Below are 121,896 nucleotides of genomic sequence, written 5' to 3'. Positions count from 1 at the left end.
ATACGATCAGTGCATGCAGCTGTCAGACGAAACATGTCAAAGTAAATGATTTCCCACGCAGGAGTATGATGCATTAACAACAAACATTTACCTCAATAATAACAATAAGAATGAAAACTTTGCAGATAAATGCAGCTCGTGAGAACAAACTTTTATATTGCACTTTTCTCAACAATGTTTCAGAATTCTTATAAAAGGAGGAAAAACAAAATCTACACCTTCAAACTTTTGGAGCATCAGCAGCTCTTGTTGACCTCTTACTGACCTCTGACTTCTGGTGGAGACCAAAGCCACGGCTTTTATCAGAGTGAAAGCTATTCTCAGCTTAAATGAAGAATATTTTGGGTATGACAGATATGCCAACCACGGCTGTATCGCCAGCAGCATTTGAACCTGCATCCTTTCAGCGGTTTATAGCTTTTAAATCTCATCCTACTGTATTTTGGTTCTTGAAAGCAGCCTGTTGAAACTAAGCCACATTTCCAAATATAACTCCACTTTCAGCAGCCTGAGATTTATGCCTCAAAGGCCTGTGGACGCCCACATATTAACATCAGTCAGGCAGTGGTGCCGGCTACTTCACATGAGCCCTGCTCAAAGGGAACCGGGAAACAGGCTGCTCATGCTGGATGTGTGCTCGCTTTTTTTTTGGACACAAACGCATTCATTCAAACTAAAATCAATATTGAAGAAATTTGCATTAATTGTTGCATTTTGTTAGTAAATTGATTTTTAGTTAATTATCATGTGTTTATTGTACTTAGAGTGTTTGCCCAGAGTCAAATTAGAATCCTTGGAGTAGGCTAAGTATTAAAAATGTGTATTGGTAAATGTGAATGATGGCTTTCCTCTATTCGCTGCCACATCATTCTTTTAGGAGAAGTTTATTATTTAATTGCCAGTAAATTAAAGTCTACTTGTAAAAACACTTTTTTCTGTTCTTTGACACAGTTCTTCAAACTTGAATTTACATACATCCAAGAGAGACAGGCACACTGCACTGCACACACACTGCACACACACACACACACATACAGGCAACAAAAAGCCTGAAACACACGCATTTCAACTGTCAGATTAAACTGGATGCATGCTCAGGGAGAACATGCAAACTAATAATAATAATAATAATAATAATAATAATAATAATAATAATAATAATTATTATTATTATTATATTAATAATGATGATGATGATGATGATGAGGATGATGATGCTGGTTGTCAGAGAAGGAGCCCAGCTGTCCTGTCAGCCTGTGCACGCGCCGCCCGCCTCCTGCTCAGCCCTGTGTAGTAGCGTTCGCTCGTCCCGTGTCTCTTTAAATGTGGGCTGCGTAGATCCTTCATGAATGAAACCATGTGATCCAAACATCATTTGACGTCTGGCGCCTCCGACCACAGACTAAAACAAGCGAGGAAGGAGTGGATATATCTAGAGACCTGCGAGAAGGCGTGAGCGGAAAAACATTTCTCCAACTGTCTCCTGTCCTCACCGGCTCGGCCAGCCGACGGCGGACAACAGACCCCGGGAGCGCGGTGGGCGAAAGGCGCCGGTTCGACTTCTGGTGAGTCAGCTGTGTGGAAACCACAACTGAAGACAAATGTTTGTTTTTATTGATTTGTTTTCTTCAAAAAGTGCTGAATGTAGAGGGGTTGTTTTGCTGAGTGTGCACAGCGGCGGCGGTGGCGGCGCTCCGCTCCGCTCCCGCTGGCTGCCGCTGCGCTACCGCCGCCGCTTCTCCCGGTGAGCAGCGCCGCCGCCGCTCCTGCGTCGCCCTGCCGCCGCCGCCGCCGCCGCCGCCGCCGCGGACCCCGCCGTTTAAAGGGCAGCAGTCTGTTCCTGCTGAATCATCATCATCACCCGGATCCCGGTACACGCTCTGCCGACCCCGGTGCCGGTGGCTCGCGGCGCCACGCAGCGCCGACCGGCCGTAGATTTCATAATAAGAGAGACAAAGGGGGGCAGGCGGCTGTCAAGCGGACGCACGAGCCATGTGTCGGAATTAACGAGCACCGGGTTCCGGCCGGGGATTCCCTCCGTTTTCTCACCGCCACACGGATGAATGTTAACAAAGCGGCGAGTAACGGGCGGCCGGGAGACAACTTAAAGCGGCTCCGGTAACAAAACGGCGCGCGAACCTTCCACGTTTCTCCGTCCTCACAGCGGAGCGGCGGACCGGACCGCACGCGCAGGTAGCGGGCGGACTGTCAGCTGATCGCGAACCGGCGGGGAAGGTTTATTTGTTTAAGTGACTCTAAAAACAGCTTGAGACAAACACACACACACACACACACACACACACACACACACACACACACACACACACACACACACACACACTGTTTTGACATTTGCTTTGTGTCAGCCGCTTCCATCGGGCCCTCGCTTCACGTGCGTTTTTTCTTTATATTGATATTGTCTGTGTGTTTTAAAACACGCACGCACACGCGCACAGAGAGACGGTCGGTGCGCCCGCGCGCGCGTGTTTTATTCCTGGCGTGCCTGGTCGTAACACCGGCTCGCGGCAGAGATGCTGATTCATCACAACGTCGTTATTTCTCAACGGTCCGCGCGAGCGCAGCGGAGGCACGAGGGAGCCATGGCAACATGGCAGCGCGAGCAGGCGGCGGACAAAGGTCTGCAGGAAGGAGGCGCTCCGTTTATCCCGAGCGGCTGCCGGGGAAATAACACGGAGCGCACGTTGTTTCTGGGAATAACGGGAGCTGTCCTCACCCCTCACACGTGTTTTAATTTCATTTCATTTCATTTATTTACTCCGTCGGATTAATTCAGACAGCACCGGTGAATTCGAGGCATGTGCACAGAGGCGTGACACACTGTTATTATTGTAAATAATTTAGTTGCTTAACTTGGCACAACACTTACTCTCTGCAAGAAACCCCAGACAAATTCAGCTCATTAATTTAAATGGTGAAGAGTGGAGCGGCTGGAACGAGCGAGCGAAGCGCTGCGTCTAGGGATGTTTAATTCCAACCAAAGGTGGAAGTAACGCTGACAAATCCTCACATGACTCTCTTCTACCACTAGTTTTGGGAGCTTGTTTGTACTTTTGTTAACATTTTTCTAGAATGTAATTTACACCATGTAATCTTATCCGGCACTATGAAGTATAAGAAAATGGACCTTCGGACCTTTTAATCTGCATGTTTTTATCTCTTAAATTGATTCTTTAAATAGCAAATACTCCTGCTTATTGGTTCACTTGTGTCATTTTCATAATTTTCTTTTGTCTGATACAGTAACTACTCTGATTTTATGCACTGAATCCACTGCTAAAAACTGACAATGTGATTAAAAAGTAACTCATACTCAGGGTAGTTGTACTTAGTATTTTTAGAGACAGCTGCATAATTGTCTAAAACTGTAACAGAGTACAGTTTAGACAGTTGAATAGCAGTTTGCCTGAGTACACATTTCATTTTCTTCTGACGAAACACAAATCATTACATTGAAATAATGCCTCCACAAGTTAGACTACAGAAGATATGATATATGTTGATATATGTTCTTTTTTATATTATTTTTCTTAGATTTGTTTTAAATTTATTGGTATTAATTGTTTTGGATTCAATTGTTTCATACGCTTGATTTTTTTAATTTTCATAGTGCTGATTTTGTTTTCACGTGACCCTTCATTAGCAAATGATGACGTGTGAATTTGGGAGACATTTAGGAGATGGGGAAACTTATGCATGTTGGCATGCAGGTGAAGAGATGATCAGCTGTTTGGGTATTTTGTGGAGATGACATTGTCATCCTGCAGTAAATGAGTTGTAAAACAAGCGCTGAGATTAGCAGTGGTATTGTTAAATACGTCCTGTGATGATCAGGCTGTCACGGGTTTGAGTGGAGGAAAGGCGGAAGTCATGCCTCGGGGCAGGTTGTGAGCAGGTGAAGGAATTTTGTTCGAATTGTGTGTCATGAGGATGAACTTCAAGCTCTGAGAGGTGATCATGCTGCCAAAATATGACAGGCACACATGTTAAGCTGGAATGTAGAGTGTGAAAAATTCTTCCCGAGGTGTTGTGGACCTGAAATACCTCTGAAGTTCTGCACTGCCTGACCCTCCTGAGTGCTGTGGAGGCAATGGAACCACTGTAGTATATTCCGAGTGATTGAGGTCCGAAACTCAAGTGACTGAGTGAGTTATCCGTTGAGTACCCGTCCATATATAGCTCCGTCGTGTGTGTTTTAACTCGGTGCAAAAACAAATGTAAGCTTGGGGGGAAGGACTGATTCCCCTGGTGGTTAATGAACCCATACGGAGACCTGTGCTAAAAAAAGAAGGCACCGATAATGCCTTGCAACAGAATACCCTCTGATTGATCTCTGGCGGATGGGCCATTATCTGCTGCCTGGTAGCAACATATGAGCAGTGCAACTCTTAAACACTGAAGAGTAATAGGGAAGCTCTGTGGGCACAAGAAAAACAGAAACTTCACCCCCTAATGACTCCATATCAGCAGCTTTAGTTAGAGTCAGCACTCTGCAGAGTGTATCAAAAGTATGTAGTAAGCAAGTTGGCAAGTACTGTAATAGAGGGTCATAATGATGAAACAGTTGTATCAGTATTGGAGAGAAGAGCACCCCCCCCCCCCCCTCACACACACACACCCACACCCACACCCCACTGTCTTTCACACACATTTTTCTCATTTCCTTTTCTCATTGCATGTGCACACACACACAACCTAGAGGCTAAGCTTTTTATACTTGGTATCAGTATTTAATCAGTGCTTGAAGTGCATTTCTCTGTCAAGTACTTTCCCATCCTTCCCTGGTGTTCACGGTAATTGAACGCTGACCAATGCTTATGTGTGCAACTTTGCTGATGGTGGCGGAGCGGCAAAGGCGCGCGGAGCACGGGGGGATGAAGGAAGAGGGAGGAAGAATGAGAGATGGGATTTGCGGAGAGATTGAGAACAAGGACCTTTTTGTCTTCAAGGCATTCCCCTGAAAATGCTGAGGCGAAGCAAATGCGCTCTCGCTTGACAGATGGCGTTTTCACTTGTTACTTACCACAGCTAGTTTCTTTTGCCTTGTCGTGTGTGTGTGTGTCTGTGTGTGCGCGCGTGCACGAGAGAGAACGTGCAAAGTGAGCAGGAGATATGAAACACCTACAAGATGCTAAGATCTGGTTGCTGTGGGGCTTTGTCTGTCTCTCTGCCTGTGTGTGTGTGTGTGTGTGTGCGCGCGCGCGTGTGCAGGCAGCAGGCACCAAGGTTAAAATCAATGTGTGTCTCCCTGACTGCACTTTTTGAGATACACAGAGATGATGCTGTAAAGGGGAAGTGATTTTACTATCAGTTGGACATTACAACATTTTTCACTTGGTAGCAAACTCCTCCTGTTTGTGCTGAAGCACAGGAGGTGTGTGTGTGTGTGTGTGTGTCCGTGTTAGTGCTGAAATAATAAATTGGTTTGATTCACCGCATGCTCAGGGGTCAAGTTGATGAAACACCATGTAAAACCTTCTTCAGATGAGCGTTCAAGGGAGGAGGAGGGTTTTGCTTTAGGTTTGACTGTTTATCCAGGACAAAGAAATACATGTTTTAAATAAGCAAGACTGCTGCTCAGTTTGGTGGATTTATTCATCCACTTTTGATAGTAATCTATATTTATTTATTTAAGAGATTTGTTACAATATTTAAACAAGCTCCGTAAATTCACGGATGGTGAAAGCAAGTGTAAAAATGTTAGAAGTACAGGTTGATGTTAAAAATCGTGAATGTACTTGGGGCAGTGGTGTCTTGACTCTAGACTCTTTAACCTCTAGACTGGGGAGGTCAAAGTATCAGACTTGGAACTGGAAGTTTGAATCCCACAGCAGGTCTATCACTGCAGTGGGTCACTGAGAAAGACCATTGACCCCCGTCAGCTCCCCGGACCGCCGTAACTAATTCCCCAAGGGGATTAATAATGTACGATTAGCTTAGTTAGTCAGTTTTATATTAGTACCAATTCATTTTTTTGAAATGGAGCTGTTTTGAAATATATATATATAACTTACAAAGATTGCTTTATGGAAAAATATTTCAACTGTTTATGTGAAGCTGACGATTTCAGACATTTCTGTGAGGAAAGTGTTGCTGCTATGAATCCGTCTGTGTCATCTGATTCATTTCCAGCCATGTTTTTTCCAGTTTTTCCTGTCGCATACATGTGGTTCAAGAGGTCCGTCTTCTCGCTTGGCGGATATTTTTTTTTCTGTATTTGCTTTTGCCATGTGTGGAATGTGCAGATGAATACACAAACACATCCGTCAGTCCATCTATCCATCTCCGTTCCTTCTTTATCAGGTCCAGGGTCAGAATACACTCCGACAGATGACCGGGCCATCTCAGGGAAAAACAGACAAACACATAGTCCCATTCAAGCAATTTCACAGTCGCAGACTGACCTCAAGGACATGATTTTGGGCTGTTCGGAGAAAAACTTACTCACACAAGCAGAACATGCAAACTACACATCGTCTTTATGTTTAGAAATTATTGTAAAGAGTGTTGATGATTCCCAACAATTGTTAAATAACATGTAGTCTACAATAGGACTACATGTTATTTATCTTGAAGCCCTCTGAGGCAACTGTTGTTGTGATACTGGGCTGTACAAAAAATAAATTGATTGATTGATTGAGGAGGGGAATTTCTAAAATGCAAGGCAGATATGGAAAAATGACAACTTAAAAAAAACAGTTTTGGAGTTTAATTCCATTCTGCCTTGGTGTGACATTTTGCCTTTTAGTCAATGTCGTAGACACGCTTAAATTAAAACCAAGGAGTTATTGAAGCTGATTGAGTCAAGAGGTGCTAATATCCACAAGAGGATGAAGGAGGTTGGAGATATTTGGGTCTGAATGGGCAGGGTTTTTATAGTCCTGCGTTTCTCTTTTGTCTCTGTGTCCGTCGTGGCTCTGGGATTACATTAAAGAGGAGTGAACACAAAGGCTCTGTTTATTGCAGGGATATCGTACCGGATTGCACTAGATTGCACAGGTGTTCACAATATTGTGTCCATCTCCTCCGTGTGTGCGCGTGTGTGCGTGTTTGTCTCTGCGTGCGAGAGGCTTTAGCGAGCACCAACATAATTTCTGAGCAGCGTCTGCATGTTTATGATCTTGTTTACTACTGGGATCCATTTCAAAAAAAGTCTTGTTATGGTTGCAAATTTCTGAGAGAGAGAGGGAGAGAGAGAGAGAGAGAGAGAGAGAGAGAGAGAGAGAGAGAGAGAGAGAGAGAGAGAGGGAATAAAAGACCGAGTCGGGGTGAGGGAGAGATAGAGAGCGAGAAAGACAGAGAAAAGGAAGCAGTGGGGCAGATCAATAGTTGAGTGTTTTTTCTCCACAGTAATGATGAAATATGGTGTAAGCAGATCTGGTGCATAATCATTGCTGTGCTCCACTGTTTTTTTTTTTTTTTTTCTGCTTCCGTGTGAGTGTGCTTCTCGTCCTTGTGTTATTTTGTCTGCATGTGTGTAGCAACCCTCCACAAGTGCCTCGACTCCTTATTTACATAACCTCCCCGAGAACCAGAAAGTGTACGAAATCAAGACAAATCCCTTTGCAGCACGCACCAGAAGTCAAAAGGATTAGGAAATGGAAAACAAGTTTAACTTCAGTTTAAGTTGCTCAAATTACTGATCCGGCCCCCTGTTCTGAAATGTTGCGTTCAAACTCGGCGATCAGCCCTCTGATCAGACTCCTCTTTGAGTGGAGTTTCCATGTTTGCCCTTAGAGGACGTGTGCAGGGTTGGTTTCGGTGTTTATCGAGGAGGGCACGCACGCAGACCGCGAGCCCTTTAAGCCGTGTTGTGGTGTTAAGATATTGTGAGTGGCGTGCAGCCGCGAAGATGCAAGGCCCTGGTAACAGGAGTATCCGTACCAGCGGTTGTCTACGAGTTGCATCATCTTTATGCACCAACTTGCCGCAGTTTTTAACTGCAGTGTGACGATCCCAGGATTGTGGTATGAATTTCTGAACCTTAAAAAAAAAACAAAAAAAAAACACACGCACACTCACAGAGGACGTCAATCAATGCCAAGGAGCAGAGAGAGCGAACGAACAAGGATGTGTGTGACTCAAATGTGGCACCGGGTCTTTGCCGTCACCTGTGGCACTAAATTGCTTCCAAGCTCCAGCGGTTCCCCGCCCGGTGTTAATTTCACCTCGTGTGCCTGAGACGACTGCATCTTTAAGCTCAGTCACTGTCAGAATAATAGAAAATAATCAATGCAATGAAGAAATGCAACGCGGAGTCAGATAAAGCCTTTCTATTCGTTTTATCTTTCCAATAAGTTTCACGCGTGTTGATTGCCAGTGAAATGTTTTTTAAGTCTGTAATGGAGTGGGAGGGGTGCCAGACAGCTTCAGGGGGCCGCAGCAGCAAGAAAAACCTGTTGGTCACTGGGACGCCTGTTTCCTGCCCGGGTTTTGCTGTTCAGAAAGATGTTGTTAAAAAGAAACAGGAGGGGGAAACTATTCATTAATTGATGAAACCACTAATTCTTATAAAGGAAGATATTTAGAGTGTCATTAAAAAACAAAAAAATAGAAATACGCTTTAGTGCAATCCATAATGTATAGTTACATATACAAAGACTTATAAGATATTCCAAATAAAATAATTCAAAAAGCATGTGAGGCATCTTGCTGTTTCTGTTCAAGATATTCCAGCGGCGGGAGGTCTGGCAGTCATGAAAATAAAATACACTACATGGTGTGAGAGTGGGGAGATCTATGGGTTAACAATGACTGAACTTGTTTCGGGGTTCAGTTATCTCAGTTATCTCCTCTTTAACTGAATCTTTATTGTCTCATTGGTCTAAGAATGCAACTATTCTGATCATAACTATTTTCACCTTTGGTTCTGGGAATGACTCCCCGAGGTTTCAGTGGTTCACTCTGCCTCCACCCGGGTTCGATAATCTCAGTGTTTTAAAGTCAACAAATGACACACTCTGATCACCTCATAAAAGTAAAAAATTAGCCGTATGAAGAACATCTCGCCTGGTTCCTTGAGCCAGGTGCATGAATTAGGAATAACTTCCTGGTGTGAACCTGCACTATAGTTTGTAAAGTTAGCTGCGTTGTAATGAGCACCATATGAATAACACTCACCCGAAATCCAACTGAATTACAAATATGCTGTCAGATAATCTCTTCACAAAGAAAAAAGCCAAACATTACATTTCATTACGTTAAAAAATCAGGAGCACTCTGCGTTCTTTTAATAAATAAAAGTTTGACAGTGTAGGTGAAAACTGGCATTCTCCCTTATATTCACCAGCCTTCTTTCATAAAAGTGTGGTGACATTTCTACAGTAGGAGGGCCACACATACACATACCATATGTGTGTGTGCATGTGTGTGTGTGTGTGTGTGTGTGTGTCACAATGCCTGTCATACCATCTTAAACAAGTGACAGCAAATGGAAAACCTTAAAATGGTCAACAGGAATGTCACGGGCCGGCCGCTCCCCACTCTCCAGCTGTGTTTTCCCATTTGCAGAGAAGCGTCTGATGATGGATTCTCGTTAATGTGACCGATGGTGATGAATGTGTCCCTGCAGAGTCTGCTGCTTACTTTCTCTTTTTCGGTTAGTTTTGCTGATCGTAGTTGAACATACTTGGGGAAATAAAGTCACCATGAAGTGCAAACTTACCTCACAGTATCTTTTCTGTTATTGAAGTACCTGTGTAGGACTTTGCATTGGAAGCCTTTAATTGTCTGCAGGCTTACACTAAACTCAGCCATCACTACTACTTGAAAAAATAAAATAATTTCTCTATAAGAGCTTTAGATTTGTCCCCTGAAGGATAACAAGTCCCTATAATGTGTGTGAACGGATTTAGCCCTCCGCATAGGTGACTCTAATGCATTTCTGAAGACTTGCTCTAAACCCAACCATAATGCTTTTTGTCTCACTCTCAACCTTTTCTTATCCATAACTTAACCTGAGCTCGGTCTGACACTCCATGTGTTTTCACCTGAGGAATGTGTTAATTTCTTCACGGCAACTTTTGTCACCATAAAGCTGCACGTGTCAACAGATTTGGGACACACACACACACATACATACACATTCACACACATACACACACACTAACAAAGAGAAAGCCAACTTAACCTGCGGTACATGCTTTCTCTCTTGCAGGAAAAAAAAAAAGCACTTATGAAAAAAAGGAGCCGGAGCTCAATTGCCTGACAGTGCAGTTTTTTTGCTTGTGTTGGGAAATTTGTCATCACACTCCGACTTACTACCTGGAATGGGAAAAACGTGTCGACGCCAGGACTTTTTCTCGCCTTTAATAACACACTTGTCTCACAAACACACACACACACACACACACACACACACACACACACACACACACATACACAGATACACACTCAGAGACTCACTACCCATTTTGAACTCTCCGAAAAGTGTGAAAGTGATCACTCTTCCCTCTTCATATATTATAATGTGGATATACGGCCTATTTTGAAAGTGTTTCTCCTGTGCTTTCGTTGAGTCTTCACCATCTCCTCCCTCCCTCTCTCTCTTTCTCTGTCTGTGTGTTATCATGCTTATTTCACGCTCTGCATACCTCCTACTTAATAGCTTCCTGCTCTTTCTACACAAACAGAGAGCTCATACTGGTGTGGTCTCTTTTCTCTTCTCCCTCCCATCTCTTCCTCTCTCTGTCTCTCTCTGTCTCTCTCTCTCTCTCTCTCTCTCTCTCTCTCTCTCTCTCTCTCTCTCTCTCCCTCTCTCTCTCTTTCTCTCCACGGCCTTTTATCTCTGCTGTGAGCCTGCAGCCCCCCTTCTCTATACACAGGTTGCCATTATCTCTGATCTGATTCCTAATTCTCAATTAGCCTCCACACAGTGCTCATTGTTAATTATTTACTAACTCCCTCAACACCCTCAGCCCACACTCGATCAATGAGCACCAACACTACTCACTCTGTTATATTTTAATTTTTCTTTTTTTTTTTTAACAAAATCAAGGTGGACGGCGGCCAGGAGCTGAGTTTTGTAGCACTCTGGGGTTTGAATTCACAATCCCCTACATTTTTTTCGCTCCCTTTATGTCTTTCCATCATGTCCTCACTGTGTCCTACTGCGTGGATGTGTGTGTGTGTGTGTCTGCGTTCGCCGCCTCGCTCGGCTGCCATCCTTTCTTGCTCTCCATTATTGCTCAGAGAGTTGCCTGAGGGAGAAAAAGGCGCTGTTAAGACAGTTGTTATGGTGGGATTATTCAATAAACACAGCCAGGCCACTGCATCTCAAACGACTTGTGACTCTTACAATCTATTCTTGATCATTTTCTGTATTCTGACTTATTTATATGCACACACACCCACACACACACGCATGTACACACACACACACAAACACATGCGCAAGCCCCCGGGTCGTTTTTGGAGCGGCTAATCTGGCCGTTTATTTTCCTCTGTTTGTGTGCGTGCGTGTGTGTGTGTGCTTGTGTGTGTACGCAGCTCGCCGTCATCTTTTAAGCACGAAGTCTCTTTCTAAGAAATTCCTCTCTGTGTGGCAGTCGAGGCCGGAGCAAAAGGTTCTCTCAAACAAGATTAATTAGTGCTCTGTCTGAAGCCAGTAACAGTCGTCTATGCGAGCGCGCGTGTGCGCGCGCTCGGTGCAACGCGCACGGCGTTCATCATCCTGTTAGTCTGCACCACATGAAGAGAAAGGAGTCGATGTCTCGTGCTGCTTCCTGCGCTCTTTAATCTGTCTTTATAAGCCTCACATTCGCCGCGCTCACCTCCTGCCACACTCTCATTTTCATCCCCACTCCAGGGCTTGATTTGTCAACAAGAAGCAGTGTGTGTGTGTGTGTGTGTGTGTGTGTGTGTGTGTGTGTGTGTGTGTGTGTGTGTGTGTGTGTTTGTAGCAGACAGGAGTGAGACAAGAGGGTTGATGGTCAGCAGTAGTTTCATTGCACTGGATCAGCTTCCCAACTTTTCTAATTGGAGGTTTTAGTTGTGGCCGTTGCTGAGATCAGGGTTTTTCCTCCCTTTTTTTTTTCTTCTCAACCCCAATCCCGCTCTATCCATTCCCCCCTCCTTGCCCCCCCTCCCTCCCTCCCTCCCTCCCTCCCCGTACTCAACAGCTAAGCTCTTACAAATGTGTTGAGGATGCATTTTCACCCAAACGCTTTCCCACCCCCTCATCTTCCTCCTCCTCCTCCCCCACCCTCCGCACCATCCTCCTCATGTGCAATTTTCACTCCATCCCCTCCTCTGTCCTTCTCCTCTCCTCTTCCTCCGCCTCCCTACTCACTCGCCGCTCTTTTTCTTCTCTTCTTTCTCCCTTGTCATTTGCACCCCCCCCCCCCCCACCACCACCACCCAGTCCTCTCTTCATACTCAGCATTTTTCTCGGCTGTGGGTGTGATGTCTCTGTGTAACGCTAATCAGCTCTGGAGACGTCAGCATTCTTTCAGTCCTCCTTTACCACCACTAGCGCTACTACCCCCCTCAACCCCCCCCCACCTTCGCTCTTACCTCCAGTCTTCACCTTGCTATCTTTCACTGAATCCTCTTTTTATCTGAACTTTTCATGTCTTCTCGTTGTACTTTTGCTCGTCTCCATCACTTCTCACCTCTTCTTGTCCCCAAGTCTTGTCCTCTGTGTGTGTGTGTGTGTGTTTGTGTGTGTGTGTGTGTGTGTGTGTGTGTGTGTGTGTGTGTGTGTGTGTGTGTTGTCTCTCTCCCGCTGTAACCGTAAGCAGCTCTGCTCTTGAGTCGTCAGCGTTCTTTCAGTTGCTCCATAAAAATACAGCCTGCCACAGCAAAAAAGCTGTCTGTTGTAGCAACAGTGACTGTGGCATTGACCACACCGCAGCGATCGCCCCACAAGCATTATGGGAAGGACACCTCTGGCCCTGTGTGTGTGTGTGTGTGTGTGTGTGTGTGTGTGTGTGTGTGTGTGTGTGTGTGTGTGTGTGTGTGTGTGTGTGTGTGCCCAAGATGAATGGCGATGCCTTTGCTCAGCAGATGATCCTTAACCTGGGTGACTTACACTTGGCCCACACACACTCACACATAAACACACTCCGGTACAAACACGCTCTAGTTTGTTGTAGTTTTATGCTGCGGTGTCGGTCTGTTACTTTGCTGTTTAACCTTGATGGAATAGGACCCGAACTAAATATCCTGTCCTTATCTCGCTGTTTATACCATTACTACTCCAAACACCAGCGCTGCCACAGCTCCAGCTGCAGAAGTGAAGTTTCCTGAAGAGAAATAATAGTTTTAACGACACATTTTTGATATTTTGCTACCTGGATTTATCATCAGTGTTTTCTTTCTTCTGTCGGTGCGACGAAGGAGCGTTACTTGCAGCTTCAATCATTTTAAAGTTTTACGTTAAACAGGTTGAATTTACAAACAGGCTAACTGATAAATTCATTGGAGTGTTATTGGAATATTGATGCCATCTGTAATTTAGCTGGATTAGTTCATAAAAGCATCCTGTTACGGTTTATTTGGTTCGCAGCCAACTCTGGCTCCTCTTGTAATCAGCGTTTCTCGTGTTACCGAGCACATTTCCAAATTAATTATTGGTGATGCTTCCAGATGAAGTCAGAAACAAGATATCTCACAAAAACCTGCACTGATGTGATACAAAAGTCTCAAACCAGGTGAGGATGGGTCTTACGCTTCTACTGAAAGATGATAATAGTCCATTTGGCTGCCCCATTTCACAGGTAAATAATTGGAACTTGCAGAGACTTCAGTCTGTTTATTTATGTGTTTTTGTGTCGGATGCTCATCCTGCTGGGGTTCAAACCCTAGTCCCTCACCCTGAAGACGTAACCCGATCAGCGGAGGACTCATTGATAGCTGATATGAGTGAATATTTGGGTTTGCAGCAGTTCTCGTTGGTGCATTCGATCACTGGTTTTTAATTGCCGTGGTAGGCAGCTTGTTTAAGGCATTGTGCAGAACTTTGAGCTCTAATTCATCCCCCTGTCTTCACTCTCTCTTTATAATCCCACGATGCTGAGACGAGCGCTGTATGGGAACCCCGTCGACTGATTCCCCCACCCACTGAACGGAGCTCTTTGTGAGTCTGTCTGAAGGTTTTGTGCTGTTGCAGCGCTCAACAATAGATCTGGGGTCAATCAAATGCCTCTGTAAAGGTTTAAACACTTAACATGCTGTGAAAGTGATTTTAATTATGTTTTAATTAAATATTGTATCAAGCCTCTGCACCTCTGCACCCTGCAAGTACGCGGTGTTCTTCCGTTTTCCACACGTCTCCAGCATTGCCGAGCCCTGTAAACACCTACGTTTGCGCGCTTGTGTACTCGCAGTCGACCGTTTTACGTGTGTGTTTAATGGTGCCCCTCTGGCATGGCAGCAGGGTAACGTGTGTGTTCATGTTTTTGTGTGAGTGTGTGTGTGTGCGCAGGCTTGGCAGCGTGCTTTTTGTTTGTATGTAGATGGAGGGTGAAGGGGGGCGTTCGGGCTCAGGGGAAATAAAACAGGGCCTGCCAGGAAAACAACCTCTTTTTTTGCCCCCACAGTTTTCACTCCCCCCACCCCAACCCCTCTCCTTTCACCACCCCCATCCCCAGCAGCCACCCTTCGGTCTTTGATCCATCTTTTGTGGGAGGATGCACCTCGGCTGCACGATGCGGCACCTCAGTAAGACAAGTATATCAAAATGAAAGCCATTCAGTTGTGAAGAAAAAAAAATAAAACGAAGGAGCTTTTTAATTATTCAATTAAATTCAAGTGTATGTTTGACAGATCACATCGAGGAGCGCTTGAGTCACTGCAGTCAAATGAAGCTGTCAGCGGTCAATTTGATTATTAGTGAAACACAGCATCTCTCTCGTCTTCCTCACTTTGTGGAATATTAATGTGAAATTTTCAGTTGCTGTGCATTTGACATGTTTGCGTGCATGCATAATTACTCGTATGTGCTGGTATATTTTTCTTTGATCTATAGCTATTTATATCTGTAAGGATTTGAGGCAGCACAAGCACTCACACACTCTCTCAGACAGACAGAGGTGCATTGTGGGGGAGGCTCCCTGGCACGCACTGTGTCTTTTGATACTAAAGAACAGAGATGAAACAAGACATGTTGTCTCGTGTCACTTAAATGTCACGACTTCCCCTCTCTAAGAAGGAGCTCTATAAATTACCCGCGCTATGCATGAATGAGTAATACAAGCTATTTTCAAATGTACTTCTCACTTGTTTAAACTTTCCCTGGTGTGAAATACATAAGAGAGCATAAATATATACAGCGAGAGAACAAGCTGTGTCTTCAATCAGCAAATTGGCTTCGCTAAACTTATGATTCAGCAGTATCAGGTGCAGCGGTTTGGCTGAGAAGCAAGTTTTTTTTTTTGTTTTCAGGACAACTGCATCTCACTGTCTGCTCAGCAAGCCGAGCTCAGTCTCCTGTTGACCCAGTTCGTGGCCTTTGGGCTCCCCCCCCCCCCCCCCCCCCCCCCTCCTGCTCGCGACTTTCATTTGGGCAGACCCCCGTGTTTTAGGAAGGACGGCGATAAGGTGGAAAGGGTCGTGACAGCAAGGAAGGGAGGAGAGGATGAAAACTGAAGGAGGAGAGAGGAGCGGGAGAGAGCGGGGTGGAGGAGGGAGGGCTGGGAGGCAGAGGGAGGAGGAGAGGGAGAGCAGGAATCTGCTGAGTCATCATGACTGGTCTCATGATGATCGCTCAGCAGCAGCAACAATAGCTGCCCTTTATCGAACACACACACACACACACACACACACACACACACACAGGTCTGAGAGATGAGAGCGAGACCAACACACAACACAAAGCGTGTCATTGAGAGCTTGCGGAGACGCTCATCCGCGGCGCCGTGCGCTCTAAGGACTGATCTCATCTTTTGCACTTCCACGCTGGCTCTTTGTGGACTTCTGATTCAGACTGTTGTGTCTCCTTCCTTTTGTCTCTTGTTTCCTTGTGGGCACAATTAAATTATTGAATTTGTTTAGATGTCATTGTTTTTGCCTCCTGCGGGTTTAGATCTGTTTAAATGGCTACAAACTTGATTTAAAAAAAAAAAAAAACTCTCCTTAAGTTGAGCTTTTTTCAGATAATTCAGTTTTCTTGATAATAATTTATATTCTTACAATTCTTATTTTTCCTCTCAAATTGGCACAAATATTTGCAATTACTTTTCTTTCTATTTTTAGTTTCGATTTACATTAATGGGGAATTTACTTTCATTTCCAGCATTGTATGTCATCTCTTTGGAGAAGTTTGGGGCTTACTGTCTTGCTCAAGGAGCTGTACTTTTCTTCACTTGAGAGATTTAATTTGTTTTTCGTACTTTCCTCTATGATCTGTGTCTCTACTTGAGTCAAGAGTGTGTGGCGGGTGTGTGTGTTGCCGAGCCTCTCGTCGGTGAAACATGCTTGTGTCTATGACGGCCTTTACAGTTGGTTTTTCCCCGGAGTCCTACCCACAACTCTTACCACTTCCCCTTCCTTCACAGTCATTTTATTCATTTAGGTGTGAAGCCAGCCAATAAGCGCTCAACAACACAAAGGTGGTGGGTACTGTCGATGTAACCGCAAGGAAACAGGAAGTCAGGGAAAATCTAAGTAACTTTCACTCACACAGTCTGACGCACACCAAGAGACATGCTGTCACAGCTGAGCCCTGGCAGTAGGCACAGGCTTGATTGTCTTCATTTGTCCTGGTAGGGGTTCATCTGCCGCTCATATCTTTTCATTGATCACAATGACTGTTAATATTGAAATGCTTTTCCTTGTGTCTGATAGTCCTTTGCTCGTTTTGTGCTCTGCTTAGGTCTGTTCAGAAGAGCAAGGCTCTTGTGGCATGACGACGACTAACAAAGGAAATAAAGCCTTGAAGGTAATCGAGCGCACTCTTCATGATGGATTATCTGCATGTGAGATGCCTTGTTTTAACTTGCGGTGCTCTTTTTTTTTTTTTTTTCCCAGGTGAAGCGTGAGCCAGGCGAGAATGGCACCAGCCTTACAGACGAGGAGCTGGTGACCATGTCGGTACGGGAGCTGAACCAGCACCTCCGAGGGCTCTCCAAAGAAGAGATCCTGCAGCTGAAGCAGCGGCGGCGCACCCTGAAGAACCGGGGCTACGCCGCCAGCTGCCGGGTGAAGCGGGTCACCCAGAAGGAGGAGCTGGAGAAGCAGAAGGCTCAGCTGCAGCAGGAGGTGGACAAACTGGCCAATGAGAACGCCTCCATGCGCATCGAGCTGGACGCTCTGAGGTCTAAGTACGAGGCACTGCAGACTTTCGCCAGGACTGTGGCACGGAGCCCGACCGTCGGGGTCGGGGTCAGGGCCGGAGGGGGAGGCGGAGGGGGCGGGGTGGCGTCTTCGGTCATCGGCCCACTCATACCGGGGAAGGTGGCGACGGCGACCAGCGTGATCACGATAGTGAAATCAAAAACAGATGCACGGTCTTGAGGGAAGGGAAGACAGATGAGGGTGTTTCAGGATAGAGCTGAGCTGCATCAGAGTCATTCTTCTTCTCCGCCGTCCCCACCTCACCCTCCTCCACCTGCACTGACTTCAAGCAGCTGGCCGGGCTCATTTACATGGCCGCAGCGCCGTCCCGCCCCCCACCGTCTCCCATCAGTGCAGATGAAGGAAAGGATGGACGCGGAGAAGGATTGTTGAGTCGAGCCTTTTGGTCAGCGCATGATGGTTCAGCACAGGTCAGACACACACAGGTCACTGAAAGCGGATTTCAAAAGTTAAAACAAAGTAAATGCCCAAATGTCCTGTAATATTGTTTGGCTGTTACTTAAAACAATAAATTCTCTATATTTAGTTTTTATCACTGGTAGATCTCTGCAGGTGTGTGGTAACAGTCACACTTTTGCAGGCCGTATTTGAAGTGAAACATTGCGATTTGGCACACCAACAAAACTTTCTAAAGCAGATGCGCATTAAAATGAGAAAACCTGTCTGAAGGATTAGTGAAAGCTTTGTACAACATGCCCGGCTGATCTCAGTGGCTGCAGAAAAGCCCCGTCTTGTTCCGCCTCACCGAGAACTTTTTCTGGAAAGTACGAGAGAAAACTATATATTATACAATGGTGGTAACTGTATTTCTACTGTTTTGTACTGTGGTGTCATTCACATGAGGTCCAAGGTGTATTCTCTGTGTGTGAATTGTTATATATCAGGAATTCTGTGAAATTCTGTGGCGCGTGTTCGTTTTTGGTATTGCTATATTTAGTTAGCTGTTTTTTTTTTTTTTCTTTCTTCCAACAGTCTCTTCACTTTCGATGTCCAACTCTCACTTCCTCTTACCTATTCTTTCTCTGTCCTTCCATATTTCAATCCCAACTGGCTTCCACAATGTCAATTCAGTACTTCCTGGGTTTGACAGAAAAGAGAGGGAGGAAAGGCAACTGATTCTTACCAACAGGAGCAGGAAAGAAAACGATTTTTCATGTTATTTAAAGAATTTTCAGGGAAATGCAGTTTTAGAGATGAACGACAATAAAAATTTCAAATATTTATTTGATATATCTGGAAGGGCAAGTGCCTTGGTCTCTTAATGATATGCATGAGGAAGAAGTCAAGAGGACATGAGAAACTGGAAGGATGGAGGAGATTTGGTGCAGGTGTTTGTGTATACCTGTGCTTAGCGGCATACTCTGACCAATCAGGAATCAGGTTGTGACAGCATTTAGCTCTGGCTGTGCATCATTGTATGAGCTGTGTAGTAGCCATCAGGATTTATAATATTAGTAATATTAATAATAATAGCACTCATTTATGTGACTTGGTAGTTCATGTCAGGAAAAAACAAAGGGACGTGCAAAAAAAAAAAAAACGGGAGCGAGAGTGCATCTTAATTTTGCTGCTTTTTTGGAAAGCTTTTTGTTCTCCTGTGAGGGAAAAGGTACAATTAATCTGCTCACACGCAAATGAATTTGATTGACTCGTGACTCCAAAACGCAGGTCGCTGCACCTGCAGCTCGAATCAGATCGGTTTTGGTTGCATTCCTTTTGTTTTAAAACCGCAAAGCTCACTTTGCAAATGCAAATGGAACAACTGACACAGCGCAGTCAGTTGGCAAAGATGGAGACGGTTCTCTGAATTTCCGGTCACACAAATGAGGCTGTCATCTCACGCAGGCTTTACCATGACAGTAGTCTTATGTGGTGTTCTATACTCAAAGAATCTTTGTCTATGTATGGTGGAGTCTGAAATTTTATAAAGAACAATTATCTTTGCATTGTTTGTAACGACATGTAAAAAAAAAAAGAGGGTATAACAAAACCTGTTTGATATACAGTATCTCTCTATTTTGCAATTGTACCAAAAGTGGCTTAACTACTGAATAGCTTTGTTTTTTCTCTTGTGACTAGGCACGTGTGTGTAACCGTGAACTAGCGAGTGGCGTGCTGTGTAGGTATGTGACGAGGTAATTTAATGTTCACTATTTCATGGGTACGACTTTGATCCGTGTTTGATTTCAGGCCGAGGCGGGTGATGACACAGTGGGTAACTGCACTCTTTCTCTGATCATAAAAATCTTTGTCCTCCCGGCCTCATCATTCAGCTCCAGTGCTGCGGGCGCCTCAGATCATCTGTTCAACTACACTTATGAGTTGTGAATTCTAACAAGTTCGCTTTGGCTTAACCCATTTTCTGCGTTTCTGAGGAGGCCTTCGCTTCTCTTATTTCGGTCCGCGCAGCTTTCACAGCTTGTTCTTGTCAATGGTGTGGTGAGGAAGTGTTATATTTAACCTCGCAGGCTTCATGATGTACAGTATTCAGGTCATCTGATAAACGTGACTGAGATGTGAAACCCAGCTGAAGGCCTCCGTGGCCGCGTCACACCCACTCCTCCAATAACTATTTTTGTAGTGTTCAATGAAGATGTTTTGTTTTTGCTGTGTACATTTTACGTGATTATGCATACTTACTCATCGTTGGTGTATTTGTTTTTAAACCGGCAGTGTCAGGGAAGTGAAACCACAGTTATCTGCGGTGTTTGATGAAGTGAAAAAAAAATCTGCTATTTATTGCTCTGTCTGTCAAAGGATCAGTTTTACCTTTGAGTACAATTGCCTCAAAACATTTCAAGCCTGATTTGAAAGTAGTCATCCACTGAAATAGCAATTTACATTACAAGCGTGCAGCTTTTTACCTGAACCTCACTGTGAAGAATAGAGGGTTGGCTAGCCTACTGCTGTGCAGTTACCAAGATCGTTATGGTGAGTCCCCATCGATGCGCAAAATACAAACAGGCGAACGGGGTGGGAAAAAAAAAGACATTCTGTTTCAGATTTTGAAAATATTATTTCTCCATAATCTTTACATTGATAACCTTTTGCAAGTTCAGTGAAGCGTACGACCGGAGAGCTTCAAATGTCAAGTGAAAATGACTTATCACAGTGGTATTCACCTATGAAGGGATTTCAGAATCACATCCATCTCCAGTACCTGCATCCTTTATTTGAAAAGTTGAAACTGAGTCTTTTTTGTACAGGCTAAATGCTGTTTTCTGATTTTTTTTTTTTTACAGTATAATTTCTAAGTATGTTGTTTCTCTCTGTTGCTTCTTGTCTATTTTTACATTTCCTTGTTGTTTTTCTCTGTTTTTCACTGGCAAGTCCCGTGTGGCAACGTCGATGTAAAACAGGAAGAAACACGGCTTGTGTTTGCTGGTGTCAAACTGTCCGACTATATGTTTAATCCTACTCTGTATTTTTTAAAGCTCCTCTACTTCAAAAAAAAAAAAGGATGCAAACTGTGTAAATTTAGGTGTGTCGACATGGTGGCTGCTGTTAAATAGAAATATCTAATTATGCAAATTGTGTAGGGCAAAATGAGAACTCCTGCCACACATGAGCAGTGACGCTATTGTTGTCGTTTTTGTCAAGTTGTCTGTCCTTTAATTGCAGGTCCAGTGTGATGTGGCAAGGTTAAAGAGCTGATATAAAGTGTTTAGAATTTATAAATGCCAGTGCCAGTTTGCCTCTGTTTAAATTTGACTTATGTGTTGTGGCTTACCTTGTTTTTTTTTTCTTTTCCTGTTTGTTTCTTTAACCCCAGTTAACTGTGAAATTACAAAATCATCACCTTCTTCACTCATTCCCGAGTAGTTAGGAGACTTAATGGGAAATATGATGTAGCTGTCACGCAGGGCCTCCAGTTGAGAATTGTTATTTTTGTCTTCCAGACTTTCCTGTGTGTGAAGCGTCACGTCAGGTCTCTAAACAAATGAGGTTAAACATTACAGAAGTTTAATCCTGATGTTGGCTCGGCAGACACGATCGGCCGACGACGCTGACCTTCAGTGATTATCAGACGGGGCAGCGCAGCGGCTTTTCATAACTGAGTTTATGAGCTTCAAGACACGCTGACCTTATTTTCCGCTGCCTGTGCAGGGGTCATACCCTCCTTGTGATAAGGCATTTCATCACACACCCCAGCCACCACTCATCCGCAAACCGCATCTATAAATATTTTACAGAGGCAGAAAGAGAGCGATGAAGGCACATCTGATAAAACTCTCCACCATCTCCCACTTCATTCATCCTATTCCCTATTTTTTTTTTTTTTTTTTTTTTACAAAGTAAACCCGACGGCCTACCGAGCCCCTCCTCAAAACATCCAATTCCCCAAGAAAGTGCAAATCATTAACTTCTTATCATGCTGCTTGGCCAATCGGTATGTAGATACTCAGTTGTTTTTATGTCTGGTGAATCACGCCACTGGACTCTAAAAGCCCTTTCACCCACCGCTGACCCTGATCGATGAGAGTAAATGAACCAAGGATCCCTTTGATCGTTTCTTTGGTGTTTCCATCAATAATAATGTTTGTTTTGCCCCCCCGAGTTAACCAGTCTGCTGCTGCCGCTGTCTCTCGGTCTCTGCGGCGTCTGCTCACATCATCTCAGAACGTCTAGTGAAAATATTCAGGTATCCCATCACATGAACTGCTTTTAACTTTTAGCTTTTTGTTGTTTCTCTGTAATTTCACTCCTGATTACTACGTGTCCACTGGTTAGCCTTCAGCCAGGGAGCTGGGATGTTTTTGTGTTTCTTCAAGTATATAATGGTCAGTTTAAAGCTATAGAAAAGTAGTGAGTTTGTGTGAATATGGCGTAACCTATTCTGAAAAGCCCTTGTCATAGGAAATTCTGTGTTTTGTAATATTTCTGTATGGGGTGTAATAAATTATTCTACGACAGTACTTTCTATGGAAAAATACCTAAAATGTGACAGTCTTTGTAAGTATTTATCTTCAACTAAATTATTGTACTTTTTTTGCAATTTGTAGATAGTGATGATGACAAGTTATCTTGGTAATCATGGAATTAACTGTTTCATCATCGATCCAATGCATCTTTTAATTTATTGATGTATATACTGTACGTTTGTTGATAAACAGCTTACTTTATTTTGTATATGACCAATAAACATGTTTTAAAATGGAAAATCTTCTGTGTTTTTATGACCTATACATGTGTTTAAATGTTTAAATCTATTCATTGATGGATTCAGACAGGCAGGGTCCTGAAGCCGATCCAAGAGCGCTACGGGTGAAGGAAGGGTAAATTATTGGAAAAGTGGGCAATCCTCTGCAGGGCAAAAACCAGAGAAACACACACACACTCACATTCACACCTAGAGAAACTCATTAACCCTAGAAACTGTTTTGGGAGCTCAACACAGAGAGAACATCCAAATTTAATACAGAAAAGCCTCCGACAGGCCTCAAACTGGGGCGCTGGAAGGTAACAAAACACCAAATACTAGAGCAGCTGCAGCCATGTATTGAATAATCCTCTATCTATCTATCTATCTATCTATCTATCTATCTATCTATCTATCTATCTGTTCTTTTAGTCAGCCAGGACTGCAGGTGGCAGTAACTCTTCATTAGCTTCTTCCTCTTTGGGTGCGTAGATTGATTATTTTCTTGCTAAAAGTGTCAAGTTTGGGTTGTTTTTTTTTTCCTTAGCAGTCGCACTACCGCTCCGCTCCGCTCTGGTACTCCGTTCCGGTGCTCCGCTCCCCAGTGTCCCGTTCCGGTGCTCCGCTCCGGGCTTTCGGAGCGCCCCTGGCCGCCAGCTGTGACCGTTACTGCGGGAGGAGAGGCGGGTAAACATGTAAACAGACGGGACGGCCTGAGCGCTGCCTGAGCTTTACTGTGTTTGTTTACTAGCAGAAGTGATAACTTCAGAGGTCTGCCTCTTCTTTTTAACGGTTTTAACATCCCGGTTATTTATTCGAAGACAACACGGTTTGATTTAAACAGGAAATACGCCGTGATGAGAGCTAGCTTATTAGCGTTAGCAAACTTAGCGACGCTAGTTAGCTTCTAAGCTTCTAGCTCCACGCGGAACTGTCCAGTAGTGTCCAGCAGTGTCCAGCTGTGTCCCTGTGGACACCATGGAGGACTATGACACGTTTGTACAGCATCGGCTGTCCCAGCTGAGGAGGAAGGAAGAGGAGCAAGAGCTCAGACCTGCAGCTTCTGTCATTCGCTTCTATGGACGACCCATCCTGCCTCCACTGGTACTGCATGACTTTAAAACATGTTTCTAAGCACTTGCTACATAACCTTCTTCTAGCATGTTTCCATCGTGTTATCCTGAGATGGTCTAACATATTTATTCTGAGGTAACATTCTCACATGTTTCTTGAACCATCCTCTTGAACTGTAGATCAAAATACACGCCCATGTTCATATTTGACCAATCTATCAATCTTACTCATTTAGTTAATTGTGCATATATGAAATGTCCATATAGGTTGGCACAGTGAAGCATTAGTAAGATTGGACTCATGTTTCAAAACGCCACCCACCTCTGGCATGGTGTGTGGACATTGAAGCTGGCCTCTGGAAGTTGGATCCATTATTTGCGCAGCCCATTCTGTAGATTGCTCCCATCTCCCCAAAGCGCCTGACATATAGATGTTAGCAGATGAGCTAACACACCACACAAAGCTGATCCTGACATTGACCTTCCAGGATCATCTTGCAAAGCTTGTTCTCACTTTACTCTGGGTATCTGAGTGTGCATGGTGTTTGGACCCATGCAAAATCTGTCAACATCTTGCTGTTCACTTGTTTGTTGTTTGCTGCATTGGACATTTGAAGTCTTTAAAAAGGACACTGACACTTACTGTCTGATTGTTTCTTCTTTTCTTACTCCAAAATGTTCTCCAGCTCTTCAGACAAACCTAGAATTCAATTGATTGACTTAGTGAAAAGCAGCAAAATAGCATTGTAATAATGTTTCAATAAAGACAACTCCCAAACACACAGTATTCACCCTGAAGTGTTGTTATGATGCTGGTCCTGATTGCTGTAGAAAATGGCAATTACTCTCAAAGTTGCAGTGAGTGTCATTAAATCCTGTTGGCTATACTTGACAGGAGTGTTTGGTTAAACTTGTTGTAGTTCAACACTCCTCACATCAAGCAGCTTTGGAATTAATGCATTATAAATCAAACTTCACTGTAACTGTACTGTGTATTGCCAGATTATTGATTACTATTACACTGAGCTGAAGTACCTCAATGATCCTGAACTAATTCAGTCCTTCTGGCAACATCATGAAAGATTTCTCATTGTTGTGAAATGTTTTCACTGGTGATGCATTTTTGGCCCTAAATAAATATTGGATTTCAGCAGAAGTTAATCAAATTACTTTAGATTAGCTCTGAGACTGAGCCATTCAGGCCTGACAGTTCAGAGCTCCACTGCCTAATAAAAGAGACACAATTAAAGTTACTTTTTCAAGTAGCTACTCTGCATTTTCAGTAACTTGTAAGACACTCCAATACTTACAATAAAAGTGGCTATTGGTTAATCAATTAATGAAAGTCTTTAAAAAACTCACCTTATGCCAGGAAGAACTGCATTTACATGGACACAGATAATCAGGATGAATGTTTTTATGTGAAAACATCTCAAATTTGAAAGGGCCTGTTCATATAGACATTTAATTCAGAAAACGTGTGATAGAGTATGCTGATACTTGTGCTGAATAGAGTCCGTGTTATGATCATCTCTCTTGACTTGCAGTAAAATTATCCTTATCCTGCAGGTTTGCTGAAGTCTACCTGACAGGTTTCTGCATGCGAGCCTGGAGTGTTTGTGGTTAAGTTCAACAGTGTTGCTAATAACCATGATCGTCTGTTACTGGTCATACCTTTAACAAGGAGAACGGTTCGATGGTGTTGCAGTTGTGAGAGAAAAATTTGATTAGTCTAGCTAACAAATCCATCTTTGGTACTTCTGGGCAAAGCTTGATGTGAGTTCATGTGAGTGTGTCACAGTGAATTGATATAAAGCAGTCCTGCATTGATCTGCTGACTGATTCAGATGATATTGTTGGTGCTTTTAAAGCTGCAAACCAACTCCATCACTTTATTCAGTCTTCATGTAAATGTGACAAACTGGAAGAATTCGGTTGGTTTTGAAGAAAATTTGTTCCTCATCTTTGGCCAGTAGGGGTAAAGTACACAGTGTTTGAGTCTACATAGTTCAAAAACTACATTAATGAAAAACAAGACCGTCTGAAATCAGCCAGAAAAGCACAAAGTAGGAAGGAGAATAAACACAACAGTCGATAATGAAACTGCCACTTACTTTTAGCCTTGTTGTGAAACATGCATGACAGCCCATGTGTGCTTTGTTGTGATAACAGCTCTCCGGGAAACAGAGAGAGGAGATGCAGCGCTACAGAGATGAAATGCAGAAAGCTGCTGTCTGCAGAAAGTTGAGCGATGACCCCAGACTGGCCTGTGTGCAAAGTCTCCTGCACAACGTTCAGGTAATTTAAGTTTGCGTTTTCCGGCTATTGTTTTTCCAACCCTCAAAGTGCCTGTATTTGTCCTCATATGAAAGTGGCTTTAATTGAGAATTACAGATGGTGCAAAGGGCTATTCAGGCACAAAATATGAATGCATAATGTAATTTTCAGATGTTTTCTTTCATATAGTGGCTCTGATGACTCACACAGTTTCAGTTAACTGAAAAAAAAAAACACATTTTCTCTGACCTTGCAATTTTTTTTTATGCATCAAATTGCAGCTCAGGAAGACGCCAACACTGGAGGAGTTGCTTCAAGAGCCAGAGATCGCCACGCCGTGTTTGTATTCCCGTAACACCAGCAGTGACTCAGTGCCCCAGAGTGATGCTTTGTGTGGAACAAAACAGAGACGTTCGCCACCTGCAAGGGAAGAAAACAGCAGCTTTGGTCTCCCTCGGCTGACATCGACAACACACAGTGCCTTTTTCAGTTCTGACAGGACACCTCAGCAAACTCACCACGAGAGATGCCTTATTGACCAACGTGACAGCCAACAAGAATCACAGCCAACTTCCTTTAATGGTGCAACCCACCAATCACTATCCTCAGGTTACGTGACCTATGTGAATGTCGAAAACTCCCCGTCTGTTTCTGAAAGGATCGATGCGGAGAGCGAGAGTGCTCGCTTTGGCTCTTCACAGGGACTTTTTAACATGGGTGGATTTTTCCATCACAATACCTCAAGCACAATTGCCAAGATGCCAGGTATAATCAGCTACCCCCCCGTAGATGGAGAGGAGCTAGAGAGGAGTGGCCTGGAGATGTCCCTTTGTAGTAACGTATGTGGAGTGGAAGACATTTGTGGCACTTCCTTTCAGGAGGATTCAACCACACGTCGCAATGTTCCTGCAGAAATATCTGACAGCAGTCATTTGGACAGCGTCGAGCACGAAGGTGACATTCCGTCTGCCGACTGTGACACAGATGAGAACGTCCATCAGTCGGACAATTCAGACATCTCGCAGACATTAAACTGCCATCACTCCTTAACAACAGAACGGCGCATTGTGCAAAGCTCCGAAGAAGCAGAACCAATGCACAGCCCAGCAGAGGAAGCAGACTCTGTGCCTCCAGAAGAGCCTGATCGTCTCAGCCTCCAGGCCCTGCTCAAGAAGTCTCAGGAGTATCGACGGCGCCAGCGGATGCTTCGGAACCGAGCCAAAAACACTAAAATCCAAGAGAGGACCCAAGAACAGCCAAGAGCAAGGACAGAGGAGCAGAATCTCTCTGATAAGGAGAATGAAGAGTTCTCTCACACGGGCACAGTGACAGCAGGGGGTAAGAAAACCAAAGAGAGCAGGGATACTTTCATCCCATCAGTGGAAACATCTACAAAGAAATCCTGGGACAATGACAAGATGGTAGAAGATGAGTTCATTTCTGTGAAAATGAACAATACATCTGAAGTTTCAACAGAGGAGGAAAACATGAAAGAGCCGAGTAGTTCTGAAGAAGGAACAACCTTCAGAAATAATCAGCTGAACATCCCGAGAAAGATCACAACAAGCCACAAACAAAGTGGCGCCTTCATCCAGCAGCAGCCCACCTCTGCCGAACCCCTCATTGCTCACGACGCGTTTTACTTGACCACGTGTTCCACGGCGTTTCATAAAGGGCCCCAGAGATATCGCACTGTCCCAGTGCCTCATTTCTGTAAGAGTCCCACTGCCTTTAAAAGCAAAGGCAACGTCGGAGCTGTCGGTGGGGAAACCTCGCATGGGAAATCTACTTTTAGCACAGGCGTGAATGAAGACGTCAACCTGCTACACCAAAACAATCACACCGCGGGTCCGTCTGCAGTCAGCCTCATCGTCGAAGGGGACGTAACAAGTGTTTTAGCCAGAAGTTCACAGAATATAGACCAACTGGAGTCCAACCTTTCCATCTTAAAAGTGCTGATCTCAGATCTGGAATCTACGGTCAAAGAAAATTTGGACAATCAGTGCCAAACCGAGAGCAACACACAGAGCGAGCTGAGCTTTAAGAGCATCGAGCAGTCTGAACACTCTGGAAATCACCAACTGACGCTGCTGAATCACTGCGACCGGGACTTCTGGGAGGACAAACGGAGAGACGGGGATGGGAATGATGCAGACCACCGGGAGTGTCCAGGAAGACGCTCATTCAACAACAGCCAGTGCTTGAGGACGGATGAGAATTCAGGACTGGATTCGAGCTTCAGTGACGTGGAAGCTGTTCTCCTCACACACCAGGGAAAAGAAACCGAGACAATTACTGAGCTCAGAAGGAAGGATAGTGAGATGAACACTCCACTGCAGAATCCACCTGCATGGCGGAGAAACCTTCCCGACATGTTCCGAACGGCTCCATCCGAAAGCACAGCTCCGCGTGGCGTCTCGGTGCTCTCAGATACCAGTAACCACCACCCTGTGGAAAGAAAAGACCGGCCGTCTGCAGGAGGCCACGGCTCCTTCTACTCTCCTTCCCTCAACCAGTCGTACGACGTGGACACGCCGTCTGACCTCTGGCAGCAGGAAGGATCGGGATCCGGCGTGAGCTCCCAAGGTCGTGTTGTTCAGGAGGAACCTCTGACTCCAGAGAGCAGGGGGGAAGGTGAGGAAGCAGCGTCCAAGGTCAAGCGGAGGTTGCTCATGCACTTGATGGAGGAGAGCCCGAGTAATGGCAGAGCAGCAGGAGGGCCTGCGTTCAGGCCCAGCTCTCCGACAGGTAAGACCGGGACAGAGACGACTGCAAAAAAACACAAAAAACACTGCAGCTGCCTGTATTTTTAAAGAAAAAAAACTCAGTATTGTTTGCAATGTAGGAAAAATGCTGAAATATTCAAATAGTTGGAATAATGTCCCTCAGGAAAAAGAAGCCTGCATTAATTCCTGCTTTTCATCCTTCTGAAAACCTGTTATTTTCAGGTGTTGCCTTGCCAACAGGTTATAGCCACATGTGACCGCCTGCTGTTCCGTTCATGTTCCGCAGCTGCAGCGCACAGCCGCGAAGCCAGCGGCGCCCCGAAGGACAGACGGGAGCAGCTCAGAGAGATCCACGCCGCCCAGGTCCGAGCTCTGCAAGCCGAGCACAGGAAGCAGCAGGAGGAGCTCCGGCAGGTGAGGCGGTCCGCCGCCGCTATCGCTCACCCTGACCGGGTGAACAAATGTTATGAAGACGGCACGTCGGAAACTCAAATAAAAACGAGCAACGTTAAAACGGAACATTTGCGGGGCTGGGAAAATAGGCGGCAGGTGTTTAATGGTGCAGTTTGGGAGTTTTATTGGAGGGTGCAGCTGTGATCCTAATCACTCCAGATTTGTACAAATGAACCTGTTGGGCTGGTTTTTATTTATTTATTTATTTTTAGATATATTGTTCCTCAAGGGGAAAATGTTGCTCCTTTAACAACCTCAGGGGTTTCAAAAACAGTTCGTTTAGTAAATCAAAATAATAAAATTTTAAATCTGTTTTTTTCTGCCATAGTTATTCTGTTATATGCTGCTAACGCTCGTTACTAAGTCTCAGTGTGTTGCTTTGTGTTCCCCTGATGTATAGAAATCACACATAACCTTCATAGTAGCGATGGAAAGATTTTCTAATGTAAACAGAGCTCAAGGCTGCGCTTTTCAGGCCAACATGTGAAACATTCCCACAGCTCCGCAGGAGTAAACTTCGTTGTGTCGTGGTTTTCTTACTGAGGTTCACGTAGTGGTTTTATTTTAGATCCCAAAAACAAAATTTTGAAGTATTTAGAATTTGTTTTCCTGGATGGTGGAGTGGCTAGCACTGTCGTGTTTAATGTGAGCTGGAGCCTCTCTGAACATTGATTGATATTTTTTTTTTTTTTGCGTCTGTGGATTTCTCTGTTTTCTCCAACCTCTCAGTTTGATCGGTGTCTATAAACACTCTGAACCAGATGTGGTTGTTGCCCAGTCCTGCTCTAAACTACGGTGTAGTGCTCGGTGCTTTTGGGACTTTTCCCTGTGATGTTTGCATGTTCTCCCTGTGCAGACCTTGGCTTCCTTCAGGTACTCCCACAGTCCAGAAACATGTGACCAGGACTAGCTGGCAGCTCTGAACTGCCAGGGGTATAAATGTGCATACTCACGTTTTGAATTACGAATGAATTATTTAGCATTTTCTTATGGTCTTGCAAAGAGTTGAATTATTAGACAAACGGAAGCAAATTCAGGTAGTGCAGGTTTATTTTTCCACTGTATACAACTTTGCTATCTTTCTCTTATTTTACCCAGCATACGACAAACTATTTCAGCGCCGTTATTAGGAATCTGAAATCACTGCGTTGAATCTCCTTTTCCGAAGTGTCAGACAAGCCAGACACGTTTTCTAACCCTCAGCGTGGTAGAAACAGAGTCATTGATAATTCCTCCATCCCATTGGCCCGCTTCTTGCATTAGATTGCATCACGTATTGCTGTACAGATCTCGCACTACGTAATTCGAGTACAGCAACCATAATTCACTCTACCGAGGTTTCTGACTTCACCCAAAGTCACCTACGGAAGATTAAAATTTAATGTCCAGCACAGTGCTGTTTTTTTTTTTCTTCTTCTTCTTCTTCTATTTTTCCTTAACGAGAATCGGCTTTGAGTTTCTGGCCAATTCACTAAACTGCGATATAACAGCGGTGACCCTACATGGCTCTTCTGAAACTGGAAGCAGACATTTGAAAGACTCTGGCACAGATCCACATGTGAACACACACACACAGATAACCCCCCCCCTGCCCCCACACACACACACACATGTTGTGAGTCTACCTGTTAGAGCGTGCTTCTGGAGACCCGGGTCGTGTGCAGACTACAGACATCTGCTCATTACAAGAGACCTTCAGACTCTCCCTAGTAAAAAAAAAAAAAAAAAAACACACACAGGGATTCTACCATAAATGTTTCATTACGTCCCTAAGAGGCGAGCTGGCATGGTCGCCTCATTCTGTGTGTGTGTGTGTGTGTGTCTGTGTGTGTGTGTGTGTGTGTGTGTGTCTGTGTGCGTGTGTGTGTGTAAGACTTCAAGGACGCCTGCTGTTCTCTGGCAACCGGTTCCCGTTCCTTCAGCCTGTGTCTGTATTTGTTCTTGGCCGGTGTCCTTGCCCCGCTAATCACAGGCTCTGTTTAATTTATGTATCCTTAACAACAATATAATTAACATACGCCGTTTAATGAAAAGACTTCTTTTTGACTCCCCTCCGTCCCTCCGCCGTTTGTGATGTGAGGAGAAGGAGCTGGCTGGAGGAGGGAGGCGGGAGGAGGGGGGGGTCCAGGGAATTGACACAGAAAAGGAAAGGATAATTTGTTTAATTCATGAGCGTCTGTGGTTAAGTGCCAGATCGTCTCACTGAGTGCCACCGCTAATGGTCCCTTTTCCTTCTCCTTTCCATTTTCCTCCTCTCCTCTCATGCCTCCTTTTGTTTTGCCTCATGCCTCCTCCCACATTGTTTTTACTCTCCGACTGCCTCAGTTTCCTCCGTCTTCCCCTCTCGCCATCCTGGTCATCCCTCTCCTTCTGTTTCCTCTTTGGTCTCGTTCCTCCTCGTCTCCGCGCCCCGGCTCTCCCCTTCTGTCTCTTCCTCTCTACCCTCAATTAATTTCTTCCTCCTGCCTCATTTGCTGTCCTTTCCAATTCAATATTTTCCAACCTTGCCTGTTCCCCAATGCATGACACACTCACACACATGCGTGCACACACACACTTTTTCTTTTATTTTCCCCTCCACCCACATGTCTCCCTGTCTTCTCTCACTCAGGCGCTGGCAGTGCGTTACCGTCTCCTCCAGAGTGTGTCCTTCCCTTGCTCCATGTCAAGCTCACGTCTCAGAGACACGGTGACCTTTCCCGCTCTCTCAAAGGTATTGCTATTATCCCCGTCCAATAAAGCCGGTCCGATGAGTGCATGTACTGCCGTATAAGTGGGATTTTTAATTATTAACAGTCATGTGAGGCAGGTTACCCCCTTTTCCTGGTTTTATCCTCATCAGTGGCCCGTTATGTATCGCTGTGTTTCTCTGTAGCTCCAGTTTAAATACGTGTTTTGAACAAACTTTTCTTTTTAACGCAACAGCTCGAGAATCAACAAGTGAGTGACAGCTCATCAGTGGCTTATTATTCTGCTTATTATTCCCCATTGTGACCGTGAGCCGCGAGTCCACTTGCATTGATGCTCTAAACAGATGCCAAGCAAAAGACCTTGAGAAGCTGCGAGGGAAATTAATTGGTTGCCATTGATGGAATTAGCATTCTCCTCTCTCTTCCCCCCGGTCTTCATTATTCACCCCTCTCACCTCCGTCTCTCCCCTCTTCCTCCTCTCCTTCCCCAGCCCCGCGGCTCTCCCCCGCAGCACTACCGCCCCCTCCTGGCAGCGGCCGCGAAGGGTTTCCTGACTCGCCGGCTGCTGAGGACGGAGCGAGTGGCACAGCTGGTGCGCACCGTCAGGGTGAGCGGAGCCGGCAGTCTGCCTCTCGCAGCACGCCGCCGTATCGTAGTAAAAGTGAGCAAACAGTGCGGATTGTAAACCGTGTGTTTGCACATGCAGGACACGCAGCAGTTCCTGCAGGCCTTCCAGCAGCAGCCGAGCCCCGGCAGAGAGTTCTGGAGCAGGCAGGACCTTTTACTGCAGGAGAGAGTCACTCTGCAGGTACGGAGGCAAACGCCACGTCGTAAACACATCTGCTAGCCTCGGCGACACCGTCGGCTCCACAATTATTCGCTTCATTAGCAGTTACCACTACAGGTCCTGTGATTACACCCATTCATCCAACTCATTGTCTGCCCCGCGATTGTTTCCCTCGCCAGCTGCGCGCTGCGCGTTACGAGGTCTACGACATATTCTTCAGCCTGTCGGCCAGCGAGCGGATGCAGCTGATCGGCTGGGACAGAGAGCTGACCAGAGAGAGAGAGCACCGGCGACAGGTTATTCTTAATATGGAATCAGTTGCATTTACATTTATGAAAAATGTGTTTAGATTCTGTGTTTCCACCCTTTTCTTTTTCTTCAAGTGTTTGTCAGGTAATTCAAGACTCCGGTTGTTTCCACACTTGACAGTGTTGATGTTGTTTTGATGAATTTGGTCTATTGGAACTGTTAAATCCAGGAATTGAGAATGTGGTTTTTAAGCCCGAGTTTGACCAAACTGAACCTTCTGGAACAGCAGGTCTGGATCTGCTTTCCAACAGTGTGGCTGCGTTGACTTTGAACCAGACTAATGGTGAACCACACAGCTCCACACTGGCGGAACAAATCTCCTCTTGCTCCTTTCACGACTCCTGTTTGCGTCTCATAATCAGAGCTCAGCATCTCACCACATTCTGTCCGTTTAGAGTGGCAATGCCGGTCATCCCAAGAGAAAGAGTTCTCTGTCGGCAGCTACCCAGAAGTCCCTGGAGAGGAAGAGAGGAGTGCTGTGAGTGCTTAATTGATCACTTCTGTTTTGATTTCATGAACGTGAATTAAAAAGTGAATCCATCCTTCCTGCGTCGTGTTTGGTGGCGTCCACTGAACTCAATGAACTGAAAACTGGAGTAGTTTTCATTTCTCAGAGCCTAAAACCTGTTGTCTCTTTCCTCCAGGATGCAGAAGAAGGCTGCCGTAAGGAACGGGCCGGCCCGAACCAACACCAGACAAAAGACTGGGATTTCTCCTGAGCAGCTACCAGAAACCAAAGCAGGACAGTTCAGAGCGAAGCCCCAGAGGGTCTCAAAGAGCTCGTCCTGCTCTAGACCCCGGTGACACTTCGCTAATTAGCCCCAGTGAGGACTGCTAACGGGGCCTCTGGCGACGGCATGAATAGTCTGACTAATCATCTGAGTTCCTCCATCTAAAATCCAAATCTGACTCCCAGCTGGGGCCTGTTGCTGACTAATATATTACTTCATATCTGGAGTTGGGATGATTTTTTATTTTAGCCTACGGTCTCACAGGGTTTAGTTTCCAAGCTTCTACAGTGAAGCGTGTTGAGAGAGTTTCACTGCAGTCAGGATTTCTAAATTGCAAGGTCTGCTTCTTGTGTGCATCGCTTCGGCGTGGCTGAAGATGAAAAACATCCTTCCTCATCTTTAGGTAGTAACACTTTAGGTAGTTCACTGAACCTGTGTTAAGTCATTAAAACATTCTGCCCATCTCGTACAGGTGTACTGATAGATCAACAGTGACTTCCCCCTGTGTAAACAATGTTTCTCACTCCAAATTTTGATGATGCCAGTGAGTATCCAGCATGCTTATTAGAACGTCCAGTCATTCTTAGGATTGACTGTCAAATGTCTTCACCAGAAAGCGAACGCTGGGATCACACACATTTAGAGATGTTATGTACATTGATTAATTTCTGACTCAGGGTAAAGTTTCAAAGAGAGAGTGTGGTCGCTGGCATGTCGGAAGCCTTTTGAGTGCCATCCACAGCACGCTGGGGACCCAGTGTCCTACCAGTTTAAAGGTGTGCTCCCATTTGTCAGGTCTGGTTAGATTTAAATGAATCTCAGTGCAAACACCCAGTCTGTCTGTCCATGTCTGAGGGTTGAATAATCACATAATTTTAAACAGGTATTGCTTAGCTTCCGAACTGTTAATTAGATTTTCAGTGGAGGTTTCAGGAGCAGTGGTGAGCTTTATATGCACCAAATTCTTATGTTAGTTCATACAGTTGGGGAAACTTTACATATTTTGTACCTGGTAGTGCGTCCTCAGCTTGTGAAAAATGAATCTCAATAATCTCCCACACCACTAAGTCAGCCTTGGGGCTGGAAAGTACAACAGCAAAACCGTAGGGTTAGTTACACTGACCTTAACTTTAGCACAATGCAGCTAACCTCAATGTCTGCATCTGAAAAATAAAGCACTGGTGTAACTGGTCAAATGCAAAAATCCACCAGCACTCCTCGTGAGTGCGACTCTGGTATTGTAGAATTTGGCTTACTGGTACACTTGATGGAAAATTTGCATCGACTGTATTTTACTTACGCTTTTCTTTTGCGAAACAGTCTGAAGGGCCAAGTACCAAAATACAAAGTCTGACCATTGTTAGTTATTTATACACTTGTGTTCACGAAAGGTCGGTAGTTATTTGATTTTTGTGTAATTTATTATTTTTTTGTTGATGCATTGTTTTTGTCGATGCACATATGTAAATGTTACTTGCTTTTACAGTTTTACAAATTTCAGTATGATGTAGGAATTTCTTTCAGACAATATGATCAGTTAAAGGTAGAACCATAACACTAGGTTGTTTATCTTTCTGTTTACTTAGTTTATTGAACTCTGACCCCTTTAGTGTGATACTGGCAGTATTTATGTACTCTGATGTTCATATCCTGATAATATTCGGTTGAATACTTGAACAATCTGTTACCCTTCAGCTTCGCCTTAAATATTTTTAGTGTAGTGAGATTGTCAGCCAAAAGTCACGCACTAATTTGAAGTTTTGTTTTGTTTTTCACTTATTCCAGTTCTGTTTTATATATTATTTATTTGTATGTTTGGAAATAAACAATGATTACCCTAAATTTAAGCGTTTGGTAATCTTTATGCGGACTCCAGACAATAGGGGGCGCTGCGGCAGACACATTGTCACTAAAGGCCGCTGCTGAAGGGCTGAACACGCCTCCGACCAGCAGGGGGCGCTGCAACACACTGCAGTGCTCCTCCGGGCAGCAGGGGGCGCTGCTGGGACGCTGCTCTCGGCTGCCAGTGAACTATGTCCGGATGGCCGCGGCGCTCCGCTTCGTTTTCCAAACAGAAAGCTTTCCCAGCCCCGCTGACTTAGAACGGGATGGCGGAGGAGGCGGACGGCGGCGGTCCTTCCCGGTCGGAGAGGAAAGCGTTGGAGAAAGCCAGAATACTGCAGCGGGAGAGCGAGCGGAAGATTTTCAGCCTGGTAGAGACGTGAAAACGAAGCGTTTGTGGCCACTAGCTAGCCGGCTAAGCGAGCAGGTGTCTAACCCGGTCCTCTGCCCTCCAGGTCGGACGGCTCCTGAAGAAACCCGAGGCCGAGCGGTCGGAGGAGGAAGCCGCCGTGCTGCGGCTGCACCGGGACACCGCGGAGGAGCTGTGCCGGAGGCAGGTCCGCAGGAATGTGCTGAAGAGGAAGCAGGAGGAGGTGAGCTCTGCTGTGGGCTCTGGTGACCAGGAAGGGTCTCTCTGACAGCGTTTTCCACAGACCTGGATAAAGTATCCAGTATTTCTCATTTCAAGATGAAACTCGTCTTGTTTCAAGGATCAAAGTGACTGAATGGCTGACTCTTTCTCTCCAGAGGTCGACAAACTAACCCTGTTGCTGCACCTTACAACAAAATACTGTTCTATGAAGTAATCACCAGTTTTGAGGAATTAAAAAAAGCCCTCTAAATATGAGTTTTGGGAAACGGTATTTGTAATTCTGTTAAAATAGGTTCCTTTTTTAACATTGACACAAATTTTGGTTCTGCATACAATCAAGATGCACTTTAAAGGCAGACTTATCAACTGTGAGAGTATTGGCATCTAAATCTAACCAACAGTGTCAGATCAACTGTGTATTGTTTGTGTCGTTTTTTTAAGACGTATGTGTGTTTAATGAGGTATTTTGAAGACTAAAAACAGAAGGTCAGCAGAAACATGGGCTTTCATGGTAAGTTTTATTAATATTTGAGTGTGTGTGGAGATGGATCTGCTGCATTCAATCAAAATACAATGCTTTACACTGAGATGCTGTAGTTTGTTCCCAAAGTGTGTCTATTCTGGGATCAAATTATGTCCCAAAGAAACATTAAAAAAAAACTTGCAGACACTGTTTATTTGGCTTTATGGGAATTCTTTTACCTATGTTAATTTTTATGGGTTTTTCCTGTACCAGGGAGGAATGTGCAACTTGTCACATTTAGAGGTCTCTGAAGTTCACATTCATTTTCAGAAGTTCTGCAGAACTATTAAAATTTAACTAATTTTTCTGATGTGGAACTTCAATTCAAGGGGATATATTTACTCAATTATTTGTATTTGGGGCAACTTTTTAATCCAAGAGCCTCCAGTTTTGGGTTTATTTTGAATGTTTAGAGCAAGACCTTTTGTTTCTTGGTTCTATCAGATTTCTCTTGGAAAATGATGCTGAAGTAGAAATTGGCTTCATTTCTTCAGACACTCTAGACTGGGACTTTCCTGGATTTGTTTGTGCATGAAGTCCATTTTGATGTCTATTCTTTAAAGGTATTTCTTTCCCTTTGTTTTCAGGTGTGTGATGATGTTGAAGAGTTAAAAACTAAAATCAGGCTGCTAGCTGCAGCCATCAAGCAAGCAAATCGTCTGGTGGTTTACACTGGAGCCGGCATCAGCACAGTACGTCAAACTCTCACGTCTGTGTCTTCCTTTTTTTCTCTTTAAAATTTAAGTACAATGACAGTGTGTCTGATTTTAGGCAGCGTCTATCCCCGACTACAGAGGCCCGAATGGAGTCTGGACGCAACTCCAGAAGGGACGGAGTATCAGGTAGGACACGTCTTCATGGTAACTTGAAATTATTTCAAATGTACTTCCTCTCTAATTTTTGTGGGTTTTTTGTCTCGACTCACAGCTCAACAGACCTGAGTAAAGCACAGCCGACACTCACACACATGTGTATAAGAACACTCCACAAGGAAAAGCTGGTAAGTGAAGCCATCTAGTATCTTCCATTAACCCTGTATGACAGAAGTTTTCACTGTGTCAGATAATAATCCTCAGGTCTCCTGTGAGATAGTTATTGGACTTCCTATTGTTTGTTACTATATATGTTTGACAAATGTGTCCTTATTTTATCTTATTTACTACCTGCTTCCTACTTATTTCATTTTTTGTCAAACTGTTGTGATAAAAAGGAGGAAAAATTTCTGCCAGGAAGCCGCTTCTCCATGCTGCTGCACGCAAAACCACCTCTGGGTAATGATTTTCCACCGTGTGTCTGTAAAGGTGAAGCACGTTGTGTCTCAGAACTGTGACGGCCTTCATCTGCGTAGCGGTCTACCCAGATCCGCCCTCTCTGAGCTGCATGGAAACATGTTTATTGAGGTAAGACACACACACACACACACACACACACACACACACACACACACACACTAGTCCTTCTCGTTTCCAAATTCAGTTGTTCTGATGTGCTTGTTTTTCTTTTTTTTGTCCAGGTATGTGCCTCCTGCTCCCCGGTCAGAGAGTACGTGCGGTTGTTTGACGTGACTGAGCGGACGTCTCTGCACCGCCACGGGACGGGCCGCAGGTGTCACCACTGCGGAGACGAACTGAGGGACACCATCGTGCACTTTGGGGAGCGCGGGACTCTGGAACAGCCTCTGAACTGGAAGGGAGCTGCGGAGGCGGCGGAGGCTGCAGACGTCATCCTCTGCTTGGGCTCCAGTTTAAAGGCAGGTTTTAAAAAGCACAGTGGATCTGACAGTATGATGTGCTGCAATCATGATGAGAGGGACCAACCTCATTCTGTTTTTGATTTAACTGTTTACAAGGACACAAACAGACATTCAGTGTATTGGCATCTTCATATTCGAGGGATTTTGCTGTCGTTTTTCTTTGTCCTGTAACGTGCTATATAAAACAAATGTATACTTATTATTAAGACTCCAAAAACAGATTCTTGTTTTTAAAGAATTCAACACCTCTATTCTCACTTCATTATGACGGGGCAACTTAGAATGAAATCAATACCACTACATCCTCCTCAGGGACGTCAAACAAATGGACCAGTTGCCAGAAGTCAGTCTAATCACACCCACAGCATCACTCTGGAGTGTAAAGGTTATGGAGGAAAAATTAAATGTTTGTCAGTTAGTTAGATTAGCAGATTAACACTGAGACCCACTACTGAACTTCCAAACCCAGCAGTAAATTAAGCTTAATTTATTTATTTATTTATTTATTTATTTATTGGCTTAAAATCGAAGACTGAATGATTTATAAATGAATTCTGCAGAGATAGTGCACCTGAGAAGTGACAAATGGCTTTAATCTGACGGGAATCTGAATTTGTGTGGCCGATGTAATTTAATTTTGCACTTTTAAACCACAGTTTATCTTGGGTTTTGTTAAATGTGAATTTCTTTCAGGGTACGGATGTTTTGCCCTAACACAATAAACATTAGAAGTGTTCCAGGCTTTTATATTTTCATTGTACTGTCTGGCTGTGGTCCCTGAAATAATTAGTGTGACAGTCATGATCAGAGACCAATCAGGACTCCTGAAAAACACTCGAATGCAGCATGAGCTGATTAAGTTCATGTAATTGTCTGATCTAAATATAGATTCCTTGTTTTGAAGCTACAAATCAAAGCCAGTTTTCCAGTTAGCACCACAATCAAAAAGCTCTTGACAGGTTTTATTTCGCTCATGTTCCTACATTTGGAACAGCTCTTTTTATTTGGCAGGATGTGAAGGCTGTTTTATTAACATGGCCCGTTGCGTTTTCTTCTGTGTTTTGTGTCTCGTCCTTTAGGTGCTGAAGAAATACGCCTGTCTGTGGTGCATGAACAGACCAGCGAGCAAAAGACCAAAACTTTACATCGTCAACCTACAGGTACGATTCCTCTGGTGCTTTGGCTCCGTGTTCTCAGACATTTCTCTGCTGCATCACTCCTGAATCAAACAACTGCAAACTAAGCTTAAAAAAAAAAAAAAATATATATATATATATATATTTTTTTTTTTTTTTTTTGGAGAGCACAATCCATCCATCCATCCATCCATCCATCCATCCATCCATCCATCCATCCATCCATCCATCTTCCACCGCTTATCCGGGGCCAGGTCGCGGGGGCAGCAGTCTCAGCAGTCTCAGCAGGAATGCCCAGAGTTCCTGTCCCCAGACACTTCCTCCAGCTCTTCCGGGAGGATCCCAAGGCGTTCCCAGGACAGCCGAGAGACATAATCTCTCCAGCGTGTCCGAGGTCTTCCCTGGGGTCTCCTCCCGGTGGGACATGCCCAGAGAACATCCCCAGGGAGTCGTCCAGGAGGCATCCTGAAAAGGTGCCCGAGTTACCTTAGCTGGCCCCTCTGGATGTGGAGGAGTAGCGACTCTACTCCGAGCTCCTCCCTGGTGACTGAGCTCCTCACCCTATCTCTAAAGGAGCGCCCAGCCACCCTACGTAGATTGACCAGTAAATCGAGAGCTTCGCCTTTCGGCTCAGCTCCCTCTTCGCCTCTTCGCCACAACGGACCAATGCAACGAATGCATCACTGCAGCTGCTGCACTGATCCGCCTGTCAATCTCACGCTCCATCTGTCCCCCACTCGTGAACAAGACCCCAAGATACTTAAACTCCTCCACTTGGGTCAGAGTCTCTCCACCGACCTGGAGAGGGCAAGCCACCTTGTTCCGGTTGAGGACCATGGCCTCAGATTTGGAGGTGCTGATCCTCATCCCTGTCGCTTCACACTCGGCTGCGAACCGCCGCAGTGCATGCTGTAGATCCAGGTTTGATTGAGCCAACAGGACAACATCATCTGCAAAAAGCAAAGATGAAATCCTGTGTTCCCCAAACCGAACTCCCTCCGGCCCCTGGCTGCACCTAGAAATTCTGTCCATAAAGATTATGAACAGAACCGGTGACAAAGGGCAGTCCTACCTGAGTCCATCATGCACCAGGAACAGGTCCAATGCGGACCAGACTCCCACTCTGGTCATACAGAGACCGGACGGCCCTTAACAGGGGGCCCCAGACTCCATATTCTCAAAGCACCCCCACAAGACACCACAAGGGACGTGGTTGAATGCCTCCTCCAAGTCCACAAAACACATGTGAACTGGTCAGGTGAACTCCCACGAACCCTCTAGCACCCTATGGAGGGTATAGAGCTGGTCCACTGTTCCACGACCAGGACGAAAACCGCATTGTTCCTCCTGAATCCAAGGTTCGACTATCGGTTGAATCCTCCTCTCCAGTACCCTGGAATAGACTTTCCCAGGGAGGCTGAGGAGTGTGATCCCCCTATTGTTGGAGCACACCCTCCGGTCCCCTTTTTTAAACAGGGGGACCACCACCCCGGTCTGCCAATCCAGAGGCACCGTCCCCGACCGCCACGCGATGTTGCAGAGACATGTCAACCAAGACAGTCCCTGCACATCCAGAGACTTGAGGTACTCGTCCACCTCCGGTGCCTTGCCACCGAGGAGCTTACCAACCACCTTGGTGACTTCGGCTTGGGTGATAGACGAGTCCACCTCTGAGACCTCAGTCTCTGCTTCCTCCTCGGAAGACGTGGCGATGGGATTGAGGAGGTCCTCGAAGTATTCCTTCCACCGTCCTACAATATCCCCAGTTGAGGTCAGCAGCTCCCCACCTCCATTGTAAACAGTGTTAGTAGAGACCTGCTTTCCCCTCCTGGGGCGCCGGACAGTTTGCCAGAATTTCTTCGAGGCCAACCGGTAGTCTTCCTCCATGGCCTCCCCGAACTCCTCCCAGACACGAGTTTTTGCCTCCACAACCACTCAGGCTGCAGTTCGCTTGGCCTGCCGGCACCTGTCAGCTGCTTCGGGAGTCCCATGAGCCAACAAGGCTCGATAGGACTCCTTCTTCTGCTTGACGGCAGCCCTTACATCCGGTGTCCACCACAGCGTTCAGGAGTTGCCACCACGACAGGCACCGGAGACCTTACGACCACAGCTCCGGGCAGCTGCTTCAACAATGGAGGTGGAGAACATGGTCCACTCGGACTCAACGTCCCCAGTCTCCCTCAGGACATGAGTGAAGCTCTCCCGGAGGTGGGAGTTGCCTTACAGCACGTTTGGGTCTGCCAAGTGTGTCTGGTTTACTCCTCCGCCATCAAATCCAACTCACCACCAGGTGGTGATCGGTTGACAGCTCTGCCCCTCTCTTCACCCGAGTGTCCAAGACATGCGGCCGGAGGTCAGATGACACAACAACAAAGTCGATCATCGACCTCCGACTTGGGGTGTCCTGGTCCCAAGTGCACTTATGGACACCCCTGTGCTCCAACATGGTGTTTGTTATGGACAAACTGTGACTAGCACAAAAGTCCAATAACAGAACACCACTCGGGTTCAGATCAGAGAGGCCATGCGATCCAATCACCCCCCCCTCCAGGTCTCGCTTTCGCTGCCCACGTGGGCGTTGAAGTCCCCCAGTAGAACTATAGAGTCCCCAGTCGGAGCACTGTCCAGCACCCCTCCCAGGGACTCCAAGAAGTCCGGGTACTCGAAGGTGCAGGGATGCGACCCTCTCGTTCACTGGGGAAAACTCCAACACATGACGGCTGAGCTGTGGGGCTATAAGCAAACCCACACCAGCCCGCCGCCTCTCACCGCGGGCAGTGCCAGAGAAGTGGAGAGTCCAGCCCTTCTCGAGAAATTGGGTTCCAGAGCCCAGGCTGTGTGTGGAGGTGAGCCTGACTATATCTAGCTGGTACCTCTCAACCTCCCTCACAAGCTCGGGCTCCTTCCTCGCCAACGAAGTGACATTCCATGTCCCTAGAGCTAGTCTCTGTGTCTGAGGATCGGGTCGCCGGGCACCCTGCCGTCGGCTGCCACTCAATCCACATTGCAGAAAGCACAATCACAAAGTTTAAATGCTATGGATGCTCAGTTGCTGATTTTGAGGTTTTGCTTTTGTTTCAGTGGACACCAAAGGACGACCTGGCAGTGCTGAAAATTAATGGCAAGTGTGACGAGGTTATGAGTCTCCTGATGGAGGAGCTGAACCTCCAGATTCCTGCGTATGAGAAGTAAGAGTTAGATAACGAAATAACCACGAATAATGGCACAAATGTGGAAAACTATGCTTGAATCAGTTTTGTCAGACGTAACAGTTGAGCCTGTGCAGTATTAGATATGTAGCACACTGCCACATACCTGACTAGCATGTGGATTTCTTGAATTCAACCATGAAAATGTGGAAAAAAAGGAGGTTCAAATGCAGAGACAGTACATTGAATTGGCTTTGTTTGAGCTAACTCTATGTACAGAAGAAGGACTGGGTGGTGTTTTAATTATGGCTCCTTCACTCTCATCAGGGCCGATGACCCCATCTTCAGTTTAGCCACACCTCTGCTCCCAGAGGAGGGGAACACCCATTCTCGAGAGGTGATCTCGCCCCCTGGTGGACAGGAGGACTGCTCGGCGGATACGGAGGAACAGACAGACGAAGCCTCGTCCGTGCAGGGCGGCTGGTTCGGCCGAGGCTACGGCAAAGGCAGAAGGAAGAAGAAAAAAGCTTCGTAATGCAGCGAACTGAATGGACTCCAACATTACGGTCACTTTTTACCAGCTCCCTGTCCCGGAGACTGATTCCGACTTTAGTCCCCGTCACAGTGACTGGACCTCTCAGCTTTAGTGTGTCTGTTTGTGTTGGGGAGTTACACGCAGTCGTGTGTATGTGTGTGTGGTATTCATCCAATTGAAAATGCCACTTTGCACCATGAAATTATTATTTTTTTTAATCACACTTTTATGTAAAAGTGGCTTTTGTCATGCAGATGCATAGCAGGGCTGTTTATCTTCAATTTAGAATTTTCTTTCGGTCTCTCTCGATATGGAAATTATTTGTTTTGTTCCACACAGAGTGGAAAGCAGTATGTAGAAGAAACTGAATTACAACACAGTGCAGTGTGTTTCCAGCCATATTTGAAGTTTAAATAGCACCATAAATGTAAGTGGAGTATAATTTAATGTTTTTGCCAGCAGAGGTTTTACAGTTACTTATGGATCTGAGTGTTGGCACCAGAGCAGAGCCACATTCAGTCCTTGTCTTATGGATGGAGCACATGTTCATGTGAGAAGCGGCTCCTTTCAGCTGAAGGTGTGTTTAAGATTTCCTTCGACAGCTTGGGCATTTTCTACATGTATTAGAGTTAAATATATTTTTGTAGGACATTATTTTCTACAAATGTTGAGAAGTTAGTTTTAAATGTAACCTTTGTTACTGATTAGTGTAAAGGTGTTTCAGTTTACCTTGAAGTTTCAGAGCTCTGCTGTAACCCCTCAGGTTTGATCCTGCTGTACATTACAAGTTGTGGATTGTCGTCATGTTTACATTTTCCTCTGGTGTTTACAGTGTAAGAAAGAAAGCAGAGTTATGTTGTCGTGTTGAGCTTGTGTTTACTGCAGTCATTGGGACCAATTGGCATAGTTCTCTCCATTTGTCTCAGAAAGATGTTAAAAATCACAGCTTTTACCATATAGTATCAGAAGTTAGGACGGAATGTCCTCTGTAAGCTTGTTTTCAGTATTTATGAAAGTCAAAATTGAAACACTCCTGCAATAATACTTTTACATAGTTTGGGAAAAAATGTGGCAATGTTCTTTTGAGAATAAATCACTATGTGGTGAATTTTTACTACATGTCTTTGATTTATGTAATGCTATTACAATATTTGATCTATAATGTATGTTTTATAATATCAATGCATCTTTTATGCAAAACATTTACACTAATCTATATCAAGGCATACATACGCCTATTTACAAATGCATACATGCATACATATAGGGCTTTCACGTTATTTAATCCAAGAAGTTTTGACGTCAGAAGATGTCATTAGGATTGGACCTATGTTGAGATTATAATTTTTGCTGATTGTTTGGCTTTATGGAAAATAAACATTTTCATCACATCTACTTCGCACTGCAACAAAGAGATATGTTTGAAATTTAAAGGTGATTGTGGAGCTATTTCGAGAGGAAACTGATCAGCGCGCGGCCCCTGAACTCAAGATGTGTTGACGCCTCTGATAAAGCGGCTCTGGGCTGGTCGTCACGTGACTCGCTGATTACGCAATCGGCACGTCCTCCTGAGCGAGCGTCCGATGTGACGTCACACCGGAGGCGTCGGCCGCTCCAGAATCTGACCGGCGGAGAAAGCGGAGACAGAGACCGCGGGGCGTCCTCGGGGAGCGGGTAGCCGGCTTTTAGGAACTCGTACACTTGTGCTACATCCGCCTGTCGCCGTTTCGCCTCTCTGCCGTTCGCCTGCAGCCGTCAGAAATGATTAAAAACGGCCACCACGCGAGCAGCGACCGGCGGGGGGACGCCGGGAGCGAGCCGGCTGCCTCCGCCTGCAGCCCGGAGAAGAGGAAGCGGGTGGTGCGGCTGTGGTGTGACGGCTGGTGAGTCCGTGTGGCCGCCCCGGCCTTTCTGCCGCTGCCGGTTTATAAAGTCTGGAGATGATCCTCCTGTTGATCGCTCATTATGTAACGTGCACCGTGCTAGCGTGCTAATGCTAACAAGCGGCTTAGCAGGTCGTAACTTGGCAACAGGAGTTTAATATCGTAACTAATAAAATGAAAGCATTAGAGACAGATTAGATTAATAATTTTAATTCTACCTTAACTACTTTGAATAAATCGTTAATAAGCGCTACTGTGTTTGACCAACCTGTTTTACTTTGATGAAGCTGCAAAGCCATGAACACACATCAAGCTGAAGTCCTGAATGAACATGACAAAGTGTTTATTATTTATTTTCAATTATACCTGCTGCTGTTCTCTCCATATCACTATTATGTTCCCATCAAATATGAGCTCCGGTCTATCCTAAATGTTGCTGTGCACATGAATGACACGCTGTCACAATGTTTGTGTACATGTACACGAGATGCAACTCCAGTTGCTCATCAGTATGACAGGAAGGAGCTGGAGAAGCACGTGGTGTAGTGTTTAGTACTCTCACATCATACTGATAATATCCTAGTGTCAGGCCTGGGTTGGGGGAATAATGAAGATAACCCTTTGCAAGTTACAGGTGAACTGATCACCATCAACAGTTTGCAGTTGGGGATTTGACTCCATCTTTCTCTTTGCCATGGGATGACCTTTTGAACTGAGATACTGTAGTTTGCATACTCTAGTAACGTTTTTATTTTCACATTTCTTGTGCCCTAAATTAATTTGTCACAATAATCAGATTATGCTGGAGACACTGTTGTGTGTAAAAATCATCCAGTGCATCTTTTATCTTCAGAGGTGTCACATGAACTTCTTTGAGTTGTGGTCTCATTGTCACTTTCGCTTTTGGTATCGTTGTGAGGAATGGTTCATTCTTAAGGTGATCTGCATCACTGACATTGCTTTTTAGGAAATGTTGATCAACCTCATCCGGGTGTGTCTCAGTTTGTCATTCTGCAACACTATGTTGTGTTGTGTTGTGTTGTGGAAGGAGATCAGGAATCTTCTCATGTTTTAGCGTTTAGATACATGCCGGACTCACTCACTGCACTGGACAGCAAGCGGGTCACTGACAGCTCGTATGACCTGTGATGGTTAAAAATATCTGACATAGTAAACACGTGGTTCAGTGTAATGCAATATGCTGCTGAAGCCAGACATCTGTGGCTTTTGATGTAGTTTCTATGTAATACATGGGGCCAAAACCACAACTTTGACTAACTCCAACTATTTGTTTTTATATTCCATAATATTACCACTATAGATCATGTTTGAACCTCAGTAACTGTAAAGCAAAGTTTGACTGTCAGTTTTGAGATGCATGTGAGGAACTTCTTTTATTTTACGTTCAAAATGCAGTTCATCTGTCCTTTGAAAGGCCTTATCCAGCTTAGCATTGTGGGATGGTGAAGCTAATCCCAGCTGACCATGAGAGGCAGGTTTGACCTGGGAAAGGTCAACGGTCAGAGGGTCATCCATCCGGGAAATTCAAACTCCCCACTCAGCCTCAAACAACTGTTTTTCTGAACAGTGTGAGAAAACGGGATCGTCCTGAGAACAGCCATGTATAAAAAGGGAGAACATGCAAAATCCACACCAAAAGACCCCCAACCAGGACAGGAAGCAGAGCTGAGAGTTGTAATCACTGCACTACTGAGTGTTCTGCAACCCAGTGAAAGTACCGGTATGCTAAATCCACATTTAAAAAAACAGGAGGAATCTTTGTGCTATAATTCTATTACTTTATCAATAAAATAAATGTAATATAGTGGAAATATTAGTAAACACATCTCTAAACATCTGCTTCATTCAAATGGGGACACAATAATTGGATAGTGTATCAGGAAAAACTATTTTATACATGTTTGAATGTCAGCGTTATTGATGCTGGTTGCTAAAGACTGAAGAAGTGTGTGTGGGTGTGCATGCGTGCGTGCGTGCAGGCTGGCTGTACATGATGGAGTGCTAAGTATTTTTTTTTTTAAAGCAGGAATGTGAATCCTGGAGGCACTAAACAAAAACACATGTTCATCCATTCCTCTTCCATCTTGCTGTCAGGCTGCTCAGCAGCATCTTAATCTCAGATGGAGATCACCGAAACACAATATGCTTCCTCTTGATGTTGACGCGGTGGCGTAATCGGACAGGACAGGCTACTCGTGTCTGTTTCTTTTCTTACACATTATGCAATATATCGACTGTGGGTTACTGAATGGCAGAAAGCAAATAAACACGGGCACACTGCAGACACTGTGTGTTTGTTCTCACCTTTTGCCCACTGACCGCTGCCGTTTTAACCTACAGTAACCCTGCAGCAGAAATATGGCATGACAATGTCACAGTGAAAGAAGGAGAAAGAAACAAATATGTGTGTGAAACGCCTTCGTATATCTGTTCTTTTTCATCTGGTGACATTTCTGTCTCTCTTTCCGTCTCCACAGTTATGACATGGTGCATTACGGTCACTCCAACCAGCTGCGGCAGGCTAAAGCCATGGGAGATTTCCTCATAGTGGGAGTGCATACCGATGGTAAGGCTGTAAAAATACCCCGCATCGAGGCTGGGAACTGATCAGCTCACATAAACAACCCTTTTTAAAGTCTTTCTGGTTCTTTTCCTGACTTTTGTTGCCCTCGTTCTGACTTTTTGAGATATTTTGATGCAGTGAAATTCAAATTGAGTTATTGCAATGGAACTGTGAAGTCTTTTCCAACATCACAAATGTTTTTTATATGGTCATTGTGGGGAAAAAGTGTTGCATTTGATTTTATTTAATATGGATGGATACATTTTAGCTACATTTCATTTTAAATGTCTGAGGCACTAACATAGAACTGATGAATGCTCTGTGTAACGATTAGATCACATCATGTACATAAAAGAAAAAGCATTTCCCATTGAGTTTGAACGAGTAAAATGAGGCATATTAACCATAATTACCTTTATTTTAGTTCTATGAAGTAAGTTCTCACTCGGCAAAATACACTTAATGATCAAGTTGTTTTTATGTTCAGCAAATGAAAATGCAGCAGCAAATGACGTTTTATTTTGAAACGAGTCTTTCATTGTGTTTCATAACTCACATCATTAAGTTTCATTCAGTTTGTTATCTGATAGAGTCAGTAACACTCTGTTCTCTCTCTCTCTCTCTCCTTCTCAAAGCGGAGATTTCCAAACACAAGGGCCCGCCGGTCTTCACTCAGGCAGAACGCTACAAAATGGTGCGAGCCATCAAGTGGGTGGACGAGATCGTGGAGGGAGCGCCGTACGTCACCACGCTGGAGACGCTGGACAAATACAACTGTGACTTCTGTGTGCACGGAGGTGAGCCGCTGGCTTTTAGACGTCCGCAGTCTCCTCTGGGCTGACGCAGTGAGACTGTGGTGGAGCTGCCTGATGAGACCTGGGTTTTATTTTTTTCCTTGTGTGTGTGTGTGTGTTTGACAGACGACATCACGTTAACGGTAGACGGCAAGGACACGTACGCGGAGGTGAAGCGTGAAGGCCGTTATCGGGAGTGTAAGCGCACTCAGGGGGTTTCCACCACCGACCTGGTGGGACGCATGCTGCTAATGACCAAAGCCCACCACAGCAACATGGTCAGCTCTTGCTTCTCCACTTAGCTTTCAGAAGAAACTTGTTGTTTTATTTTGTAATCTCATTGGATTTATTTCTTTTGGCAGGATAACCCAGATTACCAGCAGCATACCGACAACTTTGGGAAGGTGTGTAAAATAGCTTTATGCTGTGTGTTCTCATAAGCAGTCACTTATATTTGGCACTTATGGTCTTGGAAGTAAAACGTTCTTCACAACACTTATTAGGAGAAAAGAAGATTATCTTAAAAGTATTAAAATGATTTTATACTGTAACTGTCAAGCTGCTTTTCTTAGAGCATGTAAAACCTCATAAAGTGAGTTTGCACTGTGCGTTTGAACCAGCTGTGCTCTGACACACAGCTCCAGCTAACGCTGCAGCCCCGCATGACGTGCTGAACTACTTAACCCCAAATAATCCACTCTGCTATACAGCAAATACACATCTGCTATCTGGATGGATGATACAGCCAGCACTGCTCTGTGCTTTGAGTCCAGCACGGATAGCAGTGCAGCCGCCGCCTCTGCAGTCCTTTTAGAACGTGTTAGCGGCGTCTTCTCGCATCAGCTGTGAAGCAGGTCTGTCAGCTGCGCTTTGACACAAAGTATCTGTTGTGTCTCAGGGTCCTAAAGGTCACAGCCCGTGGACGGGAGTGTCCCAGTTCCTGCAGACGTCCCAGAAGATCATCCAGTTCGCCTCAGGAAAGGAGCCTCAGCCCGGGGACACCATCATCTACGTGGCTGGAGCCTTTGACCTCTTTCGTATCCTCATTCTCTGGAAACATTGTAAATGGGTTGAGAACACTGACAGGAATCATTCCTCTGGTGTGTGCGTGTGTTTATGTGTGTGTAGTGTGTGTTTTTTTCCTTGACCACAAATTCCTGTCAGACATCGGCCATGTTGACTTTTTAGAGATGGTTTACAAACAGGCAGAGAGGCCGTACGTCATCGTCGGCCTGCACTTTGACCAGGTGGGTGTACACACACACACACACACACACACACACACACACACACACACACACACACACACACACACACTCTTCAGAGGATGAGAAACTGGCCTCTTCCTGCTGTTTCAGCAGTTATTGTTAAAAGCTGCATTGGGACCAGTTCAAACAAGAGCAGCTCACACTTTCTGGTCACACACTGAACATCCCTGCACACTTCTGCTGGTGTGTGTGAGCGGCAGTGTGTACCACACACACATCTGACATACTGCCTCGTCTGAGGAGAAATGTCTCACCTAGATGTCTAAAAACTGAAGCTGCGCCCTGTGATCTCTTCATTGTCTCTAGGAGGTGAATCGGTACAAAGGGAAGAACTACCCCATAATGAACATCCATGAGAGGACCCTGAGTGTGCTGGCCTGTCGGGTGAGTCCACACACACACACACACACACACACACACACACACAGCGTGACGTGCTCCTGCCCGGTGTTGTCGGAGCGCTGCAGGCTGAGCCGGGCTCTGCGCCCTCCATTCCCCCCCGTCATACAGAACAATGAGTCTCTGTGGCCCATCTGTGCGCCATTGTGTGTCCCTTCAGCAAACATTACGCAATCCGAAGACGGCGCCGAGCTCTGCCAGCAGTGTTACTCATCTCACTGCACGGTGCAGAATTTGGCAGGAGTTTCAGCAGCAGCTAGTACAAGAATGTTGAGCTGTTCCTCCATTCAAACACACTCTGAGTGAATTTTCCACGTGTAAATTAAAGTGAATGGCGCGAAAGGTCATTGAAAATCGTCTGCCGTGCTCTGTGTCTTGGTCTAGTACGTGTCTGAGGTGGTGATCGGTGCTCCGTATGCAGTGGGGAAGGACTTGTTGGATCATTTTAAGGTGAGCAGCTTTAATTCACATTTTCAAACCAAGCATAAATATTTTAGTCCATTATTTATGGTGTTTGGTTTAAGGAAAATAAAATCCATAAATTAGTGCTACAAATATTCTTCTGGGTGGAACGAGGCTCATCCCTTTAGCTGGACTCCCGACAGGCTGGATCCAGTCCCAGCTGACCTCAGACCAGCAACAGAGAGACGGCAAACTGTTTCAGACTAATTCAGACCCACAGTCTGTTTCCTGGTATCTCCTCACCTGATGATCATAACTTTTCTCTAGCAGCTGACCGCTTGTGGTTGCTGCAGATCAGCGTGTGTTCATGTGGCGCCCCCTTGTGGATGATTTAAAAATGAGGATTATCTTCCTCAAATTAAACCAATTTAGCGAACTGGAGGGAGTTGATAATTCTCACAAGTTCTTTTCAATTATTCAAACCGGTAGAAGTTCAACCAGGTGTGTTTGTTTAAATGCGCAGGTGGACCTGGTGTGTCACGGCAAGACGGAGGTGTTTCCCGATAAGGACGGCTCAGACCCGTACGCCGTGAGTACAGCGCCCGGCCCAGAGTCATCCTGCTGCTGCCTGCTGGGAGCGCTGAGAGCTGAGGGGTCTCACGCCGCGCCCTGCAACAGCTCAATATGGAACATGCTCTCATTTCAGATGAATCCAACACTTTTTCTGGCTGTTAACAAACACAGACTCCTTTTGTAACATGAGGGTTCTGCAGGATTAATTATCCTTCACTTTAGATTCACCGTGTCTCTCTGCTCTGAACGTGGCGCCGCTGTGTTGAATCGATTGGCTCGAAGCTGCAGCTCGTCACTTCGTGTTCATGCCGTGTTTTCCTCCCCCAGGAGCCGAGGAAGCGAGGCATATTCCGGATCATCAACAGCGGGAACAATCTGACCACTGATGACATTGTCCAGAGGATCATTGAGAACAGGTCAGCCATGTTTCCTGCTGCCGTCGCCGCCAGTCTGGACTTTCCGCCCCTTACGTCATTCCGACCGGCTCGTTAGCGGCTTCAGCCTCGCAGTGACAGTGACTCTTATCAGTCCCGAAGCTGCACGAGGTGATGAAATGAAGAGTAATGAAGCCACATCAATAATGGCTGAACGTCGGCGCTTCCTCTTCCATTTGTCCTCAAACGCTGTTGAAGGAATGTTGAATGAACTTGAGCCAGGAAACGATTTAGTTTCTGACGTTACGATCTGCGCTTCGTCTTTTCTTCATTGAGAGTTTTATGTCGTTTTATCAGCTTTCTTCCCCTCCCGTGTCTTCTCTCGCTCGCAGGCTGCAGTTTGAAGCCAGGAACCAGAAGAAAGAGGCCAAGGAGATGGCGGTGATCGAGGCGATGAAGAGGAGGGAGCAGCAGGAGCAGAGCGGAGCGGCGGCTCAGTAGCGGGCCTCGCCGGTTCCCAAGGTGCACCGAGCTCTGAGACGGCGGAGGGACGGCACGGAGGGTCCGGGCCGGCCGGTCCCCGAGGAGCCGCCGGATCCCTCGCTTTGGATAACCTATGAGGCGGCCTGCGCCTGTCTGTACGAACGTCTCCATCCTGACGGGGCTGAGAGAACATCTCCCCTCAAACAATCCCCAGATCTGCAAAATCCCTTTACCTCCTCTCAGAGAACAGTTTTATCTTTCCTGTCATGTTAGTTGTTTTTTTTGTCCATGAATTCTCTCACTGTTCGTCTTTATAATAATCTACAAACATTTATAAATGTGTGATCGTTCATAACTTATTGACAAAAGTATTAAGTGTCAGTTATGTTCATAGATTTTTAGCCAGTTTGATTTTATGAATCCATCTTAAAAGTGTCTTCAGTCGATATAATGGGATATGCTTTAAAGCTCATCACTCACTGGAAGTTTTGGTCACTTTGTTTCCGTCCTGAAAGGAACTCAACACCTCTGAACGAGATTAATCATTCACAACTGTTTATGACAACTACCTGAGTTAGGTGTATGTGTGTGTGGGTGTGTGTATGTGTGTGTGCACGTCGTAAACGACAGTAGTGCCTCATTTTAAAGCTATAACTAATGAAAGGGCTGTGGTTTTTATTAGAATGAACTGATTCCTCTCAGTGGGGGTAAACTCATCCTGTTCTCCTTCCTTCAGTCTGAGAACCTGTTTGTTCTTTTTTATGAGACAATCTAGGAAGTGAAAGATTTGATCCTCAACTCACTGCAGAGAGTCTGTTTTCTTGTTTTTGCAGCAGGGGAATGTGGAGCTGTTGATGGTGGGACTGTGTGTGTTTGTGGGTTTTTTTTGTTTGTTTGTTTTTTTAGATTAAGCAATGTAAGTTTTCACAACCTTTCAGTAACTCTTTACCACTGTGTGAACGTGGCTTTATTAAATAGTTGAAACGCTTGAGCCTTCTGTGGAGTTTGTTCTGCAGCCTGACGTGTTTGATCAGCACATAGTGACGGTTCACTGAGGCGGCGAAACCAGGCCGCAGCTGCTCGGGCACGGCTGACCCCCTGCTCACACGAAAAGCTGCAAAGTCTCACTGTTTTCAACAAACGCAAAGTGTCTTTCCTCCGCAGCCAGACAGGTGTCCGAAAGTAGCTTCTGCATGAAGGATCCATCGGCCAGGACGCAAACTGAAACACTGTTTAATGTTTGAGGCCATGAATGCAGAGTGAAGTCACACAGACTTCAGTGGATGTTTTGTCAAAAGTTGCATGTTTATTTCACACAGATGCTTCTTAAAGCCTCAGAGAAGCTTCAGAACAGTTCGAATACAAGTAATTTCTAATGCAAATGCAGTCTGATTAGACACTTGCTCACATATTATATCTAAATATGTATGCTTGTGAGCATAACACGTGTCAGAGAGGTAAAAACTGTTTTTGAATGATGAGAAGCATGAAGTGTTTGAGTTCTCCAGCTAAATAAGTTCATGCAAATTCTACACACTACTACTTTTTTGCATTAAAATGACAAATCAGATGCGTGAATAACCTTCAGAAATGTTTTAATAAATGTGTTAATACGTTGTAAGTCTCATTTTGTTAAAATAAGTGAGTCTAAATGTCTTTGTGTGCAAGTGTGAAGCTTTCTGTGAGAAACTTCCTGATTTACGCGTTAATGGGAAACACCTGTGAAGAACTGGACGTTATATAACAGGATTTATCTAAGAAAATGAAACTTTTCACATCTAGATTAACAGCTAATCCCGTTCGTATGGTCTGTGGGATTCAGTAAAGGTGTTTTTCGGGGCGGAAAGCGGCGGGATTCGGGTTTTGTTTGCGTCTCCGCGCGCGCAGGTAAACCACCCGGAGGAGCGCTCCGGCCGCGGTTCCTCCGCACGTCACTTCCCCGGCCGGCCGCGGGGGGAGGAGGCTCTTTTTGGGATTAACTGGGGTCTTTGCCAAGGCGGCAGGGGCAGATTTGAACTACTGCTCGGCTCAAGTGTCGTTATTTTACCAAGCGATGCAGGGATTTTTTATTTTTATTTAGTTGAAAAGCAGAAAAGGGCGCATCTGGAGCGATGCGTAAAACCCGGTTTGTTTGCAAAGTTTCACCAAAACCTTCTTCAGCGGGCTTGAAGGATGTTTCTGGGATGGCCTGAGCGTTTCCCCCTGCAGGGTTAAGGTTTGCTCTGCCCGCGGCTCCGGGTTCAGGGGGAGACGGGAGCCCGGCGGAGATAAACCCGGAGTGATCCGGAGTTTGGACCGTTCCCGGTCCTGGTCCCGGTCCTGGTCCTGGTCCCGGTTCTGGTTTTTGCGCTCCGGCCGGCGGCGGAGGAGGAGATGAGCGCTCAGGATGGGACTGTGCCTCGGTACCGAAGTCTCGGAGGAGGAGAAGAGGGCGAGGATCCACAGTGCCAAGATAGACAGAGACCTGTACGAGGGCGCCAAGCGCGAGATGAATGTGGTTAAAATCCTCCTTCTAGGTGAGACCGACACGCCTGAGCGCACATCCTCCCGAACCTCCATTACCCCCAACAGATTGCTAGAACTCCTCCTTTGTCCTTTATTAAAAACACTCAATAACCTTTTTCAGTCTGTTACATTCCTTCAGGTGAGTTTGATTAAAGTACCCAATGAAAAGTAAAAATACTCTCAAATGCCTCTTCTTAACACTGAGTTTTGTACTTAATACCAACTTTTCCATAGCTTTAAGCAGTGCAAAGTAAACTCTTACAGGTTGTATTGATGCACATCTACTTTTATGATGCCTGGATTGTTCCTGTTAAAGTAGCTCATTAAAATACTCAGGTCAAAGTACAAATTACTCTCCTCAAACTACTTGAAAACTTTGCTGTGTTCTAAATTAGATCTGATGTTACACTGTTTAACTTTAATTAAAGTGAAAGTACTGCAATAAAAATACTTGAATAACTGTTCAGATTTCTCTCAACAACTACTTCATCACTGGAATTGTACTGAGTACAGTGTAATTTTATTATACTGTATTTATAACTACATCAAAGTGCAAAGTACTCCTCTGAAATACTACTTGAGTATTCAGTTGTGTATCTTGCAGGTGCATTCTTTAAATAGTTTACACGTACTTCAGTTAAAAATATTCACATGATAGTACACAATACTTAAAACTCTTGCATTACCAACTAATGCTAAAGTATAGCTACTTATGTTGCATTTAATAGAGTTGAGGTACTGGAGTTAAAAAAATATATTAGTGTTCAAATTTGTGCCCAAATACAACTTTATTGTTTTTCACATCAGAATGTATTTGTAATTTAAAGTTGTGCCATTAAAGGGAATAATCCAGTAAATGAACTGAGCACTCTAGAAAAATATTTGAAAACTAAACATGTCTACCACAAATTCAAACATTTTCTTATTTTGCCCTGAATGTGACTATTTAAAGGTTTAAGTGATGGCAGTTATAAAACTATTCAAGTTAAATCCAAAAAAGAAACTACTGAAGTACTGAAAGCTCGTCGATGGTTTGAATTAAATCTTCTTTTATAGTTTTAGTTCATCTGCATGTCACAGTGGATTCAGCTCTAAAAATATGTTGTTTCAATAAAATGAAAGTTTTATGATGAATTAGTTCTGTTTTTATGGCCTGTATAAAAATGTCTGCCTTCTAGCCCTCTGGAGAAACGCGCCACACCTCGAAAACCAACCAAATGAAACTTCAGACAGACGTGTCCGACTGTGCATTCTGTATGATGGCTGCTGGTTCAAACCCCAAAATCTATCTATGTCTGTAACGTCCAAACTGCTTTTTGGTCTAGTGTGTGTTTCTTTGGAAGAGCAGCTCTGCTAAACTCCTCTCAGATGTTTGGATTCAGCCTCACTGCTCATCCAAACCTTCAGAAACACTCTTCTTTCTTCTTTTTAAAACTCTCTCGTGTCTTCCTACAGGTGCGGCGGAGAGCGGCAAGAGCACTTTGGTCAAGCAGATGAAGATCATCCACAGCAACGGCTTCAACCAGCAGGAGTTAAGCAGCTTCAAGGTTGGGAACACACACGCACACACACACTAACGCACGCACTGATAAGGTGTTTACTGGCGGACTGGACGTTGTGACGGGTGTCAAAACGTTCCTCATCTCGTAAAAAGAAGTTGGTGTTGGTGTTTGTGTCAAGCTTCCTCTTCACGAGCTGGAAGTGAGAAGGTGGTTTGAAGAGGTAGGTTTTTTTGGGGGGGGCAGTGATGGTGGCAGAGGGGGGGGGTGTCTGCTCCACGCCGCTACGCCCCGGTTTTGGTTTTGGCTCTTCTTTCTGTGTGAATACCAGTGTGACTGAAAGCCAAATTCCTCTGTTGTTGAAGGGGTTAGGACGGGGTGGGGAGGGGGGAAACAGTTCAGTACACACACACACACACACACACACACACACACACACACACACACACACACACACACACACACTCCGTTTTCCCCCGTCAGCTTGTTTGCTCTGAGGGTTTATCTCCCCCACTCCTAAACCCCCAGCCTTATTTTTCCTTCCTCCTCTCTTCTCCGCCGTTCCTCGCTCTTCTGTCTCGCCTCTCTTTCTGTGAGGCTCAGTAATGAAGGTAATGAGGATGTGATGACAGCGAGGGCCCATCATGCTGTCCAACTGTCCACCGACTCAGTGGAAGGGACGGACAGAGCTAAACCTCTTTTAGTTTGGGAAATAGACCATAAAGTTAGAAACGCGTTCGGATTCTCCCAGCTGAGCGTGTGGAGGACGGCTCTGCGTTCGGACGGTCTGCAGCTGCTCGCCGGTTATCACACTCTGATGCCGGCCGACACGTCATGACCCACTTTGTTTGTGCAGATAACTCGCAGAAGAATGAATGCATTCCTTGATTCTGCAGATGCCTCAGCTCCGCCGTGCACGTCGCTCCCGCTGCGGCCCGTCAGAGGCCACTTCTGCACTCTTTATTCTCGTGTCTTTCTGGGCTTTGAGCTTTATTCTGGTACCTTTTGAAACCAGAGGTGCACGCAGCACAGTTATAAGCCATGAAAACAGGAAGAAACATTTCAGGATATCAGTTTTAAATATGCAAACTATTTGTTTTGTCGTCTCGTTTGTGTGTGTCTCCACTCCCACTTTAGATATTTGTTTCGCTGATATCAACAAACTAACCTCCAAATTAAACTAAAAGCTGAGTTTCACAAACTGTCTCTGCATGCTGGTTGAAGTTAAAGTGGATTTACAAGTAAGAAGTTTGTGTGTAAAGTTTGCATGTTCTCCCTGTGGGTATTGTGGGTTTCCTCCCACAGTCCAGAAACATGCAAATGACATGAACTGGTGACGTTTAGATTCCCTTCAGGTATGAATGTGAGTGTTTGGAGCCTCGGAGGGTTAATTTTATTCATCATGTTTGTTTTGACACAAACTGTAACGTCCTGATGATCAGGAAGTATGGCTGCTGTGACTCAGTGGCACGGTGCTGCAGTGGTTAGCGCTGCTGCCTCACAGTGAGACTCGTGATGTGTTTTATGAGACATTTCTCTCTGTGTCTGAACGGATTTTCAGATTTTTCTCTAAATCCAACAACAAGCATCAACCATCAAAGTGTGTGTGCTCGCTTGTCTCTGTGTGTTCGCTTTTCGATGGACTGGAACTCCGTCGCTGAGCAAGATTTCCCTTCGCAGCTCACGTCTGTATAAAGCACGCATAGGAAGCATGTTGATGTTTGTCGAATCGTCCCGAACTGTCTCCTCTGTTGCTTCGTTTCTGAGGTCTAAAGCTGAAAATCAGATTGTAAACATGGTTCCCTCTCCTCTCGCGTTAATCCCGGTTAGATCAGGTTGATGTCGTCTTTGCCATTCGCTGTGTAAGCAGGATTCAGACGTGTTTTACATGTGCACACATGCATGCCCACATTCTGAGTCTGCTTTTGTTGTTCCTGCTGTCAGTTGGGTTGGCCTTTGTTCTCAGGTGACGCCCTTATTTTCAGTGGAAAAATGACACTAACCCTGGAGCCTGCCCTTCCCTTCCCCTCCTCTCCCTGACTGTCCCAGCCTCCCACAGCAAACACACACACACACACACACACTCACACACACTGCATGATCTCACTGTGTTTTATCTCTTCACATTGTTTGTGACGCTCTTTCTGCCATCGTCTGGAAACATCTCCACTCTGCCCTGAGCCCAACTGGTCACAAAACCCTGAATCCCCCCCAGAGGAGCAGATATTTATTCCAGCCAGCTTTGCGTTGTGTCAGGACAGCCTGTTGAAGGGTCTCTTCCCTCCTTTATTTGCAGCCGGGGGCCGTGGTCTCGCGTTTTACTTTGGACGGGCTGACGGACTCGGATTTTTCCCTTTCTTCTCCTCCAAAGCGCATAACTCAGAGTGTGTGTGTGTGTGTTTTTGCGTCTGTTACTGTGATTCTTACGAACTGAGTCTTTGTTGATCCAGGTGTTTGTATGACTGCTGAAAAAATTTCATAAATCTCAAGTTTTTTTTTTTGCCAAAACAAACGGCTGTGAGTTCTCGGGGTCACTGAATTTAATGGAAAAAAAAAAAAAAAACCCTACTACCACGCTTGTGTACGTGGTTACACATTTCCAGCAGAGCAGCTGTGGTTAATGATTAAAAACCAGGCCGCCGCCAGTTCTGCCGCAGTCTTTCTGTTGTTGTGAGGTGAATTCTGTCTGTTTCTTTGTGCCGCGGGAGCCGTTCAGGTCCAGAGTACCTCAGCGTATCTGGATGGATTTAGAGATTATGTTGTTGTAATGAGACTCATTATATGTCCGCTGACGCACAAAGTTCCCACAGTGCTTTTAAACCGCGTCCGCCTGCAGGAAATCAAGGTTAAAAAGGTGCAGGGGACTTCCTTTCTGGTTGACATAAACACATGTCGAACATTCATTACCTTCTGGTGTTACATATGTAGTTTTACATTATTTCCCTGCAGATGAAGCCTCCAATAGATGTGATTTTAACAGTATTTTTCAGTTTATTCCCTCCTCAGGTGCCTTCAGGAAAGCATGGAGTGGAAGTATGTAGCTGTAGGTCGTGGGCGTCTCCTCGGGAATCTGAACTATTGTTTTAATGCATCTCCGTTCTCGCTTTGATCATTATGTCTTTTTTTTCTTTTGCTGCCTTTCTATTGATTCCTGGCAGCTGCAGCGCCGTGTGCTGAACTAAGATGGAAATTTCTGTCACCGTCAGAAGATTATCTCGCTCCAAAATCCACTTTAAGCCTCATTTCAGTCACGACTGTTACCTGCCGAACCGTAACATTAAAACCTGTCCCCACTTGCTTTTAGACATCCCCCTCTAATAGGGACAAGTGTTTTCTTTGGTATCAGAGGATTTTTTTTGTTTTCTTTCTTCTTCTTTTTTTTTTATTACTACCAGATTGAAATTACAGGAATTTTCATCCAGTTCTAACATGTAATCTGTGTTCTGATTCAGAGAAGCTCCTTCGAAGTTGATGGCAAGTTTCTTATTGTCCCTACAGGGAAGAGAGAAGCCCCCACAACCCGACTGTATTAATGTCTTTATCTTCACAAGCATCTCGACTAGCAAAGTCTCAATCCTGAAACGTAAACTTTAACTCAATCTTTGGCCTTAAAACTTGCCCTAAACCTTTTATGGAGTCTGTGATGATATTCAGTAGCTTCCTGATATTTTTCTTTTTTCTTTAATGAGTTGATGTTGATCACAGAAGATGGAAAATTAGTTGTGCCACAGATTGCTGTCTGTGTTGGGATTTCAGAATTTGTGTAAATTAAAAATCGTAACACTTCTGCTGTACACTTCTCAGATCATCTGTATAAACATAAATACTTGTTTATACATGTTTCACAGCTGGTGCACATCGTATTTAATCACATTACACGTAAAACAGTGAGAATAAACTGAGGCCATGTTTGGCAGCGGTTGCTGCAGTAAGCAAATTACGATGTTTGACTGTAATACTGAATAGTGTATACTGTACGTGTAGACACATTTTAAAGCAACAAATGATCAGATTTTGGCTGATCTTGCACTTTTCCCATGGATTTCGTTCTAGGTAAATAACAATTAATTGTGTTAATTTGTTACCTCTGGGACTTTGAAAGGAAAACTATTAAAATAGTGGCTTTTAAATGGTTAAAATCTGTGTGTTATCCTATCCAACGTTTTAGGTACTCACACACACACAGACAGACAGGTGATAACAGGGTGTCAGTTTACCCCACAGGGGCGACGTGTCCCCTACAACGGTTTCACATTTCCACCCCGGCGGCCCCTGAGGGCCCCGGGCTCTGCATGTCATGCCTGACACCGGTTGCTCAAACATCTTTGAAAAGCTACAAAGATGATATTTCACGCTCCTCAAGGTGCAGCCGGCTCTTTCCTCCTCCTCGTCTTCATGTTGGAGTCGCTGTGGGAGGAACCGTTCTTAATGAGGACAAAGGTGAAGGGAGAGGAAACAGAAAGTGAAGGCTGAAGCGAAGTCTGAGTCACTGAACTCTGCTAATGTTTTCACTTTTCAGGTTTTAATATCTACCTTCAAGCCTCCTGGTTTCCTGGAGGGGGATAACCAGTGCGCAGCGAGGATGAGCGTTATTGGTTTTGAGATGGAAAGATCGTCTTGCCTTCATGTGAAGTTGTCGTCTTATTAAGCCACACGTCTCTGGATGACAGGAGGGGCGAAGCAGAGGCAGGGAAACACACCGCGCCGCTCATTTCTGACGCAAATCAATGCGGCGCTGTCTCAGAGGTGACGACATGTCACCGCGCGCGCGCACACGCACGCACTACAAAGTAGTACAAGTATATTTAAACCAGGTGTATTTAATAACTTTTTACTCTTATTATGAATGAGCAGTGATTCATTATGAGAGAAGGACTTCATGTTTTCACTGGTTTAGAGGTGGATTTGTTGGCAGTGTTACTTTAATGGGGAAAAAGCAGGTAGCTTTCACTGCAACCTGTTGCTGCACTCTTCTGTCCTGGTTCTCGGTGTTATGTTGGGTCCGGTAATCCTATTAAAAGCAGAGCGATTCCACAATCAGGAAAGCAGTTGGTTTCATGAAAACACTGCCTATGGATTTCGCTTTTCCAAAGCTTCAGCGCAGCGCTTTAACGCCGCTCCTCACATTCACAACCGTGCAGAAAAAGAAAAATCATTGTCTTTAAGTTTTAATGAGCTCTTTGGAGTTGTGAACTGAACCAAAGGTTGAGGAAGTCAGCGGCTCGTGCTCCGCCTCTCTCTTGCATCAATTTAGGAGAAAAATCCCACACAGTCCCTGGAGTGTGAAGCGAATCAATAATTTAAAACAAACAAATCCAGAAGTGTTTTCTATCATCGTTTGACTGATTTATTCTTCCAGTAATCATGAACGAGGCACCGGAGCAGGCTCTTGCGTTGCACCTGACCTCTGACCTCTTGGTGTTTTGCAGCCTGCGGTGCTGGACAACCTGCTGACCTCCATGAAGTTTGTCCTCCACGGGATGGGCATCCTCCGCATCAACTTGGCCAACAGCAGAAACAAGGTAGCCGAAGATCTGCCGCTCGTTCAGATTCTGGTGGAGCAGAAACGACAAAATGCACAAAGTCAGCAGGAATCAAAGCTATAAAACACACACAGACACAGACACATACACACACACACACACAATCATGGTTCCATCTGATCAGGAAGCGACTATAAAATGATTAAGAGCATCGTTTACAGTCAGATCAGGTCATAAACAGTTAGTGGTTCACAAGTTAGGAATGATGCCAGTTGAAGCAGGTTGATAAGTAACTGCAGCCACCAGCTGTCAGAAGTTCAGCCTTCAACTGTCATGCACAATATTGGTTTTTGCCACATTAAAAAATAGACTTGTACTTTGTTTTGAATTAAAAAGTGTAACCGTAAAATAGTTTAGAAAGAATGTAGAAACATGAATCAAAACTTTTGTGTCAGTGTGAATCAGTAATGTTGTTTAAAGCTGCCACACGTGTACAAGAGTACAAAACAATGCAAGTAAATTGAGAACTGATAAATAAAGTAAATACATAAAATGTAACTACTATTTATGAGAAATTATCGGAGGTGAAATACCTGTAGGGCCTCGTCCTGCTGCCCCAGTGAACGTCAGTCACCACTAGAGGGCAGCATGTCAGCACGTACAGTCAGTGTGTGGCTCTCTCTCTCACAGACACACACACACACACACACACACACACACACAGTGTTCTGTGATGATGGAGATCAGGTCAGCATCACGTGGGAGGTTTGATCATTCTTTAACTTTGTCAAAGTTATCAGTGCTTAGATGTCACCCGCCCACTCAGCACTTCCTCTATTACATGGAAGCAGGGTGTGTGTGTGTGTGTGTGTGTGTGTGTGTGTGTGTGTTTAATTGTCCCATTTTCCCTCACACGCCTGCCTCTGCCCTCCTCCCCCAGGTGCACGCCCATTCGGTGCTGTCCTGCGGACGCTGCTTCGACGAGGAGCAGGTGCTGTTCCCCTTCGTGAGCCACGCCCTGTTCTGCCTGTGGGCCGACCAGGGCGTGAGGGCCGCGGCCGCCCGGGGATACGAGTTCGAGCTGAATGACTCGGCGCTGTAGTGAGTACTGAGGAGACGCGGGGGTCTAATTAGCTGGAATCAGCGGCCGATGCTCAGCCATGTGCTTTCTGTCACTGCCCCACGCCCCAAACGTTACTGTTTGGGGCGTGGAGGGATCACTTAGCAAGTACAGGCGTCTAAATGGCAACAACACATTCATTTAACAGGATTTAGCAGGTCTGGGGAGAGAAAATGATGAGAAAATACACGTAGGTCAAAGTATGAACGAGATAAACAAGTGATAAAAAGTGTAGCGTGTGTGTGTGTGTGTGTGAGTGTGTCTGAACGTAAGAAGAAGCAGGGACCCACTGGGAGGCCGTCGCCTCTCATCTTCTGCCCCACTCAGAGCCCCGGGCTCGGGCGTTATCCACACCGACAGGCCCTCCGGATCCCACTGGGAACCGCCGCTCGTCACCGTCACTTTTCCCCTCCACACACACACACACACACACACACACACGCATCTCGGTGTGTGTGAGGACCTGCTTCTGAGAGTCTTCTGGAGTTGTGTTGTCGTTTTGTTGTTAAAGTTTGTTAGTTCTGATCAGTGAGACTGATCCAGACCGTCTCCAGTCCTGAGGTTTGCGGTTCGATCCCCATCTCACACTGTTGAATGGTCCCAGGATAAAATACTGATGGTCAGTGTCGTTGACAATGAAAAGCATGTTGTGACTGCTCAAGCAGTAAAATGCTTATTTATCATTTAAAATCAGTTTTTGGGAAGAAGTGGCACCGATTTGAGCTTTTCTTTTCAGATAATTAAAAACATTTTAGATCTAACTTTGTGCTGTTTTCCTATTAGAAACATCATGATATAAACTTGTGATCCCTTTTTGGTAAATATAGCGTTGGAAAAAGTAAACAAAAGAAATTACCTTACTCATGAAGTAAAGAATCTACGGTTGCTTTTTTAGGGTTGAACCTTTACAGAATAGTTAAAATGCAAGAAGATCCATGATGTCTGAAACAAAAGTGATGATCAAACAACTGAAGTTCAAAAGCAAGTGTCATGTTTTCTGCTGCGTGCATGTGTGTGTGTGTGTGTGTGTGTGTGTGTGTGCTCGCACATCCAGCAGCAGGATGTGTGTTGCTTTCAAAGAAACTGATTCAGGTTGACTACTGGAGAATGTCACAGTCACTTCGGATAGGTGGAGATCCCTCCGTTTGTGTGTGTGTGTGTGTGTGTGTGTGTGTGTGTGTGTGTGCGCGAGTCAAAGATCGCTGCGCTCGCACACATGATACAGTTGATTACCCTGCCGGTGTTAATAGCTAGATTGTGTTTGGGAGCTTAGCCTCGGTGTGTTATTATGGTAAACCGGGGTGTGAATATTCATGGTGGCGAAGCCGCCGCGCCCCCCCGGGGGGCCGCCGCCGCCTTATCACCACGCAGCCCACCCGACACCTGGCGGCTGACACCGCCACGCCGCGCTCAGCGCGCCAGCCGACGCGCCCGGAACTGACGCGCAGTTTCCCGTTTGATCTGAAGTTTGTCTGCGAGTTGTTCGAATTCCTGCCCTCGTTTCCCCTCTTCTGTCTTTGACCTTTCTGCCCCCTCCCACCCCTCCTTCGTCTTTTCACCAGCTTCTTTGAGAACATGAGCCGCATCACGTCCCCCGACTACGTGCCGTCAGAGACGGACGTCCTGCGAGTGCGGCTGAGGACGACGGGAGTCATCGAGACGCAGTTCAAAGTCAACCACCTCATTTTCAGGTACCGTTCTCTAAATGAGGAAATCAAGCCTCCCCTCCACCCGACTCTGCCAAACTTTCTTCACCTGCCGTGTTCTTATCTCCGTCTACAGCCGCGTGATGAAGGTGGACTCCCCCGTCCGATCTGTCAATACGCCACCCGTCCCGTCTTTACGCTCACACACTCATTCAGCGGCTCGCTCTTATCAGCGGAGCGGCAGAGTGCAGCTATCGGAGCTCAGGAGACTCGTGTCAGATGGCCGCATTCATCTGATCAATGAGCCGCCGTCACATAATAACGCCTTCTTTATCATCTGCCGGCGGATCAGCCCGTCTCCTGAAGCCTCTGATGCCTCTGTGGCAGCGCCGATACTAATGAACTGCAGGATTTGCAGCATTGTGACTGATCAACAGCTAATTGTCAGCACAGGTAGTCCCATATTTATTAAAAAAACAACAACAAAAAAAACAAATACAATTGAAAAAAACAAATTTCCATTTTCTTTTACCTAGTTAGATATACTTCAGTATATTTTCACAGTTTAAATATCACTGTTATCGATGGGTTTTGGTGATATAGCAGTCATGTAGTGCTGTCAGGGCATGAACTTGTATTTTCATATGATGAAAAACAAAAAAAAAAAAAAAAATTTAATTCAACAGAAAGTGAATTTTAAGGAGAATACATAGCAGTGGAGCTGTCCACTAGATCAGTCTTAACTTTAAGTTTAGTTTGGATATTTAAGAAAAACCAAAACAAAAGTAAGGTGTTGAATAAAAGTGTTATTTGCACAACCCAGGTTACCAAAATAAACCTCACAGAGTCAGTCAAACCAGAAGATGTTGCAGAATTTTATTCATATTCAACAAAAATCCAGACATTATTTAATAATAGCAGCAGAGCAAAGCTGCTCAACAGCTTCTAAGGCTTCTAGAGTCAGATAGAAAACCTGTCATCTGAATTTATTTGATATTTATGATAGAGATGTGACTTTGATGGAACTTCTCTGTTTAAAAAAAAGCTGAAGTAGTCAAGTTTCAGACTTCTTGTTCCTTGTTTTATTCATCACAGAATCCTTTCTAAGCAGACTCTCTCTGTGTGGCAGTTGGTGTTTAGTGACTTATTATCTGTCGTCGTTCTCAGGAATATCAGATTACTTCCTCTATCTGTGAACAATCTCTACCTGAGGAGCGCGCACTCCTTCACCATATCAACCTGTCCTTCATCCCTGCTCGACATCTGGAATTAAACTAATAAAACACACGAACTCAGCTTTTCATAGGGCTTCTGTTTAGCATACTAACCCGATTGCCGGAGCCGGTTTGTCCCGGCTCCAGACTTCAGTCTGGGCCATTTGTGTCACATCCCAGTGCTCAGTGTGCGTCTGCGGATGCTGCCGACTCCGTTCCATCAAACGCTTCACTCCGGGAAAAAGTTTGAGAGGCTTTGATCGTAACCGAATCTGCTGCCGTCTGCAGATAAAAAGGCAGACTGACTGGTGGCGTCGCGTCGCACGCCGCCAGGCCGCCGTTTGTGTTTCTGGGCGCCGCCGCCCGTCCCCAGCCTCCTCTTTCACCCTCTGTCTTATCTGCCCAAATTCTTTGCACATAAATAATTCAGTTTTAGTTAATTCACACAAAGAGTGTGTGTGGATTTCAGTCCTCGGGGTTGATGAGCAGCTTAGCATAAGTTAATGTAATTATTTCAAACTTGGATATTAAAGGGATTTGAGAGCAAGAAGCTGGTTTGTGTTTGTCAGGAGGAGAGTTATTCCATTCAGACGTGGAAAGCATGCAGCTTTTCCTGACGTATTGATGAAGGAACCATTCTCCTTGATTAGCTTTGGCTCTTAAAACGTCACTTTCTCACCATTTCGTTCATATCATGTTAAATCGCTGCTGGAAATCTGGAAAGCAGAGGAGAGTTTTTTTAGAAGTGGAGTCTTCTGGTGCAGCTCGGTGTCAATGTGTAAATATCGAGGCGCCACTTGTGGCTAACGCGATGTGAGACTGTCTCCACCTGCTCGGTGGAGCCGGATACTTCAGGTTTCTCATCAGCGTCGGCATCTGAGCCCTGCGCTCGATCGTCTCACGCCTCCCAGTGAGCCGCGGCTCTTCCAGTATTACAACCTGCAGGATTCAGAACCAAATCCACTCAGCGGCGCGTTTTCTAGTGACCACGTCCCTTTTCTGTGTAACTGCTGTAAGAGCATCAAAAACAGCAACACCATGAATAAACTCACATCCTCTGCTTTTTCTTTATCTGCGGGGATTTTAGCTGAGTCACACTGGGTACATTGAGAGGCTGATGGGCAACTTATGTGAAACCAATTAACCAGTGTTATTGGACTCTGAGAGGAGGACCTGGTATCCAGATTAAAACCCATGAATCCACAGGAAAAACATGCAAACTCCACCCCTAAAACAACTGGAACATTCTCACTGAATACTGCATACAGGTAACGTATCCTATCAGGTCATAAGAAGGTGAAATGTGTCTCTCAAAGCATAAAGCTTCATTGTTTTTCTTTTTTGTTTTTTCAAATGAAAGAATAGTTGGTCAGATGGTGGAGTAGTGGCGAGCGCTCTCATCTCACAGTGAGAAAATCACCGGTTTAAGTCCGATCTGTGTGAGGTTTTCTCTGGTCCTGTGTTTTTTTCATCAGGGTACCCTGATTTCACGCACCTGATTTCACACACACGTGTGTGTGTGCGTTGACGACATGCACAGTGTGCCCAATCAGACTGACTGTCTTGTGGCATTTTAGTTTTTTCAGTGGAATTGTATATTTGTGGAGCAATATTGTCTGTAATCATTGCAAAATATATGAAACTGCAGGTTTTAGACTGTGTGGAAAATTAGTGAATTGAAAGTTGCTGGTTTACATTTCAGAAGCTCCAGTTCACCAGTGTGCAGCAGAAACGCTGACCTGACTGTACATTTCCCTCTTTAACACACACTGTCTCAAGGTTTGTCTTTATTTATGAAACTGATGAGATGCAGAAGTTTTAGTGGGAATCTTTGAACAGCTGTGAACGCAGCCCTCTTCCTCCTCGTTCAAGAGGTGACAGAACAAGTGCTGCGTTTAAAGTTTGGACCACATATGACGGCCTGATCGCTGGGAATCCTTCAGATATGAGCCCTGGAGTCAGGCGCTGTGGAGTGTAACGTTTTACCGTGGCGTTTATTACAGTCTTTAAATTGTCTTCTATGGATTTCCGTCACAGTAATGAGATGGAAAGACCCCTTTTTTTATGTGTAGGAAGAGGGAAGCTGTATGTTTTACACACCTTTTTAATCCAGAGATTTCACACACTGACGGATCGATAAATTAAATCCACATTTTATTATGTAATCTTCATACATTTAATCAACAGTGAAATGGATGACAAACTGGGGTGTGTGTGTGTGTGTGTGTGTGTGTGTGTGTGTGTGTGTGTGTGTGTGTGTGTACACATACCATCTCATAACTTTCCACCCAGACACAGCCTAGTTATCATACAAAGGTCCCCTCTGACCTTTGACCTGTCAGTGTAATAAAGATCTTGAGTCTTTTTTCTCGCGTCATTAACATGAGCCGCTCTGGTGATAATTACCATCACGATGCTGCAGATGAGGCTGAGCGGTGAGGCGGGGGCCGGAGGGGGGGTGACCGAGTCGTTACGCAGAAGGAAGGTGAGATTAGTTTGTGCTCCGGACAGGTAGATTGATCTGTTCAGAGAAACTGATAAAGTATAGTGATCTCTGACCAACGTGAAGACTCTTCAGTTTTGAGCCACATGTTTCAGAGGCTGGAGGTTTAGGTTTAGGTTTAGGTTTGCAGAGTCCTCATTCTCATTGCGTGGCTGGGATTCTTTCCTCCAAAGTTAAAAAACATGAATCGAGGATGCTGTGTAGCTTTGGATGTTTGGGATCAGATAGAGCGACCCTGGATCAGAGGGATGAAGTAGAAATGAAAGTGTTGATTGTTGAGCAGACCGATACTGATCATTTTCTGAAGCTGCAGCCTCGGACAGTTCATCTTCCTCCGTCAGTGAAGAAAGCAGGTGTTTCCCGCTCGTCTGGAGAAGTCTCCTCTGAAACTCCTGCCTCATCTCGCTTCCTTCATTTCCCCGCCTAATGTCGACCTTTACGCCGTGGAAATAGCAGGCAGCTCTCAAGGCTTTGGAAAAAGTTCAAATGTTATCAATTGGGCCCTGTATGAAATTTCACAGCTATAATTTCAGCTAATGTTAGATTCATTGATAGTTTTTTTTAAATGTTTTTTATATTGAAAATCCATTTTCAGCTGCGAACTGATCTCAAGCCACAGCATTTTACTTACATTTGAAAATACATTTATTTGATGTTTTTACATTTTGCTGGTTTTTACTCACCTATGATAAGAAATAAGTCATCCAGAGGAGGGAAACGGAGACGAAAGGGGAGGGAAATCCCACCCATTTAATCCCCTCTGTCTTTATGTAAATTCTTTTAAAGTCTTTTCTGCGCTTCCCCCTCGTTGTGCGTCTGTTTCCACGTCTCCATTCGCTCTCGCCGCTCTCACATCGACTCATCTGATAGGAGACACATCTGGCCGTGAAAATGGATGAAGTGAGACAAACTGATCTTTCTGCGCTGTGATTCCTGTTGTGTTTCTCTCTTTCATCCTCCTGGAGAACGTTGACCTTTACGCTCTTTGTGCTGCCGTGTTGTGATTGTCTTGGTGAAAATTGAAAAGGGGGGGGTGGGGGTGGTCGGGTCTGGGGAGACACGTTCCTCTTGGCGTGTGTCTGTGTAAGTGTAAATCGCATATTTGAGAAATATCCGACCTTATCTGAAACCAATTCAATCTGCCATTGATTAGAGCGGCCCCTCGGCGCCGCGGCGGCCGCGCCATCGGTATGGAAGGTCATGCACGCGCAGACGGCGCGGCCTCACACTTTTCCTGCTGGAAATGGAATCCTGATAAAGGACACGGCGCTCACAATGAGATGTCATTTCACATACTTAACGGCGAACACAGACGCGTTTCTTTAAGCACGGCGGTGCGTTCACTGCCGTCCCGATGAATGACGGACGGATGGACTCTGAACACAAAACACTCCACGTGTGTGAACCTGCATTTAAATCAAGTTTGTTCAGTAATAATGTGGCTGTGAATTCCGTGTGTGTGTGTGTGTGTGTGTGTGTGTGTGTGTGTGTGTGTGTGTGTGTGTGTGTGTTTACTCACTTGAACGCTCCTGATTGAGTGTGTTTGTCAGCAGAGTCAGAGGCACCTGGGTCCTCTATAACAATGTGGTTCTGTTTTTTTCTTTTTTTTTCCCTCGGCACATGTTGTGCTTATTTCTTCTTTTTTTCTTTTCACATCGTTTTTTGACATCTTCTCCTACAAATACAGTCTCGGTTTTTCTGATCATTATGCTAATTCAGTCCTATTATTCAGAATTTTATTCACCGCCTCAGTTCTTGGACGATGATAAATAAAGATTTCTCTGCGATAAAAGAAAATGCTGCAGTTCATGGAATATTTTAGGATTTTTTTCAAAATCTGCTCTTTTGAGTTTGTTGCCCAAAATGTTTGCAGTTTATTGTCTCATCAGGGCTGTTTTTCCTTGTTAAAGAGAGTTTTATTGAAATGCAGCACCAGCAGAGCTTCAGAGAGCAGATGTGGTTGAAGAGTAAAGAAACAAATGATCAGTGATCAACCTCATCACCTGTTTTTGGACTATCTCCTGTTGTAACCATATATATATCATGGAAGGTCAAAGGTCATTGACACCTATCAAAATAAAACACAGTGAACCATTGTGAACTATTTAAAAGAGTGTGGTGGGAAACTGGGGTCGTCTCATAACACAGCGAAGCAGTGACAGCAACAGCATCCAGGTCTCAGCTCCTCTTTGTGGAGCTTGCATGTTCTCCCTGTGCCTGTGAACTTTATCCTGCTGCTCTGCCTTTCTATGTTTAAAAGCTTATCCTGCCATTTAGATGCTTTTTCCCCACCGTCAGAGGCAGCGCGTGCGTCTCAGTACAGAGGGGGTGGAGCATTCTCGATGGAGCCTATAGTAATTTTACTATTCAAACAATCCCTCATGCTACCATCAAACAACACACTAATGCTCACTTTTATTGAGCCAAGCAAACCTATATGCCTCAGAAACCAGTTCACAAACTTGTTCTGAAGAACAAATACACATACGCACGCACACACACACACACGCACACACACACACACACACACACACACACACACACACACACACACACACACACACACACACACACACACACACACAAATGCAGCCTGACAGGTGTCATCTCAGAGCGTCCGCTGTCCATGGTGCTGAAAGCTCAGATAAAAACTAACGGGCTAAATCTGTACCATCTTTGATACAGCTTAAATATAAAATGAACACAGCTGGTCTAAAATTACACAATCTATTCAGATAGATATAGACACAGCTATCTATAGATTTTGGAATTCACGTATATTAGAAAAAAAATAGACTCGGTGGTCTCTTATAGTTGAGAGCAACACAAGGCACATTCAAATAGGCAGGTGTTTAAGACCACAGCATTCTGATAAAGATAATATTTTTGAAGGTTTCACTGACTCACCAGTGGCTCTGATGTTAGGTTTTGGGTAGTACCGCTAGCAGCTAGCATAGTGTTTAGCATACTGTTTAACTTCCCTCCAAAGAGTTCAGATCAAGTACAAAAAAAAAACTCATTCATGCCGCACAGCCAATCAGCGCTGGCTTACAGCTCTGATGCATTCATGGACAGTCGTAATGTAAGAATTGGCAAATTGGAGCCCACACTCATATGCTATACCTTCTTTCACACACTGCACATTTTTTTTGTAATATTTTATTTACGAGTAAATGTGAACACATCACATGAAACGGGGCCCTATGACCTTGTGGGCCCTTGGGCGACCGCCCCCTTGCCCCCACTCTGGCTCCGCTACAGCCCATCGCTGCTTCCTCCCCTGTGTCCGTGTTTCTTAAACGTGTCTTTATCTTTGTGTTCAGGATGTACGATGTTGGAGGCCAGAGGACGGAGCGCAGGAAGTGGATCGGCTGCTTCGAGGACGTCCGGGCGGTGCTGTTCGTGGTGTCGCTCAGCGGTTACGACATGACGCTGATGGAGGATTCGTCGACGGTACGAGCTGAGCTGACTCACACTAATATGACAGAAATAGTCTTTATTCTCCAGATCATCCGCGTTTCAAAAGGAGAAAACATTCTCTGAGGCTTTTTGATGGAGTTTGTTTCTGTCGCTGCAGAATCGTCTTCAGGAGAGCATGAAGCTCTTCTCCTCCATCTGCAACAACGTGTTCTTCCGCAGCACGTCCATGGTGAGAAACCCCTCGCTATAAGTTGTTGTCTATAACCTCAGGGGGAAAGAGTGAAGGAGAAATGTTGCATTTTTAGGGTTTTTTTCTTCTGGTAATTTGCTCAAAAATCTTGTAAAATATTGTAACTTACTTCAATATCCACTGAGTGGTATCATGAGAAGGAACTATTGCTTTTTCAATGGATTTCTCCATTTCCACAAAAAGTTGAGCTGATGGTTAGTGTTGGAAAATCATAATATTGAAAAAAAGAAGATTGAATGGGATTATTTTTCCATCCTCATAGTCCAATATTTTATTCTCGACGACACATTGACAGCAAGTCAGAGGTTCAAAGTGAGACACGTTGAGGTATTTGGTAAATAAAGAAATATTTTTTTAAAGAAAAGATTTAGTTATTTAACCTTTATTTCACGCGGTAGAAACCAGTTCTTGTTATCACTGCCTGGCACACTGGAATTTTATGGAAGTAACAAAAAAAGAAAAAAAATCTGGAAAATTGTGCCCAATTATGTTCCTCAGAAATGTTCCAATAACAAAACTAGATTTTAAAACATCTCACAGAAGTAAAGATGATACATATTTGTACAGATATAAACAATGTCATAAAATCTTCCTCAGTGTAAAATTTGGGCAACAAGAGAACGTTCCCACAGTCTTCTATATATAATGTTATAAAGAGATATGATATAAAACCTCCACACCACTGTGCAGCATCGAGAGTTGATTTCACCAAACACACTCGTGCACAAGCTCCACACACCTCCTCCACTCTTCACTGTGGTCGGATTCACCAAAATGTGAAATTCCTTTAGGAAACCGTGCCGGATTATTGATAAGAGATAAATAATCCAGCTTGTCGTCAGCATAGAGCCAGAAGAAACAGACAGCATCACCTTCTCCAGCTCCTCACTTTCCAGATAAACGTGACATTTCTTCATCGCTTATGAGTCGTGATTCTGAAATCAAATTTAAAATGTGCTAATATTTCTCATTTATTACAATATCTACGCTAATTTGTTCCAATATAATTAAAACATCCATGTAAAAGAATTAGAAATCTTCGGATCCTGTTTTCACACATCAGACCTCCGCCCCACATTAGCTGTCGTTAATGGCGCAGAAGCTCCATTGTGTTCATGACAACAACAGTTTATGTTTGTCTTTACTTCCGACGTCCCAAACGGAGGCAGAGAGGAGTTTGAAAAGTGATGAATCGGAGAGTCCGGAGGGTGAAGCCCCCCGGGGAGGGCGGACAGCCCGGCCCGGTGGGCGGAGGCCCTCCGTTTGTTCTCCATGACACCGGCAGACAGGAATACCGCTAATGTGTTTGATAAATGCTGTTTCCACATAAACTCCCATCGCGGCCTCGGCCCTTTGTCGCCGCGTCCTCTGTCACTCGCAATTAAAGCGCCAGTTGTAATTAGCGCGAGCTTCGGCGAGTTGACATTTTCCCCCTCCGCCTGTTGTTTTTTTCCGCCGCGGTTTCCGGTAAATGATCACATTAAAACAGCCGCGTAATGAGCTTGTTCAATTCATTCCACTTAACTCGTGTTTGAGGCCCACTTAAAACCACGAGCCGCTGCATGTTGACGCACGTCTCCGCCGCCTTGCTTCAACTTTTACAAAGGCAGATCTCTGCTTGTGGCACTTGTAGACAGAAAAACTCCAAATCTGAGCGAATAAAGACACTTTTCTGCTTTAGAAACCAAAGTTCACTGTTATAAAACATAACATCATGTCATAAACTTTGGGTCGTAACAGATTTATTTTTGCGGGAAAGGTTAAGACGTTGCACCTTTTTCATAGGTTATTCGATTCTAAGCATTAAAAAAACTTATTTGAGGCTTCATTAGAGCCAAATGGGCAATTAAATGTGTGTGTGTGTGTGTGTGTGTGTGTGTGACGTGTTTATGTCCAGGGTTGTGTGTGGGCCTGCACACTGACATGGCTAACAGGCTCATTAAACAAAAGTGTTTAATGATACCTACCTTTTTTTATGTGGGAGGAAAATTTGTAACCTCCACCTCAATTAACTCCTGGCTTCTTGCTGGCCGGCGGTAATTACACACCGAGGTCCTGCTCCGTGTCCTGTTCAGTGCAAACCTGCCCCCTCCTGATTATCAGGGGCATTTCCTGAGTGTGTGTGTGTGTGTGTGTGTGAGAGAGTGAGAGAGAAAGAGAGAGAGAGAGGTTGTGGAAAAGCACCTCGATCTTGGTTTTAATTGGTCAACTACAAAGTCAGAAGTCCGGTTCTGTCGCAGTCCAGGCGGTTAAAAGAGCAGATTCATGAAAGGAGCCGCTCGGCTTGTTGAACTCTCTCACTGAAGACGGCGTGAGGGATTGATGGCACACTGAGGCCTGCTGCCAGCTCATTGATCTGCCGCCATCTTGCCCCCAAGACGACCATTGATTTTTACGTTTTACATGAATATCAGGAAGTGACAATAAAGTTGACAGTTATTGGTTTCATTGTTGGGGCAATTATTGCCACGTTGCAGAAGAGAGTCACCAAATCAAATCAACATTTTCTTTTTCTCATGATCTTTCAAATTGATTTTCCTTTCCCACTGGAGAGGAAACCTTTAATTTGAGAGGAGTTGTTTCTTCTGCCCTCCGTTGATTGTTTGTTTGTTTGTTTGTTTTTTTTTATTGCAGATTTTATTCATGAACAAGATAGACCTTTTCCAAGACAAGATTTTACACTCTGGACGGCATCTGCGCTTGTATTTACCACAATTTAAAGGTAGGACTGACGACTTGTTTGTTTGTCAGTAAAGTAACAAACAACCAGATTTTTAGAAAACTTGAGACAGAAATGTTTCAATTATGAGATTTGATTCTTGAGTTGGAAATAATATGGAACACTGGCCGATCAGGAATGGCCTGTGTGTCTGAATGGTTAAAACCGAGCTATGTTTGTTCATTAGTGCCAAATAGATTCTACAAATATAACGTAACTGGCTGTAACGTTCACAAATGGTTTAAAACCGAAGTACTTCCACACAGAAAGTGGACATGTGCTCGGCTTAGTTCAGGTTATTTTGAGGGATTTTTTTTTTCCGCTCAGTATTCAGTGGGCTCTCGTCTCTGCTGCTCCCATGCAAATGTCAATAAAAATGCTAAAACATTTGGGATTGAGGTCAGCCAGCGGAGCAAGCGTCTATTCCGCCTTGACCTCGGATGTGAAGAGCAGCCAGACGATCCCCCCACTTTTTCATTTTTCTTTTGTTTTCAGCGTTCCGTCAAAGTTATCCAGTGAAAATAAGCACAAATAAATGAATTTATCATTAAAAAATGTAAAAGATTGTTGATTAGTAGGCTTGATCTTTGGGTTTTAACTGAACAGTGCTGATAAGCAGATGTAAGTTTTCCATTGAATACTCAACATTTAAGTAAAACATAACCGAGTATTTACGCTGTCAATGAAGAAAAACAACCGAGTCAAAAACAATTAAAGCCAGTACAATCAAAATGAGAGCAGCAAATCAACAGTGTTGGTGGGGGAAATACTCCCGCTGTTCACTCTTCATAAACTACGACGATGAAGTAATCTCTGTTTAATAATGACAGAAATGAAAATCTGCTGTTTTATCGGGGCTTACTGCCTGAAGGGACGTTGACACGGCCCTGAGATGCTTCCGATTGGAAAGACTTGAGAGAAGAGGCGGCATAAAGTGAAATATTGACAGAGCAGGCAGCTCATCAGCCATGACTACACATGACTTCTGTGTGATAAATAAAAACATTCTTTTATTTCCTGCCCATAAAAAAAACAGACCGCATACCTAAAGGTACTATTCTTCAGGAAAAAAACAAAACAGAGAAGTGTCTGCATCGAGGCAAAACTGATTGATGCTGGCGTCATTAATGACTTTGACACCAACTTTATGAAAGCTGGTGCTCTGTGGTTTGGAAATGACACGGCGGACCAATGAGGGTGAAGGATGCGGCGCTGCCGCTGACGCAGGGTGGAGCCTCCGGGACTCGACTCCCTCATCATACGGCGGGTTGTAAATCGTTGACGCTCACTTCCCACAGCTTCCGTGACTCTTTGAACCCCCCCACCTCCCCCAGGCGCTTCGGGGTTGAACTCACGCCTACAGTCGTGCTGTCATTAGTCCACCATGTGTGACCGTGAAGAAAAGCCTTTGACTAATTGACCTAATTATGTGGAGTTTGATGCAAAGTCCTGACATTACAGATGATTATTATAGGGAAGTAGGGATTTCACCTTTTCCCTGTTCCTGGGTCGAAGGTGTTTTTCTGCTGGTTGCTTTTGCTGAAAGTCACAGGAAAACACTACTTTTACCCTTTAGACTTTGCTTCAAGACTAGGCCAGGAAACCTTTTCATTTTCTCATCACTTAAAAAATAAAAGCCTATTTCTTTCATTTGTTTGCTTTATTCACTTAATTAGGTCAACAAAAGCTGCAAAAATTGTGTTTTTTTTTACCTAACAATCTGTTATATTTCATCACCAAAGACACAAATGCAAAGTTTAAGCATCATAGTGAACTTATGTTTGATCTATCCAGGTCTAGAAGGGAGGAAAATTTACTTTCCATCCAGAAACACCATGCTTGTTAAATAGTGTTTTTAGGGGATAATAGTAAATAAATAAAATTTCTATTGTCAGGTATCGAGATTATTTTGTTGATATTGATTCATGTGTTTCTGGACAATCCCTGCTTTTCCAGTATTTAAAATAAATGACGAGTGGCTGTCACAGCTGGGAATATTTTTGGGCTATTGTGGAAATCAGAGTGTAACAAATCCGCCTCCTGTAGGTTGCTTCTTTTTATTCCTCCATCCTTTTTACCTCTATATGAATCAGATTTTTTTCCTCTGTGTCAGATTAAATGACCTCTGTGCTCACAATGCGTTATAAAGTTACATTTTACGTTTACAATTTAGAACAAAGTCCTGAGATATCTTCACGTTACATTTGTCTTCCGTGAAACCAGCTGTTTAGATTCTCTTCTTAGACGACTAAACTCCTATTTTTAGTTGCACTAATGTGTCACAGCAACATGAACATGTTAAGAAATCTCATCTCCTCGTCCAGGCGCGGACTGCGACGTGGACTCGGCCGCACGCTTCATCGCCGCCACCTTCGTCTCGCTCAACGCCACGCCCGACAAGCTCATCTACCACCACTTCACCACGGCGACGGACACCTCCAACATCCAGGTGGTCTTCCAGGTGGTCATGGACACGATAATCAAAGAGAACCTGGAGGCGGTGTCGCTGCTGTGACGGCCGGGAGGAGAACCCTCACTGAAATCCGGACGTCTCGTTTTAAAAAGCCTGAAACAGCACAAAAAGGCGCCGGGTAGCAGATGAAGATCATCTGCCTCCCGACAGCAGCCGCCTGGGAGCTCACAGGATCGGTGCTGTGTGACTTTTGAATCTGAGCTCTGAGAAAACTAATGGAAACAAATGGAAGTTGAAGATTTCTTTGTTTTGACTCTCAGACCTGGTGTTGAAATCAATGGCTGTTATTACTTTTCCAGTGACTGTGCCATTTCTTTGCACCTTCATGTGCGTGAGGGGGCGAGGATTTATTGTTTGTTCGTTAACCTCCTCAGTCCACTCATGCATATACCATCGTGTGTTTTCCACTCATCCATCAACGTGTCTCCGGCGTGCGGATCTCGTGCGTCACATCCTCCTAATGAGGCGCTGATCACTGTTAGTGTTTATCTGACCTCCGCACGAGGTGCCTTTTAACCCGCCTCTCCAGCCATGCGGTGTGCTACTTTATAAGACTTTGGACTGGAAATGGAATCGTATTAAAGCAAATATTTATCCCTGAAGCATCTCGTGATTGTTCATCTGCCGTTTATGGAGGCATCAGCCTCGTTTTGTGGAGTGGGATGATGACTCCTGTATGAGGTCTGGGTGGCATTAAACTCTGGTGGAGTTTGTTATGACGCCCCCCCCCCCGCCCCCCAGCGACTGTGACGCCACAAGTCATACGATATGGAAATGATGGACGCAGTCCGATGGAGATACTCAGTGGAAAAAGAAAAATACCCTCAAGTGCCTTCGAAGATGGAGCTGTTTGTATGCTTTAAATGCTCGTTTATGAATATATAAAATGTGCATTTTGCCCAAATTCTTCAATCTGTTTCTTTTTTTTTAGTCTTCTGATGATTTCATGATAATGTTCTGCACTAGAAATGCCTTATGAAATAAATGAGAAGTTTTCACAGGTTTGATTCTCTGTCAAGTTGCTGAAACACTTTTTTTTTTTTTTATCTTTAGCAGGTGAAGTTTTGAAGACAAACTTAGACCACACAACAAAACCAGTGTTTGTTCGTTTTAATAAATAAAATAAATAAAAGTACTTTCCAGGGAATTTGCTCTGCAGTCAACTTTACAGACGTTTAATACAGTTTTGCAACGCAGGTACAGTTTAAGGGTTAAACAGTGAAGATGGAAAGAAAAATGCTTGAACTAACATCTCTCCCAATTCATTTTTTTCGTGTTTTTTTTTCTGTCTAGGAAACAAAAGAAAAATAACTAAACGTTTGTGTGTGTGTTTTCTTTTTAAACAAGAACACATTCAGAGTCTGCAGCGGTCCATCGTCGTTTTGTGTTTATGTTTTTTTCTTTTTTTCTTGTGCGCAATCATCCATCCAATCCTCCACACTCATCCGTCGTCGTTTGTTTCCCTCTTTCGTCGTTTTTTTTTCTCTCCGGAGTCGCGCTCCCGGGACTTCTTGGAGGAGGACGGAGACTCGGCTCCGCGCACGGCCGCGGGGACTCACGCGGACAGGCAGTCCAGCGAGTCCAGCGTGAGGAAGACGTCCGCTTTGCACTGGAAGGTGCCCGTTCCGTCCCGCAGCAGCTCGCAGCTCTTCAGGTTTGGAGAGATGTCCTTCACGCAGATGGCCTGCAGGACGAAATAATGAAAGAAAAAAGAGATTCCACCTTTATTCGTTGTCATATTACTGTCATGTTTATGTCAATACGTGTACTCACGAATTCGCTGCGGGGACAGACTGATATGGAACTTCTGATAAAATAAAATCAATCCAGTGTTTTATTGGATTATTTCGAGGATGCACGTGCCTTCTTTCCTCAGTGTTCAGTTAATAAAACACATTTTCATTTTTTGTGCTCGTTTGATAGTGATGCTGCTGGACTTTGACATCAGAGCGCACAGCCGTTTTTCCACTTTTACGCACGCAGTTCTTGCCAATTTGACTATTTAGTTTCAGTCATTTCTGACTAAATCAGATGTTTAAGATGTTTTTTCTGTTTAAATCTCCAGTTGTCTTGTCTTGTTTGCGCTTGTTTGCTTTGTTTTTTTCCTTGATCTCCAAGTCTTCGTCTGCGGTGCTGAATGGAAAGCAAACTTTACGCACGAATCTTCCCCTTGTGATCAATCTTATTTTTTTAAAGAAGATTGAAGTTTTAGCTGTGATGTAAACTTACCATGCTTTTGAGGATAGAGATCTGCCTGTTGGCGTCCGCGATCACGTTGTTCCCGACAGTCTCCCCGCTGTCCGCCTGCGTCTCCTCGGAGTCGGACCTCCGGACGTACGGTGACCTCCTGATGCCAGACAGCAGCCCGGAGGCGCGACCCACCGAGTAGTAGCTGGGCCCGGTGGACTGCTTGTACCAGGCTTCGACCGAATGGCAGGAGATGAGCAGAGAGACGCCGACGCACACCACGGCAAACCTGACCGACCTCTCCATGTCTGGCACCGTCTTGGCACTTTTTTTTTGTTTTTGCGCGGGAGGAGGAGGATGAGGAGGTGGAGAAGACGCGTCGCGCTGGTTTCGTCTGACAGTGACTTTTGCTTTGCTGGTGTCACGAAAACTTTCTGCTACTTATATAGGCCGACTGGCGGACGTTATCGTGACCCAAAGACGTTCGTCAAATCAGAGGCGAGGTGGGAGGATAATGATCGGTATTGATCCGTGTTTGATGGTTGTGTGCGTGGGGACGTCATTTCTGCCGTGACGCGGTCACAGAGGTCAAAATGAGATGGATTAACATTCATTCGACTCTGACGCAAACGGTCAAAACATAAAGATGTCCAGATAACCAGAGTGAAGGAGCGCTTTGGATCTCTAATTCTTAGATTCAGCATCGACTGAACGTGACAACAAATGATCTTTGAAATACAAAAAAATATTTAACCCAAGTTTGAAAATAAAGGAGAAAGATGTTCGAATCGTGAGATCTGTATCAGTTTCACTGTTCCTTTGTCTAGTTGTGCTTTTAATCCCTAAGTCCTCATCTGTACTGTTGAATGGAAAACAACCTTTACGCACGTCTCTTCCCTTTTCTAATCATTATCAAAAAGGCTTAAAATTTTAGACGTGATGTGAGCAACAAAAAGTTTAGATAATTAAAAAAAATACACCTGCAGATGCCATTAAACCTTTAGGAAACTTCCTCACTAAAGTTAGTAAAATTTCATTGATGCAATTTTATGTCATCATCAACATGTAATGAAATTAGTTTAACAGTGTAGAAATCAACAGAAAAAAAGTAGCTAAAAATGAATTTTAATTGGAAATGGTTGTTTAACCAGACCATCCAACACATTTTCATGTCACAATAGAGATTTTTTTTTTTTTATTTTCAGCCTTTATCTGATGAATGTCCATATTTGCGAAGTTTTCTTTAGGCTTCAGACAAACAATTGCAAAGTAGAATCAACTTCCTGCTTCTAATCAGTCATATTCAGGGTACAGAGTTCACTCTATGGTTCATCATAGGGCACAAGCAAGATTTTACTGATTTTAAGCAGAGAAAAGACCAATTTAGAGCAATTTGGAAATAGTAAAAGGACTACAATTACATAGTGCTTTGTACACTGCTAAAGCAGAGCATAAAGTGCTTTACACTGCATTATCACATTCACCCATTCACACACACATTCACACACCAGTGTATGCAGATACACGTATGTTGAAATGTGTGAGATTTTAGAGTGCTTCATTATTTTCAATAGACTTTCATTTCATACAGGTTGCACGTTGAGTTATTTCAAGAATTTTAGAATTTTAAGTACTTTATAAGATGCTGAAGCACGAAAAGTTTTTGTATTATATTAAATCGTTATTGATATTCATTCTAAACATCTCTCGATGATAAGATGCACGTATATGTTGGGGTCTGGATGATACAGTCTGTCCTGTAAATATAAAGTAAGTGATAAGAAAGACGACCGGCTTGAATGATGAAATTATCCAGTGACTGACAGAGGAAGGACACCACTCCAATAACAACGTTCTGAATTAAGGCCCCACTTAGAGTGTGTTTATCAACAGCAGCATTGACATACAAAAATAGAAATCCAAACAAACGTCATGTATGTTACAAGGTAAAAAGCCCTCTGGGGTGCAAACATCGTGTCGATCCAGATGAGTAACAGAACCACTGGAGTCCCTCAGAGGCCGTTGTAGAGCGGCTGGCAGCGCGGCTCCAGCTTGTCCTCCAGGACGTAGTCCGGTCCACAGACCCAGGGGTCGCCCGTCTCCCACTGCCACTTCTGCAGGCTCTGCCTCAGGCTCTCCAGCACGGCGCCGAACGCCGGGTCGGACGCCAGGTTCTTCGTTTCCAGTGGGTCTGTCCTGTGTCAGGGAAGCAGTTTTTAATTATTCAAACACTCTGACAATCAAAGACATTGCTCTGAATGTAGCATAAAAAAGGAAAGAGGTTGGATTTGAGAGGTCTTGATGTGAGAATAACTTTGTGTAGAAGATCCTGTTGCAGTGGAGCTGTTGTTTAGGAAATGTTCTGACACAGTTGTCAGCTCCAGCTATCACACTTTCACTCCTTTTAAACTCAAATCTTTACATTAACCAATTTTTCCATCAACTTTTCTTTTTTTCTTTTTTAATTTTTTAAAAGAACATTGATTATACATGTTGCTCATAATTTTGTGCTTGTGTCAACAATCTGTAACTCTTAACCTGAATTAAATATTAAATAACAAATAACTTAAATGCATGAATAAACACAATTTAAAATGAAAGAAAATAAGTAGTGCTGTCAGTTTTAATCGCATTGATCGCAATTTAATCGCATTGATCGCAATTAATCGTGATTAATTCATGGAGAACTGTCAACAATTAACTTTTTTAAAGTTGAGATTAATTGCAATGAAGAATCTAATCCTCATAAATCAGTCCCAATGTCAGGAAAAAACACTATTATCCTCTAGTTCTTTTCTTTGACCCAACTGCCAGACCTCAATGGATTTATTGCGATTAAAATTGACAGCACTAAAAATAATTAATAAAATGTTCTATCTTCCCTTTCATTATATTATATTTCCTATCCTTAATATAAATATCCAAACTTAAAACAATAACAAAAAGAATCAAAATCACAAATTATACATACAATAGAAACAACAATGGACAATAATGGTGATAAACAGGTATGTCCACTTATAAATGATTTTGATTCCTGTCTCACTCTAAAGTTGTCTTTATTTGATTGGCTGAGGGAACAGTTGAATGTCAAAATTTGGGTTTTATGGGTATTTAGTTTGTAGCCTGATAATAACCTCTCAAGGTTGTCAACAACTCTGGAAAGGAATTACTGGGCTGCGCCAAATATATCAAAATATCATCTCCAAACAGAGCTGTTTTATGTTCTTCCTGGGCAATCCTAATTCCCTTTATCTTCTGGTTCTGTCTTATCCGTTGACTTAGGGATTCTATAAAAATGGAAAATAAGAGTGGTGACACAGGCCAGCCTGGTCGACGTCCCCTTTCTAATTCAAAAGTGTTTGTTAGTCCTCCATTAAGCCATACTTCAGCTGCTGGTTTGTAATAAGGTGCTTTTATTGGAGTCTCTTTAATACCTTATATAGAAAAGACCAGTCAAAAGACTCACAGATTCTAAACTGTATTTATTTATATTCTTCTCACGTTATCCTGAGTTTGTCTCCCTCTTATAAAACCTGTTTGACCCAGTTGGATAATATCTGGAAGGATTTTTTTTTCCCCTCACCACTTGCTTGCTACCAAATACACCCCCGCTGCTGACAGGTGGGATGATGAGTGGTCCTAATGTTGTGGCTGACGCGCGGCTGCCACAGACCTGGTGTCGTACAGCTCCCAGCGCTCTCGGTAGTAATACTGCTGCAGACTCTTGAACCAGTGCGTGGGCTGCTGCAGCCTGGTGCGGTTCAGCAGGTCCTGGAAGGAGGGGGACACGTACAGGTCCTGGTCGATGGGGAAGGGCATGCGGTAGTGCAGGTTGTGGAGGAGATGATACGCCCCCTGCTGGACGGAGCGGGTGGGGTAGTACATGGTCACCTGAAAAGAGAGAGAGAGAGAGAGAGAGAAGCCATCAGGGCCTGCAGGAGTTTTGGTGACTCTGTGGCGGCGGCGAGGTCCCGACCTCGTGCAGCGACTGGCTGGAGTAGACGGTGTGCCAGCCGGCGGGCTCCGACTCCAGAGCCGGGAGCAGGGAGCGGCCGGTGAGCTGCACCGGGCTGGAGGGGCTGCCGGGGAGGCTGTAGGACGGGTACGGAACAGACAACCAGTCCAGAACGGTGGGAGTGATGTCTGCAGAGACAAAGCACGATTTAAAGAAAATAAACATAACAAAACCCGTGTTACACGTCATCTAAAGCAAGAAATTGTTCAATTTGCAATGATTAGAAGAAAATACAGAACATTTTCTTATTCAAGGCAAAGAAAAATCTAGACTTTTAAGTTAATATCCAGTTAAATCCTATGTATATTTATTTACCTAAATATTAGAGGAAACCACAAAGATTCAGTTCAATACTGAAAAGTTGACATCTTATGATAAATTCCTGCAAACAGCCACATGCAATGGACATTTAATTTATTGGCTTGTTTTGGATTTAGGATCTATTCAGAACGTTGTATTTTGAGTCTGTAAATGCTTATCACATGCATTTCTTCTGTTCTGATTAGATTTCTTTCAAATTTCTTGCTTTTTCTGAGGTTTGCTTTTGATGCTGCACAGCGGTGTGGAAGGGTGGGTAGTGGAGAGCTTTCTCATCTCACAAGGAGAATATCCCCGGTTTGAGTCTGTGTTTGGAGGCTTTTCTGTTTGCACGTTTCCTGTGTATTCCAGTTTCCTCTCTCACTCCAAAAACACCTGTCTGAGTCTAACTGATGATTGTGAAACTGCCTGTGGATGTGATTGTGAGTGTGTGTTGTCTTCTGTGTCTGTGGGTTGGCCTGAGTGGATGCAGTTTCTGACTTGTTGTAATGTCTCCCTCTTGTGGTTCCTTCAGCACATCAGATTAATATTCCCAACCTCCCTTCATTGTAAATCTCCAGCTAAAATGAGCTCAGATGAAGTGTCTTCTGGATGCAGCAAAGCAGATTCCTCCAGCTGCAGCTCTGACCCCCCCAACCCCACCCCCGTCTCACCCAGCAGGCTGACGTAGGCCTGGCTGGTTTCTCCCCAGCGCTCCCTGTGCTCTGGAGAAGACACCAGCATTGGCTCTGCTGTCCCAGAGCGATACAGGTTGGTCCTTCCGTTTGGGAAGGGGATGCCGTTATCAGAGCTGTAGATGATCAGAGTGTCGTTCTCATAACCGGCTTCTTTCAGCTCCTGAAGAACCAGCCCTATACCTGCACAGGAACACACACACACACAAACAAAAATAATATAGGGTTAACAAATGAACAAGTTTGAGATGAGAACAAAAACAAGCCTCAAATATGTGGCACATTGAGACAGGAGCTTCTGAAACCTGCTGGTTACTTTGGCTTTTATGTGTGCTCCAGTTGAACCACAGCTGAACTGGGCCAGAGTCCATTTAGAAATGGGGCAAGGCGTGGTTTTCTAATGCACTCAGTCTGCTCAGTAGGTTCAGTTAACATAACAAACATAAAAATAAACTGCAAACTAAAAGGTGTTAAAAATAACAACTTTAACAAAGAACAGATTTTTTAATGATATAGGAAGGAAGTAGTTGTACTTCCCATGTCTTCACGTATCTGCAGGTATTATAGAGTGTGTGTGTGTGTGTGTGTGTGTGTGTTTGTGTTTTCACTTAGTGTACCTAGTAATTGTATAAAGTTATTACTTCAGCACCATGGACAGTGCTACGTTTACTCTCTGTGCATATGTGTGGTGTGCTGTATGTATGCGTGTGTGTGTGTGTGCGTGTGTGTGTGTGATAGGTACCCTGATCCAGCCTGCTGACTGTGGTGTACTGAGCGGCCAAGTCCGCCCGAGCTGTGGGCGTGTCCTGCACAAATGGAGGAACCTGAAGATCGTGAAACGAGACAGACTGGATGAACATGAGCTCAAGATCAGACCCTCTCAAAAGCATTTCACCACACTGAGACAAAATGACAGAACAGCATAAACAGCGACAGACAAATAAGTATGTGAGTAATAGAAAAAAAAATACAAATAAGTGTGTTGACTTATCGGAAGACACTTGAAAAATCAAACAGTAAAGAGATGAAGAGGAGAACTTTGGAATTTCTATTTCTGGTCAAAATTCCATCTTTATGCTTGGATTTACGTTACAACAAAATCATACGATTCGATAAATATGTGAATCATATTTAAATTGAAAATTTCCTTTTATATCCATGAAGAAATAAAGCTGTGAAAAGTTACTTTTTATTGAAGTAATGACAGTTTTGGAAACTGAGAGCTACTTCAAGGTTACAGGCTGTAGCGGAGCCAGAGTGGGGGCAAGGGGGTGTCACCCCAGGGCCCATAACGTCGTAGGGCCCCGTTTCATGTGATGTGTTCACATTTACTCGAAAATAAATTCTTATAATAAAATGTGCAGTGTGTGTGAGAAGGTATACCATATGAGTGTGGGCTCCAATTTGCCAATTCTTACATTACGACTGTCCATGAATGCATCAGAGCTGTAAGCCAGCGCTGATTGGCTGTGCGGCATGAACCAGTTTCTTCTTTGCACTTGATCTGAACTCTTTGGAGGGAAGTTAAACAGTATGCTAAACACTATGCTAGCCGCTAGCGGTACTACCCAAAACCTAACATCGGAGCCACTGGTGAGTCAGTGAAACCTTCAAGAATATTATCTTCATCAGAATGCTGTGGTCTTAAACACCTGCCTATTTGAATGTGCCTTGTGTTGCTCTCAAGTATAAGAGACCGCAGAGTCTATTTTTTTCTCTTACATACATGAATTCCATAAGATATAGATAGCTGTGTTTATATCTATCTGAACAGATTGTGTAATTTTAGACCAGCTGTGTTCATTTTATATTTAAGCTGTATCAAAGATGGTACAGATTTAGCCAGTGAGTTTTTATCTGAGTTTTCAGCACCATGGACAGCGGACACTCTGAGAATGACACCTGTCAGGCTGCATTTGTGTGTATGTGTGCGTGCGTGCGTATGTGTATTTGTTCTTCAGAACAAGTTTGTGAACTGGTTTGTGACTTTATTCTGCTTTCTGAGGCATATAGGTTTGCTTGGCTCAATAAAAGTGAGCATTAGTGTGTTGTTTGATGGTAACATGAGGGATTGTTTGAATGATAAGATTACTATCATAAAGGCCCATCGAGAATGCTCCGCCCCCTCTGTATTTGTGAAAGGCTCATATATATTATTGTTCATTCTATTTCATTTCTTAATTCATTTAGGACTTTTTCCATTAAAAAAAAGGACAAGATTAAAGCTTCCATCACAAACCTTGACTTGCTCTGGTGTGTAATACACAGGCGTCCAGTCGGGGATCCTGCCCATCCCCATCTCACCGTTCCCAAACTTCTCACAGAAAGACCCATACTGAGGTTGTGAATGCCCACATCGGTGAGTGTCATGGAAGGCCACGTAAAGGAAAAATGGTTTATCCTCCTCATTTGGGTTTACTCGACCATCACTGTTCTCTCTTTGGACAGAGTTTCCTTCTTTATGGAGCTGGAAAAACCTCCGGACCAGCAGTTTGATTCGGGTGATGTTCCTCCCGACCTGCAAGACAGAGCTGTTCTCCTCCGTGAAAGCAAAATCAAATGGGTACACGGCTCCAGGACCAACGTGCTTCTTTCCAATTATACCTGAGAGAAGGAGAAAGAGAGAAAGAGGGGGAAGAGAGGAAGTGACAAAGAACGTACACAACCCAGAAGGAAAAGTTTCTGTTTATCTCATTTGCATAACTGACTGTATTTTTTTGGATTTGCCACTTTGAATTCATGACACACTTTCTCTTTATTTTGAAAATAAATGATTAAAATAAAATAATAATAAAGAAATTACCTGTGTGCACGTTGGCCTTGTTGAGGAGCAGAGGTAAACTTTGGACTTCATCAAATGAGTTGAAGTGATGAACCCCCTGATGAAGCCCGTACATGCCATTCTGATGCTGTAAACAGAGAAAACACACACACACACACACACACACACACACACACACACACACACACACACACACACACACACACACACACACACACACACACACACACACACACACACACACACACACACACACACACACACACACACACACACACACACCCCTCAATACTTCATGCACAAATGAGCAGTGTTTGGTAAATTATTTTTAAAAAGTAAGTAGTTACTGTAGCTAGACACTTCTTCAAAACTACAGGAGAGAGAGAGAGAGAGAGAGAGAGAGAGAGCGAGAAAGAGAGAGAGAGAGAGAGAGAGAGAGAGAGAGAGAGAGAGAGAGAGAGAGAGAGAGAGGTTAGTTGAGAGGCCATTGTGTCTGTGTGTGTCTTTACCTGTGGCAGTCCAGTGAGGATGGCAGAACGGCTTGGCGAACAGCTGCTGACAGATGTGAAAGCGTTGCTGAACACAACGCTGCGCTGAGCCAGAGCGTGAAGGTGTGGCGTGTGGACAGCAGAGTTGTTATAAACATCTGTCTCGAAACCTGCATCATCAGCTGGAAGAGAGAGAGAGATTTTCTCTGTAAATTTCATTGATAAAAATTGAATAAAGAAAAACTCGCAGAAATTTAAAAATGTTTTTCTCCAAAAGGTCTTTTTTTTTAATTGAAAATGAAGAGTATTATATTAAACAAAAAACTGTTGTGGGATTCTCAAAGATATTAATGAAGGGGTGGCAAACTTCTATAAAATATATTTTATGATCTTTGCATGGTAAAAAAGATTTTCTTCAGATTCAAACAGTGCAGTAGGATGGGATGGGACAGGGTAGGGACAGGGTGGGATCTCTCCATTTCACTAAAATGACCCGACGATCCAGAAACAAAGTAAAAGCTAAAACTTCCAAGATTTATTTTTGGTAAAGCTTCATCTGGAGATATGCTAAAGACAGCAGTGAGAGGATCTGGCTGAATTTGGTAGATGAGGACTTTATGGATTGGAAATAGGATGTCCAAAATGTGGAAATCTGAAAATCTTTTGGTGTAACACTGTCAATGCTTATTTGTGCCAAGAAAAACAAGCTCAACAACAATTGCTTCACTTTATTACTTGAAATGCACTCTTACACCAAAACCTCCAGCTTGAGTAGTAAATGCTTTCTTGGCTGATTTCGACTCATATTCTAAAGCATAATGAAAAGAGATGTCATGATATCTGAAATTATTTGTTGTACTTGATTTAAGTAGAATTTTGCTTCTTATAAACGAGTATAAACGTTCTTAATCTGGTGTTTCTGTGAAATGAGAGAATATTTCAGCATTGTAACTATTCCAGTTATGTGAAATTTACTGAAATGTAAAATATTTACTTACCAATGATAAGCAGGACATTTCTTCTCTTTGACTCTCCGACGAAACAAGAAGCCAAAAACAGGACAAGCACGCCCGAAAACATGATTTAAGTCTTCAGGTTTACTCCGGTTCCACCGAAAGATCACGACGTGAGCAGGAAAAGTCACATGATAACAATAAAAAGCGTGAATTCAGCGGTCTGATCGAGAAGATGAGACCTCTGGAAGACTACCACACTTTAAGCAACTTCCGTAAATAACTTTAAGCCCCGCCCACAGACGGTCACATGACTGGAGTCACATGACGCGACAAACCCGGATCCACAGGCTCGCGGTTCACAGGCAAATTGTTTTTAGGAAGTGGTTTTTAAAGAGAAGTATGAAGCAAAGAGGAGCTGGAAATCACTGCAGAGAGCTCAGATAATGTCCCGGGGTGAGATTCCGCTCTATTCTGTTTCAGCCTTTTGTGGTTTCAATTGCTGTAAATGTTTTTGATGATTTTCTTTCCATTAAAGAATGCTGTATTGTAATGTAATGTCCTCTATTGTAGTGTCTTTTATAACTGTCACCTTCAGATTTTCAATAGCATCCATTCTGTCAGGAAACATTTTATTCAGTTGTCTTTCTTTACACTTGAATCTGTGTATTTTTGATGTTTCTTTTTCAGTATTTTTCCTTATGTTTAATATCTGTCTTTCACTCGGAAGTGCTTTAAAAAAATCCTAATTATTTGGAAAGGTTCTATTCTTTTCTATTCTGTTCTATTCTATTCTATTCTATTCTATTCTATTCTATTCTATTCTATTCTATTGCTGCTTTTCACTCTAAGCGCCATGCTTTGGATCATTTGCATTATATTGAATAAACATCTATTCTATTCCAGTTGAGTCATATTTTATTCTAATCTAATTAAGACTATTTTAGTCTTTGCTGTATGCTACTGTTTGCTGTTCTTCGTCTCCATCTGTCTTTTCATGCTACACTTTACATTTTCAAATTCATGTTTTTCTTTGGTCGTCTAATAACGTCCAGCCTTGTTGCACTCTGTTGTGTTTCTTTTCTGCAGTCTTTATTCTCCTCTGCTCCTGCCACACATCTTTCTCCATGTGTGTGTCAACAAACTAAAAAGGTAAAAATTTTTTGCACAGCTTGACCATGCTGCTCACATAACTCGTTGGAAGTTTATGGGACCTTCGGGGGCAAAAGGGGATCTCAGGACTGTTAAGTGCAGGTATGCAAATGAATGTCATGTGATTGTCTCCTGATATGACAGTTATTGAGGTCAGTTGTGGGAGATCTGAGAATACTGAAGTCAGCTTGTAAACAGATGTGTAATGAACAACTGACGCTTATGACTGAAACATTAAAAATAACCCCAACTCTGCTTTCTAGAAGCACTCTGAAAAATACATGAATTTTTATGATTTTCTCTTCTTTTGCTTCCATAAATATTTTGTTTTTTGTGTTAGTCTAATATCTCCTAACTGTGCTTTTGTCACCCAAGTTTAATTGTTTGGCTTCTCTGCTCATTAAGAGTTTTCTGAGACTTTGTTTGTATTGTTTTCGTTCATTACCAACTCATTTCTTTTGAAAATCTGTGACTAAATGTTGCTGTTATTGAGCATCTATATTTAGGAGAAGGTCGAAGACACCCACTCAACATTTCAGCCCAGATTGATTTTGTTTGGCTTCTGTTGTTATAATTTACATTGCAGCATGTCTCTGAATATATGGAATTTGCTCATTTTTGCACGAATTCCTTTCATTCTGCGGACAGTCCCTGCATGTGAAAAGTTTTTTTTTTCTTTTAACTTGCAGAAAGACTCAAAAACAAACCTTTGTAGAAATTAGAGACCACTTAAAAACAGATAACATAATTATTTTAGTTCTCTCACATGTGTCTCTGTTCTCTCACAGTGTATGACTGACGACATTGCTGTTGCTGGTGTGTGTGTTGTAACTTTATTTGGGTCCTGCTGTCTTGACCAGGTCACTTTTGGGAAAAAAGGTTTTTAACCTCCATGACTCCATCGTAGCACTTGGCCGGTGCTTCTAACAACTGTGTGATGGAGCAGCCTCTGCTCGGAGGAGCGCCGGCCAGGCGCTGCTGCTCCTCCGGCACGCTGAAGGCCTGGCTGCCCATCCTGTCCTGGCTGCCTCGCTACAACCTGAAATGGCTTCAAATGGACGTCCTGGCCGGCGTCACCGTGGGGCTCACCACGGTCCCGCAGGCGCTGGCCTACGCCGAGGTGGCTGGACTTCCTGTGCAGGTGAGAGAAGTGGCCAAGTTTAAGGATATTGAAAGACGCTTGAGAGTGCAAAATCCTGAAAATACAGACGCCCTGTGTCTGTGTGAGTTTTGACGAAACAAGACGAAATGTAGGAATTACCAGAAAAAAGGATGAATAATCAGAAGAAGTAAAGGTGACAACCGCTCTGTGATTATGACATTTTTTTAACATCTATAGCGCCTGTGAGTGTTATAAATACCATGAAACATGAGATAATTCACAGTCATTTGTGGAAGTATTGCTGTTGTGTCATGCATGATAATTAGTATATCTTAAATGAGCATTATCAAGTGATTTTCTCTGTGTTTTACAATATTATAATGCTGCATATTTTTTGGATTATTTAGGCATTGTTTATTCAGAGTGACTAAAGCATTACAGAGAAGATGAAGTCTAGTTTTCAATGTGGCTTGTGTGTGTGTGTGTGTGTGTGTGTGTGTGTGTGTGTGTGTGTGTGTGTGTGTGTGTGTGTGTGTGTGTCAACAGTACGGCCTGTACTCTGCCTTCATGGGGGGGTTCATCTACACCGTCCTGGGGACGTCTAAAGATGTGACTCTGGGTCCCACGGCCATCATGTCCCTCCTGTGTTACTCTGTGGTTGGGGGCGAGCCCTGCCGGGCCGTGCTGCTCACTCTCCTCTGTGGACTCATCCAGGCCACCATGGCTTTACTGAGATTAGGTGAGAGGGTCGGGGCACAGGTCACAGGTCACAGGATGACCTTGTGACTCTTCTTAATCAAGTGGGAACATGTGAACCAAAATGAGAGTGTTACACGTTGCTTGAAGACTGAATCACATTCAGATTTGTGACAGTAAATGGTGTTTGGCACCTGAGAAGAAAGCCTCTGCTTGTCTTGGATTCTGCAGGTTTTCTGCTGGACTTCATCTCTTATCCTGTTATAAAAGGCTTCACTTGTGCTGCTGCAGTAACGATTGGTTTTGGCCAGGTCAAAGTAAGAATCACACACACACACACACACACACACACACACACACACACACACACACACACACACACACACACACACACACACACACACACACACACATACACACACACTCACACACACACTGTATGCACTGTGCCAATCTTTTGATTCACCTGCGGTGTTTTCTAGTTCAGCTGGTTGTTCCTGTCTGCAGAATATTCTGGGAATCCACGGCGTCCCGCAGCAGTTCTTCCTGGAGGTGTATTACACCTTCTACAGGATCCCGGAGGCCAGGGTCGGGGACGTGGTCCTGGGCCTGCTTTGCCTCGCTGTCCTGATCATGCTGACCTTCATGAAGATGAGTCTGACCTCTGAAGATGCTCCCGCTTGCCAAAGAGTCGCCAGGAATATTGTGTGGGGCGTCGCGACCAGTTAGTATCTGCATGAATATGTTCGAATCTGCATTTTAAAAAATGAACACAGCTCCTGATTAGTTCTGTGTTTTTGTGCGCCGGTCAGTGCGTAATGCTCTGGTGGTCACAGCCGCATCCCTCGTAGCATTTTCCTGGGAAGCTTATGGCCATCACGTGTTTACAATAACTGGGCAGACTGCCAAAGGACTCCCGCCATTCAGACCACCACCAACCTCAGACATCACACCCAACGGTACTGTGGTTTCCTTCAGGGAGATTGTGGAGGTGAGGAGTGGGGGAGGATGTTGGATCTTTTCACTTTATGACAGATATGCAACTTTCACTTCCTGAAATGAGCTGCCGGCTGCAGTGCGCCTGACGTGTCACCGTATGTTCTGCAGGGATTCGGAGGAGGACTGGCAGTGATCCCCTTCATGGGCCTGCTGGAGAGCATTGCTATTGCGAAAGCTTTTGGTGAGTGAAGGGAAACTTTGCACTGTGACTTACAACAAGTGAGCTAGAATCTGCAACTCTTAAGGCCAAAACAGGCTTTTTTTTTTTTTTTTACCAACTTCCCACCAAATCCAATTAGACTGGAGCAGCAAAACAATTCAAAATGTGGAAAACACAGATCATGAGCACAGTGGTTTACAATTAACTACTGTCATTTATTTCAGCTTTTCATTTTTTTGTTGTTTTTATTCAGTTGTTGCAATTTTTTCCACATAAATAGACTCACTGTATTTCAAGTAAACCAGCTTTGTTTTTTCCTCCAAGACTTTTCTTCAAGTAGATTAATCAATTATTAACAATTAGTAATGTAGCAATGGCTAACATCCATCCATCTATCCATCTTCAACCACTTATCCGGGGCCGGGTCTCGGGGGCAGCAGTCTCAGCAGAGATGCCCAGACTTCCCTGTCCCCAGACACTTCCTCCAGCTCTTCTGGGAGGATCCCAAGGAGTTCCCAGGCCAGCCGAGAGACATAGTCTCTCCAGCGTGTCCTGGGTCTTCCCCGGGGTCTCCTCCCAGTGGGACATGCCCGGAAAACCTCCCCAGGGAGGCGTCCAGGAGGCATCCTGAAGAGATGCCCTAGCCACCTCAGCTGCCTCCTCTTGATGTGGAGGAGTAGCGGCTCTACTCCGAGCTCCTCCATGGTGACTGAGCTACTCACCCTATCTCTAAGGGAGCGCCCAGCCACCCTATGGAGGAAGCTCATTTCGGCCGCTTGTATCCGGGATCTTGTCCTTTCGGTCATGACCCAAAGCTCATGACCATAGGTGAGGGTGGGAACGTAGATTGACCGGTAAATCGAGAGCTTCGCCTTTCGGCTCAGCTCCTTCTTCACCACAACGGACCGATACAACGAGTGCATCACTGCAGATGCTGCACCAATCCGCCTGTCAATTTCACGCTCCATCCGTCCCCCACTCGTGAACAAGACCCCAAGATACTTAAACTCCTCCACTTGGGTCAGAGTCTCTCCAACGACCTGGAGAGGGCAAGCCACCTTGTTCCGGTTGAGGACCATGGCCTCGGATTTGGAGGTGCTGATCCTCATCCCTGTCGCTTCACACTCGGCTGCGAACCGCCGCAGTGCATGCTGTAGGTCCGGGTTCGATGAAGCCAACAGGACAACATCATCTGCAAAAAGCAGAGATGAAATCCTGTGGTCCCAGAACCGGACCCCCTCCGGGCCCTGGCTGCACCTACAAATTCTGTCCAAAAAATGATGAACAGAACCGGTGACAAAGGGCAGCCCTGCAGGAGTCCAACATGCACCGGGAACAGGTCCGACTAACTGTCGGCAATGCGGACCAGACTCCTACTCCGGTCATACAAAGACCGGACGGCCCTTAACAAGGGGCCCCGGACTCCGTATTCCCGGAGCACCCCCCACAAGATACCACGAGGGATGCAGTTGAACGTCTTCCCCAAGTCCACAAAACACATGTGGACTGGTTGGGCAAACTCCCACGAGCCCTCGAGCACCCTACGGAGGGTGTAGAGCTGGTCCACTGTTCCACGACCAGGATGAAAACCGCATTATTCCTCCTGGATCCGAGGTTCGACTATCGGTCGGATCCTCCTCTCCAGTACCCTGGAATAGACTTTCCCGGGGAGGCTGAGGAGTGTGATCCCCCTATAGTTGGAGTACACCCTCCGGTCCCCCTTTTTAAACAGGGGGACCACCATCCCAGTCTGCCAATCCAGAGGCACCGTCCCCGACCGCCACGCGATGTTGCAGAGACGTGTCAACCAAGACAGTCCCTGCACATCCAGAGACTTGAGGTACTCAGGGCGAATCTCGTCCACCTCCGGTGCCTTGCCACCGAGGAGCTTACCAACCACCTTGGTGACTTCGGCTTGGGTGATAGACGAGTCCTCCTCTGGGACCTCAGCCTCTGCTTCCTCCACGGAAGACGTGGCGACGGGATTGAGGAGGTCCTCGAAGTATTCCTTCCACCATCCTATGATATCCCCAGTTGAGGTCAGCAACTCTCCACCTCCACTGTAAACAGTGTTGGCGGAAACCTGCTTTCCCCTCCTGAGGCGCCGGACAGTTTGCCAGAATTTCTTCGAGGCCGACTGATAGTCTTCCTCCATGGCCTCCCCGAACTCCTCCCAGACCCGAGTTTTTGCCTCCACAACCACTTGGGCTGCAGTTCGCTTGGCCTGCCGGTACCTGTCAGCTGCTTCTGGGGTCCCATGAGCCAACAAGGCTCGATAGGACTCCTTCTTCAGTTTGATGGCAGCCCTTACTTCCGATGTCCACCACCGGGTTTTGGGCTTGCCACCACGACAGGCACCGGAGACCTTACAACCACAGCTCCGGGCAGCTGCTTCGACAATGGAGGTGGAGAACATGGTCCACTCGGACTCAATGTCCCCAGCCTCCCTCGGGACATGAGAGAAGCTCTCCCGGAGGTGGGAGTTGAAAACCATGCTGACAGAGGGTTCCACCAGACATTCCCAACAGACCCTCACAACACGTTTGGGTCTGCCAAGTCTGTCTAGTTTTCTCCTCCGCCAGCGAATCCAACTCACCACCAAGTGGTGATCGGTCGACAGCTCTGCTCCTCTCTTCACCCGAGTGTCCAAAACACGCAGCCGGAGGTCAGATGACACGACAACAAAGTTGATCATCGACCTCCGACCTAGGGTGTCCTGGTGCCAAGTGCACTTATGGACACCCCTGTGCTCAAACATGGTGTTTGTTATGGACAAACTGTGACTAGCACAGAAGTCCAATAACAGAACACCACTTGGGTTCAGATCAGAGAGGCCATGTGATCCAATCACCCCCTTCCAGGTCTCACTGTCGCTACCCACGTGGGCGTTGAAGTCCCCCAGTAGAACAATGGAGTCCCCAGTCGGAGCACTGTCTAGCACCCCTCCCAGGGACTCCAGGAAGGCCGGGTACTCTGCACTGCTGTTTGGCCCATAAGCCGAAACAACAGTGAGGCACCTCTCCCCGACCCGAAGGTGCAGGGATGCGACCCTCTCGTTCACTGGAGTGAACTCCAACACATGGCAGCTGAGCTGTGGGGCTATAAGCAAACCCACACCAGCCTGCCGCCTCTCACCACAGGCAACACCAGAGAAGTGGAGAGTCCAGCCCTTCTTGAGAGGTTGGGTTCCAGAGCCCAGGCTATGTGTGGAGGTGAGTCCGACTATATCTAGCCGGTATCTCTCAACCTCCCTTACAAGCTCGGGCTCCTTCCCCCTCAACAAGGTGACATTCCATGTCCCCAGAGCTAGTCTCTGTGTCTGAGGATCGGGTCGCCAGGCACCCTGCCGTCGGCTGCCACCCAATCCACATTGCACCCGGCCCCTACGATTCCCTCGGCGGGTGGTGGGTCCACCGGAGGGCCGGCCCACGTCGCCCCTTCAGGCTGAGCAATGGCTAACAACATTCTGCAAATAATAGTAATTTTGGCCTTTTTTGTTGTAATAAAGCCCACAATTTAAAAACTTGCCAATAATGTAATAAGGTTTTCAATCCATTATTGAATGGACATTTTGCCAGTAATGCCCTGTTATCGACATGATTGGAGTACCATTTAAAATATGTTATAACTGCAACCAATAATGTTATAAGTAATGAATATGGCTACATTTCTTGGAACTATTGCTTTTGCAGTTTTATGCAGTTTGCTTTTCAAAAATAAATAATAAAAAATATATATATATTTTTTTACTATTTGACTACATTTTTACTTAGTTATTATGGTATTGGTTGTTGCAGCATACCAAAATATGCAGTTAAAAGTTAAAGGCACCGGGGATGTGACACAATTTAGTTGATAAACTGTAGAAACAATTTATTTGGGTGCCACATTTATCACATTGAACATTGATCTTTCTTACAGATGTCTGAATTGTAACAGCATTTAACATGATTTAAAATGGTTTATCTACATGTAATCCTGTTAAAGTTATACAGGGGGAGCCACAACAGAGAGACAGAAGAGCTGTGGGTTAAAGAGTGGTTTATCTCTGTTTTATTTACTGTTTTTACTACACGTCTTATTTCTGTTAAATACCGTATTGGCCCGAATATAAGACGATGTTTTTTTCCAGAAGTTGCATCCTCAAAAGTGGGGTCGTGTTATAATCGCGGACTTACGGTAGATGGTCAATACCCATCCGCGCCGCTAGATAGAGCCAAAGTATCACTGACCAGAGAGCGAGTGCAGCGATGAAATGAGATCAAATGATCTGATGAAAAATGGCTGATCATCTGGAACAAAGGGGCTGAACAACACAGGCGAAGTTATGATACCAACTTTAAACTGATGGTGATCAGCGCAGCAGAGTCATCAAACTGCTGCCAAGCCGCCAGGAGATCTGGTGGAGCAGAGCCTCGTTCTTATTGGAACAGAAAAAAACGCCTACAGATGCTAACACTATGAGAAAAGCTTTCCGTGGAGCAACGCTTCAGATAGAAGAGTGAGTGAATAGCTCACTGAAAAACGGAATTTCGGAATGCCCACCACCAGAGCCTGATTCAGCTGAAGGCACTGGAAAGTTATTTCCATCATTTATTCAGTTTTGACCCCTTGAGGTTCTTATTTGTTGCTTATTGTTTCTTATTTTGAGAGAGAGAATATATTTTTTATTCAGTACTGTATATTTTTTCATCTTATATCTCGTGAAATGTTATTTCAGTGGTGAGTTTTTTAGTTTATAATAATTGTATAGTAAAAAGTTGTTTTATGAGTGACCTTATTGTCTTCAGCATTTTTGTTTTTTTTCACAAACTGATCTTTGAAAATAGGGGTCGTGTTATAATCGGAGTCGTCTTATATTCGGGCCAATACGGTAGTTCCTTCTTGTTGAGATCACCACAACAAATTATGTGATCCGCATGTTTGATTTGGCACAGCTTTTATGCAAGATTCCCCCAGATGCTGAGCAGCTTGAGGGTTAACCCTTTATATGAGCCCTCCTTTAAATACTTTAATATTTAACATTTCTATCCCAGAATGTTTATTTCACCGATATCTTCAGAATTTCTAGAGTGCTCACAGAGTCTAGATTTCAGTCCCTTAATCTCCCACGTCAATGTTTAACTTACCTGTTTCCTGTGGGATTTTGTGAGTTTTTTTTAAATCAGTGTGATTTTGGAAGAAATTCAACCAAATATTGTTACTCACCTGTTCTAGATTGACAGGTGAGATCCTTGCTCAAGGACTCACGGCAGTGAAACCTGAGACTGAAAACTTGACAAGCTTGTTTGCACCTCTACACAGTCTGTATTTTAAATATAGGTCTTGAAATGTTCTCATTTTTAATCCCTCTTAACCAGACTAAATGTATTTGCTTTCTGACTAGGAGCGAGTTTCTAAAAGACAAAAAGAAAACAAAACATTGAGCAGCAGGTATTGATACACAGCAGGACCTCGTAATCAAACCTCCACTTTCTCTTGCGATATAACGCTGGGCTCACACGGGATGCGGTTTGACTTGCTTTCTATTGAGTTAAACGAGTGTCACATTATTTGGGCTGAGAGAGCGATGGATCTGGCAACCTCCTCCAGCGGACCGCAGATGCACCGGAGACGGTGTGAATGACAGTGCTGCGGTAATTCCGTGCCGGAGCCAGACCGGACAGGCACTGCATTCAGTGTGAGCCGGGTGTAAGCCTCAATTTTTACATGCCTCGGTTGGGTGGTGTAAATGGCCTCACGAAGAGCAGATCGAGCTATCCAATCAGCTATACATCGACCCAGAAACTCCACAGACTCCGGAGGACGTTCAGTGATGTTTATGTGATTGATTGATTGATTGATTGATTGATTGATTGGATTTGAAGCATTCCAAGGTGGTGTCGAACCGGAATGAATAGGGGATTGCTGATCTCAATGCCTAGTTCAGACTGTGTGATTTGGCCTCCTGCTCTTAAGAGTCCATCATTGTTGAGTATAGGATGCAGCTTCCAAAAGGTGCTTGAGAGGTGTATCATGATCTTCTCTTGTGTACACTTCAATTCCTCTTCAAAATGCTCACTTTGGCCACTCTTTGCAATGCAGGATTTGGCCTTTATCAACTCCTCTTCTGAGTGTTGACATAGGTGCCAGCCGTGACAACTGGAAGTTTGATTGGAGTGGGCAAAGGTACGGGCGACATGAATTAAGAAAGCTGCTGCTCTAACGAGAGTTTTGTAGTTGGAGTACCTTTCAAATCATCGTGTGGCATTTAGTGTGGATTTTGTCACGAGAGAGGTTTGTCATCACCAGGGGACGTATTTCTTTGTCAGTGGTAGGATCAACAAGATCATGAGTGTCTGGAGAGGATATCTGCACAGATGAGCTGAGGAGAAAGGCTGGTCCTTTTGACCAAGATGTGCTGCTCAGTTGCGCTGCCTTTACACACCTGTATCCATAGTCTGCTGTGTTGAGCTCAGATGGAATGTACGTATTACCACTGTGCTAATTCGTTGAACTCTGTCATGTACAAACACATAGAAAATTTGAGACTGATTGTGTATGTACCTCAGTACAACTTTGCTGTCTTTGTAATATTCAATGTTGTCAAAAGTAACATCCATTTTTACTACAACCAGCTCTGCAACTTCAACAGCAAGTATTGTAACGCATAGTTCTAATCTTGGAATTGTCATGCCTACCTGAGGAGCCAACTTTGGTTTCCGGATACAAAGCCCACTGCTGTGTTTTCTGAAGTGGACATCTTCATGTAGAGGATGGTAGTAATATTTTTTACTGATGCGTTGGCAAATACACAAAGTTCTTTCCTTTAGACGTTTGCCGTAGTGAGTGATGTATATGGCCGTGGTATTTGGAGACTTTGTAAGTCTTGGAGTGAGTCTTTCCATTTGCTCCACTGTGCTTTCATGTTGTCTGGAAGAGGTGCATCCCAGTCTGCTGTTGTTGTGGTAACCTCTCTTAGAATGAATCTGCCCTGGATTGTTTTAGGACCAAGAAATCTGAGTGGGTCATAGAGGCTGTTAACTGTAGAGAGGACGCCTCTACGTGCGTAGGGTTTTTGATTGTCGTTGGTTTTAAATGTGAAAGAGTCCGTGCCAATATTCCGTAACAGCCCTAGACTGCATTGTACTGGTAAGTCTTGAGCACACAAGTCCAAGTTCTCAATAGATTTTGCTCGTTCCTCTGAGAGAAAGGCTTCCAGGACAGCAGGACAATTGGATGTGGCTTTGTGTAGTCTGAGATTTGAAGATACGAGAGTGTATTGTTTGTTTGAGAGCATGAACTGCCTCTTCCTCTGTAGAGAATAACTTTAGAGCGTCATCAACATAGAAGTCATGCTCAATAAACTGGCGCACGTCATTTCCAAAGTGCTTTTCAGCACTATCTGTGATTCATTTCAGGCCGTACATGGCGATGGAGGGTGAGGGACTGTTCCCAAAGATGTGAACACGCACACGGTACTCAACAACATCAGAAGACATGTCAGCATCGCTGTACCATAAAAAGCGGAGAAAGTCCCTGTGGCTCGCTTTGACAACAAAACAGTGAAACATGTGTTCAATATCTGCAGTTACTATGACCTGTTCCTTTCTGAATCTCATTAGCACACTCACTAGGCTATTGTTGAGGTCAGGACCCATGAGCAACTCATCATTGAGTGAGACTCCCTTGTATGGTGCACTTGAGGCGAACACAACTCTGATCTTATTGGGTTTCTTTGGGTTGTAAACCCTGAACAGAGGTAGGTACCAGGATTCTTGGTTCTGACCAAGAGGTGGAGCAACTTCTGCATGTCCTCTTCTGAACATGTTCTCCATGAACTCTAGAAAGTGTGTTTTCATTTCAAGCTATGTTCGCAGCGTGCATCTGAGTGACATGAGGCAGTCGTAAGCAAGCTGTCTGTTATTGGGTAGCCAATGCCATGGCGACTTGAAAGGTAGAGGGCCTACTGTCACTGTCCTGATAGAAGTCAGAGTCCATTACATGGAGAAACTGTGTATCCTCGACCGAAGAAGCAAGTTTGTGATCGTCTATGGTTCGTGCAAAAACCTGTTGGCCAACACTGTCTGCATTGCGACCACACTCAGAGATGCTTGTGGATATTTGCTCTGGGTTGTGAAAGTATTCAGGGATTTTTGTGAATGTTTCTCTCACTTTGATTTGACTGTTACATGGCTGGAAGTAGCTTGTACGGCCATTCTCTAGCACAAAGGTTTTGTAGGCATTCACTTGTGAGGGTCTGTGTACTCCAACTAGACAGATGTCACCTACCACTACCCATCCTAAATCAAGTCTCTGTGCAAATGGGGAGTTGCCTGGACCGTGAATTTGCTCTCTGATTTTATGAACCCTCAGTACGCCTCTACCGAGCAGTAGTGGTGGGGTCTAGCGGTGGGCCTAGCGGTGGGCTCATATCTGTATCCTTTGCAGATGAGCATGGTGATGGGCAGCCGCTGGGTTGGGATTTCTGAGGGAATTATTATTGGGAATGTCATTGCATTCGAGGAGTGTTGGCAGAGGGAGATTTAGCTTTTTATTCACTGATTCCACCACAAAATCAGAAAGTCTCCTCCCAGTTACTCCTGCAAGTCCAGCACATGTCTTTAGCATGTAGGGGTGACTTGTTCCTTGAATCTGAAACAAGTCAAAGAACTGAGAGCGTGTGAGGGAGCGGTTGCTCTGTCCGTCCAAGATTGCATACATTTTCTTTGTCTGCTCTTTGTGCCCAGCAGGATACACATTCACCAGCATTATCTTTGAACATTCCCTGGTACTCACTTCCTCTCCACAAACTTTAGTGAAGCTGGACGTAGCTTCTTAGTTGTCTGCTTTGTCATGCTCCCCACCTTGCTCTGTGAGGGGAAGGAATACTTTAGACTCCCAGGGGGCTCCACCTGGATGGTGAGCAGAAATGTGAGTTTTCATCCTTTCTCCCTTTGATTTGTCTGCTGAAGACACTTGAGTTTTGTGGACAGACATGGGTACTTTATTGAATCTGTCAAGAACATATTTTCTCTCTAGAGCATGCTGGTTACAAATGTGAGTGTTCTGTTCTTGCTTTGGCTTCAGTATGTATGAAGTTAGCAAAAACAGTAAAGGGGGGAGCTGACTTCATTCTCACGTTTGTACTTTGAAACGTAAAATGTCCATTTCTCCTGTATGTTGTAAGGTAGCTTGTCAAAGATTGGTTGGTCCCTCAGTAAGACAAGCCAGGTAACTAGCAATGCAGCTTGGCAGCCTCTAGCTCCAACAGCAGGTCGGCTCGGTCACGGAGTTTAAAGGGTTCTCGCGTTGTAATTTTGGGAAAACTTTCTACTCTGTGAAACCGGGCTTGTTCTATGGCTTCTGTAGACCCAAATGTTTCTTCAAGTCTCTCCCAAGAAATCATCAATGTCCTCAATCCTATTGCCACGTCTTCTGCCATGTCTTCCTCGAAGGAAGCAGAGGCTGAGGTCTCAGAAGTGGATTCGTCCATCACCCAAGCTGAAGTCACCAAGGTGGTTGGTAAGCTCCTCGGTGGCACTGCACTGGGGGTGGATGAGATTTGCCCTGAGTACCTTAAGTCTCTGGATGTACAGGGACTGTCTTGGTTGACACGTCTCTGCAACATTGCATGGCGGTCAGGGACAGTGCCTCTGGTTGGGCACACAGGGGTGGTCCGGAGAATGTGCTCTATCCAACTATAGGGGAATCACACTCCTCAGCCTCCCTGAGAAAGTCTTCTCCAGGGTCCTGGAGAGGAGGATTCGACCGATAGTCGAACCTCGGATTCAGGAGGAAGCATGCGATTTTCGTCTTGGTCGCGGAACACTGGACCAGTGCTATACCCTCCATAGGGTGCTCAAGGATTCGTGGGAGTTCGCCTGACCAGTCCACATGTGTTTTGTGGACTTGGAGGAGGCATTCGACTGCGTCCCTTGTGGTGTCTTGTGGGGGGTGCTTTGAGAATATGGAGTCTGGGGCCCCTTGTTAAGGGCCGTCTGGTCTCTGTATGACCAGAGTAGGAGTCTGGTCCACATTGGACCTGTTCCCGGTGCATGATGGACTCAAGCAGGGCTACCCTTTGTCACTGGTTCTGTTCATAATCTTTAAGGACAGAATTTATAGGTGCAGCCAGGGGCCAGAGGGAGTCCGGTTTGGGGACCACAGGATTTCATCTTTGCTTTTGGTAGATGATGTTGTCCTGTTGGCTTCATCGAACCCGGACCTACAGCATGCACTGTGGTGATTCACAGCCGGGGATAAGGGTCAGCACCTCCAAATCCAAGGCCATAGTCCTCGACCGGAAGACTCTGGCGCAAGTGGAGGAGTTTAAGCATCTTGGGGTCTTATTCACAAGTGGGGGACTGATGGAACGTGAGATTGACAGACGAATTGGTGCAGCGTCTGCGAGGATGCGGTCATTGTATCGGTCCATCGTGGTAAGTAGGAAGCTGAACCGAAAGGCGAAGCTCTTGATTTACCAGTCAATCTACGTTCCCACCCTCATCTATGGTCATGAGATTTGGATCATGACCGAAAGGACAAGATCCGGAATACAAGCAGCTCAAATGAGCTTCCTCCCTTGGGTGGCTGGGCGCTCCCTTAGAGATAGGGTGAGGAGCTCAATCACCAGGGAGGAGCTCGGAGTAGAGCCACTACTCCTCCTCATCGAGAGGAGCCAGCTGAGGTGGCTCGGGCACCTCTTTAGGATGCCTCCTGGACGCCTCCCTGGGGAGGTGTTCCGGGCATGTCCCACTGAGAGGTGACCCTGGGGAAGACCTAGGACACGCTGGTGAGACCATGTCTCTCGGCTGGCCTGGGAACGCCTTGGGATCCTCCCAGAGGAGCTGGAGGAAGTGTCTGGGGACAGGGAAGGGAACTTCCTGTCTTAGCTCTTCTTCTACTATCAACAAAAAGGTGAACTAAAAACAACCACTGGATGGCGCAGTTTAACAAGCAATAAACACACTATTATCCATAGTGAATATAACAGGTGGTATGACTTTATTTAAAAAAACATGGTCATGAATCCGACATGTGATAGCACACATAGTTTAATCAACAGATTTAGTACGTTCCTCCCCACATGGATTGAAAAACAACTGAAACTAATACTTCACCAGCACATAAATGAAAAACAAACCACATTCCCATATAGAGAGATTCACCTATATTTTTGAGCAAGCTGAGCTCCAGACCCTAATGTGTCCACTAGTTTCCACTAGCACAGTCACTCTCCAAACAACATCTTAATATCAACATAGTCAATCAAAGCGTGGATCTAATTACTGATTTTATTTAATTTTTTGCCAAATTGGACATCATACAAATGTTTGATGATCAAAGCTTCTGCAAATCTGTCTTCAATCATTTGTCTGATTAAAACTCTCTGTTTCCCCTCAGCCAGCCAAAACGACTACAGGATCAATGCTAACCAGGAGCTGCTGGCAATCGGTGTGACCAACATCATGGGCTCCTTCGTGTCAGCCTACCCTGTCACTGGCAGCTTTGGGAGGTGTGTGTGTGTGTGTGTGTGAGTGGAAATTAATATATGTAATAGTCCGAGGATTAAATTCTTACAGTTTTGTTTGAACTTCACATTCAGGACAGCAGTGAACTCTCAGACTGGTGTTTGCTCTCAGGCAGGAGGGATCATCACCAGTGAGTTGCACCACTTTTACCTTGTTTCTCCTCCCCTCTTGTGGCAATCTGTGTCGTTGCACAATGTAGACTTTCTACTTTGCTGCTTTATCTAATCTTTATCTTTTGCCACGTTATTTATTTGAGACACATGTTTATGCATGTTGGAGAAATTAAAATTATAAGCATAAAGATGACAAACCATTTTAACCTTTCATAAGGCAACTTATCCATCCACCCACATTTTGTCTTGTTTCCTCCAAACTCACACTGATTTAATGTAGCAAAATAAAAACAATTGAGATGGAAGCTTTTGGAATTGTGACATTTTGGAAGATTTCAAATTAGCAACAATTCTAAAATGTGTTGAATATTTCAGCAAATTTAATATCTGTGTTTTTGGGAATCATTTCACGACATTTGGACAGATCACAGTGACAGATCAGGCAAACAGAGTTGGACAACAGGTTGTCAGTACAATCAGGCAAAGATAATCTGAAGGACAAATCACTAAGCAAACAAACCAAAAAAATGTGGTGGATTGAAACATTTCAGCAAGGGAGTTAGCCCAGGAGGGAAATCCTTAATTTCCAACTCTTTGATCAAGTGTCATGTAAAGAGTCAACAGTTAAAGTCCACAGAAATGAAGAGGCATTTTTTTTTTTTTTTTCAATTTTCAGTCATCTAAAGTGTGCAAATGTTGAATAATTTTCTATTTGTGTTTGGTAGGTGTCATTGTGTTGCTGTCCTTGGCCTTTCTCATGCCGGCCTTCTTCTACATCCCCAAAGCTTCCCTGGCTGCTGTGATCATTTGTGCAGTCGCTCCCATGGTGGATTTCCGGGTTGTGGTCAAGATGTGGAGGATTCACAGTAGGCGTCTGCCTGTTTAAGTGCATTTCACATATCCCTGATTTGTGGTTTTGTTCTGACGTTGATGCGTCTCCCACAGAGCTGGACCTGCTGCCGTTTTTTGTGACATTCCTGATGAGCTTCTGGCAGGTGCAGTACGGCATCATGGGAGGTGTGGCCATGTCTGGAGTTCTGCTGCTTTACAACATGGCCAGACCCCGGATAAAGGTGAAGGACGGTGAAACTAAACCACATAAATGCAGCTGTTTTGTTTCATGAGCAACTCCAGCTTACATTGCTACTGTAAAACCTGAGGAGTCGCTTTGATCAGTTTGATGATATATAGCAGTTTCCACACACACACAAAAAAAAATCCCACAAATGTCTTTCTGGCATGTTTTTAATGATACAGTTTTATGCTAGTGAAAATTAGAAAAATGCTTTGAAAAAAATCTGTTTTCTTTGAAATGTTTACAGTTTGCTTGGTGGTTTGGCGGGCCAGACTGGAGCCTCTTGTGACCCAGTTTTGGCCCACAGGCCTCACGTTTGACATTATTAAAGCATTGACAATAACTGTGCAGGTGTCTGAGCGTGGAGTGTTGGTGATGGAGCTGGACAGCAGCCTCAGTTTTCCTGCCACGGAGTACCTCAGCCACAGGCTTCACACCCAGGCTCTGCAGGGTGAGGGGTGGCGCCGACGTTCTGTCTGATGGTGGCATGGGTCTTCGGTGCATTAACTCCTCCGTGTGACCCCCCAGTGTCCCCCCCGCGGTCAGTGGTCCTGGACTGCCATCACGTCAGCCACATCGATTACACGGTGATCAGCGAGCTGAGAGACCTGCTGAGGCAGTTCAAACTACGAGAAGTGAATCTGATTTTTTCCAGAGTGCAGGTGTGTACATCAGTCTTTAGAGGGCTTTTTTTAGGCTGCCCCATCTTAACAGATCTGCTGTGTAAGATATCAGTCCCACCATACTCCACTGGAAAAGACTTTAAGGGGGTTTTGTGTAATTTAGCACGAATCACTGCTCCCTGTTAGATTTTGAAGGTCAGATGTCAGTAACTGCCTGTTCAGCATGTTTTTGCTGGTGCATGCTGGATTTTATGATCTCATAATGTTTTACTGGAATCTGAATATTTTTAAAAATCTGACCTCAACTAAAAAAAAATTAGTCAAACCATATATTACAGACATTCATTCATTCATTCATTCATTCATTTTCTGCCGCTTTTATCCCTTTCGGGGTCGCGGGTGGCTGGAGCCGATCCCAGCTGCTGTGGGCGAAGGCAGGGTACACCCTGGACAGTTCGCCAGTCTGTCGCAGGGCTGACATATATAGACAAACAACCATTCACTCACACATATTACAGACATAGCACATTAAATTTATTTCAGGGAAACAAAACCAGAAACATTCTCAAAATTGAAGAAACATAACTGACAGTTGACACCTTTTTGCAATTCTTATAAAAATCCGATAAAATTGAACCATCCTCCATTACCTGGAGAAAACCCATGTATGCACAGAGAAACCAGGCGAGAGCGCTACAGCAGGCCCATGTCCGTTTGGTTATTGAAAGTAAACAATGATGACCCTCACTTGTGCTCTCTCCATGTTTTCCCGCAGCCTTCTGTTCTGAAGGTTCTGCAAGCCGCCGATCTGGAGGGCTTCAGGCATTCGGACAGCGTGGAGGCGGCACTACAGATGGAAGCAGCAAGTGTCGGCATTGCATAACATCTACAGCTTTTTAATGACAGCAGCGATGGAAGATTTTTGATACTGGACAGACAGAAAGTGGCAATAACTCTGACGTTTTGTAAACTATTTGGATTTATTAGCCTGTTATGACTGAAAGGAGATTAACTACCTCCAGCGGCTGTGGATGGACAGAAAGCGTCTCACTGAAGCTTTTATCTGTGAGATTGAACTTTGGAAGATACTAGGGAGATTACAGCACTACCTTAGTGTTGCATAAGAACCTTGAATCATAAAGCGACAAATGCACTGTCATGGGAACATTTTATATGATGCATGAGAAAGGGTATCAATCCATGTGTTTTTTTATAGCCCCCCAGTGCTGATTGCATTGAGCTGGAGTCTCTTGAGGTGAAAAGTGAGATACGACACAGACAGATTGCGTGGGTAGATGAGATTGTGAGGATTGGTTAAGATTTGCACAGACAGACAGAAGACCAGTTTATTGCTACTAAAGAAATTTAACAGGGGTGAAGCTGGAAGCTGGAAGTTCCCTGAGAAGTCAATCCTATGCACACACAGGGAGAACATGCAAACTCTGCACAATATAGCAGTGTCTTGTCTTTGGGATGAATGTGACCTGTCGGACACCAAATCTCAATATTTTAGAAGAAGAGGAACTGAAGCTTGAAGCTGACACAGATAATATCGAAACTTGCTAATATATATGTCAAGTGAAATGAAAGTTTTAAAAGTTGAAAATATTAAATGTTTTCTAATTCTTTTGTATTAACATTGACATTTTATATGTATAAAATATGAGAAAGTGAGAGAGAGAGTGTACTTTTTTTCTGTTTCACTCACCACATTCATGAAATTTTCCTAAATAAATCTGACATGTTTAATTTGTGCGTGTAATTAAAAACATGGCTTTATTGCACATTTTTCATTTTATATACAATGTACTTAGTACATCTGTGCTTCTTCCGATGATACATTTATGCAGTCCCATCGCAACATGTTTGTGTGGGAATTGATCTCTTTGTCCAATGATAAGACATTTGTGTCAAAGCATTCAAACGTATTTTTAAGTTAACTTCCATGTTGAAGTCTGTGATGAGACCATTGTTGAATATCTAGCAGTAACGGTCTGAATAGCTTCTTGGTTGTCGACCGTCATGTTCACAAAACATTTCAGACTTATGTCCACACTTGTATCTGTGTTTCATTAATACATAGGAGGGTTTGGTGTTTTCGATACATGAAAAAACAAAAGCAGATTCAAAAGCCTTTGATTTGGCTGTGCTAGACTTCAAAGAATACAGTAACAATAAAATAGAATTTTTGTCACATTTGAGTAAAAACTATTCTTAGAGCCATTGCACTGATGTAGCTGTGTGCGTGCGTGCCCGCAATGTAAAATGTAATAACTTGAACTTAGTTCAATACATGCAGAATTGTTGTTGCACTGTTAAAGGGGAGTCAGTGTAGTCATTAGTCTTATGTTCAGTTTACTTAACAATTACATGTGAAGTTTGTTGAGAATGGAACTTTATGTATCATTGTGTGAACAAAGTCAGGGTCATCTTCATGATACTTCTGTTTACATTTAAAGCCATTCACAACCTGAAATGTTTCACGTGCGCACCTGAAAGTTTTCTTCTCCACAAAATGACAGTACAGGAGTTGGTGTGCGTGTATTTTGACTTGGGACGTCATTATAAAGAAATTGCTGCTTTGCTTGCAAGTCGTCATGGTCATGTAGTGTCAGAGAAAAACCTGAAGAGGATTTTGAAGTCCTGTGATCTGTTTCGGCGCAAAGGATACACTGCTTTGGATCGTGTATTTGATTTCATAGAGGAACAGCTTCAAACATCTGGCCAGCTCTGCGGCTATAGACGGATGTACACAAAATGTAAAGAGGCAGGATTGCGTGTCAAGAAAGAAGAGGTGCGCTTAATTCTGAAAGAACTAGATCTGAGGGGTGTCGAACTCAGAAGGAGGAGACGGTTCCATCGCCGCAACTACTTTGCTGAAGAGCCTAATTATATATGGCACTTAGACTCTTATGATAAGCTTAAACCATTTGGTATCTGCGTCAACGGATGCATTGATGGGTATTCCCGGAAAATTATCTGGGAGAATGCATTCTCCACCATAAGTGACCCCAAAATGGGGGCTACTACATGGAGGCAGTGCAGAGATTAATGGCTGTCCAAGGATCGTAAGAGGTGATTGCGGTACGGAGAATGGTAAAGTCAGAGACTTGCAGCGTTTTCTCTGTCGCAACATTCCCGACACCACAGGCATCAACAGCTACATAGAAGGAGCAAGCACAGCTAATCGGCGCATAGGGAGTTGGTGGGGCTTTCTCAGAAAGGAATCCATGGAATTCTACATCTCTCCCTTTACTGACCTGAAGGACCGTGGATTGTTTGGAGGCACATATTTGGACAGAAATCTAATTCAGTTCTGCTTTTTGGGCATCATTCAGGTAAGGTCATCATGGTACATTAAAACCCTGTAAGTGGCGATCTATACATTTTTTTGTTTGTTCTTGTTTTTGGAGACATTCCCTAATTTAGTGAATTTTGAATTTGGGAGGGACTAATATGTCTTGTTGTGTCCCCTAGGGTTATGTTATTACACTGGCGTCCTACAATAATCATGCATAATTAAAGAAAAAAATGGCTTTAACTTTATGAACATACATGGGGGCGCACTTTTCACCCGATGTCAGGTCTTGCGCTGTCTGATGTTACACCACGTAAAAGAAGGATGTTGTCTAAGGCGTAACACATTTATCCTTCACAGAAACACAATAAACACATCAGGAACAGCTGATTGATTGCTTTCACAGAACAATTGGCACAATAACTGCAAAATATTCTACACTTCAAAGCGGCCGCGCCCCCTGATGGCCATTCTCTGTAACTGCACAGACTTAACTGACTGCCACAGAAGCAAATTGAGAAGTAATTCTGTACTTTAAGAGATGGAGGATACAATATTCACAATGGGGTATGTGTGTCAATATTTTTTGTATTTCATGTGACTACAATATTCAGACAACATTACTTGATCTCTGTGTGATTCACTGTAAAACTAATGTAAAACTTTAAAGCTAAAGCCGTGCTCCCTCCCCTCTGCTCTTTGATATCTTATTTATTGTCAGTTATGTAGCTTTGTCAAAGCTTAACACTTTTTTTTTTGTTTTAGGTCATCTGGCCACATGAGAACAACAAATTGGGTATTATTTTCTTCCTTTCTCTCTTCTTTCTTTTTTCCAGGATGCATCTGATGAGACCATCCATGTGTGGGATTCATATGTTATCAGGTCATCAAAGAATGAGAGGGTACCGAGTGGTCGACCTTGTATCATGTACACGTTTCCTGACCTCTATGCAAGTGGATAGGATTCTGCTCTGGGAGGCTACGGGCAGTCCCTGTCTCCCTGGGTCCTGCTGATTACTCATTGCATTCAGCTGAGGACTGCTACTCTGCCTGCCTATTTAAACCTCTCCCAGGCACCTGGTCTGTGCTGGATCGTTATCCTCACTAGTCTGCTGTGCTGCTGCAGAAGTTCTTTCCTGCTCAGCCTTTCCCTGTGTGGGATTTCGCCTTGACCCTGCCACACCTCGACCCCATCATGCCACGCCATGCCACGCCACACCACGCCACGACCTCACCACGCCACGACCTCGCCACGCCACGCCACGACCTCGAGCCAACCTGCGGCACTGTTGCCAGGCTGCAGTCCTTGTGACTCTCAGCTCTGAATTAACCTGTGCAAACCTCATCTTGTCTCCGTCTCTCTGCGCTTGGGTCAAATGGCACTCCGATCATGACAGTGATGACTGCATTTCCCCAGTGGGCAGAGCTGATGTACAGTTGTGTCAGAGCAACTGCGCATTTTGGCCAGCAGTGCCATGTGACACAGACATCTACATCCTCTGCAACATTCTGATGGTGGAGTCACAACTTCATCTTCCAGCTGACGCTTATCAAGCAGTGGATTTGTACCTGTATTTGAGGAATGAGATAAGGTCCACTCTCTAATGCGACAGAGAACACATTTGTATCCAAGTAACTAAACTGATTTAATGCTTTATTCTGTTACCATCTAAATTATATAATAAAGCACAGGAATAAAAGGGAAACGGACTCTTAATTGAACAATATTCTGCTATTGAAAGAAACTGTATTTACTGTAGCTTACCAAATAGTTAATATCAATGGTACCTGCATACCTTTCTGACTTTCAAAATGATTGAACTTAAATTGTCATTTGAACTTAAGTAAAGTTTTCAACCTCTTAAAGCCACAGAAGTAAAAAAAAAAAAGAAAAGATGTTTGTTTCTGTTGTGTTTCTGTTGCTACCATGTTTTCTTGCTTGTTAGATATGAATGGATAATAACATGTTTTAAATGTAAATCTGTAGAAACAGACAAACAGTAGTAGAAATGGTGCAAAAACATTCACTATACAATATCAATAAATCAGTCACCACCAGACAGGACACTGTCAAACTCTTTGTACTTATTCTATTTGTTCTTGCACCTTTATAACTTCATCCTGAAAGAACCTCACCCATAAAAACAAGCTTGCAAAGGGTACAATACTGGTGTGTGTGTGTGTGTGTGTGTGTGTGTGTGTGTGTGTCCCAAATCTAACTACATCACGGTTATACCCTTAATTGTTTTCACAAAAGCGCATTTAACAATAATAGGACACACTTGAAAAAAAAAATCACTTCCCTGACTGCAAAATATCCATTGTGAAGCAGTCACCCGTCATGACACTGTCAAGCTCTTTATGAAACTCAGGGTATGAGCTGCAGGTGCACGGTAATTCAAGCACTGCTCCACATGTGTGTGCTACAGGTCTCCGGCTCAATCCAGACAGGGTATTGAAGGTCACTTCAATGGTATCTTTGCACAGTACAGTTGATCCTGTGCAGAAGCGCAAGATCACCAGCTTTCTTAGGTCAGTGTTCCTCACCAGTGTTCTTCTGGTGGTTAAGTGCTTCATGCTCTTGTGGATTTAGGCTGTCAGATGATGGCTTTATCATCTTGACCACTTCTTTGTTAGTTGGCCCCTTGGATTCATAAACACCATCATGTTGTCTTTTGTTATGTGCATTGACAGGGAACTGTGAATAATGTTGTGGAAACAGTCATGTATGAATTTTGGCTCTTGAAGGAGAGCTCTGTGGGCCATTTTCAAAATGGCTGCCCACAGGTTGTCTTGAGAGGGCAGGATGTGTGAGCCTATTCTTGAAAAAATCTCAAGCAAGTCCTCCTAAACAGCTTCGTCTATGTTGCCCTACATTGCTTTCTCAAGTGTTGCACGCTCGCTCTCTGAAAGAAATCTTGCAAATGACATCATCAACAGATCTTCATCCACTGAAGTAAGACCTTGGCAACAGGCAAGAACAAAAGCGGGTGATAGCCTGACTGGTATGATTTTGTGGTCAAGGTATCCTTTTAACCACACTCTACCAAGAGCTTCCCATTTCTTCTCCGAATAGTCTGGTTGCAGTCTGGATATACTCAGCTTCCTCCTCACACTATTCCAAAAATTCTTCTCAGAATGCGGAATATGCCTCTCTTGATACCCCATCACTGTCCACAGCTATCTCATTTGTGAATTCCATTTCTAAATGAGCATTCAGTGCCTTTGGTTACATAAAGACATTGAGAACATCCTCAACTATATTCACCCGCCTCAACTTCACTAAGAGGAGCTCTTTTTCAGGTGGGTCTGGTGCTGCAGGGAGACTGCTTGAAGATTCAGGCCCATCATTCAATGTTGAGTGCTGCAAGTTAAGAAAGAAGAAAGGAAAAAAATAGGAAATTAGATGTGAATAATGATTGATTAATCTATGAATGAATGAATTTATTTGAATGAATTTATTTATTTTTTGAACATGTATAAAAAGAAAAAAGATAAAAAGGAAAGTTAAAGTAACACTAAGGAACTTTCAGTTTCTGTTGATTTTGGCGGCGCCAGTGGACAAAAGCGGTAGTGTTTTGCCTAAAGGAATACTACAGTTCCCATGAGGACTAGTGCGTGACGTCGTAAAATGCTGCTCCCGGTGGCATGCTGTCAGACTTAACTCGCCTACATTTGTTTCCAGTGGCTGTGTGAAGGACGGATAGCGACGAGGTAATGAATCTAATGGTGGCTAAACAATATTATATCATAATGTGACGCATGCCGTGTGCTGGGTTCCTACCACCCTCCTCACAGTTTCTCAGTCCAACTGAAAGCAATACTGACGTCCTCAGCCCGTGACAGAGGGGTCATTCAACCCGTTGTAAGTTGATGTATCATCACAAAAGATATTAAAATGTTTTATTAAGGTTGAAAAGTTCCTTAGTGTCGCTTTAATGCAAATCAAAGAAAAAGAAAAAAACAAAAAAAAAAACAAAAAAAAAAACAAAACAAAACAAACAAAAAAAAAAAACCAACATAACAGCACAGTTCGAAAAAAAGGAGTAGGAAGAAGTAAACACTTTTTAGAGATTCCTACCCCTTTTTAACTATTAACAAGTTTTAAAATCATACATCGTAGGACATCACATAATACTGTATATGTATACATATACCGTGCAGATATCCCTATAAATACATAATATATACCCACACATACCATATAGTTATCCCCATAAATATATACTATATAACAGAATAATTATAATATAACTACAGTATAACAGCAATATATCAATTTCCACTATATGTATAATACTCAACACCATTTGTTATCATCATCCAGAGTTCCAGACTTCCTCCTCCATATACTTATTAAGAAATATTTTTTGTACTTTTTTTTAAACAGATTTATGTTGCTACTTTGTTTTATTTCTGTCTCCAGACTGTTCCACAGAGCCACTCCACAGCTTGACATGCACATACTTTTCAGTGTAGTTCGAACTTTTGGTTTTTTATAATTCAGGTCTCCTCTTAGATTGTAACCACCCTCCCTTTCCGCAAACATCCCCTGTATATTTTTTGGCAGTAAATTATTTCTTGCTTTGAACATTATTTGTGCTGTTTTGAATTTGACTAGATCCATGAATTTCAACAAGTGTGATTTTATGAATAGTGGGTTTGTGTGGTCTCTGTATCCTGCATTGTTTATTATCCTTATTGCTCTTTTCTGTATCGTGCATATCGGCTGTAGAGTGGTTCTGTAGCTGTTTCCCCAGACCTCAACACAATAAGACAGATATGGCAAAAAAAGTGCGCAATATAAGGTGTGCAGTGACTTAATGTCCAGGATATGTTTAGTTTTCCACAGTATTGATGTGCATTTTGCCAGTTTTGCTCGTATGTAACTCACATGAGGTTTCCAGCAGATTTTGTTGTCCAAGAATCACGCCAAGAAATTTAATTTCACTTACTCTCTCTATTTTGTTATCATCTATTATAAGTTCTACATTACAATCCATTCTGTGTCTCCCAAACAGCATGATCTTTGTTTTACTTAGATTTAATGATAATTTATTTTTATCAAACCATAGTTTTAATTTATTCATTTCTGTTGTGATGGTCTCCAAAATCTGCTGCAAATTCTCACCGGAACAAAAAATATATGTGTCGTCCGCAAACAGAATAAATTTCAATAATTTAGATACACTACATATGTCATTAATATACATTATGAATAATTTTGGTCCTAATACTGACCCCTGTGGTACCCCACATGTAATATTCATCAGTTTTGATTTATGATTCCCTATCTGTACAAACTGTTGCCTGTTTCTTAAGTAACTCGATATCCAACTCAACCCCACTCCCCTAATACCGTAGTTATCTAATTTCTTTATTAATATATTATGGTCAATGGTATCAAATGCTTTCTTTAAATCCACAAATAGTCCTATTGCTACTTTTTTATTGTCCATACAGTCTGTGATTTCTTCTATTAATTCCATTAATGCCAGAGATGTTGATCGGTCCGTTCTAAAACCATACTGACTGTCCGTTATAAGTTTGTGCTTTTCAATAAATTTATCCAGTCTGTCCTTAAATAGTTTTTCCAGTATTTTGGAGAATTGGGGGAGTAATGAAACAGGCCTGTAGTTTGTGAACTGATGTCGATCTCCGGATTTAAACAGTGGTATTACTTTAGCTATTTTCATTTTGTCTGGGAATGTACCTGATTGAAAAGACAAGTTGCAGATGTAGGTGAATGGTTTTGCAATTCCTTCAATAACTGACTTTACTGTGGACATGTCTATATCATTCCAATCTTTAGAGATTTTGTTTTTACAGTTTCTTACATTCTCTACAATTTCTCTTTCATCAACTGCACCTAAAAACATTGTATTTGGATTCCTGTACCCCATGTCTTCTATATCCCCCTTTTCTGTCGTCACCGGTTTCTTTATTTTTGCTGCTATCTATTAATGAAAAGAAAATGTATCAACACATCATCAACAAAAAATTAACATGCAAAAATCCTGACGATGTTGTGGTTCCAGATTTGTTGCTTTTCTGTTTTACCTTGTATGCATTGCTTTTTTTAAATGCTCTGATTAAAAACTAGGGAAGCAAACAATCGATTATCGCTTGGATCACTACGAAATTACTCAATTAAAATAAATTGCAATTAATTGCAAACCTGTAATTTACTTCTAACAGACAGTTCACTTATTTATTTTCATGTTTCAAGTCACAAGTAGCCTTGTTATTGCATTGTTCCATTTGAGAATGTGTTGTTCCCTGCTGTTCAGAACAAATCTTTAAGGAATATAATTTGCATTTTCTCTTTCATTTGTTGCCAGTTTCTTTACTTGAATTTGCCTTATTTTTCTTTCATTTTGATGAGGTTGGTCTGTGTCAAAGTGCAAATAACTGGTAGTAAGATGTTTCGATGAAGGACACGAAGAGATCGGTCTCCTGTTTGTGGCTGTACCTTGTACACTAGTCCATCCCCAATCCTCTCAACCACACAATGAATCCTTTTCTCCCTGTATGCTCTAAGTTTACCTGGGCCACCTCTCTCTGACAGCTTTTTTACAAACACCCGATCACTAGGTTGTAACACAATGCCTTTCACATATTTGTCATGGTATTTATTTTTCCTTTAGCTGAGTATGCTTCCTGCATGCAAGAAGCCCATTTCTGTGCATACTCCTGTTTGGACTGGGGTGGCTTTTCTGGTAGGAGATCAAGAAGCAGATCAATAGGCAAGTGAGGTGTTCTGCCATAGAGGAGAAAGAAAGGTGAGTAGCAGGTGCTCTCATGCCTTGTATGCATGAACTATGTGTGGGTAGTTATCCTTCCACTCTGTTTTTTTAATCCTTCTGCAGAGTACACAACATTTGTAGGAGTGTCCTGTTCAAACGCTCAATGGGATTTCACTGTTGGTTGGTAGGTAGGCGGTGTTGCGAGAGTGAGCAATACCATACAGCTGTTCAAGTCATAGGCTATTGTCAAATTCCCGGCCCAGGTCATGATGTAGTTTTTCAGGGTAACCGAAGCGAGGAATGAAATCTGCAAAGATTTTTTTCTGCTGCGCTTCTGCCTGACTTGTTCCTGGTTGGGTAAGCTTGGGCAACACGAGTGAAATGATCTACTAATACCAATATGTACTCATATGGTTTGAGATGAAGAAAATCAACAGACAGAAGCTCAAAGGGTGCACTCGTGATTGAGGACATTTGAGCTCTCTCAGGAAGGCAGGGACATTTAAGTTTCAGACACTGGCACTGGCCGGTTACATAATGTTCAATGTCACGTTGCATGAAAGGCCAATAAAACCATTGTCTTGCCAACCATATAATTTGTCAGCACCCACATGCCCCATGTCATCACACAGATGTTTCGACAATGTGGCTTTGAGCTCACTGGGGAGGACCAACTGTTGCCTTTGTCCTACCTGCCTGTACAAAATTCCATTTTCAAGCTTGAGTCTGTTCCATTCATGTATTAGTCTGCGCGTGTCTCATCCAAGTGGTGTCTTGGGGTGGAGTCCTAAAGACAAAGACAAAGTCTTTAGGACTCCACCCCAATTCTTTTAGGTTTATCACCTCAGAGATGGGATCATCCTGTCTCTGAGCAATCTTGATATTTTCTGGAGTGATAACTAGAACACCTTCAGATGTCTCTTCAGAACCAAAATGCAACTGTAAAGCAACCATCCATGGCACATCACTGTCTTTTGCTGCTTTGTCCCCCTGCCAGATGGCAGAAGTAACATCGGGGGCATTGTTTCACTGTACTCCTCTAAATGGCCATGAGGTTGGACTGGATATCGGGAGAGTGTATCAGCGTTTCAATTTGACTTACCAGGCTGATATTTGATAGTGAAGTGGAAATTGGCTAACTCGCCAAATCAACGATGTCCCACTGCATTCACCTTGGCTGCACTTAAAACATAGGTCAGGGGATTATTATTTGTACACACCATAAAGGTAGGTGCATAAAACAAGTAATCTCCCAGATTACTTGTCGCAGATTGCCCACTTTAGTGCAAGAAACTTGAGCTTACCAGAATGGAGATGGTCATTTTTCTCTGCAAGCGTAAGTGATTTGGAGCCGAAAGCAATGACACAGAGCTTGCCTGCCTGTTGCCGATACAGCACTGCTCCCAGACCTTCATTACAGACATCAGTGTGCAGGATAAATGATAACTCACAAGCTGGGTAGGCCAAAATGGGTGGCCTGGTTAGCATGTCCACGAGGTATGATACTACCACACTGTGCTCTGATATCCACTGGACAGGGACTTTGGATGGGAGTTGACCACTTTTGAAGACCTTTGGTTTAGTTTTAGTGGGTTTCATTGGAGTGTCTGCTGGACTAGGCTTGCTGGGACCTTCCATGAGTTTAACACTGGCTGAGCCAATCTGGAGAAATCCTGGATAAAGGGTTGATAGTATCCCAGAATCCAAAGGGGAGCTCTGACCTCACCAACATTCTTTGGCTCTCTATTCTTCAGATAATACACTGCCTTAAGATCTTTCGGATCTATTTGTACACCTTCCTTTGTCACCAAGCGTCCCACATATCAGACCTATCTTTTAAATATTTAACATTTCTTCGGATGCAACTTCACCCCATGCTCTCGTAAGCGATGGAGCACCTTTCTCAAATCATTTACATGGCCCTGGAAGGTCTTTGAAAAACAGAGTACATCGTCTGAATAGGGGAAACAGTACTCATCCCTCAGGCCATTGAAGACCACCTCCATGCACCTTTGAAAAGCTACAGGTACATTGGTCAAGCCAAATAGGAGGTGGACCCACTCGTACAGCCGTCATCAACAAAACCTTGGTGGTGAGCTCTCCCCTGGTCAAAGATTGAAAACCATGAGTACCCTTGAGGTTATCCAGCAAATCTTGGATGCGTGGCAGAGGGTCACGATAAGGAATGGTATTATGATTCAAGCTCCGAAAGTCAACACAGAGACGTAAACTCTTGTCTTTTTTCCTGACATACCAGTGGCGATGAGTAAGGTGAAGTGGATTTCCTAGTCCAGCCAAGGTCAAGCCGATTCTGGATATTTTCTTTACCTCTTTGTACAAAGGCTTTGGGATGGAATTGTAGGCTGTTTGAACTGGTGTTTTGTCCTTTATATTGATTGTGAGTTTGAGATTGGTGATAAACTCTATGTCAGAATCATTCTTTGCAAACACATCTGACTCTTCATAAAACATGTCTTGAACGATTCTCTGCTCATCCTCTTCCAGATGTGATACATCATCAAGAAGGTGCCATTTCTGATTTGTCATGTATCTTGTTTATCCAGGCTGTACCCACAATAAAGCCCCTTTCACTATGGCCAAAAAACCCATTTAAACCCGCTAATAATCGGCTCCTCGTGGCAGTGTGAAAGGGTTTAATCGGCATTTAGACCCTGGTCTTTCAACCCTGCAATCGACCTGGATTTTTACCATGCTGCTGCTACCGGCTTTTAGTAGGAGGGATACATCCGGCAACTTACATGATAACGCTGACGCAGCGTGGCTACGTGAGCGCGCTAGTTGTTGTTTCTGGACACAGCATGAGATTTCCTTCGTCAAGATGACCCAGCATTGGCAAGATAGCGAGACCAGAGAGCTTCTCTTGATCCGTGGGGAAGAGGAGATTCGTCTACAGGCAACGGGGAATGTGTTCCGCTGCATTGTTTACTTTCGTTGTGCTCCGTCGCGCTGATGATGTCATCAACGTGGGACACCATCTGCGCGGGAGAACGCAGCGACACGGCTCGCCAGCAGGCAGCTAGACCCGGGTCTGCAGGCAGTGGGAAAGGAGTCTTAAGCCGATCGTTAATGGGTCGAAAACACAGGTCGACCCGCTAGTTGAAATGGGAAAGGGGTATAACAGTGGAATGGGGTTCTGGTTCAGAGTTAATTGAGGACCAATTCATGGCTCTCACCATCATAACTTCTTTCATTAAATCTAATACTGTTTTCTTGGTGAGGTAGATGTTGTGCTTGGTTGTGTTCTGAACAGGCATTTTAGCAACTTTTGAAGACCCACTTGGAATATCCACCAGAGCTGGAAACAAATCTAAACCATCAGGACAGTGACTCACTGGATTAAGTTGAAAAAAACCCCAAAACAACAACATCCCACCGTGGTGCATCTTCCTAACTCTGCACTTTACCTTACAAAGCTCTCCTGTAGGAATAGTCAGACCTGTCTTACCTGTCTTTTCAATACACTCAGGGAATGTTTCATAAGGGGACAAAACCTGTAGAGCAGAGACTAAAGCATCAACTGCACTTGGAATAATGCTTAAAGATTCCTTGAGTAAAGCAGAAATATTAGCCTCACCACCCTCTTCCTGGTTCATTTTGAGGATTTCAGACATCACGTTACTGCCAAGCAGGGGACAACTTAAGGGTCGTCCGGCTGACTGGTATTGGCACCTGTACGGCAACATATTCATGGTGTTGGCGACAGACCTGGAGTTCAACATCTGCCCACCCTTCTCGGGGAACATCAGCAGCAATTTCCAAATGTTGACCAGGAAAAAGAGACTAAAGTTGCTGGATTTGTGTGTTAGTGAGTTTTTTTTTTTTTTTTCATCCAAGCTCTCTCTATAATGGTTACTTGAGCTCCGGAGTCGAGCAACATTTGGAGAGGGGCACCATCCATAGTACATGAGACCATACAGCGTTTCCTTATGAGTTGTGCAACACATTTCTTTGGTGGTGTTTAGCATTCTGTTTTGGCATTTACTGGGTTGATTGGTTTTGATTGCCTGGATTGTGCTGGGGATGCTTCTGCTAATTCGGTCGCTGGTTTTCCCTCTCCAGCGGCCGCCGTCTGTTTCCCAAAAACTTTCTTTGTAGACAGCCAACTGCACGGTGACCAGCTTGACCACAACTGATGCAGTGAGGGCGAGTTGCCTTTCCTGGTTCTGCACAGTCCTTACATTTACTTATCGGTAGTTGGTATCGGGGGATGGGTTGGAGAAAAGCCTGGTTCTCCACATGACACAGGGAGTGGGTTATTAGTAGGTACGTTGTGGCATTTGGGCCAGGTGGTTGCTCAGTGGTGACACTTGGGCGGTCAGTTCTTTGATGGCAGCGCGATTAAAGACAGTGGAGGATCCTTAGAACCAGTCAGCGTGGTATGGTTCCAAATCGTAATTGGGCAGTCATAATGCCAATCAAAGTGGGAATGCGTATGCGTGATGACATATCATGTTGAGTCGCCGCCTCTGTGCGCGCTCTGGTTTCGAACCGCGCATGCAAAGAGTATTGTTTAGGAAGTGACATGTAGAGGGAGCGACCATCGCACCTCATTCAGAAGCGGCTTGCTCCTCCCGCGAAAACCTCCGAAGATGGCTAGCCACAAAAAAAGAACATTGTTTGAGATGACAGAGGATAGAAGAAAGGGAATAGATAAGAAGGGCAAAACGTGTGTTTTACTGGGAGATTCCTTTATGAGGTGGTGGACATTCAAAGCACAAAAGGGATTTAGGACTGATCACAACGTGGGAAAGTTTCTGTTGGACAGGTAACATGCTTATTATCCCATTCAAATGTGTTTCTGTTGCATAAACACGTAAGACACTACTTTACGGATCGTTTTCTTATGTATGATTGGAAGAAGAGTCCGACATGATTACAAATGTGTTTTAATCCTATGCAGAAAGACAATGCTCCAGCTGCGCGGATGAAAACAAGCTGACATGCGGTTGACGTGCGCGCTCCCCACAGTCCTCATGCGGAGGGAGCTGCGCATGTGCAGTTCTCCAAAAATGGCAAATCGGCCATGTTGTACGAAATAGGCGGAGAATCCTCGAATATGTCTTTAACTTGTAACTGTGCGTCGACGTAACTTTTCCTACTGAAGTCACAACTGTCCAGCTGGGCTGTGCTCACCGTCAGTGGTCTGGTTTTACTAACAAGTCCTCCAACTCAAACGGCCACAGTGGTCATTAATGCATGCTTCAAATTACAACCATGGGGTACGTTCAAGTGCCCCCTAGTGACCATGTAAATAATGTCATGGACATCATGGACTGACCGAGGTTTTTTTTTTTTTCTGAGTGAAGGGAGTTGCACTTAATAGTTCCATTTAACCACAAATACAATTCTCTGCATTGAATGGCTTCAGTTTGATTTTCAAAACACAACAAAATCTTTGAAATAGTTTCTGAAACAGATCAGAAGCCACAATATGAACCACAAAAACAAAACAAAAAACAAAAATCTATAGAATGGAGACATCTCTGTATTGTAATTTACACAATGCTTCTCTGGAGACAAATATACTCTTTATCTTTAAAGTTTCCGCTCGGTTTATGGATGTGATCTGGAGTTTTTTCATTTCTACGTGCCTTCCGATGGCGTTCTCTGCAGAGCTGTTGCCCCGCTGCGTCCTGAGCAACCGCGACACTGGTTGCTAAGGACTCTGACCCCTGACCCGGAAGGAAGTTGATGTGCATCACGAACTGGATTTTTTTTTCTTTAAGAACGGAGTTTTGCTCTTTAACTAATAATAATTGTCCACAAATACTCTACTGTGCATTAAATAGCAACTCTATGTCAACTTTCATTTCTTCGTGCTCAGAGGTTCTAGCGCTGGCCCAGACAAACCAATAACCAACCCAAATTAGCAGCTCCTCATAGTCTGGCCGGGTTCAAAGCGTTCTTTTAAACTCCCTTCCTAAAATCAATTTCCTGGGTTAAAAGGGAACATTTTATATCAGAACCTGAATTTCATCCTCCAGACTGCTCACAAAGACCCTGAGAGTGTAGGGTCCTGCTTCCCCTCAATGTCATCACTGTACAAAATTGCTCCCTTTCAACCTAGAAATCTCAAATTTCAGTATGTTTTTTCTGTCTTCCCTTCAGGATCATATCTGTGGTGGTTTGACTCCACTAAGTCCTTTCTGCTGCCTGTGCAGGGCGTGGCAATGTCCAGTTAAGACAATCAATTAAGCACCATTATTTGGTCAAATTTGCTCCAAATAAGATGAGATTTGTGGGATGTGTTCACACCTCTGACTCAAACTCATACATAGAATTTGGAAGCCCTTCCTCCTTCATGAAGCTACTTCCTGTTTGGGAGGAGCTCATGGAATAATTCCATCAGGTTCTGA

At 44.2% G+C, this 121,896-nt stretch overlaps 8 protein-coding genes across 12 annotated transcripts; 6 read left to right on the top strand and 2 right to left on the bottom strand.

The window, feature by feature from the left end:
• The first annotated feature begins 1,402 nt into the window (after positions 1-1,402).
• Positions 1,403-19,288, top strand: mafgb (v-maf avian musculoaponeurotic fibrosarcoma oncogene homolog Gb). Of its 3 annotated transcripts, none has more exons than XM_030093026.1 (3): positions 1,403-1,565; positions 16,832-16,897; positions 16,987-19,288. In XM_030093026.1, the coding sequence occupies exons 2-3, from the start codon at positions 16,862-16,864 to the stop codon at positions 17,470-17,472; spliced, it is 522 nt and encodes a 173-aa protein (XP_029948886.1). In that variant the 5' UTR covers positions 1,403-1,565; positions 16,832-16,861; the 3' UTR covers positions 17,473-19,288. The 3 variants fall into 3 exon arrangements, with proteins under 3 accessions (XP_029948886.1, XP_029948887.1, XP_029948888.1); XM_030093027.1 differs by lacking the exon at positions 1,403-1,565 and adding an exon at positions 2,129-2,193; XM_030093028.1 differs by lacking the exon at positions 1,403-1,565 and adding an exon at positions 16,450-16,721.
• A 3,842-nt stretch (positions 19,289-23,130) lies between these two features.
• On the top strand, positions 23,131-35,342 carry cp110 (centriolar coiled-coil protein 110). Of its 2 annotated transcripts, XM_030093021.1 has the most exons (10): positions 23,131-23,557; positions 25,699-25,824; positions 26,085-28,551; positions 28,816-28,943; positions 31,594-31,695; positions 32,164-32,280; positions 32,380-32,481; positions 32,640-32,756; positions 33,165-33,247; positions 33,414-35,342. In XM_030093021.1, the coding sequence occupies exons 1-10, from the start codon at positions 23,432-23,434 to the stop codon at positions 33,571-33,573; spliced, it is 3,528 nt and encodes a 1,175-aa protein (XP_029948881.1). In that variant the 5' UTR covers positions 23,131-23,431; the 3' UTR covers positions 33,574-35,342. The 2 variants fall into 2 exon arrangements, with proteins under 2 accessions (XP_029948881.1, XP_029948882.1); XM_030093022.1 differs by lacking the exons at positions 23,131-23,557; positions 25,699-25,824 and having other exon boundaries at positions 28,367-28,551; positions 28,752-28,943.
• A 189-nt stretch (positions 35,343-35,531) lies between these two features.
• On the top strand, positions 35,532-44,286 carry sirt7 (sirtuin 7). Its single transcript, XM_030093023.1, has 10 exons — positions 35,532-35,713; positions 35,798-35,935; positions 37,045-37,149; positions 37,229-37,299; positions 37,385-37,457; positions 37,759-37,857; positions 37,971-38,207; positions 39,290-39,370; positions 42,428-42,534; positions 42,823-44,286. The coding sequence occupies exons 1-10, from the start codon at positions 35,609-35,611 to the stop codon at positions 43,028-43,030; spliced, it is 1,224 nt and encodes a 407-aa protein (XP_029948883.1). The 5' UTR covers positions 35,532-35,608; the 3' UTR covers positions 43,031-44,286.
• A 353-nt stretch (positions 44,287-44,639) lies between these two features.
• On the top strand, positions 44,640-52,781 carry pcyt2 (phosphate cytidylyltransferase 2, ethanolamine). Its single transcript, XM_030095087.1, has 12 exons — positions 44,640-44,913; positions 47,412-47,500; positions 48,133-48,294; positions 48,418-48,569; positions 48,654-48,695; positions 49,190-49,328; positions 49,456-49,538; positions 49,866-49,943; positions 50,343-50,408; positions 50,884-50,949; positions 51,261-51,349; positions 51,700-52,781. Exons 1-12 carry the CDS (start codon positions 44,792-44,794, stop codon positions 51,806-51,808), a joined length of 1,197 nt encoding a protein of 398 aa, XP_029950947.1. The 5' UTR covers positions 44,640-44,791; the 3' UTR covers positions 51,809-52,781.
• A 991-nt stretch (positions 52,782-53,772) lies between these two features.
• Positions 53,773-77,353, top strand: gnav1 (guanine nucleotide binding protein (G protein) alpha v1). The gene is made up of 9 exons (XM_030094763.1): positions 53,773-54,306; positions 55,751-55,842; positions 61,224-61,316; positions 62,218-62,378; positions 63,960-64,088; positions 71,084-71,213; positions 71,338-71,409; positions 74,065-74,152; positions 76,474-77,353. The coding sequence occupies exons 1-9, from the start codon at positions 54,177-54,179 to the stop codon at positions 76,662-76,664; spliced, it is 1,086 nt and encodes a 361-aa protein (XP_029950623.1). The 5' UTR covers positions 53,773-54,176; the 3' UTR covers positions 76,665-77,353.
• A 750-nt stretch (positions 77,354-78,103) lies between these two features.
• Positions 78,104-79,216, bottom strand: npb (neuropeptide B). The gene is made up of 2 exons (XM_030094359.1): positions 78,852-79,216; positions 78,104-78,306 (listed from the first exon to the last, which is right to left on the bottom strand). Exons 1-2 carry the CDS (start codon positions 79,113-79,115, stop codon positions 78,178-78,180), a joined length of 393 nt encoding a protein of 130 aa, XP_029950219.1. The 5' UTR covers positions 79,116-79,216; the 3' UTR covers positions 78,104-78,177.
• Positions 79,217-80,669: 1,453 nt separating this feature from the next.
• Positions 80,670-88,305, bottom strand: sgsh (N-sulfoglucosamine sulfohydrolase (sulfamidase)). Its single transcript, XM_030095131.1, has 9 exons — positions 88,088-88,305; positions 87,111-87,271; positions 86,623-86,728; positions 86,059-86,423; positions 84,562-84,643; positions 83,799-84,002; positions 82,789-82,955; positions 82,486-82,703; positions 80,670-81,005 (listed from the first exon to the last, which is right to left on the bottom strand). Exons 1-9 carry the CDS (start codon positions 88,167-88,169, stop codon positions 80,822-80,824), a joined length of 1,569 nt encoding a protein of 522 aa, XP_029950991.1. The 5' UTR covers positions 88,170-88,305; the 3' UTR covers positions 80,670-80,821.
• A 78-nt stretch (positions 88,306-88,383) lies between these two features.
• On the top strand, positions 88,384-107,208 carry slc26a11 (solute carrier family 26 member 11). 2 transcript variants are annotated; one of them, XM_030094000.1, is made up of 15 exons: positions 88,384-88,498; positions 89,214-89,296; positions 90,055-90,335; positions 90,843-91,035; positions 91,224-91,309; positions 91,500-91,716; positions 91,805-91,983; positions 92,100-92,172; positions 103,537-103,648; positions 103,739-103,794; positions 104,503-104,643; positions 104,723-104,850; positions 105,204-105,303; positions 105,381-105,514; positions 106,251-107,208. In XM_030094000.1, exons 3-15 carry the CDS (start codon positions 90,132-90,134, stop codon positions 106,356-106,358), a joined length of 1,731 nt encoding a protein of 576 aa, XP_029949860.1. In that variant the 5' UTR covers positions 88,384-88,498; positions 89,214-89,296; positions 90,055-90,131; the 3' UTR covers positions 106,359-107,208. The 2 variants fall into 2 exon arrangements, with proteins under 2 accessions (XP_029949860.1, XP_029949861.1); XM_030094001.1 differs by having other exon boundaries at positions 88,396-88,498; positions 89,132-89,296.
• The last annotated feature ends 14,688 nt before the right edge of the window (positions 107,209-121,896 follow it).

The sequence above is a fragment of the Salarias fasciatus genome, chromosome 6 (assembly GCF_902148845.1).
Source record: "Salarias fasciatus chromosome 6, fSalaFa1.1, whole genome shotgun sequence".
Taxonomy (NCBI): domain Eukaryota; kingdom Metazoa; phylum Chordata; class Actinopteri; order Blenniiformes; family Blenniidae; genus Salarias; species Salarias fasciatus.
The sequence above is the reverse complement of the archived record's forward strand: the minus strand, read 5'-3'. Positions and strand labels throughout refer to the sequence as shown.

What these genes read in the sequence shown, in the direction of transcription:
- slc26a11 (XM_030094000.1), top strand. Translation starts at nt 90,132, where the DNA reads ATGGAGCAGCCTCTGCTCGGAGGAGCGCCGGCCAGGCGCTGCTGCTCC. An exon ending in TGGCTGGACTTCCTGTGCAG is followed by an intron (nt 90,336 to 90,842) that starts GTGAGAGAAGTG and finishes GTGTGTCAACAG; the next exon opens with TACGGCCTGTACTCTGCCTT. An exon ending in TGCTATTGCGAAAGCTTTTG is followed by an intron (nt 92,173 to 103,536) that starts GTGAGTGAAGGG and finishes GTTTCCCCTCAG; the next exon opens with CCAGCCAAAACGACTACAGG.
- sgsh (XM_030095131.1), bottom strand. Translation starts at nt 88,169, where the DNA reads ATGTTTTCGGGCGTGCTTGTCCTGTTTTTGGCTTCTTGTTTCGTCGGA. An exon ending in GGCCTACGTCAGCCTGCTGG is followed by an intron (nt 82,956 to 83,798) that starts GTGAGACGGGGG and finishes TTGTCTCTGCAG; the next exon opens with ACATCACTCCCACCGTTCTG. An exon ending in CCAGCCAGTCGCTGCACGAG is followed by an intron (nt 82,704 to 82,788) that starts GTCGGGACCTCG and finishes CTCTCTTTTCAG; the next exon opens with GTGACCATGTACTACCCCAC.
- mafgb (XM_030093026.1), top strand. Translation starts at nt 16,862, where the DNA reads ATGACGACGACTAACAAAGGAAATAAAGCCTTGAAG. An exon ending in AAGGAAATAAAGCCTTGAAG is followed by an intron (nt 16,898 to 16,986) that starts GTAATCGAGCGC and finishes TTTTTTTCCCAG; the next exon opens with GTGAAGCGTGAGCCAGGCGA.
- npb (XM_030094359.1), bottom strand. Translation starts at nt 79,115, where the DNA reads ATGGAGAGGTCGGTCAGGTTTGCCGTGGTGTGCGTCGGCGTCTCTCTG. An exon ending in TCTCTATCCTCAAAAGCATG is followed by an intron (nt 78,307 to 78,851) that starts GTAAGTTTACAT and finishes TTCGTCCTGCAG; the next exon opens with GCCATCTGCGTGAAGGACAT.
- cp110 (XM_030093021.1), top strand. Translation starts at nt 23,432, where the DNA reads ATGGAGGACTATGACACGTTTGTACAGCATCGGCTGTCCCAGCTGAGG. An exon ending in AGCAGGAGGAGCTCCGGCAG is followed by an intron (nt 28,944 to 31,593) that starts GTGAGGCGGTCC and finishes TCTCTCACTCAG; the next exon opens with GCGCTGGCAGTGCGTTACCG. An exon ending in AGAGAGAGCACCGGCGACAG is followed by an intron (nt 32,757 to 33,164) that starts GTTATTCTTAAT and finishes CTGTCCGTTTAG; the next exon opens with AGTGGCAATGCCGGTCATCC.
- pcyt2 (XM_030095087.1), top strand. Translation starts at nt 44,792, where the DNA reads ATGATTAAAAACGGCCACCACGCGAGCAGCGACCGGCGGGGGGACGCC. An exon ending in AGTGGGAGTGCATACCGATG is followed by an intron (nt 47,501 to 48,132) that starts GTAAGGCTGTAA and finishes TCCTTCTCAAAG; the next exon opens with CGGAGATTTCCAAACACAAG. An exon ending in AAGCCCACCACAGCAACATG is followed by an intron (nt 48,570 to 48,653) that starts GTCAGCTCTTGC and finishes TTCTTTTGGCAG; the next exon opens with GATAACCCAGATTACCAGCA.
- gnav1 (XM_030094763.1), top strand. Translation starts at nt 54,177, where the DNA reads ATGGGACTGTGCCTCGGTACCGAAGTCTCGGAGGAGGAGAAGAGGGCG. An exon ending in TGGCCAACAGCAGAAACAAG is followed by an intron (nt 61,317 to 62,217) that starts GTAGCCGAAGAT and finishes CTCCTCCCCCAG; the next exon opens with GTGCACGCCCATTCGGTGCT. An exon ending in TGATGGAGGATTCGTCGACG is followed by an intron (nt 71,214 to 71,337) that starts GTACGAGCTGAG and finishes CTGTCGCTGCAG; the next exon opens with AATCGTCTTCAGGAGAGCAT.
- sirt7 (XM_030093023.1), top strand. Translation starts at nt 35,609, where the DNA reads ATGGCGGAGGAGGCGGACGGCGGCGGTCCTTCCCGGTCGGAGAGGAAA. An exon ending in TTTACATCGTCAACCTACAG is followed by an intron (nt 39,371 to 42,427) that starts GTACGATTCCTC and finishes CTTTTGTTTCAG; the next exon opens with TGGACACCAAAGGACGACCT. An exon ending in CAGATTCCTGCGTATGAGAA is followed by an intron (nt 42,535 to 42,822) that starts GTAAGAGTTAGA and finishes CACTCTCATCAG; the next exon opens with GGCCGATGACCCCATCTTCA.